The 144,179-nt window shown below is 42.3% G+C and overlaps 2 protein-coding genes and 1 long non-coding RNA gene across 4 annotated transcripts; 1 reads left to right on the top strand and 2 right to left on the bottom strand.

Annotated features, from left to right (window-relative positions):
• Positions 1 to 16,626: 16,626 nt before the first annotated feature.
• Positions 16,627 to 40,949, bottom strand: LOC140190456 (stathmin-like). Its single transcript, XM_072247071.1, has 4 exons — positions 40,872 to 40,949; positions 27,060 to 27,223; positions 23,630 to 23,821; positions 16,627 to 16,704 (listed from the first exon to the last, which is right to left on the bottom strand). Exons 1-4 carry the CDS (start codon positions 40,882 to 40,884, stop codon positions 16,627 to 16,629), a joined length of 447 nt encoding a protein of 148 aa, XP_072103172.1. The 5' UTR covers positions 40,885 to 40,949.
• Positions 40,950 to 49,665: 8,716 nt separating this feature from the next.
• On the bottom strand, positions 49,666 to 58,274 carry LOC140190537 (stathmin-like). Of its 2 annotated transcripts, none has more exons than XM_072247193.1 (5): positions 58,192 to 58,274; positions 54,241 to 54,327; positions 53,555 to 53,727; positions 50,671 to 50,862; positions 49,666 to 50,138 (listed from the first exon to the last, which is right to left on the bottom strand). In XM_072247193.1, the coding sequence occupies exons 2-5, from the start codon at positions 54,257 to 54,259 to the stop codon at positions 50,082 to 50,084; spliced, it is 441 nt and encodes a 146-aa protein (XP_072103294.1). In that variant the 5' UTR covers positions 54,260 to 54,327; positions 58,192 to 58,274; the 3' UTR covers positions 49,666 to 50,081. The 2 variants fall into 2 exon arrangements, with proteins under 2 accessions (XP_072103294.1, XP_072103295.1); XM_072247194.1 differs by having other exon boundaries at positions 58,112 to 58,203.
• Positions 58,275 to 66,249: 7,975 nt separating this feature from the next.
• LOC140190558 (uncharacterized) lies at positions 66,250 to 116,565 on the top strand. The gene is made up of 3 exons (XR_011883633.1): positions 66,250 to 66,434; positions 78,016 to 78,161; positions 115,915 to 116,565. It is a non-coding gene; the product is annotated as an uncharacterized lncRNA (long non-coding RNA).
• The last annotated feature ends 27,614 nt before the right edge of the window (positions 116,566 to 144,179 follow it).

Here is a 144,179-nt window from a genome sequence, read left to right on the forward strand (position 1 = left end):
ACACAGGGGTAAGGAGAACAAAATTATTGCTATTCTAGATCTGATGCAGCACATACAGAAGAACACAAAAGTTAAAGGACACAATAATAATGATAATAAAAACACACAATAAGATAGCTTATATACATAGACTGATTTTATAAAGTGACGCTCGGCTGTACATAGGGTGACTAGCAGGAAATAATAAAGTAGTGGTGGAGTTAATGGGATCATCCTTATTGCTTGGGGAAAGTAACTGATTTTGAGTCTGGTGGTGCTAGGATGGATGCTGCGTGACCTCCTCCCTGATGGGAGTGGGGCAAATGGCCTATTAACAAGGTGGGTGGGATCCTTCATGATATTACTGGCCCTTTGTATGTAGAGCTCTTAGCATTGTCACTACTCTCTCCCATCTGTCCAACAATCTCTTTGACCCCCCACCATCAGGCAGGAGGTACCGTAGCATTAGGACAAGAACTGTTAGGATGGGAAACAGCTTCTTCCCCCTCCGGTCGTGAGACTACTGAACTCCCCGTCACCACCCAGGTCCCATCCGAAGTGAAGCACCAGTAATATTATAATATTTATCTTTTTACTTCTTTACAAATGCATCTAATGTAAATGTTAATCTTCTGGAATATATTTTGTTATTTGTTAATTTATTTGTGGTAATATTACTTCATGTGTTGTGTGTAAGTTATATGTACTGTGTTGTGCACCTTGGTCAGGACGAAAGTTGTTTTGTTTGGCAGGACACGTTAATGGTTGAATAACAATGTACTTGAACTTGAATTTGAACTTGAGCTTGACTTGAATATTAAACAAGGACATGCCTAAATACTGCATCAGCTCCAGAAAACAGTGTAATGCTTATAACAATATGCAACTCACCAACATACCGTAACTATGGGATCCAAACGCTACCCTTTTCAGTCCTCAAAAATTTAATTCAGTCCACCAATCCAACAACTTTTGAATAAATTAATTTGCTGCATACGTAAAGCATTCCTTACAAAGTCGTGAGAAATCCATGAGAAAAAGATCCAGAGGGGATTTGTCAAAGAGATGGACTTTCAAAGCATTGTTGGGGAAGTAGAAGAGTGACAACAGGGTCTCAGGAAAGGAATATTAATGAGGCAGCTATCATTATGCTACTGATGGTGGGACAAAAGAAAATTAAATATATAGGTGAGTCAGCAGATGCACTCAACGCATGTTTGTGGTCATTGAGTATGCATTTGTGGTCTTCTGATGCTGTAACCCATCCACTTCGAGGTTCAACACACATTCAGAGATGCTCTTCTGCACACCACTGTTGTAACATGTGCTTATTTGAGTCACTGTGATCTTCCTGTCAGCTTGAACCAGTCTGACCATTCTCCTCTGATCTCTCTCATTATCAAGGTGTTTTCACCCACAGAACTGCCACTCACTGGATTTTTTTTTTGTTTTTCCATAGCATTCTCTGTAAACTTAAAAGACTGTTGTGCATGAAAATCCCAGACCAGCAATTTCTGACATACTCAAACCACCCTGTCTGACACCAACAATCATTTCATGATCAAAGTCGCATTTCTTCCCTATTTTGATGTTTGTTCTGAACAACAATTGAACCTCTTGACCATGTTTGCATGCTTTTATGCATAGAGTTGCTGCCACATGATTGGTTGATTAGATATTTGCATTAACATGCAGGTGTACAAGTGTATGTAATAAAGTGGCCACTCAGTACATGTTGGATGTTACCATACAAAAATGTCTTCTCAAGTTTTCAAATATTAACATGTATGTATAAGCAATGATGTAATGTTGAGGCTTTATCAGGCATTGGTTAGACCATCCTCGGAATACTGTGAGCAGTTTTAGGCCCCTTGACTGAGAAAGGATGTGCTGGCACTGGAGAGGATCCAGAGGAGGTTCACGGGAATGATCCCAGGAATAAAAGGGTTAACATATGAGGAGCATTTGATGGCTCTGGGAATGTACTCAATGGAGTTTAGAAGAATGAGTGGGATCTCAATGAAACCCATCAAATATTGAAAGGCCTCAGATTGAGTGGATGTGGAGAGGATGTTTCCTACAGTGGGAGAATCTAGAACCAGAGGACACAGCCTCTGAATACAAGAAGGTCCCTTTAGCACAGAGATGAGGAGGAAATTTCTTTAGCTATATAAGCAGATGAACCTGTGGAGGCCAAGTTATTGGGTATATTGAAATTGGAGGTTGATAGGTTCTTCATTAGTAAAGGTGTCAAAGGTTACAGTAAGAAGACAGGAAAATGGGTTGACAGGGATAATAAATCAGCAGACTCGATGGGCTGAGTGGCCTAGTTTTGCTCCTAGGTCTTAGGGTCTCATGGTCTACTTCTATAGTCCTGTAAATTCATTGCAGCCTCGTCTATGTACAGACCATCAGTTCCACATCACTCTCAGTATACTGTGTATCAGCGGAAAAAATTATCTTGCATTTTGCAGAATAGGTTTAACTGATGAGCAAAGCCTAAATGTAAAAGTGCAGTTAAACCACATCATTTCCTCAGTGATGGCAAGTGCAATACACCATCAAGTTTGTTGATAAGGCAATGAGTTATCATGCATTTCATAAGCTGTTCTAGTAACCGTAGTGGAGGATTTATTTTTCCTTTGTGTATCATGGATTCTACCATGTCATTGTATCACAGGCTCTTTGGCCCATCTAGTCCATGCAACCTGATCTTCTGCCTAGTCCCATAGACCCCGCACTCAGACCATAGCCCATCTAACCTCTCTCATCCATGTATTTATACTAACATCTCTTAGATCAGGGGTTCCCAACCTTTTTTATGCCATGGACCAATACCATTAAGCAAGGGGGACATGGACCCCAAGTTGGGAACCCCTGTCTTTGATGTAAAAATTGAACCTATATCTATCACTTCCACTGGCAGCTCGCTCCACACTCAGATCACCTTTGAGTAGAGAAGTTTCTCCTAAGACATCCCTTAAATATGTGACCTTTCACCCTAAACCTATGACCTCACATTCCAGTCTCAAGAATAGCCTGTGGTGTGTGATTCAGCGATGCCCAGGATATGAGGACATCTGAAGTCAGGATCCATCTGCATGTGTCCAGGAACAATTGTATGACTTCAAATGAAGGTGACAGATATTGGTGAGGTCTCAATAAACAGGAAGATGCTTATTTTCCTTGACTTGCTGGATTTCACAAAGAATGTTAGTGATGTGATGAACGTAGGGAAGATGATAGGTTTTATATGGATATTTTTCAGTCTGACCATGCCAACAATTTGATCAAACTTTAGTCAATAGTTAGAGGAAGGACTCACACCACCAACACTAGTACTCAGCTATGCATACCTGAAAGACTCTGGTTTGAACCATATATTATGACAGTTATGAATTTAGCCACACGGTACAGAAGGAGGGTAAGAGGTTAATTTGTCTTAGAACTCTGCCTAAGGGAGAATTGCTGGTCTCATGGCTCTTCAGTGATTTCAGCAGTGAGGTGTGCATGCTTGCACACATCGAGGAGAGAATGTGAGCTTATTGATGTAGATGCAGTATGATCTGCTGTTTTCCAGCATTTTGCAATTATTTCAGATTATTTGTAACATCTGTTCTATTACCTTATATACAAAACTATGCAGTGAGTTAAACACCTTTTCAAAAAATCACGCGAGACGAAAACTTCCTTCAGGGTTTTTAATGAGATCTTACCAGTGAAACTGCAGAAAGTTACATAAAATATGTATTAAACTCAATACAGAATCGCCACATGCCTGAATATACTAATATGGTTGACTGCAGGTTTCTGCAACATTCATGGACTATATTTTTTGTGTGATTGTATTTTACGGGTATCTTATATGTGGTCGCTACCTGATATGTGCTATATGAGCCTCGTGCTGTGTGTAAGTGTCGGTACTGTGTTTTCCACTTTGTTTCCGGAGTAACACTGTTTCGTTAGACTGTATTCCTGGGTGTTCATGTATGGTTGAATGACAATTAAACCTGAACTTGATTATTCTCACAGTCGGCATTAACCAAGGTAATACACACATGCAACACTCCATAATCATGCTGTGTAAACAAGAGTAAGGTCGTGGCACAACAATATTTAAACAATAATAGGCGATAAACATAATACTTCCTTCAAAATATATCTACTAAATGTCTACTGATAATAACAAACTTAAGATGCAAAGGTATTGTTTCAAGGGCAAATAGAGGGGATGGAGATGCATATTTTCCTACCATGAGCTTCAAAACAATATCCGTGCAGGAAATGATATTAAAGAAACAGCTTACAGTACGTACGGGAAGTGATGTTTATACAAAACGATCTGTGCCTCCAGACCTCAGAACATCTGCAGTTCCTTTGACTTTCCACCTGCCATTAATAGGGCTCAGCTCACATTTGGAGAATGTCCACTATCAACATGATATGAAGATGAGGGATACAAAAGCTAGTATAGTTAAAAACACAAAAGTCCCTCATGGATAGCAGATACAAAAGATTACGGCACATGGGATTCATAGCGACTTGGAAGATTAGATTCAAAATTGACTTGTGACAGAGGGGTATTTTTCTGACTGGAGTTCTGTAACCAGTGGAATTGCTATTGCTTGCGATTTGCAACAAAAATGTAGTTGAGCCGATTGGTAAGTGTTACAAGGAAGCAGGTTCACAGGTTTGGTAAGTGAGACAGAGGACATTAATTACAAATAAGCATACGAATCATTTATTTATAGACAAATAGTAAAGAATTCAACCAGACATCCAAGCCACCCTAAGTTATATAAGCTGCAATACGAAACATTCAGTAACACCTCAAGTTCAACAGGTACCTCATTAAGTCTCCCCAAGTTACACAACTACAAAATTAAACATTCAGCAGATAGTTAGCTAAGAGAGCGTGTGGGCCCTCCTTTGTCTGCAGCATACTCTCCCAATGGTTCTTCAGCACTGGCTGTGATCTTAGTGTGAAAATGAATGCTCCGAGGCAAACAAAAAGCCCCTGAGGTGCCTGAAACCAGACACTGGTGCCATGGTACACAGTGCAACCAATGGGAAAGAGCTGCTGCATCCTTCGGATGGGCCAATCGATAACTGGTACAGTAGAAGCGCCTTTCGACCAACAACTATCCCTTCACGTAATAGTAAGTTTGCACACACAAAAATTAGTGGTGTTGTGGATAATGAGCAGTGTTAGACAACAGACAATAAGTGCAGGAGTAGGCCATTCAGCCCTTCGAGCCAACACCACCATTCACTGTGATCATGGCTGATCATCCACAATCTGTACCCCTTTCCTGCCTTATCCCCATAACCCTTCACTCTGCTATCTTTAAGAGCTCTGTCTAACTCTTTCTTGAAAGAATCCAGAGTGTTGCCAAATGATGCAGCGGGATATTCACCAGTAGGAGATATCGACAGAGATACAGCAGATGGGAGTGTTATCAGAACAAGGGGGATGTTTTGCATTCTGAGAGTCAAATATAAAAGGAAAGTGTAAGTTAAGGAACAGAGGAATCTTGGGGTCCAAGTCCATAGATCCATTGAAGCTAATAAGGTGGTTAAGGAAGCATACAGTGTATTAGCCTTCATTAGTCAGGGGACTGGATTTAAGAGCTGTAAGGTAACGTTGCAGTTCTTATGATACTCTGGTTCAACCACACTCGGAGTATTACGTTCAGTTCTGGTTATAGGAGGGACGTGGAAGCTTTAGAGGGTGCAAGGGAGATTTAACAGGATGCTGCCTGGATTAGAGAACATGTCTTTTGAAGAAAGGCTGAGCAAGCCAACGCTTTTCTCTTTGGAATGAGGGAGGATGAAAGGTGACTTGATAGAGGTGTACAAGAACATGAGAGGCATAGATAGAATGAACAGCCAGCAGCTTTTTTCCCAGGGCAGCAATGACTAATACCAGAGGACATCTTTTAAGGTGAGTAAAGGAATGTTTAGGAGAGATGTCAGAGATAGTTTTTTTATATATACACAGAGAGGTGGATGTCGAACGTGCTGCTGGGAGCTGATGCATTAAGGACATTTAAGGGACTCTCAGACAGGCACTCTAATGATAGAAAAATGTGGGGTTATGGGCTATGGAGGAGGGAAGAGTGAAATTGTTCATAGAGTAGGTTAAAAGGTTGGCACAATATTGTGGGCCAAAGGGATCATATAGTGCTGTACTGCTCTATGCTTTAAATGGCAAGAGCCTCAGGAGTATTGATCTGCAGAGGGATATTGTAGTCCATGTCTATAGTTTCCTGAAAGTAGATAGGGTGATAAAAAACGCATTTGGTATACCAGCTTTCTTTTGATTTATTTGCCTGTTTATTTATTTGCCTTCCAGCCACACTGCCCAACAACGACCCAAACTTAATGTTAGCCTAATCACAGGATTAACTCAATTAACCTACAAACTGATATGTTTTAGGACACTATGGGAGGAATCTCACAGGGAGAACATACAATCTCCTTACAGGCAATGGTGGGAATTGAACCCAGGTCACTGGTACTGTAAAGCATCGTGCTAACCACGACACTACCGGTATGTTGAGTATAAAAATCAGGAAGTCATCTTGCAACTGCAGACAACATGGTTAGGCTACATTTAGAGTATTACGTGCAGTTCAGGTTGATGCCTTACAGGAAGGATGCAGAGGTTTTAGATAGGGTGCAGAGGTGGTTTACCAGTGTATTCCCTGGATTGCTTGCTACAAGGATGGTAGACCTCTGGAACATGCTGCCAGCACAGTGTTAAGCAAATACCATTATAATATTTAAGAAACCTTTCAACAGGTATGCAAACAGGCAAGGACTGGAGGAATATAGATTATCTCCATGCAAACGGGATCAGTTTAATGTGGCATTAAGGTCATATTGTGGGGTGAAGGGCTTGTTCTGTCCTGTTCTATATTCTAGGACATTAGTATTGTTCCAGAGGATATTCATGGTACAGCTCAAGATTAATAACATAATAAAAAATTGCAATCACTCTTCAGTAATGTTGTGATATTTACTTCTTGTGTTTGCATTGAAATCTTGAAGTTCACAAGTAACTAGCTGTTTTATATTTGGCAGCTGAAGCCAGTGTTTTGGCTGATACCACAGCTTTTGCCCAAAGGAAACAATACTCCTGCTGTACTGATGCAGAACACCAGCACTCTATGGTACACGGAAAGGAACACTGCATTGGCAAAAAGTACTCCATATTTCATTCATTCATTCAAAATGTGACTCATAATTCATTGTCAAAACTACTAAAGACACAGGAAACAGTATTTGAAATTTGCTGTTCATTTAATCTGAGTTAAATTTTAGTCATTTGATGTTTAAATTGTTGACAGAACAATATCTTAAAAGGTTCCATTCACCTACTTTTCTGGAATTAAATCCATTTAATTATAGCACATATTTATTTAACACAGTGCTGTTCTGACCTGGAACATTGTGTGGGTTCAAGAGAAAAGAGTAGGGGGAATAGTTCTCAAAAATTCTTAAAACATACTGGTGTATGGTACAATTAATAATTTATATAAAATAACACACTGAAAACAACATATATTCTCAGCTTAAGATTTCTGCATAACTCTACAAATCCTTCAGTAGAGGTGCTTAACAAATTATTGCCACTCTAGATCCACCAATGCTCCTCCACAATTAGAAAATATTGTACAGACCGAAGGAGATCGGAGATGGATTAGATCATCGTAAACTAATCTGTTGAGATATAGGACAATTTTAATCCATCTAGCTTTCCAATATTTGGTCAAATAATGGAACCTTTCCTAACGACAGAACTCTAAAAGGAACCACAATAGCAACTGGAAAGATTCTGTCTAAAATGCTTTCTTGATTTGAGACTAAACAAAGTCTAGTCCACATTACATACTTTTAATTAACTGAAAAGCAACAAAGATTCAAAATAGAATTAGAGGTGTACCGATAGTGTTAAGGAATCTTTTATACAAGAAAACAGTACACATGTAAATCCAATGCCCTACAATAGGATAGGACAAAATAAGTGGTGTTCCTCAGAGGTTGACATTAAGTGATTCAAATATCTTTGAAATTGAAAGAAAACATAAACATTGATACCAGAAAAATTAAGCAAGAAAATGCTGATGTAACATCAAATGATGTACGAAAGGAATTTGCTGTTTGAATTTTGTTTTTCAAAAGGAAATATATCAGTTATGCAAATGTTGGTAGCAAACAGCAACTGAAATTTAACAATAGCTGTTTAGTCCTGTGCTCCGTTGAATAAATGTCATTGTAGAAATAAAGAATGGGAGTGGATTCACTGAGGCAAAACTGTTAGTGAAAGTAAACTTTCAATATTTGGTGAAACAATTAAAACAGCTGAAAGAACACTGCTTTGCAGAACCAAAATATCGATGCTATGCCCAAATCAAAAGACTGTATCTCTGAAAAGCTGCAAAGAAACAAACTAATTCTAATTATAAACTGGGATGAGATTAAGCAATTACTAAATAACTGTAGATATGGCTGGGTGCAGGGTGGAGAGAGAAAAACTTTCAGCTAAGAAAAACCTTAAAACTTAGACCAGATTAATAAAACACAAACTGGAAAATCTAATTTTCAGTTAGAAAAAGTTAAAGCAAACTGAAAGATAAAGCTGAAATAATCTGTTGGGTATGGACAACAAACATGAAAACATTAGGGCAAGGGTTCCCAACTTGGGGTCCACAGACCCCTTGGTTAATGGTAGGAGTCGATGGCATAAAAAAAAAAGTTTGAACTTCTACATCAGGGACATAAGAACATAAGAGCAGAAGTAGGCCATTCGGCCCATCCACCATTTCATCATGCCTTACAAAGACATGTAGACTGCATCCAGATGCTATAGAGGAAAGTTCAGGAAGTACAAGAGTGTTAGGCTAATAACTTAATGAGTCTGCTCCATTCCAGAAGATCATTCTTGGTGAGCTCAGCCTCAGCTGTACTCTCCCCATTATGCTCAGCATGCCCAAAGTTCAAAAATCTGTCAATCTCTGTTTGTACAGCTCTCTGCCAAAGCAAGGCCCAAACATTCTTGGCCTTCATAGAAATCCCCCTCATCTCCAGCTTGTCCCCATAGGCTCTCCCACAAGTGAAACATCCTCTCAACATCTATCCTGTCAAATTTCCTTAAGTCTTACATGTTTCATTAAGATCACACTTGGTTCTTCAAAATTCCATGAGGTAGAAATGCTGCACAAGCGGGGAACATATAAAAACAGATGTTGCTGATCTTTGTTTTATGCAGCACGACCCAATGTACAATAGTACGGCCCAGGAACAGGTCCTTCAACCCTCAGTTTTGTGCTAAACCAATCAAACTAATAAACAAATTGCCAATAAACTAATCCCTTCTGCTTACACAAACTCTTCCACTTCTTGAACACTCATGTGCTCACTGTTCATTTGTATGAACACCCAACACCTCTAGCAGTGCACTCCAGGCAACTACCACTCTCTGCACAAAAAAAAACTTGCCCTGTACATCTTATTTGAAATTACCCTCTCTTACTTTAAATATATGCCCTCTGATGTTAGATGCTTCAACCCTGGGTGATAAATACTGGCTAACTAAATCCAGATGTACAATACAGAATAAAAAGAACAAGTCTTCTAGCAGCGGGCCTGGAAAGTATGTACATTTGTAATAGCAAATATCTTAGAATTAGAAGCCAAAAATTACAATGTACAACTGTCTTAAAGAGAAAAAAATAAACAATCTTTTGGAAGGCAATAGCTGTTCAGGTGATTTGTACTATCTCTATTGAAAAAACCAGTAAGAAATGGCTTATATTTCAGAAAATATTTCAGTAACTCCATTGACAAAGGAGAAAACTTTTCACTTTGATGTTGACCATGAGCTCCTGATGCACACCAGAATATTTACCCAGACAGGCATTTGCAGTCTAATGAATCTGAGAATTTTTTAAAAAAAGAAATGTTATTTCAAAGATAAGTCTGTTTTAGAAATGTTTTTCTTTTAGGAAGTGCCTCCATCTGCTGTTCAATTAGAAAACTACAGTTGAGAAATCTATTTTTATCATCCACTAACTTTCAACTCTTCCATTTAAACAAAAAGATATTAACTCTTGTGTAAGTGTACTACCATACTTCAACCAAATTGTAGGACCTCCTTGACAACATACTATTTGGCTACTGAAGGCTTCACAAATTAGATCTAGTCACGTATGATCTCACTTTTTAAGCTCCTGTCAACCAACCTTCTTCACGAGGAGGATAAATTCAAAATTCATGTTTCTGCCAATTACAGAGAAAACATGTAGAAGCCTACCATTTGTACCAGTAAAAAACAGAATGGATCCAAACAAACTTAGGTGTGTATAAAGATACATATTTGATCACTGGCATATTCTGATATAAATAATAAAGCAGAGGTCTGCTAGTTAGTGAGTATATTTTGATATATAAAGGAGAGGAGAAAATGTTCATTCTCACAACTGCTATGACATTGATAAGTAACCTTTGCCACCTAAACCCAATAGTACAAACTATATGTATCACATTCAGGTTTGGTGTATGATCTGTTAAAACATTAGGATACAGGTTAAGCATTCTATTGTGCTTTAGCAATAGCACTGTCATTTATAAAATTAGGAGGCTCATAGGTGGGTAAATAGACTTCTTCCTAGGACAGGGGAATTTAGAAGTAGAGGGTATAGGGTTAAAGTAGGGGTTGGGCAGTTTCTGTGCTGTATGGCTCTACGATTATTTCTGCTTTTCTGGGAACAAAAAACAAATGCTGAAAATACTCAAAGTCAGAGAGCATGAATTGAGAAATGTTGGATGAGAAATCAAAACGTGGATGATCGTGCTTCAAGTGTTGTGCCTTTCCAGTATTTTCTGCCTTTATTTCAGTTGTTACATTCCACACTGTTACACAGGTGAAAACAATGATGAAGAATCATTACTTTGATAAAAGACTGTGCAGCCCACAACTTTGGGAATGTGCAGCATGACAGATCAACATTTTTGAATGAAAAAGATAGGTTTACAAATGGGCTTCATGAAGTCTGACTATAAAGAATTGCATACAATGGTCAACTATATTTCAATGTAAGAAAAGGAGATATCTAGTCAATATTAATGTAGAATATTGAAATATGTTGGCAACATTTGAACAAAAAATTAACATATCAGATCATTGATGACTACACACATTTCATGCTCTCTTCTCACTGCTACCATCGGGAAGAAGGTATAAGAGCCTCAGGACTCCCACCACCAGGTTCAGGACTAGTTACTACCCCGAAACCATCAGACTCTTGAAACAAAGGGGATAACTTCAATTGCCCTTTCATTGAATTGTTCCCATAGCCTACAGACTCTCTTCAAGAACTCTTTATCTTGTGTTCTTGATGTTTATTGCTTATTTGTGATTAGTATTTCTTTCTTTTTGTATTTACACTGTTTGTGCCTTTCACACACCGGTTGAATACCAAAGCTAGTGGAGTATTCCATTGATTCTATTAAGGTTATTATTCTTTTATGGTTTTATTGAGTATGCCTGCAAGAAGATGAATCTTGGGGTTGTAAATGGTGACAGACATATACTTTGATAATAAATTTAATTTGAACTTTGACCAGATGCATTTTTTAAGTGCACATATTTTCCTTTCACCGACTGCATGAATACACCTATATAACAATAAACACAAGAGATTATGCAAATACAAGAAACCCAGAGTCCTCCAATATTTTGTGCATGATCCCAAGGTTGTCAAAGATAGGGGTGGTAGTGAGGATAAGCTCCCACTATCAATTAAATGCTCCCAATGGTGTGTGTCTCAAATAGCCCCTCAACCAAATTCAGCTCCTGCCCCTTTTCCTGTCAGTATCTACTGACAGCAGAAGGAACAAAGGCAGGTTACTAGTGCCTTAAAACCAGTCACTACGGACAGATGGGGCTTGTGGCTGACAGCTCATCTAGAAGAAGGAAAACTCTGATCTCACGTCTCCACTGCCCTGTAGCCATATCCACTGAAGGGGAAGGCTTCGGGAATAATCCCTGAGAAAAAAACCTGAAGCAGGAGTCTCTAAGGCAGTCCTACATTGAGTTCAACACTGACTAGCAACTACTGCGATGCTGATGGTGCCAAATGTTATCAGTCTCTGAAGTTCCTTTGGATTCATCAGCTGTGAGGAGAAGGGGAGCCAATCACATGCACAACAACTTGCCCTCCATATTGCACTGCCCGGCTTGTGTATGATAGCTAGGATGTACCATCCATGGTTGGCCCAACCAACAGAGTCTCTCACTTATTTCAGTTTTGAATACTTGCACTCAGAGTTAGCTTGTTGAAACCATCCAATGGATCAGGCAGCATCTATTGATGTTTTCAACATTTTCTCTGTTTCCTATTTCCAAAACCAGTAGTATTTCACTTTCCATTTATCAGTGCTCAGACTAGATTAACCATGATTAATAAATCCTGTTTGCATATTCAATATCCCAATTAGAATGAAGTCAAGTAACTGCATTCTCCTGAGCTGCAGGGACCATGGCGCGACAAACGAATAGGGAAGTTTTGCAGGATTTTCTTTTGTAAATGGGCTTTATGTTTGGAGCTACTATATAGAAACATAGAAAATAGGTGCAGGAGTAGGCCATTCGGCCCTTCGAGCCTGCACCGCCATTTATTATGATCATGGCTGATCATCCAACTCAGAACCCCGCCCCAGCCTTCCCTCCATACCCCCTAACCCCCGTAGCCACAAGGGCCATATCTAACTCCCTCTTAAATATAGCCAATGAACTGGCCTCAACTGCTTCCTGTGGCAGAGAATTCCACAGATTCACCACTCTCTGTGTGAAGAAGTTTTTCCTAATCTCGGTCCTAAAAGGCTTCCCCTCTATCCTCAAACTGTGACCCCTCGTTCTGGACTTCCCCAACATCGGGAACAATCTTCCTGCATCTAGCCTGTCCAATCCCTTTAGGATCTTATACGTTTCAATCAGATCCCCCCTCAATCTTCTAAATTCCAATGAGTACAAGCCCAGTTCATCCAGTCTTTCTTCATATGAAAGTCCTGCCATCCCAGGAATCAATCTGGTGAACCTTTGTACTCCCTCTATGGCAAGGATGTCTTTCCTCAGATTAGGGGACCAAAACTGCACACAATACTCCAGGTGTGGTCTCACCAAGGCCTTGTACAACTGCAGTAGTACCTCCCTGCTCCTGTACTCAAATCCTCTCGCTATAAATGCCAGCATACCATTCGCCTTTTTCACCGCCTGCTGTACCTGCATGCCCACTTTCAATGACTGGTGTATAATGACACCCAGGTCTCGTTGCACCTCCCCTTTTCCTAATCGGCCACCATTCAGATAATAATCTGTTTTCCTATTTTTGCCACCAAAGTGGATAACTTCACATTTATCCACATTAAATTGCATCTGCCATGAATTTGCCCACTCACCCAACCTATCCAAGTCACCCTGCATCCTCTTAGCATCCTCCTCACAGCTAACACTGCCACCCAGCTTCGTGCCATCCGCAATCTTGGAGATGCTGCATTTAATTCCCTCATCCAAGTCATTAATATATATTGTAAACAACTGGGGTCCCAGCACTGAGCCTTGCGGTACCCCACTAGTCACCGCCTGCCATTCTGAAAAGGTCCCGTTTATTCCCACTCTTTGCTTCCTGTCTGCTAACCAACTCTCCACCCACACCAATACCTTACCCCCAATACCGTGTGCTTTAAGTTTGCACACTAATCTCCTGTGTGGGACCTTGTCAAAAGCCTTCTGAAAATCCAAATATACCACATCCACTGGTTCTCCCCTATCCACTCTACTAGTTACATCCTCAAAAAATTCTATGAGATTCGTCAGACATGATTTTCCTTTCACAAATCCATGCTGACTTTGTCCGATCATTTCACCGCTTTCCAAATGTGCTGTTATCACATCCTTGATAACTGACTCCAGCAGTTTCCCCACCACCGACGTTAGGCTAACCGGTCTATAATTCCCCGGTTTCTCTCTCCCTCCTTTTTTAAAAAGTGGAGTTACATTAGCCACCCTCCAATCCTCAGGAACTAGTCCAAAATCTAACGAGTTTTGAAAAACTATCACTAATGCATCCACTATTTCTTGGGCTACTTCCTTAAGCACCCTGGGATGCAGACCATCTGGCCCTGGGGATTTATCTGCCTTCAATCCCTTCAACTTACCTAACACCACTTCCCTACTAACATGTATTTCGCTCAGTTCCTCCATCTCACTGGACCCTCTGTCCCCTACTATTTCTGGAAGATTATTTATGTCCTCCTTAGTGAAGACAGAACCAAAGTAATTATTCAATTGGTCTGCCATGTCCTTGCTCCCCATAATCAATTCACCTGTTTCTGTCTGCAGGGGACCTACATTTGTTTTTACCAGTCTTTTCCTTTTTACATATCTATAAAAGCTTTTACAGTCCGTTTTAATGTTGCCTGCCAGTTTTCTCTCATAATCTTTTTTCCCCTTCCTAATTAAGCCCTTTGTCCTCCTCTGCTGAACTCTGAATTTCTCCCAGTCCTCAGGTGAGCCACTTTCTCTGGCTAATTTGTATGCTTCTTCTTTGGAATTGATACTATCCCTAATTTCTCTTGTCAGCCACGGGTGCACTACCTTCCTTGATTTATTCTTTTGCCAAACTGGGATGAACATTTGTTGCAGTTCATCCATGCAACCTTTAAATGCTTGCCATTGCATATCCACCGTCAATCCTTTAAGTGTCATTTGCCAGTCTATCTTAGCTAATTCACGTCTCATACCTTCAAAGTTACCCCTCTTTAAGTTCAGAACCTTTGTTTCTGAATTAACTATGTCACTCTCCATCTTAATGAAGAATTCCACCATATTATGGTCACTCTTACCCAAGGGGCCTCTCACGACAAGATTGCTAATTAACCCTTCCTCATTGCTCAAAACCCAGTCCAGAATAGCCTGCTCTCTAGTCGGTTCCTCGACATGTTGGTTCAAAAAACCATCCCGCATACATTCCAAGAAATCCTCTTCCTCAGCACCCTTACCAATTTGGTTCACCCAATCTACATGTAGATTGAAGTCACCCATTATAACTGCTGTTCCTTTATTGCACACATTTCTAATTTCCTGTTTAATACCATCTCCGACCTCACTACTACTGTTAGGTGGCCTGTACACAACTCCCACCAGCGTCTTCTGCCCCTTAGTGTTACACAGCTCTACCCATATCGATTCCACATCTTCCCGGCTTATGTCCTTCCTTTCTATTGTGTTAATCTCTTCTTTGACTAGCAACGCCACCCCACCTCCCCTTCCTTCATGTCTATCCCTCCTGAATATTGAATATCCCTGAACGTTGAGCTCCCATCCCTGGTCACCCTGGAGCGATGTCTCTGTGATCCCAACTATATCATAATCATTAATAACAATCTGCACTTTCAATTCATCCACCTTATACGAATGCTCCTTGCATTGACACACAAAGCCTTCAGGCGCTCTTTTACAACTCTCTTAGCCCTTATACAATTATGCTGAAAAGTGGCCCTTTTTAATGCTTGCCCTGGATTTGTCGGCCTGCCACTTTTACTTTTCTCCATAGTACTTTTTGTTTCTACCCCCACTTTACACCCCTCTGCCTCTCTGCACTGGTTCCCATCCCCCTGTAGTGAACTAACCTCCTCACGCCCAGGCTCTTTAATTTGATTCTCACCCCCCAACCATTCTAGTTTAAAGTCACCTCAGTAGGCCCCCGCTAATCTCCCTGCCAGGATATTGGTCCCCCTAGGATTCAAGTGCAACCCGTCCTTTTTGTACAGGTCACGCCTGCGCCAAAAGAGGTCCCAATGATCCAAAAACTTGAATCCCTGCCCCCTGCTCCAATCCCTCAGCCACGCATTTATCCTCCACCTCATCGCATTCCTACTCTCACTGTCGCGTGGCACAGGCAGTAATCCCGAGATTACTACCTTTGCGTTCCTTTTTCTCAACTCCTATATGTACATTTAGGATCAAGATATTCAAATATGTTGAAGAGAAACCTTAATCTGCTGATCCCCAAAAACCTTTCAAATTTTTGAAAAATTCCTACCATTCAATATTTAGATCATGAAAAGTTTCAATTTAAATTCAACCCCACAGGACAGAATGCTGATGGCACCAAAAAAAAACACCCACCACACTGGTCTCAGGCACAAGCATGCATTGTCTACGCACAATCTAAAATGAATTAGAGGCAAAAATAAGTGGATGTAGGCAGGAATTATTCACTTTTATTTAGAGATTGCACTTAGGCATGTTAGGACAAGTACTCACTAAGACTAAAAATAGAACATTTAGCATGACAGATATCCTGGGCAGAATAGTTGAAAACGGCACTATTTCTGTGTACTATAGGCAATGCAAAAGTGGAAAAGATGCCCTAGCGCAGACAATACTGAGAGTGAATAATATCCCAGATTTTCCCCCTTCTGTTCTTCTCTGTCCCTCCCCGAAACCACCCACCTCCCGATTCAAAAACTATGTATGTTCTTATTCTTGGCCACCAATTTTAATAGTATTGTAAAAGAGTTGCACTCAACACTTTGGCTGCAAGTGCTCTTTAAAAACTATTTGAATACATTCAATTACTAGGTCAGACATTGTTGAACCATTTCTTCAGTTTCCTTGCTCTCTCTGTTCTTTCTCACTTCCTCTAGGTGCTTGTCCTAAATTGTACAAAGAGAAGTTTTATTTGGAAAACTGCTTAACAATATTATTTTCTGCTACACAAGTACAAAGTACAAACTTGTGAATAACTAGATTTTGGATGGATCAATTCTAAATTTTATAGATTAGGTCATATCAGACATTTAAATTGATAGGCTGACACAACGGTACAGCAATTAGTACTGTTGCCTCATGGTTCGAGGAATCCATTAGTGTGGAGGTCTCCCCATGACCACACTGCCTTTTCTGCCTCTGCTCTGATTTCCATCCCCATCCCAAACATGCGCTGGGAGGGCCTGGAGTTAAATAGCCTTACCTATGTTATGCTGTTTATTAATGGGATGTCCTTCAGAGGGCTTGTTTTCATTAATATTCTCTCTATCATGCCCAATATTTCCCCATTTATCCCTATTGCCACTTACCAATACTAAGTGATAATCTAAAATTGCTATTTAACCTACCAGCATAACTTTAGGATGTGGAAGGAAACAGGACAGCTAGCAGAAACCAAAATAACAGGAGGAATATGTTGTTTCAGGGATCAGTTGTGTTAGGATTGGTGAAAGAAGTGCTGTCCAAAGTAACAGAAGGAAAATTAGAGGACTTGAATCTTATTGTCTCTTTCTTTAACCCAGGGGTTCCCAACCTGGGTTCATAAACCCCTCAGTTAATGGCAAGGATCAATGGCAGATGGGCAGAGGGGGTGGGGTGGCTCTGTTGGTGAGAAATGATATTCAGTCCCTTGCGAGGGGGGACACAGAATCAGGAGACGTAGAGTCAGTATGGATAGAACTGAGAAATTCTACGGGTAGAAAGACCCTAATGGGAGTTATCTACAGGCCCCCAAACAGTAGTCTGGATATAGGGTGTAAGTTGAATCAAGAGTTAAAATTGGCATGTTGCAAAGGTAATGCTACAGTTGTTATGGGGGATTTCAACATGCAGGTAGACTGGAGGAATCAGGTTGGTACTGGACCCCAAGAAAGGGAGTTTGTGGAGTCCCTCCGAGATGGATTCTTAGAACAGCTTGTACTGGAGCCTACCAGAGAGAACGCAATTCTAGATTTAGTGTTGTGCAATGAACCGGATTTGATCAGGGACCTCGAGATAAAGGAGCCATTATGAGGTTGTGACCATAATATGATAAGTTTTAATCTACAATTTCAGAGGGAGAAGGGAAACTCGAAGTGTCAGTATTACAGTTGAACAAAGGGAACAATGGTGCTATGAGGGAAGAGCTGGCCAAAGTTCAATGGAACAATACCCTAGCAGGGATGACAGTGGAACAGAAATGGCAAGTGTTTCTGGGAATAATGCGGAAGGTGCAGGATCAGTTCGTTCCAAAGAGGAAGAAAGATCCTAAAGGGAGTAAGGGGAGGCCGTGGCTGACAAGGGAAGTAATCGACAGTATAAAAATAAAAGAGAAGTATAACATAGCAAAGACAAGTAGGAAGCCGGAGGATTGGGAAACTTTTAAAGAGCAACAGAAGGTAACTGAAAAGGCAATATGTGGAGAAAAAATGAGGTAAAGATAAACTAGCCAAGAATATAAAGGAGGATAGTAAAAGCTTCTTTAGGTATGTGAAAAGCAAAAAAGTAGTTAAGACCAAAATTGGGCCCTTGAAGACAGAAACGGGTGAATTTATTATGGGGAACAAGGAAGTGGCAGACGAGCTGAACAGGTACTTTGGATCTGTCTTCACTAGGGAAGACACAAACAATCTCCCAGATATAATAGTGGCCAAAGGACCTAGGGTAATGGATGAACTGAAGGAAATTTATATTAGGCAGGAAATGGTGTTGGATAGACTGTTGGGTCTGAAGGCTGATAAGTCCCCAGGACCTGATGGTCTGCATCCCAGGATAATTAAGGAGGAGGCTTTAGAAATCGTGGACGCATTGGTAATCATTTTCCAATGTTCTATAGATTTAGGATCAGTTCCTGTGGATTGGAGAGTGGCTAATGTTGTCCCTCTCTTCAAGAAGGAGGAAGAGAGAAAACAGGGAATTATAGACCGGTTAGCCTGACGTCAGTGGTGGGAAAGATGCTGGAGTCAATTATAAAAGATGAAATTACGACACATCTGGATAGCAGAAATAGGATCAGTCCGAGTCAGCATGGATTTACGAAAGGGAAATCGTGCTTGACTAACCTTCTGGAATTTTTTGAGGATGTAACTATGAAAATGGACAAGGGAGAGCCAGTGGATGTAGTGTACGTGGACTTTCAGAAGGCGTTTGATAAAGTTCCACATAGGAGATTAGTGGGCAAACTTAGGGCACATGCTATTGGGGGCAGAGTACTGACATGGATTGAAAATTGGCTGGCTGACAGAAAACAAAGAATAGCGATTAATGGGTCCCTTTCAGAATGGCAGGTGGTGACCAGTGGGGTACCGCAGGGTTCAGTGCTGGGACCGCAGCTGTTTACAATATATATTAAAGATTTAGATGAGGGAATTAAAAGTAACATTAGCAAATTTGCCGATGACACAAAGCTGGGTGGCAGTGTGAAATGTGAGGAGGATGTTATGAGAATGCAGGGTGACTTGGACAGGCTGGGTGAGTGGGCAGATGCATGGCAGATGCAGTTTAATGCGGATAAATGTGAGGTTATCCACTTTGGTGGTAAGAACAGGAAGGTAGATTATTATCTAAATGGAGTCAAGTTAGGAAAAGGGGAAGTACAATGAGATCTAGGTGTTCTTGTACATCAGTCACTGAAAGCAAGCATGCAAGTACAGCAGGCTGTGAAGAAAGCTAATGGCATGCTGGCCTTCATAACAAAGGGAATTGAGTATAAGAGCAAAGAGGTCCTTCTGCAGCTGTACAGGGCCCTGGTGAGACCACACCTGGAGTACTGTGTGCAGTTTTGATCTCCAAGTTTGAGGAAAGACATTCTTGCTATTGAGGGAGTGCAGCGTAGGTTCACGAGGTTAATTCCTGGGATGGCGGGGCTGTCATATGTCGAAAGATTGGAGCGACTGGGCTTGTATACTCTGGAATTTAGAAGGCTGAGAGGGGATCAGGGGATCTTATTGAAACATATAAGATTATTAAGGGATTGGACATGTTGGAGGCAGGAAGCATGTTCCTGCTGACAGGTGAGTCCAGAACCAGAGGCCACAGTTTAAGAATAAGGGGTAGGCCATGTAGAACGGAGTTGAGGAAAAATTTTTTCACCCAGAGAGTGGTGGGTGTATGGAATGCTCTGCCCCAGAAGGCTGTGAAGGCCAAGTCTCTGGATGCTTTCAAGAAAGATGGATAGAGCTCTTAAAGATAGCGGAATCAAAGGTTATGGGGATAAGGCAGGAACTGGATACTGATTGTGGATGATCAGCCATGATCACAGTGAATGGCGGTGCTGGCTCGAAGGGCCAAATGGCCTACTCCTGCACCTATTGTCTATAAAAAGGTAGGAAGCCCCTGCTTTAACCACTATGAACCAATAATCTTCCCTCTGTGCTGTACTAGGATTTACAGTGCCTATAAAAAGTATTCACCCCCTTGGAAGTTTTCATGTTTTATTGTTTTACGACATTAAATCACAGTAGATTTAATTAGGCTTTTTTGACACTGATCAACAGAAAAAGACTCTTTCATGTCAAAATGAAAACAGATCTCTACAAATTGATCCAAATTAATTACAAATATAAAACCCAAAATAATTCATTGCATAAGTATTAACTCCCTTCAAGCCAGTATTTACTAGATGCACCTTAGGCAGCAGTTACAGCCTTCAGTCTGTGTGGGTAGGTCTCTATTAGCTTTGCCTATCTATCCAGACACTGCAAATTTTCCCCATTCTTCATTACAAAACTGCTCAAGCTCTGTCAGATTGCATGGCGATCTCGAGTGAACAGTCCTTTTCAAGTCCAGCCATAAATTCTTAATTGGATTAAGGTCTGGACTCTAACTTGGCCACTCCAGGACCTTAACTTTGTTGTTTTTAAGCCATTCCTGTGTAACTTTGGCTTTATACTTGTGGTCATTATTTTGCTGGAAAACAAATCCTTCTCCCAAGTCACAGTTCTCTTGCAGATTGCATCAGGTTTTCCTTCAAGATTTCCTGTATTTTGCTGCATTCATTTTACCCTTTGCTTTCACAAGCCTTCCAGGGCCTGATGCAGTGAAGCATTCCCACAGCATGATGCAGCCACCACCATGCTTCACGGTAGGGACGCTGTGTTTTTGATGATGTGCGGTGTTTAGCTAATGCCAAACATAGTGTTTAACCTAATGGCCAAAAAGCTCAATTTTGGTTTCATCAGACCATAAAAAACTTCTTCCAGCCGACTTCAGAGTCTCCACATACCTTCTGGCAAACTCTAGCTGAGATTTCATGTGAGATTCCACCCCGCCCCCCCCCAACAGTGGCTTTCTCTTTACATTCTCCCATAAAGCTTCAACTAGTAAAACACCCAGGCAACAGTTGTATGCGCCAGTCTCTCCTATCTTAGCCACTAAAGCTTGTATCTTCTCCAGAGTTGTCTTAGGTCTCTTGGTGGCCTCCATCACTAGTCCCCTTGTGCACGATCACTCAGTTTCTGAGGACAGCCTGCTCTAGGCAGATTTACAGCTGTGCCATATTCTTTCCATTTCTTGATGATTGACTTAATTGTACTCCAAGGGATAGTCAGTGTTTTGAAAATTTGTTTACATCCATCTCCTGATTTGCACTTCTCAATGAACGTTTCTGTGGAGTTGCTTGGAGTGTAATTTTGTCTTCACAGTGTAGTTTTTGCCAGTATACTGGCTCACCAGCAGTTGGATCTTCCAGATATTTTTACTACAATCAATTAAAACATCTTGACTGCACACAACTGATCTCTATTTAACTAATTATGTGATTTCTAAGACCAATTGGCTGCACTAGTTATGATTTGGTGTGTCATATTAAAGGAGGTGAATATTTCTGCAATTAATTATTTTGTTTAATATTTGCAATTAATTTAAATCACTTTGTAGAGATGTTTTCACTTCGACACGAGTCTTTTTCTGTTAATCAGTGTAAAAAAACCCAAATTAAATCCACTGTGATTTAATGATGTAAAACAATAAAACATGAAAACTTCCAAGGAAGGTGAATACTTTTTATAGGCACTGTATTTATAAACTTCTTAAGAGGCCTTCAAGTAATAATAGAATTGTTATTATTCATTTTATTAAACAGTGTTCAGACCAACAACTTCAACCAAACAATACATGCTTTGAGAAAGGACTCTTTACCTCAGGAATGGAACTGGAAAGGCAAACATCAAAAAGGCATAGAAATCCATCTTCGGAGCTTATGTGGCTTAAGAGACGTTAATTTATGTTTAATCTTTAATTATCAGTGAACTCAAAGTCACTCTACTACTGCAATGCTGAACGGCATTATTTTCATTAATATTAACAATTTAGTCAGGAAACTCTTCAAAAAGAAGGGTCGATACATAAATAGATGCTTGTAAACAGATCATTTAGGTGTTGGAGTAGTTAAAAAAGACCTACTCCTCTTCCCCATTCACCATACACCTTCTATTTGTCTAACTGTCACGTTCCTTCAGCAAATTGGGACAAAGATCAGTTAATTAATTTCCCACGTGTACTCTAACAACAATTACAGAGGGAAAAACTATGGTGGCAGATATTGGGATATTCAGTAAAAGAAATGGAGCTTCGTCAAGAATATGGACAAAGCTTGAAGTTAGAATTGGAAACCTAAATTTTCAGGTTGCTTAAATTCACTAATATGAATACTAAGTCTGAATGTAACAACCATCCCTATTCAGATTCTCAGAACACATTGAAATACTTTGTTTTTAACTAGCATCCAACCTTCAAAACATATAGTTGCTGAAATATTAAATCTTACTTTATCTATGAATGCAATACTGTACGTACTTACACTTAAGAGTCCTAAATATTCATGGAAAAAAAAACTTCAGGTTCAAGCAACAAAAGTTTCATTAATGACTAAAGGCTTTAGCACTCACAAAGTGTATTTATATCTATTGCAAATCATTGATTTATTCGCTTTGAGATGTGGCCAAAATCTGCTATACGCAGACAAATTTTCTTTCAACTGATTATAGGTGTCCCTTCTCAGTAAAGTGATTTCATTGATTCCAAAAGAAAAATTTCAAATGATTAACTTTAATAGCCTTGGGGTAAATATTCCCATCTCTCCTTTGCCTTTATGAGTAACAGATCGAAATGAATTCTTTAACATGAAACCTGCAATCCAAGAGATGCAATCAAATGATTTGTTAGCTCTCTGGTCCTTCTTAGCTAAGAGGAAGAAAAACAATATTCCTTTTTGGTTTCTCCAAAGGTACATCACTTGTTCCAGCAAGATGCTTCCTTACAACTTGGTGTTGTTGCTAATTAATCACATCTTATCATCCCAGGTGGAATGCATGAGAACTTTACTGCTATTACTTTAATTTGTGGTGGTTCTCAGCAAGGTAGTGTCATATTTAAGCAATAGTTCCAGGCTGACTAAAATTCTTTTTCTCCAAGTAATAATCAACAGTACAATGAGTATAGGCAATTGTGCAATTTGTCTTGTGGCTGCATTATTAAGGAACATTTCAAAACACTTTCAAGGACCACATGTAATCTACAGTAAACTAAACAGATGAGTAAGGTCCAAAGTTTTATCCATGCTCCCACTAATTGTTACATACCCAAATCTTTAGAAATTAGATAATGCAACAATGAAAAGCTGTAAGAATCCATCTCGATTGTTATGAAAGCAGGCATCATAGGTTTGGGTCTGAGTGCTGCTAGCTCCCACAGAAACATGTCATCTACTGTCAAAGCTTAATTGGAGGAAAAAGCTTTAAAAAAACTGGAACACAAAATTCTTGCAGTAACCCTGGAAAATAAGCCATTCTGAATTTTACCTCCACTAGGAAAAAAAAATGAAAGTTAACTTGCCTTCTCACGAAGGCGCTCAAGCCTAGCAGCTAACTGGGCCTCACGGTTTTCCTTAATGAGCTCCATCTTGGAAATCAGCTTTTCTTCTGCCATTTTGCTGAATTTGTTATTTTCTTCAATTGCTCTCTGAAGCACTTCCTTTACATGTTCCTGTTTTTCAGCCAACTGCTTCAGAACCACTGCTTCATGTGACTTAGGGGGAAGAATAGAGATCAATTGTTCAGCTGAACATTGAGACTACAAGAGTTGTTTTACTAATTTAGTAATACAAGTCACCAAATGGGACAAAGCATTCAGTGAAGAAAAATAGTTTGAATCAGAAAAGTTACAATAGGTATGCTTCAATATCTTCAGAATTTTTTAATGTGACAAATCTGGGTCTGAAGCTTTATTAACATATAGAAAGAAACCACTTAAAATTGAATAAAAGTAGTACGCGTTAAGGACAGAAATGAACCAGAAAAGACACAAGCTTGGGAAACATGAAATAAATATTTTGCATGGACTCTTTCAAAATTAAAAACATGCTGGTGTGCTTCCTTTGACTACTTGCTTTTCTATTACTTATTTCCAGGTGCAGATCAAACCTTTCTCTTTATCTTCACAGTAGTCTTGCATGCAATAATGCTGAGTACATCTGTCCACATCACAAGTTAAAAACAGTATTCATGCAACCACTTATCATACAGTATAGTACATCACGTTATGGATGTTTAAACTCTGGAATGTGTTTAGTTCCAAGGTGACCACAATATGCAAATTTAAAAAACTACTGCCTAGTACTGATAATAGTAACAGTATAATCAACACTTACAATATTACCAATATTTTTACAATAGTAAGTATACAGTAATAAGGGTGTGGTCTACAAATTACAACAGGAGATAGAAAATGCATGACAAAATGGCAATGTTAAAATGGTCATGAGGATTTCAATATGCAGGTACATTGGGAAAAATCAGGTTGGTGCTGGATTCCAAGAGAGGGAATTTCTCGAATGCCTACGAGATGGCTTTTTAGAGCAGCTTGTGGTTGAGCCCACTGGAGGACCAGCTATTCCAGTTTGGGTGTTGCACAACGAACCAGAATTGATGAAAGAGCTTAAGGTAAAATAACCCATGAGGGGCAAGTGATCATAATATGATCAAATTCACACTGAAATTTGAGAAGGAGAAACTAAAATCAGATGTATCAGTATTAGAGTGGAGAAAAAGGAATTAGAGAGGTATGACAGAGGAGCTAGCCAGAATTGACTGGAAACAAACACTGGCAGGGATGATGGCACAGTAGTAATGGTTGGAATTTCTGGAAGCAGGATATATACATCCCAAAGGTGAAGTAGTACTCTAAAGGCAAGATAACACAACTATGGCTAACAAGAGAAGTCAAAACCAATATAAAAGCCAGATAGAGGGCAGATAATATAGCAAAAATTAGTGGGAAGTTAGATGATTGGGAAACCTTTAAAAACCAACAGAAGGCAAGTTAAAAAGTCATTAAGAAGGTAAATATGGAATACAAAAAGTAAACTAGCCAATAATATTAAAGAAGATATCAAAAGTTTCTGCAGATACAGAAAATGTAAAAGAAAAGCAAGAGTGGATATTGGACCGGAGGAAAACAATGCTAGAGGTAATAATACGGGATAAGGAAATAGCACACAAACTGAATTAGTATTTTGCATTAGTCCTCATGGTGGAAAACTCTAGTGGTATGGTGGAAGTTCCAAGTTCCAGGTATCAATGAGACGGTTCCTGGGAATCTGAAAGGTCTGAAGGTAGATAAGTCACCTGGACCAGATGATGTACACCCCAGAGTTCTGAAGGAGGTGGCTGAAGCGATCATGCAGGCATTAGTAATGATCCTTCAAGAATCACTAGATTCTAGAATAGTTCCAGAAGACTCGAAAATTGCAAATGTCACTCTACTCACTCTTCAAGAAGGGACAGAGACAGAAGAAAGGAAACTGTAGGGCAGTTAGTCTGAACACAGTGGTTGGGAAGATGTTGGAGTCGATTGTTAAGGATGTGGTTTCAAGATACTTAGAGGCACATGATAAAATAGGCCGTAGTCAGTATGGTTTCCTCAAGGGACAATCTTGCCTGACAAATCTGTTGTAATTTTTTGAAGAAATAATAAGTAGGATAGACAAAGGAGAATTGGTTGATGTTGGATTTTCGGAAGGTCTTTGATAAGGTGCCACATGAGGCTGCTTAACAAACTACGAGCCCATGGTATTACAGGCAAAATTCTAGCATGGATAGAGCAGTGGCTGATTAGCAGGAGGCAAAGAGTGGCAATAAAGGGTGCCTTTTCTGGTGGCTGCTGGTAGGTCTGTGTTGGGACCGATTTTTAAAATGTAAATATCAATGATTTTGTTGATGGAATTGATTGCATTTTTTTTTGCAAAGTTTGCATATAATATGAAGGTAAGTGGAGGGGCAGGTAGGTTTGAGGAAGTAGAGAGGCTACAAAAGGACTTAGACAGATTAGGAGGTTGGGCCAAGAAGTGGCAGATTGAATACCATGTCAGGAAGTGTACAGACATGCACCTTGGTAGAAGAAATAAAAGGGATGACTATTTTCTACAGGGGGAGAAAATACAAAAAACTGAGGTGCAAAGGGACTTGGGAGTCCTTGTACAGGATTCCCTAATTTGCAGGTTGAGTCTGTGGTGAGGAAGGCAAATGCGATCTTAGCACTCATTCCAAGAGGACTAGAATATAAAAGCAAGGATGTAATGTTGAGACTTTATAAAGCAATGACGAGGCTTTACTTGGAGTATTGTGAGCAGGTTTGGGCCCCTGATCTTAGAAACGATGTTCGGAAACTGGAGAGGGTTCAAAGGAGGTTTACAAAAATGTTTGGCCTGTTCAAATGATTGAATGGCTTGTCAAATAAAGAGTGTTTGATGGATCTGGGCATATATTCACTAGAATTCAGAAGAATGAGGGGTGATCTCATTGAAACCTATCGAATGGTGAAAGGCTTTCATAGATTGAATGTGGAGAGGATATTTCCTGTGTTGGGAGAGTCTAAGACCAGAGGACACAGCCTCAGAATTAAGGGACGTCATTTTAGAAGGGAGATGAGGAGGAATTTCTTAAGCCAGAGAGTGATGAATATGTGGAATTCTTTGCCATAGGCAGCTGTGGAGGCCAAGTATTCATGTATATTTAAGGCAAAGGTTGATAAGGTTCTTGATTGGTCAGGGTATAAAGGGATACCGGGAGAAGGCAGGAGATTCTGGCTGAGAAATTGGATCAGCCATGATGAAATGGCGAAGCAGGCTCGATGGGCCAAATGGCCTAATTCTGCTCCTATATCTGATGGTCTTGTATTTTTAGTTCCACTCCACTGTGACTTAGACAGACTCTTCAGTGTCTATGTTTAAGTTCTTATTAGTTCAGCTCATATTCTATATTAATACCTTTCGTCTGTTTTCTGCAGCTTCCATTTTTTTTTGAAGATCTTCAAGTGATCGATCTTTCTTGGGAGAAAGGGGAAACTCTGGAATTGCTTCAGCTGTAGGGCTCAAAATGATCTCAAAAGCTTGGCCTGAGGAACGTTTGTCTAGTTCCTTTACTTTAATATCTGAAATAAGAGTTGTTTCGCAACAAATAAAAGACATAGGTTAGTCCTTAAGTTGATTAATTGCACAGGTTTGGACCTACAGAATACATTTGATAGTTATATGAATAGTAGTAGATGATATATAATATAGAGAGGATCTTACTAAGAATAACTAGCCTTAAAAGAGAAATCACAAGTCTTTGAAGTACTCAATAAAACAGGTAACATCTGTGGAAAGAGGCCAACTGATATTTTCTTAAAATATTTATTCACTATACAGGAGGAAGCTATCGGGCCCTTGCCACCTTCTGTTAATCAATGCCATTCATAGAGTCATAGAAAAGTACAGGACAGAAACAGGCCCTTCCGCCCATCTAGCCTCTTAAATGTTGACATTGAGCTCACATGCACAACTTGCCCTGGCAGCTCGTTCCACACTCTCATAACCCTGAGTGAATAAGTTTCCCCTTGTGTTCCCCTTAAACCTTTCACCCTTAACCCATGACCTCTTGCTGTAGTTCCATCCAACCTCAGTGGTAAAAGCCTGCTTGCATTTACCCTATCTATACCCCTCAAAATTTTGTATACCTCTGTCAAATCTCCTCTCAATCCTCCCCATTCCAAGGAATAAAGTCCTAACCTATTCAATTGTTCCATGTAACTCAGATCATCCAGACCCAGCAACATCCCTGCAAATTTTCTCTGTTCTCTTTCAACCTATTTACATTTTTCCTGTAGGTAGGTGACCAAAACTGCACACACAATACTTCAAATTAGGTCTCACCAACGTCTTACACAACTTCAACATGACATCCCATCTCCTGCACTCGATACTTTGATTTATGACCAATGTGCCAAAAGTTTCTTTACGACCCTATCAACCTGTGATTCCACTTTCAATGAATTAAGGATCTGCATTCCCAGATTCCTTGTTCTACTGCTCTCCGCAGTGCCCTATCATTCACTGTGCAAGATCTATGCTGCTTGGTCCTACCAAGTGCAACACCTTGCACTGCTCTGCAATAAATTCCATCTACCATTTCCAACTGGTCCGGATCCCGCTGCAAGCCATGATTATCTTTTTTGCTGTTCACTACACCCTCAATCTTAATAATAAAAATAATAATAATAATGTACTTTATTGATCCCATAGGAAATTCTTTCATTAAATAACATTTAAAAACACACTTAGCAGTGTGCAGACTTAACTAATAATGTACAGAATTATAATATACACAATAATAATTTTCCAATGTGCAATAATAATGTATGAAATAATAAAACAGAGACTATTGTACTATGATGCGTGTTCTCCTGTCGCACAGAGATGAACTGTTGTATATGCTTATTGCATATATTGGTGTCATCCGCAAATTAGCTGATCCAGTTAACCACATTATCATCCAGATCATTGATATAAATGACAAACAACAATGGAACCATGGCACTCCACTACCCACAGCCCTCCAGTCATAAAGGCAACCATCTACTACCACTCTGCCTTCTCCCACAAAGCCATTGTCTAATCCAATTTACCATCTCATCTTTAATGCCGAGCAACTGAACCTTCTTGACCAACTTCCCATACGGGACCTTGTTGAATCCCTTACTAAAGTCCACGTAGACAACATCCACTGTCTTGTCTCCATCAACATTCCTGGTAACTTCCTCAAAAAACTCTATAAAACTGGTTAGACATGACCTACCATGCACAAAGCTATGCTGGCTATCCTTAATCAGTCCATATCTATCCAAATACTCTTATATCCGGTCCCTTAAAACACCTTCCAAATAACTTTCTCACTACTATTGTCAGGCTTACCGGCCTATAATTTCCTGGATTATGTTTACAGCCTTTCTTAAACAGTGAAACATTGTCTATCCTCCAATCCTCTGGTACCTCACCTGTCGCTAAGGATGATTTAAATATCTCTGCTAGGGCCCTGGCAATTTCTGCGCTTGTCTCCCATAGGGTCCGAGTGAACACCTTGTCAGGCCCGGGAGATTTATCCACACCAATTTGCCTCAAAACAGCAAACACCTCCTCCTCTGTAATCTATATAGAGTCCATGAAGTTGATGCCATTTTGCCTTAATCGTATATAGACTCTGTGTCTGTCTCCTGAGTAAATACAGATGCAAAAAATGCATTTATGACATTCCCATCTCTTTTGGCTCCACACATGGACTGCCATTTTGAACTTCCAGAGGACCAATTTTGTCCCTTGCAATCCTTTTGCTCTTATCATATCTGTCCTTCACCTTGTTTACTAACCAACCTCATGCCTTTTTTTTAGCCCTGATTTTTTTCTGAAGTGTTCTCTTGCACATCTTATACTCCAGAAGCATCTCATTTGTTCCCACCTGCCTATGCCTGCAATGCACCTCTTTTTTTTCTTAGCCAGGGCCTCAATTTCCTCCTCATTTCTCTCACATGCCCATCACAAAATTCCCTTTAATTACTTTTCCTACTTACTTTCACTAAGGGGCAATTGACAGTCACCAATTAACCTACCAGCACGTGCTTGGAATATGGGAGGTATACCCACATGATCATGAGGAGAATCTGCAAACTCCACAGATAATACCATAGGATCCCTGGCGCTACGAGACAGGAGCACTAACAACTAATCTACCTTGGCATCCTTCTTTTCATTTCAAATTTCCAGGTATTTTTGGTTTACCAATTAAAAGACACATTGATTCTAAGAGCCAGTTATGCTACAGGATATGAAGTATTATATAATTTGGTTTAAGTTGAACATTTCATACTGAATAGGACTAACCAGTTTCTCAGTGCACTTTTCTTGCTTTCATAAACCATTGTCCATTTATGGTGCATGAATGAAAATCTGTTTTACATTCTGGCTCTTTTACAGCAGTCTGCCCTCAAATGTTACTTTTTGCCTTGATTGTTGTTACCTCTAACATCAAATTACAGCTATTGATTTGGGAAAATAATAAATTCATTTTGATATATTTTGTTATAGAAGTCCAGTATAAACCTCCCTTAATAACTTCAAAGTTCAAAAGTACGTTTGTTATCAAAGTATATATACTATATACAACCTTGAGATTTCCAAGTTGTTGAAGTACATGATGAAAACAAAACCGGTTTCAATGATTACTCATAATGTTTACTTGCTTTAACTTAATTTGAAAATACTCTGTGGTACATGAATTGTTACAAAGCAGTCCTTATAAAAGGCTTAACAGTTTGTTTTTTTTCTGTATGATGCTGCCCAACCTGCTTTACTTCCTGTTATTTGTTCTTCATTCTACAAATACTAATTAAAACTTATCAAGTATCAGGGAGAGGAGAATGGTGCCACTGCATGCATGGAGAGAATCAAAATTATCGAGCAGTAAATTTATTCCCAAAAGGGGTTAACCAGATATATGGGACCTATTTTTGTATTTCAAATCAACACACACAAGATGCTGGAGGAGCTCAGCAGGCCAGGCAGCATCTAGGAAAAGAGTACAGTTGACGTTTTGGACCAAAACCCTTCACACCCAAGATGATCAACACCTCTGAGTATGCGCTACATATCCTTAGTTAGTCATGTAGGCAGATTTACCTCCTGCAATTATATCCAAGCCCTCACTGGTGTGGCCATGCTGTGAAGCAGAGCAGTTCTGTGAATGCCAATTAATCCTCAGGTGGTGGAACTGGATTCACTGGCAAACCCCAAGAGTATTCAGTTGCAATGCACAGATGTGCAAATTAGGGACATTGACGTAGCCAACAATTTTCATACAAACTACAACCCCTTTCCCCTCCACTTACATATAGGAATGTCTCAATCTGTGATTAATCATGATCTCAAAACTCACCAATTCCCACCACTTATCACCTTTCCGTCTCAGGATCCCTTCCCTAATCCTTGGTTGTGGGCATCCTTACCACTCCACCCACTCCTAATGATATAAGGCATTGACTCCAATCTTCTTCGAGAGAATTAGGGTGTTCAGCAGCAGTTGTCATGATTGGCCCCTTGCTCTGGTCAGGTAGCGAAGGGGCCAATCATGCCAATTGTTGCTGATCACCGTAATTCTCTAAACCGGGCTTGATCATATTTAATTATCTTACTGCTAGACTACTGGACGTTACTCCTATTGAAATTGCAGAGCTGTGAATGCAGCCCAGTCCATTACGCAAACTGGCCACTAGCTCTGTCTATATCTCCCACTATCTCAGGAAAGTAGTAAACACTGTTCCCTCTAAGCTGCACAGGTGCAGTAACTAAAATGCTCCTACGCACATGGCAGACCAATCGATTCAAAGAGAGAGAGCTTTGCACAGGTCAGGGAAAAGAGTTTGAAAAAACAAGCGTTTCACAGGGCTCAGCGCATTATCAGTGGACCAATCGATTCAAAGAGAGAGACCGCTTTGCACAGATTGGTGAGTAGAGCTTAAAGAGTTTAAAACAGGAGCGTTTCACAGGATCGGCGCATTAGCAGTGGACCAATCGATTCACAATTCATTAGCAGGACCAATTCAAAGTAAAGCAGGGCGGCCACTGTGTGAGTGGACCAGTGTAGGAGTGGGAACCTGAAGCTTTGGCGAGGAGGCACAGATAAGGCTTTTGTAGTGGTTGAATAAAAAGTCACTAAATTACAGCTAATTAAATAAAGTAGGGATGATGCAGGATCAGCTGATGTGCTGTAGCTGCACGATGTGGGAGCTGGTGCACCCCATTGTGGGTCCTGGTGACCACATCTGCAACAAGTGTTGGCTGCTCGAGAAACTTGGGATCAAAGTTGATGACCTGGAATCTGAGCTTCAAACACTGTGGCACATCAAGGAGAGGGAGGGTTACTAGAGGTAGTCTGTTTCTAGAGGTAGTCACACCCATTAGATTAGCTGCCTCAAATTCGATCTCTGGTCAGGGACAAGAGGGTGTAACTGTGAGTGAGGTGGATGTGGGATCCGAGAAACAGTGCTGGAGGAGCCTCAGCCCTTGAGCTTGTCCAACAGGTCTGAGATTGTTGCTCCCTGTGTGGATGAGAGTGGGGCTGTAGAAAGGATGCAACCTAACTGTGGCACTGTAGTTCAGGGAGCCATTCAAGAGGGGGGAACGAAGAGAAATGTAAAGCGGTAATTGGGGATAGTATAGTCAGGGGAATAGACAGAGTTCTCTTTTGTGAGGATAGAGTGTCCCAAAGGCTGTGTTGCCTGCCTGGTGCCCGGGTTCGGGACATCTTACCTGACCTGCAGAGTAATTTGCAGTGGGAGGGGAAAGATCCAGTTGTCGGGGTCCATGTGGGTACAAACGACATAGATAGAACGAGAAAAGACGTTCTGCTGAGGGAATTTGAGCTGCTAGGGACCAAGTTAAAAAGCAGAACCAAAAAGGTAGTAATCCCCTGGATTACTCTCTGAGCCATGTGCAAATTGGCATAGGGTCAAGAAGATTAGAGAGTTAACTGTGTGGCTCAAGGATTGGTGTGGGAGAAGTGGGTTTGAATTCATGGGAAATTGGCACCAGTATTGGGGACAGAGGGAGCTGTACCAATGTGAGGGGCTTCACTTGAATTGTGATGGGACCTGGATCCTAGCGAATCACATAACTAGGGCTGTGGGTAGGGCTTTAAACTAAATAGTAGGGGGTGGGTTCAACAGATTGGAGAAGAATAGATAAAGTAAAAAAGGTAAGTGTGGATAAAGATAAAGAAAAAGCAAAAAATAAAAAAGAAAAGTAAGAGTGGAGTGAAGAAAAGTCAAGTGTAAAAGAGTAAAAGATTACAAGATGTAAAAGCACAGTGAGTGCAAGGGCACTATTTGAATGCCCATAGTATTCGAAACAAGCTCAGCGAACTTGTTGCACAACTCAGTACAAAGGGGTATGATTTAGTGGCCATTACAGAGACATGGTTGCAGGGTGGAGAGGATTGGGAATCAAATATCCAAGGATATCAGGTAATATGGAAGGATAGGCAGGAAGGTAAGGGAGGTGAAGTAGTGCTCTTAATTAAGGATGAGATCAGGGCGATAGTGAGAGATGATATAAAATCTAAGGAGCAGAATGTTGAATCCATCTGGATAGAGATTAGGAATAGTAAAGGAAAAAAAATCACTGGTGGGAAGAGTTTATTGGCCACTGAATAATAACATTACAGTGGCACAGGCAATAAACAGAGAAATATCTGAGGCATGTAAGAATGGAACAGCAGTTATCATAGGGAACTTTAACTTGCACATAGGTTGAGTTAATCATTCACAGAATGCATCTGCGATGCTACAAGGGATCTTAGATGAAGAAGAAGAAGAAAGCCCTTAATTCCCAGTGGAGTCATCGGGATGCTGTCATGATGGCGTTTTTTTAGTAGGTTTTCTTATTTTTACGAGGCCGAGTTGCTAGCTCGACGCTCAACCCAGCACAGATGGAAAGCGTGCAATGGAGTCGGCTGGGTTCAAACTCGGGAGCCTTCGCTCCGAAGTCCGGCACTGATGCCACTACGCCACCAGCCGGCTCCATCTTAAATGTGACAGGTAAAATTAGTGATCTTGTAGCTAGGGATCCTCTTGGAAAGAGTGATTCAAGTATGATTGAATTTCTCATATAAATGGAAGGTGCAATAGTTCGATCGAAAACTAGTGTATTATGCCTAAACAACGGAGACTACAATGGGATGAGGGAGGATTTGGCTAGTGTAGACTGGGAACACAGGCTACATAGTGGGACAGTTGAGGACAGTGAATGACTTTCAAGGAGATTTTTCATGGTGCTCAGCAAAAGTATATTCCAGTTAAAAGCAAGGGCAGTAAGGGTGGGGAGAGCCAGCCTTGGATAACTAAGGAAATAAAAGACGGCATCAAACTAAAAGCTCATGCATACAAAGTCGCCAAGAGTAGTGGGAAACTGGAAGATTGGGAAAACTTTAAAAAGCAACGAAGTACCTCTAAGCCAGCGATAAAAAAAGGAAAGCTAGATTATGAAAATAAACTAGCTCAAAATATAAAAAAAAAGGATAGTAAAAGTTTTTATAATTAGATAAAGCAGGAAAAGGTGGCTAAAGCGAATGTCCTCCTTGGAGGACGAGAAGGGGAAATTGATATTGGGTAATGAGAAAATGGCTGAGGCTTTGAATGACTATTTTGTTTCAGTCTTCACAGTGGAGGACACATCTAATATGCCAAAGATAGATGTTAAGGATGTGATGGGAGGCGGGTACCTCGATATAATAGCTATCACTAAAGAGATAGTGCTGATCAAATTTGTGAGTCTAAAGATAGGCAAGTCCTCCGGTCCTAATGGAATGCATCCTAGGACACTGAAAGAAATGGCAGAAGTTATAGTAGAAGCTTTGGTGATGAATTACCAAAATTCTCTGGCCTCTGGGCAGGTCCCGGCAGATTGGAAGATAGTGAACATCATGCCACTGTTCAAAAAAGGGTGTAGGTAAAAGCCAGGTAACTATAGTTAACACCTGTAGTTGGGAAAATGCTTGAAACTATCATTAAAGACAAAATAGCAAGGCATCTGGAAAGAAATGGAACCATCAGGCAGACGCAGCATGGATTCAGCAAAGACAGATCCTGTTTGACAAACTTACTGGAGTTCTTTGAGGATATATCAAGCGCAGTGGATAGAGGGGAATGGATGGACGCTATTTACTTGGATTTCCAGAAGGCTTTCGATAAGGTGCCATGTAAAAGACTTACCCATGAGATAAGGATACATAGAGTTGGGGGTGATATATTAGCATGGACAGAGGATTGGTTAACTAATAGAAAGCAGAGAGTTGGGATACGTGGGTGTTACTCTGGTTGGCAATCAATGGTGAGTGGGTGCCGCAGGGATTGGTGCTGGGCCCGCAACTATTCACAATATACATTGACGATCTGGAAGAGGGGACCGAGCGTAGTGTATCCAAGTTTGCTGATAATACTAAATTGAGTGGAAAAGCAAATTGTGCAGAAGATACAGAAGGTCTTCAGAGAGATATAGATTGGTTAAATGAGTGGGCAAGGATCTGGCGAATGGAGTACAATGCTGGTGAATGCGAGGTCATCCACTTTGGAAGGAAAAATGAAAGAGCAGATAATTATTTAAATGGTAAAAAAAAATTGCAGCATGCGGCTGTGCACAGGGACCTGGGAGTCACAAAAGGTTGGTTTGCAGGAGTAGCAAGCTATCAGAAGGCAAATGGAATGTTGGCCTTTGTTGCCAGAGGGATTGAATTTAAGAGCAGGGAGGTTATGCTGCAACTGTACAGGGTACCGGTGAGGTCGCACCTGGAGTACTGCGTGCAGTTCTGGTCTCCTTACTTGAGGAAGGATATACTGGCTTTGAAGGCGGTGCACCAGGTTGATTCCAGTGATGAGGGTGTTAGACTACAAAGGGACTGTACTCGCTGGAATTCAGAAGAATGAGAGGAGATCGTACAAAAACATATAAAATTATGAAAGGAATAGATAAGATTGAGGCAGGAAAGTTGTTTCCACTGGTAGCTGACACTAGAACTAGGAGAAATAGACTCAAGATTCGGGGGAGTAGATGTAGGATGGAGATGAGGAGGAACTGCTTTTCCCAGAGTGGCGAATTAGTGGAACAGTCTGCACAATGAAGCAGTGGAGGCTACCTCAGTAAATATATTTAAGAAAAGGTTGGATAGATTTCTGCATAGCAGGGGGAATTAAGGAAAAAGGCAGGTAGATGGAGATGAGTCCATGGCCAGATCAGCCATGATCTTATTGAATGGCTGATCAGGCTTGACGGGCCAGATGACCTACTCCTGTTCCTATTTCTCATGTTCTTGTGGCCTTTGTTGCCATGCAGCTGGAAATTTATTTTATATAATGTTAATATAGTTTTGAAATACCCTGTAACTAATTATGTGTTAATGAATATAATCCATAAATTTTCTGACAAAAAATACTCAGCTAGTATTATGAACTACAATGGAACTGTTGCTTCAAGAATATCGCAGCAATATTGTGATTTCAAATTTGTTGTTTCTGAGAAAGTTAAGGCCTTTTCAATTATGACGCTTACTGACATGTTGAACTATGTGTTTAGAAACGAAGAATTTGAAGAACTGTCAGTTCTTGATGACATCATTGGAACTTTCCAAGCTTCTAGTACCGACTACAAAGTAAATTCATAAACTGAATCAAATGTAAATCGAAAAATAGACTAGAAGTGGAACATCTGGATGATCAAATGCTGATTAAGATGCATCTTTCATCTGGATGCAAAATTAATCTGGGCAGTGCTTATAGACAATGGATTTATAATAAAGCAGATGAGAAAAAGATTGTGAAACATGATTTTCTTTGTTGTACCCTTCAAAAACTTTTCACTGCATCTCAGGACATGGGACAATAATAAACCGATACCCAGCACACTTTCAATTCAGCTTTTTTGTAAAACTATAAAGACGTTATGCAGTGTCATATTAAATTTTTTCAGTGAGTTGAAATCAGGAGTGTGAGAGCAAGAGGCCCAGTGAGTTGAAACAAAGCACTGCAATGTTTAACACAACAAATCATTAACAGTTCATCTTACATACAGCCCATCACACACCACCACCTTCAACACTTCTGAGAGATTTCTGCTCTGTCCAAAGTACCAAAGTATGTTTAGTTCAATGAAACTGTGCCAAGTTAAGTCAAGTTTATTGCCACTTAATTATAAACACTACAAATTCAACACAAAATGAAGCCATGACAAGGGGTGGAAATTGTGTTAGAGGGGGGAGAAAGAGAAACAAATCCAAAATTAACCCTTAGCAGTCAGAAACTTTAATTGCAAAGGTAACCCTCAATAGATTTCACTCTCACTTATCCTTTGCAGACGATGATTACACTAGTTCCAAAGGATCTATCTGGATCTCTCTGCTACACTTCCATGCTGCCTCAGTGACACCATTTTTCCTGAGACCCACTTCAGTGGTGCACAGTAACAGTAGCTAGTACCATCTACAGGCTGACTCCTTAGACACTACCTTCCAAACCCAGAACCTTGACCAGCTAGAACAAGCACAGCAAGAGCATGGGAAATTGTCCTCCAAACTGCACACCATCCTGACACAGAAATGTATCACTGTTCCTTCACTGTCACTGGGTCAAGTTCCTGGAACTTTCTCCCTAACAGCATTGTGGGCATACCCACACCTCAAAGACTAGTCGTTCAAGAAGACAGCTCACCAGCACTTTCTCATGAGCATATACGGTAGGGCAATTAAATGCTGGTTCACCCTGTGAAGCCTACATTCCTTTAGTGAATATAAAGCTGTAATAGGGTGTCAAAGGTTACAGGAAGAAAGGAGAATGGGGATGACAGGGATAATAAATCAGCCATGATGAAACGGCAGAGCAGACTCAATGGGCTGAGTAGCCTAATTCTGTTCCTATGTCTTATGATCTTTCAACTACTTCCCCAAATCTTTCCCCAAATAGAAACATACAAAGCTTTGAAAGGGATAGATAAGATAGAAGTAGGAAAGTTGTTTCCATTGGTAGGTGAGACTAGAACTAGGGGACATTGCCTCAAGATTCAAGGGAGAAGATTTAAGACAGAGATGAGGAGAAACTGTTTTTCCCAGAGAGTGGTGAATCTGTGGAATTCTCTGCCCAGGGAAGCAATTGAGGCTTCCTCACAAAATATATTTAAGAAACAGTTAGATAAGTTTTTACATAGTAAGGGAATTAAGGGTTATGGGGAAAAGGCAGGTAGATGGAGCTGAGTTTACGGACAGATCAGCCATGATCTTAGTGAATGGCAGGGCAGGGTTGATGGGCCAGATGGCCTCCTCCTGCTCCTATTTCTTATGTTCTTTCAAAGTGGTAACTTTCTGCTTTCCGCAGGGATCACTCCCTACACAACACCCTTGTCCATTCGTTCCTCCCCACTGATCTCCCTCCTGGAACTTATCTTTGCAAGCGGAACAAGTGCTGCACCTGCCCCTACACATCCTCCTTCAATACCATTCAGGATCCCAAACAGTCCTTCCAGGTGAGGCGACACTTCAACTGTGAGTCTGTTGGGGTCATATACTGTATTCAGTGCTCCCAGTGTGGCCTCTTGTATATTGGTGAGACTGGACGTATATTGGGAGACCCCGCTTCGCTGAGCATCTACACTCCGTCCGCCAGAACAAGCGGGATCTTCCAGTGGCCGCCCATTTTAATTCCACTTTCCATTCCCATTCCGATATGTCCATCCATTGTCTCCTCCACTGTCGGGATAAGGCCAACAACACCTTATATTCTGTTTGGGTAGCCTCCAACCTGGTGGCATGAACATCGATTTCTCAAACTTCCAGTAATGCCCCCCCCCCCAACCATTTCCCATCCCCTTGTCCCTCTCTCATGTTATCTCCTTGCCCGCCTATCACCTCCCTCTGGTGCTCCCTCTCCCCTTTTTCTTTCTTCCATGGCCTTCTGTCTCTTTCATCAACTTCCTAGCTCTTTGCTTCATCTCTCCCCCACCACGTTTCACCTATCGCCTGGCGTTTCTCTCTCCCCTCCCCCCACCATTCAAATCGACTCCTCAGCTTTTTCTCTCCAGCCCTGCTGAAGGGTGTCAGCCCATAACATCGACTGTACTTTTTTTCCCATAGATGCTGCCTGGCCTGCTGAGTTCCTCCAGCATTGTGTGTGTGTAACTTTGACCTTCTGTCGTCAGGCAGATGGTACCGAAGTATAAGGTGGACGACTGTTAGGCTGTGAGACTTCTGAACATCCTGCTACCACTCCGGTACACATTATTTATGACAGTGTCAGTAGCATTATTCTTTTGTATATTTTACTCTACGTCTTATATGCACTTTATGTCAACTTGTACATATATCTACAAAAATTTTAATCTGTTAATATTATTTTATGTAGCGGCTTCTACCGGGCTAACCAAAGATGTTATTGCCTTTTTTTAAACATTTTTTTACGATTGCAAGACCTTGCTGGATATTAAGAACTGAAAGTACTGCAGGTCTACTGCATGAGTGAGTTGCCTGTTGGTGGAGAAGCTGAAGGAGCTGGACTTGGTGCAGATTGTACCGTTGCCTGCATCAGAGAGGCGTCGGAGGAGTCAGTGTATCAAGGCAGTGCGCAGTCTAATAGCGAGTGACTGTCTTAGTCGCTCTTCTTGTGATCACAGGACACCGTTGGACATTATTAATGTGAAATGCTGCATCCATTTCACAGATCTATTGGCAGACGGTAGAGGAAATGCATGGCCTTGGTTATAGCAAGGACTAGACATCAAGCTGCAGTGTCGTTTGTTTACTGCCGCCCAGGAGAGAGGCATTGGAGTTGGTGTGCTCCACTGGAGTGCTGGGGTGAAGAGGTGCAGCGTCCAATCTGCCCCCCAGAGTTTGCTCAGCAAAAGACAAACTGTATTGTATTTGACTGCAGACTGCTGCAACATTAATGGACTCAGGAACATGGACTATTTTTTTTGTGTGACTGTATTTTACTGCAGTCTTATATGTGCTATATGTGTCTTGGGCTGTGAATGACTGTTGGTACTGTGATTTGCATCTTGGCCCCAGAGCAGTGGATCAAAGCACTTGTTTCCATGCTGTATGATTCTAAACATAATAAATAGATTCAGGAATATCAGTCATCAGTGCAGTGGGCTCCCCCTTTAAGGGCAGGAACAATACATGAACTTGCTCATGTCCGAGACCGTATAGTTATAGGACTACCTAATCACAAGCATCCCCAGGCCAACATAGTCCAATTTTCCCTACAATATTCCAAAAGGAGTGTTGCACAGGAAATGACATCAGCCCAAAAGATCCTGATGTGGAAATTCCAAAGAAAATTGCACAATTTTACAGCAGGACATCCCAATATGTAGAATAACACACATTTGTGCGCATGCGCCGGTCGTGCATGCAGCCTGGTACAGCCGTTCCGATCTATTCTTTTACTTTCTTCTTCTTACTTTTTAATTTACGTTATTTTTTGTATTTTTTTCTCACGATAACACGTCGAAGCTGCACCCTCTCTAATATGCTGGTAGAGAGAGTTTTATTTGGGTTTTCTTTAGCACTGGAAATGGTTACATCCTGACATGCGGGACAGAAGCAAGGTCGCATTGGGTATTCCACGGACCAGCAAATTCCGGTCAGCTTAGCGAACAGAGCGGCAGACACCCCTGTTGAAATCCGGAGGAAAACACACAGAGGGGGATCACAAAGCCGAGGAAGGAGAACCGGGTCGAGACAACAGAGACTTTTGGAGAAGAGGAGTTCGGTGGGTAATACCATTCTGCCTGACCTGAAGTGCACCGAGAGCGGTAAGCGGCGTGAAGGAGTGGGGTGCTTACTGATCTGGCTAACAACGGATGGTGCAATCCAGGGCATATTACGATCGAGGAACGTGTTTACAGACTGGATATTGAACTTTTTACTGTTGGACTTCGGCCACATTCCACTGTGATACAACACTTGGCGGCACAGGAGGTCGTTCCTGCCTATGGCCATCGAACATGCAGTTCCTCTCGTGGAGGGTCAGACACCCTGAGCCAATAGACTGGTCCTGGACTTATTTTCCATCTGGCATAGTTTGTATTTTATTGTTTGATTGTGGGGGTTTTTGTATTGCTATATTTACGCTCTATTCTTGGTTGGTGCGGCTGTAACGAAACCAAATTTCCCTCGGGATTAATAAAGTATATCTATCTATCTATCTATTAAACTGAGATCACACTTACCAGTACAAGCCATATTCTTTAGAGAAAACACAGAACTAAGTTCTACAATTCAGGAAAAGATTCAATGCAAGAGAATCTGTAAAATGAGCATAAAAGAAATCAGAACAATACTCAATTCTGAAATTTGTTCAAAGCAGCAAGTCAGATTAAATCAATTACAATAAAAGCTACATTGAAAACTAATCTGCCTATTGTTAAATCACAAAGTGATTCAACAATGATGCATATTAAAGTGACTTCATAACAGTAAAACGTTACAATGCACTTAGCAAGTTTGGCATCTGTAAAAACAAAATTGTTGAGCCATAGAAAATATAAGGGCAGATGAAATGGTTTTGAGAATTCCAAATTTTACAGCCAAGGCAGCAAAAAGCATACACTCTGATCATTAAGCATTTAAAATAGGGAAAATGCAAGAAGTCAGAATTGTTAAAACACAAAGTTCTGAAATATTTGTGCATTTGTGGAAATTACAGAAATGGAGACGAGATTGCATGAAGTTTTGAACTGAGAGCTAATGCAATCCAGCATACAAAAAGATATAAATGAACGCAAGAATTGAAGAATTAAAATATGGATACAAAGTTTTGGATGAATGGTCGAGTAGAGAGATAACAGGGAATGGATATCGCTTCCAGCAGATAAATTGAAGTAGTGTTGGAGCCAGATCATTTTGCAGAGGTAGAATTATGGCAGTAGAATTATAGCAGTATGGCAGTCGCTAATTTAGGGACTATACCACATCATTTGTACAAATTACAAGATAACATCCCACACATTCCATCTTGTAAATAACAAAAGACCCATTTATATCTGCTTTCCATTTCCAGTTAGTCTGTAAATCCTCTATCTTCCACAATATATTACTTCCTCATTTTTTTTTGTGTACAATAATCTCTGATGGAGCACTACAGTAAACGCTTTCTGAAAACTTTAGTGCTTCCATTACTACTCTTTCATCACACTGCATGTTATTTCTTTAGAACACTGTGCAGTTGTCACTGCTGTCAATGCAGGATTGGCCACTGCACGCCAGGCAGGTCACTCGAATCAAATTCAAGAGGTTAATGCCTCATGAGGGTTCATCTACTGCCTGGAAACTACATAATTCAGGCTGCCAATTCTATCAGTGGTGATGCTGTTGAGACACAGATGGGCAGTGAAGATCTTCATCCAGATTGCAGGGTGGAAAATAAAAGTCCAAAGATCCCTAGGGTTCCAGTGCTGGAGTGGAAAGAGAATCGATGCTAATGATTCTCAGACTGGAATTTATTAGATAAAACTCCCAAGAAATATATTTTCTGTCTCCAAAAAAACATAACTATGCATGTCATATCTTCATTTTTAGAGTTTCCTTTCATCTGCAATAAGGAGAAAATTAAGGATAAAATTTGTCTTACAGTCTGGGCAGTTTGCTGCAAAATTCTTTGTGATTATGAAAGTAAATGTTCTCCTGAATTCTGAACTGAATAATATCAAGTTAAATATCCTGTGAGCCCAGAATCCTCATGTGCTTCTCTTCCATGCAATGGATCCTACATGGTTCTCTATACAGTACTGTGCAAAAATCTTAAGCACATATATATAGGTCAGGAGCCCAAGACATTTGCACAGTTAAGTAGTAATGTTATGCATTGCACTATACTGCTGCAAAAAAAAACCATGACATATGTGAGTGATGATGAATCAGATTCTGATATGGGTCTCCTTTATGTACTGAGAGTGGGAGAGGAGAATCATTGTTGGGAAAAGGGGAAGGGAGAAGGAGGCACCAGAAAGACATTCTGTAATGATGAATAAACCATTTGTTTAGAATCAAATGACTGTGCCTGGTCTCTCAGAGCTGAGAATGTCTGCACTAGCGCTGCCTCCTCCACTGGCACTCCTTCACTGCCACCTGTACCACATACCTCCCGTGGCACTCCACGCTCGCCATTCCCAACATCTTTTGTTCCCACCAGATTTACAAACTCGCTCTCTAAAGTCTTAGGCCCCCTACCTATAGATACTGTGCTGCTTAAGATTGCTGCACAGTTCCGTAATTCTCCAATTTTGATCAAATCTAGCATGAGTCAATTTAAAATATTAAGTACACACTTAATTATGGAATGATAATATTACTGGTGTTAATCAAATGGTCAAGAGATATAATAACAAATTTGCCTTCAATCTACTTTCCAAAATTACTTCTTTCACTAACGCACTGCCAGTAATAACATAGAAATTAGAAGTGTGAACTGTAAACCAATCAGAATTTGAAGGGAGGGAAAGTGAAATAAATAATTTCCACAGAAGCTCCTTGTGAGGTCTGTATTTCAGACTTTTAATCACAATCACAAAGAACTGTACCAGAGAATATTGACCCAAATCTCAATTTTACTTGATTTTGTCCAATATTTAGAAATGGCAGGATAAATAATTCTCAGCTTGTACAGATGCTTTTAATTTAGCAGTTACACTATTCAGTCATAACTGCTACCAAATTTTCAACTGAGAAAACAGCATGAAACTGCATTGTGGCATCATTTCTCACTTGATTATTTAAAATATACTTTTGGAATTGTGGGTGTTATTGACAAAATGTCATCTGATAACAAATGCAGACTTTTGGAATGAAACAGCAAGCCTTGATGCAACAAAATTATGTAAACACAAATAACATTAATCTTTCTTTAACTTGGCAGGTGCTCAATACTGGAATATTACTCTATATCTGAGGACGTTGTCTGATCTACTCCACCAATCTGATTGGTACTCTCTGCAGTTCTTTCTCCATTTCCCAGTACTTCTCTCTCCTTTGGGATATTTATCCAATGTTTTTCTTTTTTTGAAGGCATTACATCATATTAAATGACTCTCTAATTATAACCACTCATGTTAACATTGGTTCCTTTAATAAATGTTAAATCTGTGTAATGTTAACTCTACAGTTAACAGAATATAGTTTAACGTTTCTTCTCTCTCATTTCTACAACCCTTCTAACTCTATCCTGCAACTTCAAAGACTCCCTAGAAATCTGAAAATTAGGAGGGAAAACAATAGCGGCAGAAGTAAGATTTTGATACTTTTTGTAGGCTCTGTGCTTGTTTATTAAACCCAGTTCATTCATCGTAGCTTGTCACAGCAGACAGTCACTCTAGAGTTGTTTGGTTGATGTTGAGCAGGTCAGTGTCAGCTGAATCAGGTGAGAGTGGGCAGCTGCGCAGAACGTGTTCAATGTTCTGCACCCTTTCACCACACTCACAGGATCCGCTGGTCTTTAAACCCCACTTCACCAGATTGTCTCCCGTCCTACAAACTCCCGCTCTCGCTCTGTTGAGAGTGCACCTCTTCCGTCTGTCAAGCAGTGCCTCGTCTGGCACCGTTTCTGTGGGGTCTGGCACTGTATTGTTTGGTGGGGTTCTGGCTTCTGTTTGTTGCCAGAGGTCAATCCTGTATGTTTGGGGGGATGTTCCGTGCGGATGTTTCTCCACTGTAGCAAAGCTTCTCCTCGATTTTAGACGGGTGGAAACTGGCACATGGTGATTGTAGTGGGTGCCGTGGATCCGAGTTCTGTTTACCTTTTTCAATTTTTGTTGTAGTGTGTCTTCGGATCTCTGGGGGAGCAATGCCTGCAAGTCTGTAAACGATGTTAGTGGGTGTGGGGCGCAGTGTGCCGGTGATTATTCGGCAGGCTTCGTTAAACAACGGGTCTATTTATTTTCCTCGCATGGGCTGATCTGCCCCACACAGTATTCTGCAGGTGCATAGCGGACTGCTAGGGCAGTTGATCTAAGTGTGTGAGCATTACCTCCCCATTTCGTGCCTGCTAATTTTTTCAAGAGAGAATTGCGAGACCCAACTTTCCCTCGGAGTTTTTGGATGTGGGTGGCAAATGAGAGCGTCCTACCCCTACCCAGGTAAACTGGAGTCGGATGATGTTCGAGCTCCTTCCCAACCAGGGGATCGCGAGTTTCCGAGCTGCTTCTCGATTCCTCAGGGGGAATGCACTCACTTTGTTGATGGATTTGGGTTCAGAGACCATTTTTCAAAATACTGGGCAAAAGGATTAAACCCAGTATTTCATAAACCATCATTTTAAGACTTTTGTACAAGCCACAATCAGGAAATTCTGATTAGAATTGACTCAATAAGCTGGAAACAGATACACGAGTGATGTACTTAGATCGAATCAAGGGATATGGCACTTATGCAGGAAGAAGCGATTTAGTTTAATTTGGCATTGAGTTTGGCCCCGACATTGTGGGTCACAGGGTCTGTTCCTGCGCTGAACTGTTGTATGTTCTAAAACACATCCATAGATGTGGCCCAACCTACTGATTGGTATTTCCAGCAGTCAAATTTCATTTCACCCTCCTTATAAATTTAAAATATTTGCCATTGTTTTGTCTGTTTACTTTCTACCAAAATCTATTCACTCACATTTACTGCTGTAATTTCAACACCTCAACTTCTGTAATATCTAGCACATGCCCAATCATACTAACCAAGCTTTCCTTCCCACCTTTACTTCAAGATTCAACCATTTATAGATTTCAAAATTGTACCCTATAGCCTATAAGTCAATTATCAAAAAGGCAACATTACTATATATAGGCCATACTAATTGTATATTTCTCTCTAGTCTTTAGCACAACTATTCAACAGGACTCGATTCTAACCCTTAGCCATCCTCATATCAATAATTACAACTCTTTTCCCCAATATGCTGTTTTATTAAAATGCCTTTTAAAATTCCATCATGTTAGAAAATGAGAAAGCAGGAAATCAATATTAAATGTATTTTCAATCACCTGAAAAAATGCAATTAGAAAAGAAAAAATGATGATCATATTGTAAGACCTAGGAAATATATTCTAAATTATCTTTAACCGTCAAGTCTAGGAATTTTTTCCAAATTATCTCCATGTCCCTAAAAGTCTTCATTCAAAAGGGGGAATATAGGTAAAACAAACAATAATCCCTATTTTTAAGACTCTCTATTCACAGCAGCACACATTGGATTAATTCAGAATACAATGTTCATCATTTCACATTTTTACTGTATATTTTCCAACTGACAAGTTCCAAAATCAATCAAAATAATCAAAATGTAATCCACCATTTAAAAAATGGGATTAGGAATGACAAAAAGTTCTAATTACATCCAACAGCCCAAAGCATAGAGATTTACATATTGATATATAAATAAATTATCTAATTAGGGTTAGATTTAGGAAAGGTGCAGACATTTGCCAATCTTGGCAAAATTACCAATAACTACTACCAACAGTTTTTACATCAAGTGACCGTAACCCAGACCTACTTGATAACCCTGGAGGAGAACTACAACTGTCCCAGTCCCATGTTCAAGATGAGATTTGACAGCAAAACTGTCCAAATCTCAACTAACTCATGTTCAGGGTGGGATTTGACTGGAGTACCAGCAAAACCAGCCCAGATGAATGAAGAAGATCCATTTGGGATCAAATTGGGGAAGAAGCTTGAATCAAATTTCTGGATGACCACTGAAAACACCAGGTGGTTCACAGCCAAGCCAGTGTGGATAGGACGTTGTTCTTGGTTCTTGATCCTTCAAAATATTCCGCAAGGAATTTAAACTGGAGGTTTATATAAATAAACTCATTCCCACTAGCCGCCAGCGCTTAGTTTCAGACAGAAGTCTGTTAATACGTTAAGGGCCAGGAGCGACCCACCATACCAACCTCCTCCACGTCCACCCAGGGGCTTCTGCCTCCCCACGAAACCAGGGAGCACGTGGCGCACGGCCCGCCCCCTTTTATTCAAATCAAATCATCGCGCGGCCAACGGCCAACCGCCAACCGCCGCCCACGCCTAAACCGTTAGCTTTCTCTCAAAGACAAATTGGCCAGTTGCGTTTATAAAGTGTTTGAGATGGGTTGTTTCATTAAACGGCAATATTACTTTTTTACATTCGGATCCACACTTGACATTTGGGCGGGCGTCTTTAAGGGTTACGTGTCTTGAGAGGGAGGTTGACCATTTTATGTTTTCAAGCACGTGATGTGGCTTAAAAATGGCAAAAAACTAACGCCACGAGTTATTTTTTACCTTGAATCACACAAGCTGTTGGCGAGGTTAGAGATGCAACTTGCCTGTGCATGCCCTGCAATATTGGTCGAAAGAAGATACACTGTTTTAAAATGGCGAGTGTACCATGATGGTGATCTCACACACACTTTTCACAGGACTACTGCGCCTCTCTTCCAGCCCATGACAAGACACACACAAGAGTCTGCAGATACTAGAATCTCAAGCAACAATCTACTGGAGGAACTCAGCAGGTTGATCAACATCTGTGGAAGGAAAGGAATTTATCACATTTCAGGTGGAAAACCATCATCAGGAAAGACTTGGTCAACTGGAGGACCATTCAAAACCTGCTCATTCAGAAGCACCGCGCCAGAACTGATCACTTTGCTGTGTGCAGTGCCATTACTGCAACCTAGATTTTTAGGCTATTGTATGCAGGGTGTGAACTGGAGAATGGTTCATGGTACCTAGAGATGCAAAAAAACATTAAATATTTTAAGTGATCATTTTAGATTCCTTAAGGGACATAACATTGATGGTTACAAAAAGCCATTTTACTCACGTTTTCATTCCATTTGTCCAGGTTTGTGCTTTAAATTTCCCATTACCCATGTAGCCAAATTAGCTAATCTCACAACCCTTCGTTAGAATCATAGAATTCTACAGGTCCTTACAATTCACTCTGCCTATGATGCTGTGATGTCCATTTATCTATGCACCCTCTGAGCCATGTGGGGAGGGGCAAGAAAGTGAAGATATGTATACTATCACTGCACCTCAATTTTAGGAACCTCTATAAGGTCACAATTCCTTAAGGTCATCATAGCCAGGAGGTTGGGGTTAGGTTTTCATTACCTATTAAGTGCTCGCAGTAGTGTGCATCTCATATTGCTAGATGGTACAATTCCCATTGACTGGGGGCAGGGACAGATTACCAGCACCTTAGTCACTTCAGGCAGATAGGGCTCACCAGCAGTAGTTGGCAGTTCATCTAGAAGGAAAACTAATTTCCAGGCTGTTACCTTGCAGCAATACCTATTCATAGGGAAGGCTTCTGTAGTAAACCTAGAGGAAACATCTGGAATTCAAGTCCCCAAGGCAGTGACTGGCAGCTTCTGTGATACTACTAGTGCTGAACTACCAGTTTTTGCAGTTCCTTTGGATTCATCAGCTGGGTGGAGCATCGGAGCCTGCTGCACAGACGACAGCTTGCTTTCCATATCACACTGCCCTGACTTGCAGAACATCCGCGATCAACTACAAGGTCACACCTCATACCTCTACATTCCAGAGAAAATAAACCTGGCCAATCCAACCTCACTTGTAATTGTGCATTAATCAACTGCCTCCAGCAACATCAAAATTGGGCTAATGACCAACCTCTTGATTGGCTTATGCGAGACAAGTTACATAGAAGCTCCCAAGTTTAGAGAGAGTGATATTGAGATAATTCATATCCAAGTTAGAACATACAAACAAGGGTCCCAGCACGGTCCCTGCTGAACCTCACAAGCCAGACTTAAGGTTAAAAGTTTTATTCCATCTTTACCCCTCATCACCTGGCTTCATGTGGATTGAATGCATCACATCAAATGTGCCTCAACATTCTACACCAGCCCACCATGCAAGATTTTGCCTATATGGACTCAAGGGCATCTAGTTTTACCTTCAATTTTTAGTTGCCACTTCAGTAAAAACTTCAACCGAATTTAGTAATACTCAGAACTACTGCTCTGAAGGTGGCAACCAGCACAATCATACAACACTAAGCAGTATTAAACTAGCTAGGGAAGGGCTTCTGGATACCGACAAGTCATTTAGCATCTAAAACATCCAAATTTTGATCATTATTTAATAACCTGGATTGTGCTGGACCACACTCAGGTTGGAGGAACACCACCTTATATTCCGTCTGGGTAGCCTCCAACCTGATGGCATGAACATCCACTTCTCTAACTTCTGCTAATGCCCCACCTCCCCCTCGTGCCCCATCTGTTACTTATTTTTATACACACATTCTTTCTCTCACTCTCCTTTTACTCCCTCTGAATATACCCCTTGCCCATCCTCTGGGTCCCCCCACCCCTTGTCTTTCTTCCCGGACCTCCTGTCCCATGATCCTCTCGTATCCCTTTTGCCTATCACCTGTCCAGCTCTTGGCTCCATCCCTCCCCCTCCTGTCTTCTCCTAGCATTTTGGATATCCTCCTCCCCCTCCCCCTTTCAAATCCCTTACTCACTCTTCCTTCAGTTAATCCTGACGAAGGGTCTCGGCCTGAAACGTCGACTGCACCTCTTCCTAGAGATGCTGCCTGGCCTGCTGCGTTCACCAGCAACTTTTATGTGTGTTGCTTGTGCTGGACCCGTTTGCCCAAGCTTAAGATTTTAAAATTAATGCCCATATCATAGCCTCCTCCAGCTCATGAACTACACAGAAATTCTTTAACAATTTACCTTAAACCCTACATCAAAACAAACTCTGGCCTTTTATCTTCAATCTGCCCCAGTACCAATGCAAAGAACTATTGAAGCTCCACATGTAATCTGGGATTTTCTTCCCAATTTTTTTTCCATTGAATTGAGTTGGGCCACTCACTTCAGTGCAAAATGTGCAAGCTGCCTTTGATTTCAATGTGCATGATTAAAGTGAACACATTAGCAATAGGGACAGTAAAGAGTTGCTGTATAATTAGAATAAAATCACTAATAAGACTTAAGGGAAAGAAAACAGAAACAACAGTAAATGTGCAGTTTTATTGAAGTTAAAGACAGGTGCAACTGGTTAGGCAGGTTTATATAGTTACACACTTACAAACTAAACGTGTAACACATCAGTAAAGCATGCTGGAAATTACACTTTCACAAATACACTAACCTGAACCAGCAATCCTATTCAATTCACTACTAGTAGAAAACAAATGCAGCAGTTCAAAGTATCTACATCAGGAAAAAAAACCCACAAGAATGTTTACAGAAAAAGGTGGAAAGCATACAAATACAGTCCTTCCTTCTCCAAAGAGCTTTTGGCTCTCAGTTGCACACAACTGCATTTACAAATGAATTTCCATGAACACACTGGCCATTTGAAAACATCTTTGGATGTTTGAAAAAAAAACACTCAATTTCCAAATGAAAGGGGGGGGGGGGGGGGAGGAATTAGTCTTCTGTTTCTTTGATCTCTTTACTCTTCCTCACTTCTTCCACCCGCTTTTCCTAAAAGAAAAAGAACAATTTGTAAGTAAACCAGTAATTGTTAGTTTTTTTTTTAAAACCTTGTTTTGTCAGTAGCAGTTCCGTCTGCCTTATTGCACTCCTGATTTAGGAAAAGAGATTGCTCTCCAATCGCTATGTCTACTCTTTGTCTCAAGGTCAATGGATATGCAGGGTAGGAATCTTCACCCCCCCCCCCCCCAAAGTAGAAAGATAGCCTGCCTATTATGGTTCTAGGTTCAGTCCTTTTGATAATATCAAATGCAGACAAGTTATCAGGACTTGATATAGTCTCAAAAAGTCCCAAAAGTTCTTAGCTTTCCAAAATGGAAATACACAGAACTGCACAAGGAGACAAATTGCAATTAGCTGTAACACTGTTTCAGTACTCATTTTAGCTTTTGTCATGAAGACCTAATGGTCTGTAAGTAATCACATTAAATGCATTTCTTAAGAGGTGGGAGGCATTCTGAAAATACTAAAGTACCAGTTCTACAAGGAGCCATTACCATTAAGAGACAAGCATTAGTTCTACCTTCTCTCTTAAACGCTCCAGTTTGGCCGCTAGTTGAGCTTCACGGTTCTCCTTATTAGCTTCCATCTTTGTGGTCAGTTTCTCTTCTGCCATTTTCTTGAAGTTGTTCTGTTCATCAATAGCTTTCTGAAGTACCTCCTTCTCATGTTCTCGTTTTTCAGCCAATTGTTTCAGCACCTCTGCTTCATGTGACTAAATAGCAAGTAATAAATTCAATTAAAGATTTGTAAATATTGCTAATCAAGCTAGTGTTTGGTGTTTAAATAGCCTGACACTAGCATAGACTACTCTTCCCCGTCAATTACTCTACATATTCCAGATTGCCAAGTTCCTTTCAAGGTTAAATTTCTGCAAGATCTAACATTTTAGAATTGATGTAGCCATATAAATACTGTGATTTATCTCAAAATAAAGTAACAGACTGCTCTGGCCCAACACACCCATCCTGTCTACTAACAACCATGCTGTCAATTAACCCACACATCTGGGAGGAAACTCGCTTGGCCACCTGCAGAACATACAGGCAACGGCAGGAATTGAACCCAGGTCACTGGTACGGTAAAGCAGCCTGTAAGAATACAAATAATTAGGGGCCTGGAAAACAAATGAGACAGATGCATTTAGGACAGTTGGTTGGAATGCAAAGACAGTTCACAGCTCCTAACTTGTCAAAAGCAACCTGCAGTCACGAGATGAGCCAACAGATCAGTGAAATCTGCAGGGGTTTGCAATCAGTGAAACCATGTGTACAATTTACTAGTCAGTAACAAAACAATGAAACAGGCCCTTCAGCCCAACTGACCAAGGTGCCCACCTGAGCTCATCCCACATGTCCATGTTTGGCTCATAACCCCCTAAACCTTTCCATTACTTATCCAAAATACTTGTGACTTATAATGGACTACAGCCAGACTGCATCCCACAGCAACAAATCCAGGTGTACAGTTGATTGGACATGTTCCAAACAAAAAGCAACTTTGTGGACATTTCAAATGGCTTTTGCAGCCTTTTTATTTTGCATTGTATCCTTATACAGATAAAATTGAAAGACCAACCCACTAGTAAAGGTTCCACGAAAGTCCAGTGTTTACTATCAGGTTAGCTAGTGCAAAGCCAAAACCATTTGGTGGGTGGGTTGGGGTTACGTATTGCAATACGATTACTGGTTACTTCCACAATTCAAAGGATGTGCACCAATGCACTGAACATTCAACAGGACCTCCAAGGCCAAGAATTAAGTTAGCCACACCCACTCAAAAAAACAAATGGGACACTAAGTAGCAGCAGGTAAGCGACGGTAAGGAACTAAAAAGGACATCACACGGCTTAACGTGCAGGAGAATTGGGCAATGATTGATAACTGCAGTTCCAATTGGGGTGCCAATGGAGAAAAGCTCAGTTCAAGGGAGATGATGTACCTCAAGATTAGGGATTAGCTTTGTCACACATGCATTGATGCAGCCAGTGAAATGTGTTGTTTGCACCAAATGGAATCAAGAATTGCACTGGGCAGCCTGCACGTGTCACACTTCTGGCACCAATATAGCATGCCCACAACTCACCAAGCCCATGTCTTTGAAACCCAGGAAGAAACTGGAGCACCCAGAGCAAATGCATGCAACTGCAGGGAGAATGCACCATCTCCTCGTTGGTGAGAATTACAGCTGGTGGTGTAAAGTTTGCACTGTTACATTACCCTGCCACCCAAGATTAGTCGACATTGTATTGCAGTAGGCAAAACAATAAGCTAAAATGTTTCAATTTTTCTTGTTGAAATTAAATCTGATCATAAGCTGTTTTTCAAGCATGTTATGATTAATACATGTTCATCTATACTAAAGATGTCCAACATATTTCTGTTATCTGCCTTTAATAGATTCCTGATTAGTTACATTTATTTAATTTAGGGGTAGTGGCAGTGCAGAATAGACCCTTCCAGCCCAAAGCCACACTACCCAACAACCCACCGATTTAACCCTAGCCTAATCACCAGACAATTTACAAATGACCAATTACCCTACCAACTGATGCATATTTGGAACATGGGAGAAAAACCAAAGCACATGGCAGAAAGCCACACACATGGGAAGAACATACAAACTTGTTTACAGAGGATGCTGGAATTGAACTCCGACATCCTGAACTGTATCAGCATCAGCTAACAGCTACGCTATCAGGGTGCTCTTTACTTTACATCAGGAACGCCTGAGGAATCAGACCACCCTGAAGCACAAGCACTCACGGGGAGAACTTTAATTTCTTACAGCTGATGATAAAATTGAACTCCACACTCGGAAGGCACCAAGTTGTAATATTGTCATGCTACCCCCTACACCACTCTGGCGCCCCGTAGCTGTCTGAATGTTAATCAATGATAGATGTTAGAAAGCTGAAGCTCGCAGAAAGACATTCAAATAGGTGAAACTAGATGGCAGTGTCATAAAACCACCATACTGCAAGTGCAAAACACTTGCCTTTATCTCAACATAAAAAGGTACTAGGAAATTCACTGATTTATTTTCCTATTATATATACTGGGTAGCTATGGAGGATTTTGGCCAACTGGGTTGGGTAAATACCTTCGGGAGACTATAGAATTACTCGTCTGTATTGCTCAGTGCCTAGACCAGCAGAGAATTGTGGTGCTGCCCTTAGCCTACTGCTGCTTACCACGAGGCTACGTGTTTTATTTACCCCTATGGCTTGCTTAGAACAATACCAAATATTGAAATTCTGAACAAACCAGAGGATGCATGTACTGATTGTAAGCAGAGTCATTGCTCCCCTGGAGGGACAGCTCTTCCATGTCACGTAAAGAGTCTCTTAAAGAATACCCAGGTCTGAGTCTTGTGTGGAAAAAGGAAATTCCCTAACAGTAGCGTACCTTTCGCCGGATCTCTGCAGCTTCATGTTTGCGTTGAATCTCTTCAAGTGAAAGGTCCTTCTTCTTGGGTGGAGAAAGAGGGAATTCTGGAATGGCTTCTGCTGCAGATGGGCTCAGGATCAATTCAAAAGCCTGGCCTGAAGAACGCTTGTCCAATTCTTTAACCTTGATATCTGAAAAACATTTTAATGTCCTCAAATTCCAACTTAGCATTAAAAATTCTGGATTTTACAGGACTGTGGTTACTACAGTTCCCTCCAAGATGTGCAGGTGTGCAGCCGGCATTTTCTTTCATGTGATGTTTCACCGCACAGTTTGCAGATTGTAAAAATTTCCTGCACAGCAATAGTTGTAAAAACTATAAAAGTTGAGAGGGAACTTCGGTGGTGGTGGTCAATGACAAATTAACTACCGTCCTACAGTTTTAGAACTGTCTGTAAATGTGTTGAGTTAATCAAAAAAAAAATCAGCATCTTTGTTTTCTGTTCATCAACATTACCAGCAAGCTTCTACATTATAACTGAGACTAGGGAAGGTTTCACAAAATACAAAAACCAGTTTATTCATATGAGCACAACAGGTACAGGTTTACAGGTATGCTCCCATGGACTTAAGGCCATCCTTCCCTCACACTTTACACCCCGCCCCCCACCAGTTGAAAGGCCATAGCTTTGTATACTTCTTACCAGATGATGCCGATGCCATTGCAGAACAAGTCACGACCAGCCGCTAACGTCAAAGAGTTTAAAGTTTTTTGATGATTGCAGCAAACCCTGTTTTAATTACAAGAAACCAAGTTCAGTTGTTAGGTGTTTCAGAATAGCATATGGTCCAAGTGACTACCTCAATGCAGGGTGTTTGCAAAGGCAAAGAAATGCCTGATGTAACACATTTGTCAGCATTTCAAATGTGGATTGCCAGTGATACATCAGAATAGATATCCACCTTTCAATCAGAAATACTCTGAGCAGTATTCTTTTGATAAGTCCACAGGCAAAGAAAACAACTGGTTTGGTTATCTGATGTCCAGTAATTGTTGCACTTTAATCATTTGTGACTGCCTATCGGAGTTCTTTGCTCAATGCAGTTAATTAGAACAGATAATTTGCCACTACTTTTGAAAGGCAAAAGAACCCAAGCACTAATCAAACACCAGTCAAGGGTGAAACTCCAACCAGACACAGTATGACTGCACCAAGTACTGACAGGGCAGGGGGGGGGGAGGGAGGGTGGAGAATATAATCGAACAATCTGAGGTAGATGAATACATTAAAATATATTTCTAGTCATCTAGGAAATAATTTTATGTGGAATTCGATCCAGAGGACAAGTAACTCCTTACTACATTGTTACAAACTGCAACCACTGGCTGAAAAAGAATTGAAGATGCTAAAAGTTCAAATAAATTGCAAAGCTATGAATAAAAGATTCAACCAAATGTAATAAAACAGCTTGACCTGGGGGGGGGGGGAAAAGAGAGAAGGAGAGAGAGACAGAGAGAGAAAATGAGAACCACAGTAGCATAGCAGTTCACTTGACACTAACAGCTTGGAGTGGAACTCGGGAGTTCAACCTCACATCCTCCAAGGAGTGCCTGTACATACTTGCCATGACCACGTGGGTTCTCCCCCCCAGATGCTCCCATTTCTTCCCACAGTCCAAAGATGTACTGGCCAGGTTAATCAGGGCAAATTGTTCAGCCACTAAGTTGGGGTTAAATTGGAGGTTGCTAGAAAGCATGACTCAAAGGCCAGAAGGGCCCAGTTCCCTACTCCATCTCTAATAAATAAATCCGGCAGGTTCAGGACAAAACTGAATGTCAGCTGTTGCAGAGAAAACACAGAAGTGATGACTCCTCCAGTCATCGAAATGGCTTTGTATCACCATGGCAGAGCTAGCCTCACGCCCTCACAGGAATCCTGTCCCAAGTCATTTCTCACAACCTTGGCAACTTAAACGTTTATTCTGCTCTTCAGCTTGAAGCATCAAGTGTTTCTTTCCACTATGGCTCATAAAACAATGTTGCTAGGCAAGAGAGTTTAAGACTGGAGGTGACTGAGTGTTCAGAGAATAGATTTCACTCACTCAAAGTGAGTGATAAGTTCATGGTCTATCCAGCTTGGGGGTTGTTCAGGAGATAGTGAATGCATAAGAAATAGACACCACAGGAAAGCCATGATATACCAAGGAGTGCCAATGCCGGAGACTGAGTCAGCGATTTCTACAATGATGCATTATTAATCTACAAGAGGAATACAATAATAGCTCCAGAAAAGCTTAGGGCCAAGTCCTAGTGGCTACCAAATGGCAGCAAACAAAAACCCAACAAACCTTTAATAAAAAGGGTTTCAACACTGATTTTTGAAAATAACCATTTTTTATTAAAATTCAACACACAAGATGAAAATTACTTTGCATCTGTGCACCTCACAGGAAATTCAGCCATGAAAAACCGGCCACACAAGGACTGCACCACAGCATGTGTTACATGCTCTGATCAAGAGGATTGATGGGGTTGTCAAGTTATTTCATAAAATAAGGCAGGACAAAAAAAAATGAGGGGTAAATTGGGTTAAAAGTTTGAGAAAATAAAGCAGCTGAAAACTAGCCATCAAGAGCATTAGCAGCAAATAAAAATTTCACCAATCATGAAGGGCAGTGCAAAATATTCAGAAGTGTTATAACTGGAATTAAAAGGACACTCAAAATGCAAACGTGATGGAGAGAAATCATGAAGAAAACTGACCAAATTAGCTAACTGAAAGAGATGGCACAAGTACAAATGACCCAATCAAAATCAGACTTAACATCACCGGTGTTAAGTGGTGAAATTTTGTTTTGTGGCAGCAGTACATAATAAAAACAATATACATACACAAAATATGCTAAATTAGTGCCAAAAAGGGAGAAAAATACTGTAGTGTTGTCTCTGCAGTTTGAATTCCCACTTTGTACATTCAAAAGTTGTCCCAGCCTATAGCCAACTAGCACTCACCCACACACCGTTTATTTTTAAACGAATCACAGGGGACTGACAAGATGCAATTTTCTTTCCCAGTTTAGGAAGGACGCAGTATTTATTATCCATGCTGGAAGCTTGAACTGCAAGTTTTAAAATAATGCAATAGTTTTTGGTCTGTAAAGATGCAGAAATGCCTGAAAATTTGCACCCCATAATTTCAGTAAAGAAATGCATCTTCGGCCTCCCCGTGGAATGGCACCTCTGCAGTTTATTACTCGGGACCATTCATTCAGCTTGACACCGAGCCTTCAGGGACAAAAATTACCCCGAAAGGACAATAGATTATACGGGTAGAGGATACCATTGCAAGCGCCTTCAGCAACAGAGCGCCACCTGAAGCCAGGAGCAAGTGGTGGAAACGGGTTGAGTCTGCCAGATTGGAAAAACATGTTTATTATTCTAATCTTTCAAATACAGTAGATATTATTCAGTTTCCAGGGTATCCAACAGGAATTGGTCAGATGGTTACGCCCAGTCAAAACATTTTCTAGAATTTTTAAAATCTCACCAGCTTTCTGATACGGCTCGGTATCTGTGAATAAAGCAGTAGGAAACACCCAATCTGAAATCTTGAATCTCTTTCAAAGGGAAGGATTTGAAAAAGCTTCAAAACCTTAATAGAAACAATAGTCCCAAATAATTTGCAAGCAAATTAAATTCACACGACAACCAGAGCAATTCAAGGGTTTGCGGTTGTGGGGGTCGGAAAGAAAAGGAAAATTGGGCGGCGGTGAGCTTGTGTCCGTTTTCCTCGGACGAATAATCTTCTTGATCTTGCAAAAAAAAATTGTGCAAAAGAATCCCATTTGCACAAATTCTATCATGCAGTGCTTGGCTTGCAGTTTTGTATTTGAACGTTTCATAAAAGCATCCTTTGTACAGAGGCTGAAAAAACCTATCTGGAAACGGTATTGCAGAACAAAGAGTTACTGTAGTTTTGATGGACAAAAGCACATTGGCACCAGAAATACATTGAGACTCGACATCCACAAATTCAAAAATCAAAGCTATTTACAATTATTCACTCAGGTGCAGATGATGCTACCAAAGAGGTTTAAGAATACATGTTTAGTGCAGTATTGCAAATGACACAATAATTCGACCCCCTCCCCTTCTCTATTGAAATGTCTAGCAAGAAAGCGCCACTCCCTTGTTCCATGAATACTGCACCTAAACAAGTAATCTTTCACAAGCATTGCTTCTCAGTGCATTCAAACAAATAACTGCTTCAATTGTTAGTTTGAATTAATGAGTCGCCCTTACACCTCATCTTAAAATACATCTGACAAACGACTCGCAATAATAAATCATATTTTACTGAACAGGGCGCCTTAGACATTCCAACAAAAGGTCACATACAGAATTGACAGATTTAAAATAAAATTCCAGGTTACTTCTACATATTTGATCAAAACTGCATTATTGCCTTGTGCACATCAAACAAACATTAATCCCAAATACTGACTGATCTGTTGCACCGGCGCCAAAAGTCACCAATAAACATTTAAAAATAAGGAAATTCAAGCATACTAAACCTGTTTTTTTTCTAGAGATTTATAACACTTTTTTCTCGATGGTGCATTGATTAAATTCGGTACATTCCCGCTTCCCTTACCCTCTCTTTAGCTTTTGTTTTGCTCCCGTTCCCTTTGTCTCCCGCGCTCCGCACAAACCTGCTCTCAACCCCCACCCGCCCCGTCAAATAAAAACCGCCAAAAAATCACCACGTGATGGCTCCTACGATCTCCCATTGGCCACGGCTTACCTTTCGTCCGCGTGCTGACAGGCGTTCCGTCGATTCGACTGGCCCTCTTCAACAAGCCCTGGCCAATCCAAGTGAAAGGCGGGTGTCTCGTATGCTAATTGTCTGGAAATTGAAGGTTGTGTTATGGTTGTGGGAGATTGACTGTCCTCGCCGCGATCCTATTGGCCACAAGCTCTCTGACGACACAATGGCTTGGTCGTCATATATTTGAATTATGGTTACTTAATGCAGACATGCTTATTCCTGTTGCATTGTTGGTCAATGCAAAATTGGAGTGGGCAGGGAGGGCTACAGGTCTGACCGTAAGGGAGCTGTTGCCAAGTAATACCGTTGTATGCATTCCACCACCTTCTCCTCTGGGTAGTCAAACAGGGCACCGACGTTCATTGTGTAGACTTATTCATAAAATGGTCACGTTGGCAAAATCACAATCAGATGTAATATCACCGGCATATGTCAAGAAATGTCTTTGCGGCACCAGTACAACACAATAGAAAAAAACTGAATTGCAGTAAATATATATATGTACACTTATATTTGTATGTGTATTTAAATAAATAACTAGTGCAAAATAGAAATAAAGTGGGGTGGTTTTCATGGGTTCAAAGTCCATTTCAGAAATCGGGTGACGGGGATGAAGCTGTTGCTGAAATGTTGAGTGTGTACCTTCAAGGTTCTGTACCTCCTCTCTGATGGTAGCTATGAGAACAAGGCATGACCACAGTGATGGGGGTCCTTTTTGAGGCATCCCTCCTTGAAGATGTGCTGGGATGGCTAGAACCCATGACAGAGCTGCCTGAGTTTACGACTTTCTGCAGCTAATTTCGATCCCCACCCTCCGCCCCCAATACCAGACGGTGATGCAGCCAGTTAGAATGCTCCCCACAGTACATCCATAGCAATCTGTGAGTATTTTAGGTGACATACCAAATCTCCGCAAAATCCTAATGAGATATAGCTGTTGTTCTTTTGTGTCTTCTTTGTAGCTGCATTGATATGTTGGGACCAGCTTAGATCCTCAGAGATATTGAAGAACATGTACTTCCAAATGCAATAGGATAACTACACCCAGGCCAACATGACCATATTTTCCAAATCAGATCCAGGGTGGGACACATTAAAATAGACAAGATGGACACAGCAGGATGTGTCCAGTAATGCAATTGTTTTTAGCAGTTTTTATTTTAACAGATGTCCTTGTACATTAAAATACAAGCAAATGCTTGAATTGTAGCATCATCCTGTGATGTACCTGATCTGACAAAATATAAACAAATAAAAAATACTCTAAGTGCCAATGTCACGGGTATATGACTCTATTTGCATATCATTTCAGCTTTGTTTGCCCTTCCTGTCCACAGCCACAATAAGGCCAAATATAAATTCGAAGAAGAGCATATCATTTCTTGCCCGGGTACTACTCCCCGTCACTACGTGAGGTTCCGCTGGGTGCTCCTTTTTCCTCCCATCTTCCGAAAACGTACGGGTAATCAGGCAGTGCAGGCTCATTAGGGCAGAAGGGCCTGTAACTGTGCTGTATCTCTAAATAAAATAAACTCTTTTCAGAATCAGCTTTAATATCACCGGCATCTGTTGTGAAAGTTGTTCCTTTGTAGCAGCAAGAAAACTATAAATTACAACTTTCTGCTGCTTTTTCCAGTCCTGTGCCGTGGCCCCTCCATACCAGGCAACGATGCAGCCAGTTAGAATGCTCTCCATGGTACATCTGTAGAAATTTGCGAATGTCTTTGATGACATATCCAGTGTACTCAAACTCCTAATGAAATGTAGCCGCTGTCAGGCCTCCTTTGTAAATGCTTCAATATGTCGGGCCCGGGATAGGTCTTCAGAGAGGGTGGCACCCAGGAGCTTGAAACTGCTCACACTTTTGTATGAGCTCTGAATTTTCCAAGTGTAAAACAAACTGCTGGAGGAGCTCAGTGGATCAAACAGCAGCTGTGGAGGCAGAGGAATTGCAGATGTTTTGATTTAAAATCCTGTATCAGGGTTGAGAGGGAAGATAGTTAGTATAAAGCACAAACGGGGATGGGTGAGATAGGTAATGAGTGCCTGGAGGAGGGGTGAAGCAATACAGGCAGGTAGGGCCAGGTGGGGGTAGCAGAGGATGAAGGTGGACATAGCTTCGAGAGCAGAGGTTCCCAACCTTTTTTATGCCATGGACCAGACCATTAAGCAAGGGGTCCATAGACCCCGGGTTGGGTCCTCCATTCTAGAGGGCAATAAGTGAAATACCAGTGTTGGAATCTGATAATTGAGGAAGTTAATAGTGGGAAATGTCATGGGAAAGATGGGAAAGGTGATCTGGTGGGTGAAATGTGTGGGTAGGGAGGGAACTAGGGTAGACTGGTGGCTGTAATTGGGTGTGTTGGCTGCCAGCTGAGGAAGGATTGTGACTACTTTTCAACAAGAGCCAGAAGACCACAGGGCCACTGACAGGTAGAAAATGTCGATAAAAATAAAGGTAAAGATTAGCTTGGTTGGTCACATGTACATCGAAACATACAGTGAAATGCATGTTTGCAGCCCTCATATGCTGAGGGCAGCGGGCAAGTGTGCCATTCTTACGCTGCCAACACAACATGCCCACAGCTTACTAACCCTAACTCCTATGTCTTTGGAATATGGAAGAAACCAGAGAACATAGACGTGTTCATGGGGAGAACGTACAAATGCTATACAGACAATTAAAATTGTGGTTATTTCTGGAAGCTGCTTTGCCCCAGAAACAGATATACCTGCTGACAATGACCTATCACTGCAATTAGCAGGAGATCTAAGAGATGTTTAGTCAAGCAACCCAATTGACTGACATCCTATCAAGCATCCTGAATGTTTACTCTCTTTACCTCAGTGTGTACTACCTACAAAGTGTACAGCTTTTACTTGTCTAGGCTAGCCCAGTAGCACTTCACAAACTTAGAACCTCTACCATCAAGGAGGACAAAGGCAGCAGGCATAAAGCAACACCATCAGCTGTCAGTCAGGGTGTCAAAGGTTACGGGGAGAAGGCAGGAGGATGGGGTTGGGAGGGATAATAAATCAGCCAAGATGGAAGGCTCTGGGAGTAAACCCAGAGAAAAAATCCATAGCTGGAGTCCCTAGGGCAGTTCAACGAGTTCAACACTGACTGGCAACTCCTGTGATGCCGATGGTGCCAAATGGTATCGATCTCTGTGCTTCCTTTGGGTTCATCAACTGCAGTGAGAGGGGAAGCTTGCTGCATGGGCGACAGCTTGCTCTCCATACCATACAACCCTGGCTCACGCATCAAGTAGACATCCAGGGCACAACATCCACGGTCAACCCCAATCAATGATGGAATAGCAGAGCAGACTTGAAGAGCCAAATGGCCAAATTCTGCTCCTTTGTCTTATGATCTTATAAGTTCTCCTTTAAGTCAAGCACGATCATAACATAGAAATACAATATATTATTGGTCTTTCTTCATCTCTGGGTCTAAACCCCAGAATCCCTAGGTAACAGCTCTGTGGGAGTACTTTCACCAGGACTGGTAGTGGTTCCTGAAGTGCCTTTGCATCACCTTCTCTTTAATGGGCAATAAAAATGCTGGTCTTGACAACAATATCCTGATCTCCACAATGAATATTAAAGGAAACTTTAAAAACTGCCCCCCCAGCTGATTTCTCACAGCCCTCATTTGAGATTTAATGTTCAGTCTTTTTGAGCACTTTGTACAATAGGCATTCCTCTAATGTTATGTCCCTTTTTTTCACATTTCATTTTTACACATGTCTGAGCCGGTATGTTCTTGTTAATTTCATTGTTTTGTTTTGAAAATTTTGAAAATAAAGTATTAAAAAAAATTCCGACAGGACTAGACCTATTTGAGAGGATATTTCTAGTGGTAAGTGTGTTTAGAATGAAGAAAGGTCATGGGTTCAGGTCACAGGGTAGGATATTTAAGTCTGCGGAGAGGACTATGGAATTTGGTACTACAGAAGTCAACACCAATGTTTCCTCTAAGGTGTGTGCATGTGCACTCAAACACATCTTTTGTTACTAATGCACAAAAGGTAGTCACCGTCTACCTCATTGGCGTGTTAAGTATCTTTCATGATCGTACACAATCACATTTCCTCTTCTGGTTTCTGATGCAGATGGTGTTGACAACATGTAGTTTGCGATGATTTGTCTGCAGATTGCAGAACTGGCCTATTTATACTGTTTTTATTGAAGAAATTATTGATTCACTATGTTGAATTCTAAAGAAGCATAGAGCATGAAGTGCAAAAGAACTGCTAATTCATTTAAAGCGAAATGGCTTAATGAAACAGTAGAAACTGCTCTACCGAAAGCTCATGAGGTCAGGAACGTACACCTATGAGAAATATTTATGTACAATATAGAAAAAGGGGTTACCTGCATGTATTGCTGGTGGGAAGAAGTGGAATGATATTTGGAAACTTGACTTTTTAAAGCACCTTTTAGCAAGCAAATCACAAATGGACAGTGTGTAAAAACTCCAGCAAGAAAATACTTCATTACCCACTACAGGCCTGTTACATATGTGTTATAAGAGTGCAGATGAACGAGAGCGAAAACAATCAAACCCAGAAAGATCAGAGTTCTTATTGACAGTATTTTGCTAGCTGTTAACATGAATACCACTATATATAAAATTCAATGCACACAGGTTGCTGTCACTGGGCAAAAAATTGCATTGCACAAGAGCTTTGCACATACTGGTCATTCGTCGTCGTGGCTATCCCTTGAGGTCGAGGATGATGGTCTTCATTCTGAAGAAGTTGCCCACAGAGTGAAGACGCCTGTGCATGTATTTGTTTAACGTGTACTTGATGTTGCACTCCAAGGAGCACACGATACTTCACAAATCAACCAACTGATTCCAATGGCATGGAAACCACGACGATTGGAGCTGATGGATTTGTTGCAGCCTTCATCCGCCTTCACAGCTGTTGAGTTCAAAGTAGCTTCGTCCACCTGGTCCACCGTTGAGGCCTTGGTTGGATTGTTCTTTGTCAGGGACTTCACCCTTGACCTTACCACCATGGGTGACCCTACCAGGAGCATAGCTCCAGACGGCATTGCTCTCGGGAGCACAGGACCACACAAGCTTCTCCACTACGACAAGGTGACAATCCACGGAGAAGGTCATTACAAATTAGAGCGAGCATTGATCAACACTGAATAAATTTATGAAGTAGATAGATACATTCCCAAAAGTCAACAAAGACTATATGAAAAAAGCTATAATATTAAGCTAGAGTCTCATCTGTGATTATGTTGAACAGTTCAGGCTTGGTGCATGGGATGGCAGGGTGGACTTACATCTCTACCAAAGGAGTTGTAAGGCGCTCCTTGCCACCGCTAGCCTGCAGGTCACCCTTTGGCAAGGTGGTTGTTGAGCAGCTGATGCATATCACAAGTCCTGGTTATTTGACCACTGACACCAGATAGAAAATCTCTGAAGTGTATTGATAATGCCTGGATTCACCCGTCTTGTAAAGACACTGCCCAGAGGAAGGCAATAGCAAACCACTTCTGTGGAAAAATTTGCCGTTAGCAACCAAGGTCATGGAAAGACCATGATCGCCCACGTCGTACGACAGAGCACATAACGGACAAATGAGCAAGCTCCTAGGACCAGATGCTAGTTTTGTTCTCAGACTTCTTTAAGACAATTTCACTATTTAATCTGGCTTGTCTGCAACTCAATCAGAATTGTGTGAAGTTTATCCTGCAATTTGGATAGGACATTAACCAGTATTTATTTATTTACCCTCATGGTCTTGAATGTATTTTAAACTTAATGAAATACTTCTGAATGGTTGGAAACATGGCATTTGGCATAACAGCTGCCATATGCAGTAATGTTTGAAATCAGATCATTGGTTCTCATGAAGATGACAAAGGGACTGATAAACTAGGACCGAGTACTCTGGATAATTGGGCCACTCTTTTTCAAGCGCTTTATACAGCAGCTGGGCTCTTGGTTTAACATGGAGAGACAAGCAGCTGCAGCTACTGGAATCTGGTGCAACAGACCATAGGACCATAAGATATAGGAGCAGAATTAGGCCATTTGGCCCATCAAGTCTATTCCACCATTCCATTATGGCTGATACATTTTTCCCTCTCAGCCCAATTTCCTGCCTCCTCCCCATATCCTTTCATGCCCTGATTACTCAAGAATCTATCAACCTCTGCCTTAAATGTACCCAATGACTTGGCCTCCACAGCTGCCCGTGGCAACGAATTCCACAGATTCACCACTCTCTAGCTAAAGCGATTCCTCCTCATCTCCCATTCTAAAAGGCTGTCACTCTATTCTGCTGGAGAAAATTGGTGGGTTGACCAGCATCGGGGGTGGGGGGGGGAAGGATTTAATATTTTGTGTTGAAACCCAACATCAGGACATGGTGATGTCAGGTTTCAACTAAAAATGTCAACAATTTCTTACCCCCCAGAGAAGTTGCCTTTCTCTTTTCTGAGTTCCTCCACCAGTTTATCTGGTGCTCTTAGCTTCATATTTCATTCACTTTCACATTAGACCATGAGACTAGATTTATACTCAGCGGGACTCAGACACAGAATCTTTTGATTTAAAGGCAAGTACACTGCTGACTGAGCTACAACTAAGTTTAAGGGGAAGCTGAAGAGTTCATAGAGTTATAGTGATAGAAAAGTACAGCACAGAAACAGGACCTTCAGCCCATCTAGTCCATACTGAACCACTTAAACTGCCTACTCTACTCCCATCGACCTGCACTGGGACCATCGCCCTCCATAGCCCTACCACCCATGTACCTATCCAAACTTCCCTTAAATGTTGAAATTGAGCTCGCATCCACTACTTGTGCTGGCAGCTTGTTCCACACACTCACGACACTCTGAGTGAAGAAGTTTCCCCTCATGTTTCCCTTAAACTTTTCACCTGTAAGAGAAAGAAATACATACAACAACAATTTGCTTCAATATGGCACCTTCAACACAGTGGAATGCGAGTGATTCTCAGCAGTACAACCAAACAAAATTTGACTTTGAACTACTTAAGGAGTTAGAAGAACTGGCTACCAGAACTGCAATCAGAAAGTAGGTTTTTAGGATCATTTTAGAAGGTAAAGAGATGTTGAGGTTTACTGATGGAATTCATGATGTAGGACTTTGGCAGCTGAAGATACAGCCATGAATAATGGAACAATTCAAATCAGAAATGCTCAGGAGACCAAAATTGTTATAGTTGAATAGTTGAGAATTGTAGGAAAGATGTTTCAGTGGTAGGGAAGAGGAAGGTGTAGCGTTGTTATGTTAATGTTAGACTATGTGTAAAACTACATCTCCTTTTTAAGACATAGCGTATATTTCAACTTGAAGATTGTGAAGTAACCCTCGGGTGCAGCAGTAATGAAACCAATCAATGTTTCATATCAAGATACCTAATTGGTCTACATGATTAATCACTGAAATCATAGTTGAAATAATAGAATTAATAGTTGCAGTTTGTAATTGAGATGACACAAAAAGGACTTTGGAGTGTAATTGCTATCAGACAACATGTTTTTTGTGTATGTCTACCAGCTAAAAATAAAATTAGCTGTGATTTTAAAAAGATGGTGTTTCTTGCAGCTGCATCTGTAGCTGAGTAACTCCGCTGTTGTAACCATGCCACTGCCGAGCAGACAACTGATTCTCACACTTCAGCTGATTCATCTGAATCGGTGCAAGTGAACTGAAGCTGAACATGCATGTTCAAATAAGCAGGAAATCTCTGTTTGTGCGATGCACCTTCACGGCACTTGCCGGTTGTTGTAATGATGATGGGCGTACGTTATGTGTAATTTATGTTAATTTATTTAAGTTAATTTATGTTTGGCTTGTACTGTGCTGCCGCGGCAGAAAGCTAATTTTCATGGCATTTATATCCTGTGTATGTATGCCGGCGATAGCAATAAACTGGAACTTGAACTAACCTCATGGCAGTTGGTGTGCATGCCAAGGCATCGCAGGTCGTGTCCTGCTGGGAAAAGCGTTTTTATTGTGAAAGGAATAATAACAGGATCCAGCAAGAAGGCGAGACCATTACAGCAGAGGTAGGCTGAGAGCTGCAGGATATTAACGTGACTATCTCACCAATCACTACTGGTTACATGGGAGCAAAATCTCCAGCAATTACACATTTTACACTAAATCTCGTGGCGAGCGGAGCGCTGCCATTCATCTGCAGATTCTGAGTTTATTTATTTCCCGGTACTGTCTGTGTGCGGCTTGCTTATTCTCCTTATAACTACAACAATTTCCTCTGACACCCTAGACACCTGCAGATCGATCAGTTAATTGGCAACTATGAATTGAGTAGGTCGATTGTAGAATCCAGTCTGAACTGATTTAAAAATAGCATTCATTTGTATCAATGCTCAGACTCAAAGGATGAAGGACCTGTTTTCATGCCACAGGAATCTCTCACTGAGGCAAGGTGAAGTGTTTTGTCGTAGAAGACAAGATAAAGAAAAGGAAATAATTGATCAATAGTGAATGTCTGAGATTAGTTTATGCAAAATGTGAATTTTCTGGTGTTCCCTAAGATTGTTATGGCCTGGGTGGGGTGGGGGGGGGGGGTAGAGGGATAAACTCCCATTACCTTTTAAATGGTGTCTCAAGTTGCCTCTGGCAACCTAATCCAGCTCCTGGCCTTCATGTGTGGTTTAGCTACTAAACCCAGTGGAAGCGTTTCTTCTGATAGGAGAAGGGGCAAAGGTGGATTACAGGCACCTTACAAGCAGTTGCCTTGGGCAGATGGGGCTGGTCAGCCAATGTTGGCAGCTCATCCAGGAGAAGGAAGCTGCCTTGCTGCTGTACCCAGTCGTGGGGAAGGCTTTGGAAGTAAGCCACGAAGAAATCCAGAGCTGGTGTCCCTAAGGCAGTCTTACGCTGAGTTCGATGCTGAGTGGCATCTCCTGTGACGGCGCTGTTGCCAAAGTGTACCAGTTTCTGACATTTCTTTGGATTCATCAGCTGCGTGGAGAGAGAGGGAGGCCTGCTGCATGGGGAACAGCTTGCTCTCCATGTTGTAGATCCCTGGCTTGCGTATCAAGTAGACAACTAGGGTGCAATATCTTTGGTCGTTCCTGACAAATGGAGAACCTCATGAATATTCTGGTCATGAAGATGAGCAAGCTGAAGTGCAGTGGTTAGCAAAATGCTTTATAGCACCAGTGACCCAGGTTCAATCCCCACCACTGCCTGTAAGGACTTTGTACTTCCTGCCCATGACCGCTTGGGTTTCCTCCAGGTGCTCCAGTTTCCTCCCACAGTCCAAAGACATACTGGTTGGTAGGTTAATTGGTCATGGTAAATGGTCCTGTGATTAGGCTAGGGTTAAAAACAGGGGACTGCTGGGTGACCCAGCTCGAAGGGCTGGAAGGACCTATTTCATGTCGTATCTCAATAAGTAAATAAAACAAAGTAGGAAGATCACTATCGCTTGAAGGGAATAAACAAGTCAATGTAGAATGACCATAAGAGTCTGCTGGGACTAGAACCAGAGAAGAATAAAAGGAGGGTAGAACTCTCACAGCAAGCTGTCAGCAGGGAACATTCAAATGAGAACAAATGCCAGTTTTAATGAAGTAAACAGAATGTACACAGTCATATTATTGTGCTGGCATCTTCCCCCACATAGTGGAATGCCCTGCTAAGGGAAACAATGCAAGTCATTTGGAAAAGGCAACCATTTTGCAAAAACTTATGATTCAGCAAACTGATGGTGTCAGATGTTATTGGACATTCATCAGAGAATTCAGCCAAAAATGAAGGGAATATATGCATCTCACAAATGAATGCCTTGGTTAATATTTGTGCACCTGTTAATATGAGTGACAAACCTTCATCCATCCTGCTCTAACTCAAAGAAATGCTCAGATGTTTCCTATTAATAGTACAATTCTCTTGATGGCTCCAATAAAGTTTTAATTGTAAGTACCACTAAAATATAAGTCAAGGTGACTTTGAATGTAGGTTAAGTGACACGGTGAGAAAGGCAAATGCAATGTTAGCATTCATTTCAAGAGGACTGGATTATAGAAGTGAGGATGTAATGTTGAGGCTTCACAAAACATTGGTGAGGCCTCACTTGGAGCAGGTTTGGGCCCCTTATCTTAGAAAGGATGTGCGGAAACTGGAGAGGGTTCAAAGGAGGTTCACAAAAATGATTCCAGGATTGAATGGCTTGTCATATGGAGAGCGTTTGATGGCTCTGGGTCTCTGTTCACTAGAATTCAAAAGAATGAGGGGTGACCTCATTGGAACCTATCGAATGGTGAAAGGCCTTGATAGAGTGGATGTGGAGAGGATGTTTCATATGTCAGGAGAGTCTAGGACCAGAGGACACAGCCTTAGAATAGAGGGGCATCCTTTTAGAATGGAGATGAGGAGGAATTTCTTTTGCCAGAGAGTAGTAAATCTACAGAATTCATTGCCACAGGTGGCTCTGCAGGCCAGGTCATTGGGTATATTTAACACAGAGGTTGATGGATTCTTGATTAGTCAGGACATGAAGGGATACGGGCAGAAGGCAGGAGACTGAGCTGAGAGGAAAATGGATCAGACATGATGAAATGGTGGAGCAGATTTGATGGGCCAAATGGCCTAATTCTGCTCCTATATTTTATGATCTTATCTATGAGGTTCAACACAGCAACATTTCCTCATATGCAGTGACCGTATAGGTACTACCAACTAACAGTATCATTCATAGGTTCTGCAGAACAACACACACAAAACGTTGGAGGAACTCGGTAGGTCTGGCAGTATCTATGGAAATGAATAAACAGTCGATGTTTCAGGCTGAGACCTTTCTTCATGACTGGAAAAGAAGGGGAATATGCCTGAATAAAAAGGTGGTGTGAGGGGAAGGTGAAGGGTGAAGCCAGGTGGGTGGAGAAAGGTCGAGCTGGAGAAGAAGGAATCTGATAGCGGAGGAGAGTGGACCGTAGGAGAAAGAGAAGGAGGAGGGAACCCAGGGGTAAGTGATAAGAAGTATAAGGTCAGAGTGGGGAACAGAGAAGGAGGGGGGAATTTGTTTACCGGAAGGAGAAATCAATATTCATGCCAGCAGGTTGGAGGGTACCCAGATGGAATATAAAGTGTTGCTCCTCCACCCTAAGTGTGACCTCATCTTGGCACAAAGGGGGCCATGGATTGACACATCAGAATGGGAATGGAAATCAGAATTAAAATGTTTGGCCACCGGGATATCCTGCTTGTAGCAGATGGTGTGGAGGTGCCTCGTTATTTGCAAAGCAGTCATAGAGCAATTTATCAGTTGTGTGAACATAGATGCAGTGTTAAGACAGTGCCACCACCAGTGTCAATGGTCTAACGCCATGTTGCTACAGCATAGCCACTCAAACATGAAAATGGTGATGGAAAAAAGCATTGTTTTGGGATTTTACATGGACACTGCAAAAAGATTGCAAAGGAGTCACGATTACATCTACCTCAAATATTACACTACAGGATAACCTAACTGTCATCACAAACCCAAGAACAGAACACAGTGGACATTGATGTCAAGGATTATCAAAACATCTTGAATATTTAATAATTTTTAAGGAAGAAACGTGGTTCCAGAAATAATTGTTGAACACGGCATCAACAAATGCCAGGTATGTCAAGAAGACTTGATGTTAAACCTGCAAGAATCAACATAATTGTTGGAATTTCCCCAAGGCTCAATAGGTAACATAGTTTTTGATTTTGTTAATCTAAACACTGTTGATAATTTGCTTGTACAGTACTGTGCAAAAGTCTTAGGCACGTATACTCTATATAGCTAGGGTGCCTAAGACTTTTGCACAGTACTATAGTACGTTTGTAATTTTATGTATTGCACTGAACTGCTGCCATAAAAAAAACAAATTTCATGACTTACCTGAGTTATGATAAACCTGATTCTGATATGGGTCTCTAATGTGGACTGAGAGTGGGAATGGGGCAGGGAGAGGAGAATCATGGTTAGGAAAAGGGAAAGGGAGCAGGAAGCACCAGAGAGACATTCTATAATGATCTATAAACCAATTATTTGGAATAAAATGGCCTTGCCTGGTGTCTCAGGGCTGGGTGTGTCTACATCTGCCCCACCCCTGCCCCTGGCACACTTTCTCTGACACCTGCTCCACACCCCTCCCATGGAACTCCTCCCTGGCCACTCCCAACATCTTTTGTTCCCGCCAGATTTACAAACTCACTCTCCGCTCCACGTTGACAAATACATTGTGCAAAAGTCTCAGGCATCCTAGCCATATATATCTACTGAAGACTTTTGCACAGTACTTTATGCCTTTATATCTATAGTCTTTTCCCCATTGCAGAAATTCCCTGTTTTATTATCACAACCCAAATCTGCCATCTCCAAGGACAAATTTGCCTTTGGGTTATTTGGAGCTCCTCAAAGAACGAGGACAGACAGGTAACTTGACAGGGATAGAACTTGTTTTTTGACTCACCTTGCTGACCATCCACCAGTGATAAAGTGGTGTATGCTGAACAAGATATATCACAAACACCAAAAGCAAGTCATCCCATATCAAAAAGAAATTGAAAATAAGATTGCTTTGTTTTTATAATTACTAAAGTACAGAACAGTGCTACATCGAGTGACAGAAAGATCACAGGGTTCGATTCCCACTGCTGTCTGTAAGGAGTTTGTACGTTCTCCCCGTGACCGTATCAGATTCCTCTGTGAAATCCAGTTTCCTCCCACATTCCAAAGATGTATGGGCAGTAAACTGTGGGCTGGTTATGTTGGTGTTGGAAGCATGTCGACGTTTGGGAACTGCCCCCAGTATGTCTTCGGATAGTATTGGTCGTTGACACAATTCATTATAGGTTTTGATGTTTTAATGCACATCTGACAAATAAAGCTAATCTTGTCGTACTTTCATCAGTGGAAAATCATTTTTCAAAGATATTCTGTACAGTAGATAACATCTACTCCGGCCTGACAAGATAACAAAAAAAATGAAAGCACAGGAACACTTGATGTTCTGATCTGTGCCATTAGGATCCTGGATGGGTTTCTTGTGAAACATAAAACCATGTGGGCAAGCAAGGAACGTCATATGACTTACAGATATTTGGCAGATCCAGGATCACTGCATCACATTGTTTGCAAAGCACAAAATGCACCATTTATCAACGCATTCTAAAAGCCATCCACTCCCTGTGAATCCAAAATAACTTTAGAACAAAAAGGTTACTGAGTATTGCCAGTTGTTGCTACAGGAAACAACCATCCTCACATTTAGAAACCACTGAACATCATCCTTTGTGTGAGCATAAGCCTTCCTCTCATCTGCTTGTTAACAATGTGAGATAAAGGCTAATAAATTTGGAATATTTATTTAAGTGGCACAAGAAGGAAGCAGTATGCTTCATTTTTGTTATGCTGTTTACATGCATTTCTTTTTTAAGAACCCATTTATAGTTCATCATTAAAAGTATGTGTAGCTCTGAGAAAACCCTTATCTTGGATATGTTATTTAACAGGTATGGTGTCATGAGGCATTGGCTTATTGCAATTACATTTCTAACATTATAACAATGACCACAATTTACTTCATTGGCTGATAAGGCTTGGAATATCTTAAGTTCATTAAAGGTGCTAAATAAATGCACAATTTTGTCTTTCATTGTTCTGAGCACAAGGCAATCATAAAATATAAAGTGTGCTTACAACTTTGCTACTGGAACTGGAGTGACAAAGCATAGGCAAGTCTACATTTAATTCATTCATAGTGAGTTCTTGGTATAAAGGAATGAAATCTGCAACAAGGCTTTTGAAGCTGATGTTGTTGGCACCTGGAATAATTAAGGCTGTTACATTGCAACATTGCCTATACTGTCCAGAACACTGGGTCCTGGAATCAGATGACCTTTGTGAGCAGGAGGCATGAGGGTTGGTCAGTCCCTGAGCCCAGAGTTCGAGGCCGGGAGTTTGGGGTCCCTTCACTGGCTAGTTTGGGGCTTGATGCAGAATCAGAATTTTGCTCTGCGATGTTCTGTTGACCATTGTGGCCATGCTGTGCTGTGCTGTGCTGGAAGGTGGGGCGACACCTGCAGAGTGTCCCCATCCTTAAGTTTTTTTGGCTGTTAACACAAATGACACCTTTCACTGTATGTTTCGATGTACATATAATAAATAGATGAATCTGAATCTGAATATGTATAGTTGAAAACTACTTAATTAGTTGTTAAGTTTCTGAAAACAGGGATAGATTGGGGGAGTTGAGGTATTACACACTTGTGAAGTCTGAGAAGAAGATTCTGGAAGGCGACGGTGCCAGTGAACAATGTGATCAAGGGCAACTGCTTCAGATGGTTCACAAAACTACTTCCTTCATTTCTCTTACATCTTTTTTTTCAAATGTGGTTCTGCTACTGTTAGAGCCAGTAATCTACATTTTGGTGGTGTGTTTTTGGGCTGATTGAGTGATCTGGTACTTTGCTGTCTAGAAGAGGGTTCCAGAAGGCTTCAAGTGACCTAGAGGCCAAGAAGCCTGGAGACAGGGAGCGAGCCCATGAATGACTCCATTTCTGCTCTCATCTCCCGAAGGAAGGTCCCTCTCTTCCTCTCGCTCAGTGTTATTGGAAAATGGTGCCGGAGTTCTGGATCTTGTGTGAGGTTTAATCGATGCGGTTTGTGGATTGAACTCTGTAGTTCACATTATGATGTGTTTCTAGTTATTCTTTTTTTATTGCTATTTTTGGGCGAATTGATCTGGGTGGCCTGTGAATAACAAACTGAATATGCTAGACGCTTTCAAGTTTTGTGTTTTATATTCTGTGTTTTTCATTCATTTAGCTTGGTTGTTGCCATTTGTGTGATTCGCATGGGGGTGAGGTTTGAATTTTTTCTTTGAACGAGTCCCATGATTCTTCTTTGTTTCGTGGGGAAGATGAAACTCAGGATTGTACACTGTATACACACTTTGATAATAAATGTACTTTGAATCTTTGAATAAGTGAAATACATGCAACATGCGGGGAGAAGAATACACAAAGTGATCAGTTCGGAGTTCAGAACACATTCACGTCGCACCCCCCTGATATCAGCCTCAGCAGGGTAAGCCACGTAACATACACACAATTTGGCTGGCATACTGTGATGATCTCAAACTCAAACCGAGTTTCCAGACAAAGACGAAAGAAGATTAAAAATGAGGGCTCCAGCATTAAAAGTAACACTTAAACAGAGCCACGGTAACAGAGGGTAGCAGACGGAACATATGTTTCGTGAACATGGGACGAGCAGGAGTGAATCAGGTGAAGTGAATCTGTCGATCACTTGTCCATCCAACTCAGACAGTCTGTGCAATTCAACACTTGTCTCAGTCAATTTTAGCCTCCAGAGGGAGGTGTGACTAGACTGGAGGCCGAGTTCATCAAGATTCATCAAAAAGAGTGAAAGTAATTACCAATTTTTATAAAACGACACTTTATAAGCTAAAGCCTGAACTCAACACATCTGTTTTAATCAAAATCCAAAATTTCATTCGCCCATTTTGTTGCATTCCTCTGCTCTCTTCCCAAAAAGGTGAAAAAAATCCCTCTGATGATGCATCGTTTTCAATTAGCAGGTGATTAGTCGGCCAAGCTTTCAATCATTCTGCATCTTAATCACGGCTTTAAACAATTATGGCTGAATATACCATTTTATAAACTTAAAAACTATTAAAATTATTAAAAACTAATTTGGAAGGATTTTTTCTTATTTAACCTCTTTTATATTATAATATGAAACTTCTGTTATCTTGGATATTTGGTTCCAGTACTTTGTTTTTTTTATTTATTGAAATAATGTGGAATAAGCCTTTCGAGGCATGTTGCCCAGCGACTCCCGATTAACCCTAAACTAATGTTGGGACAATTTACAATGACCAATATTAACTAGTACAACTATGAACTGTGGGAGGAACTGGGGCACCTGGAGAAAACCTATACATTCCACGGAGAGGACATACAGATGACGTTGGAACTGAACTCTGAACTCCGACGCCCTGCGCTGTCATTGCATTGCACTAACTATTACACTACTGCGGAGCCTATAGTACATATGAACTCTTTCAGGTGAGGTCAGCCCTAACCCCAGTATGAAGAGCTTATCGTTGGGATCCTCATTATGTACAGGTGGGCACGTTGCAAAAAGGAATAAAATCGTATGCACTGCTTCGATGTAAACTGCATGGCCGGCTTGGTGCCTGCAAAGACTGCAAATACTTATCACTACATTAGTCCTTCATTCAGGATCACTCGAAGTACCAGCTGTGGCTTGATGGGCAGCATCCTTTCAAGACTGCGCCGTGGTAGCGTGATGCTATTACAGCTCGGGGCGTCGGACGTCGGAGTTCAATCCCAATGGTCTCTGTGTGGAGTCTGTACTCCACATGGAAAGTGTGGGTTTTCTCTGGGTGCTCCAGTTTCCTCCCACAGTCCAAAGATGTACCACAAGCACAAGGAAATCTGCAGATGCTGGAATTTCAAGCAACACACATAAAAGTTACTGGTGAACGCAGCAGGCCAGGCAGCATCTCTAGGAAGAGGTACAGTCGACGTTTTGGGCCGAGACCCTTCGTCAGGACTAACTGAAAGAAGAGATAGTAAGAGATTTGAAAGTGGGAGGAGGAGGGGGAGATCTGAAATGATAGGAGAAGACATTGGGGGAGGGATGGAGCCAAGAGCTGGGAAATAGATTGGCAAAAGGGATATGAGAGGATCATGGGACAGAAGGCCTAGGGAGAAAGAAAAGGGGGAGGGGGGGAAAGGGGGGGGGGAAGCCCAGAGGATGGGCAAGGGGTATAGTGAAAGGGACAGAGGGAGAAAAAGGAGAGAGAGAAAAAGAATGTGTGTTTATAAATAAATAAATAACAGATAGGGTACGAAGGGGAGGTGGGGCATTAGCGGAAGTATTGAGAAGTCAATGTTCATGCCATCAGGTTGGAGGTGTACTGGTCAGTAGGTTAATTAGTCCTGTGATTAGGCTAGGGTTAAATTGGTTGGAGCTGGCAGTGTGGCTTGAAGGGCCGGAAGGGCCCGTTCCCCATGAATCTCCAAACCAGGGATTCCCGACCTGATCTCCAAGGACCCTCAGTTAAAGGCAGGTGTCCGTGGCATAAAAAAGGAAGGAAATCCCCTGCTCTGCACAATAAATGCTGACACAAATAGATAATTAACTAAAGACATAAATTTAAAAAATCAAGATTGTTTAACAATTTCCTGTACAGAAGCGTAAGAAGAACAAAATAGTTATTATTCTGGATGTAATGTAGCACAAAAAATATCCACGAAAGATAAAGAACATAATAACAGTAATAAACAAAACACACAATAAATATAAATACATAGGATAGCTTATATACATAGATTCATTGTATGTACATAAAGTGATGCTAGGCATCAGGTGCATAAGGTGACTGACAGGAAATAATAAAGTTGTGGTGGAGTTAGTGGGTGGAGGTGTTGATCAGCCTGACTGCCTGGGGAAAGTTGTTTTTGAGTCTGGTGTTCCTGGCGTGGATGCTGTGTAGCCTCCTCTGCATCGTTCGATCATGTTCTAATCTGACAGTGCGTTGCAGTCTGTGTGAGGAGTGGCGTGCCACACAGTCCCTCTCTCGCTCCGCGCCTTGTAAAAGCCATGAAAAAGACATCACCATGGACGCACACATGGACACGCAGACGCACGCAGGCACACGCCAAGAAAAAAGATATACTTCTCTTTTGTCATTGTTTGCAGTCTAACAAAATGTAACTTTAACTCAAAATGGTTACTTTAATTGTGTTTGGGTGAGAACATGAGACAAAGCAAGGGAATAAAGTCTAGAAAGGAAAACAGAGAAAAAGAAGATAAAGATTATATTTGTGACACATGGTGGTCACTCAAAGTCTATGTCTCAACTTTGTATTGAGACCAGATTTTTATTCTAGTAGACCATAATAGATCTAATACAAATGTGCAATAAAATTTAAGTATTTCTTGTATGCTTCCTCTGGGTACGTGGCCAAAGAAGATGTCCTCTGCATGTCATTGGATGCAGGGTACTCACATGCAGGATAGAAACATGTAGAATCGGAGATTACTATTTGGCCATTCTGCCTGAAACTGCTCTTTGAAATAGCCATCCATTTTATTCTATCAAATACGTGAGTTATAACCAAAGGAAAATGTGGCGGAGTCCCTTAACACTTTCATGCAATGATGCTTATTCGGTGCGTCAAAAATCGAACATAAAAATTTAGTGAAAATAAAAAAAAACTCTCAATATTTAGAAAAAGATACCTACCAGCAAACCCAATAATAGCTCTGTACTTATCCTTGTCCAGTGTGAGCTCCTGGCAGTCCTGATCTCTCCCTCACTGAAGTCGAACAGCTCCTTTTTTCAGGCACCAGGACGTACCATCTTTAATTACCAACAAAGTTAACTAGGACTACACATGAATTAGAATATGATGCACCCCACAATGTGGTTACAATCATATTACAAAATAAACAGAAGTATCTACCGTAAATACAGTGTACAAACAACATATACACATTTAAACATCCTCATTATGAAAGAAATGGAATGTTGCACTGTATATGGTGGGAAAGGCACCATACAGCCAACAGAGAACATCAGCTTGGTTTAAGACCATAGTCATAGTCATAGTCATAGTCATACTTTATTGATCCTGAGGGAAATTTGGTTTCATTACAGTTACACCAACCAAGAACAGAGTATAAATATAGCCATATAAAACCATAAATAATTAAATAATAATATGTAAATTATGCCAGGAAATAAGTCCAGGACCAGCCTGTTGGCTCAGGGTGTCCCATTATGAGAATATAGCAGGGAAGCCATTGAGGTGTGCAGACTCAGCACATGACTGCAGAATGACAAGGCAACGTTTGGTGACAGATTCTTGATACGTCAGGGTATGAAGGGTTACAGGGAGAAGGCAGGAGATTGGGGCTGAGGGGAAATGGATCAGCCATGATGAAATGGTGGAGCAGTCTCAATGGGCCAAATGGCTTAATTCTGATCCTATATATCATGGTTGTGCTTGTGTGTGTGTGTGTGTGTGTGTGTGTGTGTGTGTGTGTGTGTGTGTGTGCGCGCGTGCACACGTGTAAGGAGTGCATTTACTGAGTGCTCTGCATCACATATCCCATTCCTTATCTATTTCCCGATACTCGTATAGAAGTTTTCCATTCAAGTACGTACTAAGTACCCTTCTGAAGCTCCTATTGAACCTATTTTCATAATTCTTTAAAATAGTGTATTCTAGATCAAAAATTACACACCGCTTAAAATTAATTCTCTTCTCCCTTCTGGCCAATTACCTTCACCTTATGGTCCAATCATCAACTGTTCAAACAATTCAAAATAGCACTTACAATGAAGAGGATTTCTAAGCAGGGAAAATGGCATCAATAATGTCAACCTCTTTGAAACATTTTGTCAAGTACAGAGCTATAATTGAGCATTGATAGCTGAAAGCCCTGATGCATATGGTTTATTTAAAATAAGGTGGCAATCAGTTGGGAAATAACAAGGAATGGCATCCAAAGTTCAAAGTACATTTATTATCAAAGTATATGTACTGTATATAACCTTGAGATTCATCTCCTTGCAGACAAACACCAACCTATGTATGAAAAAAAGAACAACTTGTGCAAACAAACAAACAAACAATAAATAAATAAATAACACACTGAATATGAACAGAGGAGTCCCCAAGAGTGAGTCTACAGCCGGACACAGAGACATTTCAGCACTGAGGTGAGTAAAGCCTTTCAGAATATTGAGCTGAACACAGGTTTGTCCATTTAAGTTCATTTAGCGTAACAGTTTTTGCTGGTGTTTACATTCCACGAGCCTCCTAGTACAAGATTTACAACATCTCACCTCATCAGCAGCACATTCTATTCCCTTAGCTCTTACGTACTGTACTTACGATGTTTCCTTTGAAATATAGATGTGCCATTTCTTTGGAAGGTTTATCTAGTGCAGGGGTTCCCATCCAGGGTCCATGGAGCCCTTGCTTAATGGTATTGGTCCATGGCATAAAAAAAGGCCGGGAACCCCTGATCTGGTATCTCGTATTTAACCAAACCTGTAACAGGGTGAAAAGGGGGGAAATGCACCATTTACTGTCCAGAAAGGTAATCAGCATAATGATAAGAAAAAAATATCCCAGAGTGGGGTGCCCAAAATTTGCAACAAATACAGATGCAAAACTTGAATTATTTCTAGAATTTTCTGGTTAATGTTATTTCATTCTCCCCACCTTCTATTATAGAAGCTGATTAGGGAGAAGTTCTATCAGAACAACTTGACTGAAGTTTTCAAAGTGATAACAAAATGTATTGTTACCTTCCCCCTCACCTGGTCTCACCTACCACCTACCAAGATGCACTCCTTTCCTTCCCTTCTCCCACCCAACCCCTCTCCTTCTTATCCTGATTCTTACCTCTTCCTTTCCAGTCCCGGTGAAGCAACTCTGCCCAAAATGCTTATTGTCCTCCATAGATTCTGCCTGACCTGCAGAGTTTCTCCAGCATTTTGTGTGCATTGAGCAAAATGTGTTGATTAGGACAGTGTGGTTGACAAAGTCCACTTGGACTTCACTATGAGAAGGTCCTTCATGGGACACTGGTCAAAAAACATTTGGGAATATTGGCAAATTGGGTCCAAAACTGGCTGAGTAAAAGGAAGCAAATATTAATGCTTTACAGTTTGTTACACATGTTAATTGGTGTGGCTAGTAAATCTGCATGTGATTCAAGATGGTTTAATGTCGTTTCCAGTACACAAGCGTAAAGGAGAATGAAATAATCGTTACTTCAGATCGGATACACTCAATACGAATTGGTAATATAGTTGAGAAGGTAGCCATGGGCTACAGGGTGATATTGATCAGTTGGTAAAATGAGCAGAGCGATGGCAGATGGAGTTTAATCCTGATAAATGTGTAGTGATTCTTTTAGAGGACTGATAAAGTTAGGAAATAAACTATCATAGGTAGATAGAGTTGTAAAAAAAGCTCTTGGCACATTGGCCTTCATAAATCAATTTATTGAGTACAGGATGTTACAATGAAGATGTAAGTAAGGTTGAAAAAATACAGAGAAAATTTACAAGGATGTTGCTGGGTCTAGAAGACTTGAGTTATAAGAAAAGATTATATAGGCTAGGACTTTATTCCTTGGAACGTAGAAGATTGAGGGAAGATTTAACAGAGGTACAGTATACAAAATTATGAAGGGAATAGATAGAGTAAATGTAGGCAGGCTTTTTCCACTGAGGTTGGGTGGGACTACAACCAGAGGTCATGGGTTAAGGGTGAAAGGTGAAAAGTTTAAGGGAAACTTTTTCACTCAGAGGGTTGTGAGAATGTGGAACGAGCTGCCAGCACAAATGGTGCATGTGAGCTGAATATCAATGTTTAAGAGAAGTTTAGATAGGCACATGGATGGTAGGGGTATAGAGGACTACGATCCCGGTGCAGGTCAATGGAAGTAGGCAGTTTAAATGTGTCAGCACGGACTAGAAGGGGTGAAGGACCTGCTTCTGTACTGTACTCCTCTATGACTCTATGACTTTAATTAATAGGTGGGCCCTATGTTGTAATAATGAAGGAAAGGGATGTCAGTGTGTTAAGTCCAAAGATCACTGAAGGTATCAGTGCAGGCAGATATGATGGTGAAGAAGGTATATGTTACTTGATCAGCATACAGGAGGGAGGTTGAAAATTCGGCTGAGTGGTGTAATAACAACAACCTCTCACTCACTGTCAATAAGACCAAGGAACTGAGTGTAGACTTCAGGAGAGGGAAACCAGAGGTCCACGAACCAGTACACATTAGAGGATCAGAGGTGAAGGGGGTCAGTAACTTTAAATTCCTGGGTGTCACTATCTCAGGGGACACGTCCCGGATCCATTATATAAATATAGTTGTAAATAAAGCACAACAGTGTCTCTACTTCCTCAGGAGTCTGTGGAGATTCAGCATGTCATCAAAAACCTTGGCAAACTTCTAGAGATGTGTGGTGGAAAGTGTATTGACTGGCTGCATTACAGCCTGGTGAGGGAACACCAATGCCTTTGAACAGAAAATCCTACAAAATATAGTGGATTTCACACAGTTGTGGCATCCATTAGTCTCGCGAGACCATGGATCTGTGCCTGGAAAGTCTTGCTTCAGTCTCTCCAGGGCGCAGGCCTGGGCGAGGTTGTATGGAAGACCGGCAGTTGCCCATGCAGCAAGTCTCCCCTCTCCACGACCCACCGATGTTGTCCAAGGGAAGGGCATTAGGACCCATACAGCTTGGCACCAGTGTCATCGCAGGAGTTGCCAGAACGAGGTTGAAGGCAACGTCGGACTGCCTTAGGGACTCCAGCTCCTGATTTGTCCTTAGGGTTTACTCTGAAGACTTTCCCATGAGTGGGTGTGGCCGCAAGGCAGCGGAGGTTTGAAATCAGAGTTTCCCTCTCTTAGATGGACTGCCTTCCCAGGCTGACGAGCCCCATCTGCCAAAAGCACCGTTTTAAGGTGCCAGGACCCACCTTCGCCCCTTCTCCTGTCGGTAGAAACAGTTCCGCCGGGCTTAGAGGCTAAAGCACATGAGAAGGCCAGGAGTTGGACTTGGTTGTCAGAGGCTATTTGAGGCATATGCCGTGAGGAGCACTTTTAGGTAGTGGGAGCTTGTCCCCACTACCAACCCTCGGCTTGACAACCTTGGAACCATTTGACACAGTACATCATGGGTAAACTCAATGGTTGGGCACATCTACATGAAACATTGCCGCAGAAAAGCAGCATCCATTATCAAAGATCCTCCCCACCCAGGCCATGCTCTTTTCTGGCTGCTGCCACCAGGTAGAAGGTACAAGTGCCTCAGGACTCGCACCAACAGTTAATACCCCTCAACCATCAGGCTCTTGAACAAGGGGGTAACTACACTCATTCTACTTCTAGTGTTCCTACAACCGACGGTCTCACTTTATGGAGTCTTTATCTTGTTACTTCAGCTCGTTATTTAATGCTATTTATATATAGTTCCACCTGCGCAGTTTATTGTCCATCGATCCTGTCTCCAGTTACTGTTCTATAGATTTGCTAAATATGCCTGCAGAAGAAGAATCTCAGGGTTGTATGTCATGACATGTATGTACTCTGATGATAAATTTTATTTTGAACTTTGAACTTAGCCCAAACCCAGGCTCTCCTCCTCCAGGCACCATGTGTCTTAAGAGGATCCGGAACAGTACAGCACAGTAAAAGGCCCTTCAGCCCATAATGTTGTGCTGAACTAGTTAAACTGGTAAGTAAACAGCTAACTAAACAACCTAATCCTTTCTGCCAACATAAGGACCATACCCCTCTGTTCTATGCACATTCATGTGCCTGCCTGAGAGGATTAGTGATGAGCAATGCACACAGGTTGCTGGAGGAACTCAGCAGGCCAAACAGCATCGATGGAAAAGCGTACAGTTGACGTTTCGGGCCAAGACCCTGCAGCAAAACTGGAGAAAAAAGATGAGGTCAGAGTTATAAAGTGGGGAGAAGGAAGGGAGAAACACAAGGTGATAGGTAAAACCAGGAGGGGGAGAGGTGAAGTAAAGAGCTGGGCAGTTGATTGGAGAAAGAGATGCAGGGCTCGAGAAGGGGGAAGCTAATAGGAGAGGAGAGGATTAGGTCATTACCGGAAGTTCGAGAAATTGATGCTCACGCCATCAGGTTGGAGGCTACCCAGAAGGAGTACAAGGTGTTGTTCCTCCATCCTGAGTGTGGCCTCTTCGCGACAGTAGAGGAGGCCATGGATGGACATATCGGAATGGGAATGGGAAGTGGAATTAAAATGGGTGGCCACTGGGAGATCCTGCTTTTTCTGGTGAATGGAGGGTAGGTGCTCGGCGACCATTCTCCCAGTCTACTTCAGGAAGCCTCTAACCTGATGGCATGAACATCGATTTCTCGAACTTCCCGTAATGGCTACCCCTCTCCTTCGCCATTCCCCTTCCCCTTTTCCCTCTCTCACCTTATCTCCTTGCCTGCCCTTCACCTCCCTCTGTGCTCCTCCCCCTTTACATTCCAACATGGCCTTCTGTCCTCTCCACTCAGACTCCCCCTTCTCCAGCCCTGTATCTCTTTCACCGATCAACTTCCCAGCTCTTTACTTCACCCTTCCCCTCCTCCCAGTTTTACCTTTCACATTCTGTTTCTCCCCCCCCCCACACTTTCTTACTCTGACTTCTCATCTTTCTTTCTCCAGTCCTGATGAAGGGTCTTGGCCCGAAACATTGACTGTACTCTTTTCCATAGGTGCTGCCTGGCCTGCTGAGTTCCTCCAGCATTTTGTGTGTGTTGCTTGGGTTTCCAGCATCTGCAGACTTTCTCTTGTTTGTGATAGGACAAGTTATAAGGCGAGGTTAGATAGGCTGGGTTTGGAAGTAGGTTGAGGGGTAAGTTATAGATGTATATAAAGTCACAAGGGACACAGAGAGGGTAAATGTGCCCAATATTTCTCCCCAGCGTTGGGGATTCAAGAACGAGAGACTACAAGTCCAAGGTGGGCACCTTAAAATATAGTCTGTTCCCCGCTGAATTGTGTCCAAGCCCCCTGCAGACCATCAACAAAATGCACCACGGAATGCACAACTCCAGCAAAACCAGCCACGCAAAACCTGGTCTTTTATTTTGTCTTTTTATCATAGAATTTCCAAGCATGTATTTTTCATTCGGAATTAATCGTTGCCACTCACGTTGATGACCTAAGGTGAAGTCAGTCTCTCTGCCATCTAAGGTCCCTTGAGCTTTCTGGTATTGTCTGGACTAAACCAGCTAGCGTGGAGCAAAATGAACTCTATTTGTTTTCAGATAAGTGACGTGTACGACAGCCCAGCCCTCCCCAGTTCTCTTCAGTAATAAACAACAGGAAAAAGGAATTTGAACAAGTCAATGTCTGTATGCTAATCTCAATTCCCCTGGGTTATGCAAAAGAATAATAGAGGAAGCATTTTGAAAAAGTGAACAAATATTTTCCATTCTGAGCATTGTGTGTGCAGATTACAAGCAGCAGTTTGAAATTTTCAATTTCCTTCTTAAATAAATAGACCAAAAAACATTAAGTGCAACTAACGGTTGCCCTTTTCATTGAGATTCTGGGCTTTCTCCTGAAATTTTTTCTTTACATTTTCGTTTGACACAGACTAGATGGACTGAAGGGCCTGTTTTTTTGGTGCTGCAGTGCTCTATGAATCAAAGAATGACTGACCCTGTCTAATGTGCAAAAGCAGCAAACTGGACCTCAAGATCAGGAATCCATCATTTCATGAATAAACCACACAAGCTCCTCCATTGATGCCTTTTAAACAGAAACTTCGCAAGAAAATAAAATGCAAGACTAGGGAAAACATCAGTTAAGAGCTAATTTTCCTTCTGGCAATCTGTGGGATAAATATTCTGAATTTGGAGCAAATCTCCAGAATTGGCTTGAATCCTCGCAACAACTGAATTTTTATCAATGCTTTGTTAACTCAAGTTTTGGCTAATTCAATGCATTTCTTGAATTCTCACTGCAATAATGTGAACTTATTAAAAAGGAATAGTAACTCACACTACACCATTCAGCGTCACCTCAGTGTCTGGTGTCCTAACCTGCTTCTTGGAGCACTGATAATGCAGATTTAAAATTCTCTTCTTTTTATCTAGATCTTCAAGGCACTGGAAGGGTCACTCAGTGGCGTCCTCCAAGTTAAGAAGCGGTGGTTTCGTGTTCCTCTTCAGGGACATGAGCACAAAAAAAATATCAGGTTGACACTTCCTTGCAGCGCTGAGAGAGTACTGTGGAGGTGTCATCTTTCTGATCTGAAGTTTAAATTGAGGCTCCATCTGCTCCACCAGATGGATTAAAGATCCAGTCAAAGTATTTTGAAAAATAACAGGAGCAGGGTAAAGTGACCAGAATAGTAACGCAGAGAATAGAGTCGTAATCTAGAGATGGAGGTTCAAATCCCACCATAGCAGCTGCAGATTTAAATGTAGTTAATACTTCAAAACCAAAAAAAAATCTAGTGTTAACAATGATAGTAACAGAAATATTTCTGGTTCAGTGATGTGTTTCGGGTGAGGCTTTCTACCTTCCTTGCTCAGTCTGACTCTGTTTGATATGATTTTCTGAAAGCTTCTGGGTTGTACAAGAACAAGAGTTACACCGTAGAGACCTTTTGCTGTCAACCTAGGTGAGGTACTTGGCCATGACAAGTTCACTTCTGAAGCTGTTGACGTAAATTCCTCCCCACAGTTGTCCGGGCACTGATGTTTTAATTGGAGAAGTTGTTCTGATGACAAGCTAAGCATTAGCCTTGCGTATTTAGACTTAGAGACTTAGTTCTCACTCAGTTCTTCATCACATCCTATCCCACCACAAGAGGGGGCAGCATGTTGGTATACACAGTGGGAGAGAGCGCCCATCAAAAATCCCATGGCATCAAGTTAGATTTGGGGAAGTAAGCCTCCTCTCTCAGCTGATGAAACGACATTCCTCAGTGTTCAATATCACTTGGAAGAAACGTTGAAGACAAACACTTATCCTCATGACGTACAAGGAGTATTTGATGGCTCTGGGCCTGTACTCACTGGAGTTTAGAAGAATGAGTGGGGATCTCATTGAAGGATACCGGATATTGAATGGCCTAGATAGCGTGGGTGTGGAGAGGGTGTTTCCTATACTGGAGGAGTCTAGGACCAGAGGGCGTAGCCTCAGAATACAAGAACGTTCCTTTAGAACAGAGATGAGAAGTCATTTCTTTAGCCAGAGGATGGTGAATCTGTTGAATTAATTGTCCCTGACATCTGTGGAGGCCAAGGCATTTAAGGCAGAGGTTGATAGATGCTTGATTAGTAAGGGTGACAAAGGTTACTGGGAGAAGGCAGGAGAATGGGGTTGAGGGGATAATAGATCAGCCACGATAGAATGATGAACCAGACTCAATGGGCCAAGTAGTCAGATTCTGCTCCTATGTCTTATGGTGTTATGGTCTCACACCAAGGACAACTTTCAATGTGTTGTACCTTCGTACACTCATAAAAAAAAATTGGAATGGTCTTGGGAGAGAAAATGGCAGCTCAGGAATAGTTACCCATGAAGCGCAGAATTATATTCCATGACAATTTTTTTCCTCTTGTCCCATCACTCACTCTACATTACAATCAACTCAGGGATCAATTCTGGGAGCAGTGCCCAGCATAATTTATAAGTGAGGTATCAGTAGGGTGAAGATTTAACACAAGAAGTCATGCCAAACAGCAAGAACAGTTTGCAACAGAGTTAAGTGATCCCATTACCAGCAGACGAGATCAAAGCTCTGCAAGCTTATCACATTGAGCTATGAATGGTGATGGACGACTGAATGATTATCAGGAGCAATAGGTTATAAGACCAGCCCCATCCTCAGTGATGCCAGGGCCCACCAGGTTAATACTAACTACGGGCTTGAAGAATTGACAAACGTTCAGCCAGAAGGGTTTTGATGATTATCCTCAGCTTTTTCCTGAGATGACTGAATGTTCTATGTTGGGAATCACAGGACCAGGCCAGTCTTCCACAAGCTTTCAAATACTGTACCAAAAGAAGGCAACTATTAAAGTCAATTAGAATGTAAAAATGGAATACAAAAGTAAGCTAGCCAATAATATTAAAGAGAATACCAAAAATTTCTTCAGATACATAAAGGGCTCCGTAAATCTGTACCAAGCACAATGGGTGTGTTCAAAAATATTTTCAATCTCTTACTGCTACAGTCAGAAGTTCCCACCTGCTTCAAAAGGGCTACAATCATACGAGTGTCCAAGAGGAGAAGGGTGAGCTGGCTTAACGACTATCGTCCAGTAGTGCTCACATCTACGGTGATGAAGTGCTTTGAGAGGTTAGTTATGGCTAGAATCAACTCCTGCCTAAGCAAGGACCTGGACCCACGCTACAAGTTGCTATCACCACAATAGGTCTATAGTGGATGCAGTCTCTTTGGCTTTTCATGTAGCCTTGGAGCACCTGGGCAATACTAATACTCACGTCAAGCTGCTGTTTATTGACTACAGCCCAGTGTTTAACACAATTATTCCTATAGTTCTGTTCAAAAAGCTCCAAAGCCTAGGCGTCTGGGCCTCCTTCTGCAACTGGATACTCACCAGAAGACCACAGTCTGTGTGGATCCGAATTAGCACCTCCACCTCACTGATAATCAACAACGGCACACCTCAAGGATATGTGCTTAGCCCACTGCTCTAATCTCTCTAAACCCATGACTGTGTGGCTAGGCAAAGCTCAAGTGCCATCTATAATTTTGCTGACGACACAGCTATTGATGGCAGAATTTTAGATGGTGATGATAAGGTGTGCAGGAATGAAATATACCAGCTATTTGAGTGGTGCCGCAGCAATAACCTTGCACTCAACCTCAGTAGGACCACTGAACTGATTGAGGACTTCAAAAAGGGTAAGACAAGAGGCACACTAGTCCTCATCGAGGGATCAGCAGTGGGAAGGGTAAGCAATTTCAAGTTCCTGGGTGTCAACATTTCTAAGGATCTATCCTGGACCCAACATATCGATGCAGTTACAAAATAAGGCACAACAGTGGCAATGTTTCATTAGGAGCTCGAGAAGATTAGAGATGTCACCAAAAACACTTGCAAATTTCTACAGATGTACCATGGAGAGCATTCTAACTGGTTGCGTCACCATCTGGTATGGAGGTAGGCACTGCACACGATCAAAATTAGGGGCAGGAAGTTGTAAGCTCAGTCAGCTCCATCATGGGCACCAGCCTCCCCAACATCCAGGACATCTTCAAGGAGCAATGCCTCAAAAAGGTGGCATCCGTCATTAACGACCTCCATCACCCAGGACACACCCTCTTCTCATTGGTACCATCAGGAAGGACGTACAGAAGCCTGAAGGTACACACTCAACAATTCAGAAACAGCTTCTTCCTCTCTTCCATCAGATTTCAGAATGACATTGGACCCATGAACACTACCTCATTGACTTTATTTCTGTTTTTGCACTACTTATTTAAGTTTTTGATATATATACTTACTGTAATTCACAGTTTTTGTTATTATGCATTGCAATGTACTGCTGCTGCAAAACAACAGATTTCACCACACATGCCGGGTGTCATCAATTGGACAGGACAGTGGTGGTGCAGATACTCATCCAGTAGCCTGGCCTTCAGTTCTGACCTCCAGTACTGTCTGTGTGGAGTCTGCAGGTTTTTCCCATGACTGTGTTTTCCCTAGAAGCTCTGATTTCCTTCACCATTCCAAAGATGGTAGGTTGCCGAGTAAACTGGCCATCGTAGGTGACCGTTTATGTGGATGGTTGTTGGGAGGATGATGGGAGTGTTAATGGCGATGTGGGGCAGAACAGGATACAGGAAAATAAGTGGGCCAATGGGGTTGATGATCAAGAGGACAACAACCTTCTCACGGTTTGCAGGCTTGTGTGCCTCAATGACCCAGGGACCTAATGTTGCCTGGAGTCAGGGCTTTATGCTTTGGCTGTTGGTAGGGTCACCCATGCCAAATAGGTCAAAGTGTAGAGGCCAGACTCAGAGTGGTCCACTGGTCCTCCAGGTTCGCTGTGGGGTGGGAGGTGGTGGTGGTGGTGGTGGTGGTGTTTAGCTCAAGGCTAACAACCCTGACTGGTCAACCTAGCAATGAAGAATCCTTCTACATCTGAGTGTGACTCTATTTCTGAGTCTCCACCTGGGACTTGCATGACTGGTAGTAGTGAAAACCCAGAGGCGGACATTGGCACGATGAAGAAAGCTCTGAGCACCACCAGAGATGGAGGACCTACATTGCTGCGTTAAACACCAGCGGTAAAGTGGGCAGTAAGTAAGTAGTGGGATTGACGGGGTTACTCTAAAAGCTGGCATAGATTCAATGGATGGAATGACCTCCTTTAATGTTATTATGTAATATTAACTTCCTGATGCCAATCAGGCGAGGAAATGGCATTTACATTAGGATGAACCGTGAAAAGAACTCTTCTGTCTAATTTCCTGATGGTAGGCAATCAATAGAAAATAGCGCAAATATTTTAAAAACATGCACAAATCACTTTTTATGCATATTTTACACATACAAATACTGCCACTCGGATTTTTTATTAACCCTGTTTTTAGGGTCAACAACATCCTCAAAACATGAGAAAATCTGGAAATTCAAAGCCACACTCAGGTTTGAAAAGCAACTCCTTATATTTCATTTGGTTAGCCTCCAGCTCGATGGCATGACCATCGATTTCTCAAACTTCTGGTAAATGCACCCCTTTCCTTCACCATTCCCCATTCCTGTTTCACTCTCTCCTTATCTGCCCATCATCTCCCTCTGGTGTTCATCCCACTTTCCTCTCTTTCATGATCTTCTGTCCTCTCCTATCAGATTTCCACTTCTCCAGCCCTTTATCTCTTTCACCAATCAACTTCCCAGCTCTTTATTTCACCTCTCCCCCTCCCCGGTTTCACCAGTCACCTACCGCCTTGTATTTCTTCCTCCCCTCCCTCCACCTCCTTCCTCTGACTTGTCCTCTTCCTTTCCAGTCCTGATGAAGGGTCTTGGCCCAAAACGATGACTGTTTACTCTTTCCATAGATGCTGCCTGGCCTGCTGAGTTCTTCCAGCATTGTGTGTGTGCTACTCCGGAATTTCTTAACTGTCTCCTTTTTTTTAATCTCACAAAAATACTCCCAATCTTGTTATCTGCCTTAATGCTCAGTGCTAATTTTTTCCTGGCAAGCATTTCGCAACATCTTACTATATTAGAGTTCCTATATAAGTACAAGCAAAGTATTCTGTACCTTCCAAAATGGCTGCCAATGGCTGAGTTCACATTGACTAAATGTTAAAGATACAATGGAAAACGTACACAGAACGATTACTGAATAGATTGTTGCTTACTGCCTGCTAACATTTCAGGGAACCTTTTGTCAGAATCTGAATCTGATTCAGAATCAGACCCAGGTTGATTATCACTGACATACGATGTGAAAGGGCAAACACCAGTTACTGGTGTATTAAAGCCAGTAGCTTCGGACAGATGGGGCTTGTCAGCCATGGTTGGCAGCTCATCTTGGAGGAAAACTCAGATCTCAAACCTCCACTGCTTGCAGCCATAACCACTCAATGAGAAGGCTTTGGGAGAGAACCCCAAGGGAAAAATCTGGAGCTGGTGTCCCTAATGCTGTCCTACGTTGAGTTCAATGCTGACTGGCAACTGTGTGGTGCTGCTGGTACCAAACTGTATCGGTCTCTGCTGTTCCCTTGGGTTCATCAGATGCGTGGAGAGGGGGGAGCTTGCTCTCTATGTCGTACTGCCCAGGCTAGAATGCAACATCTATGGTCGACCCTGACCGTTACAGGTTTCACTCACTCATGCTGTGACATAGAGAGGGCAAGCTCCCCCTCTCCGTTTTGTGGCAGCAGTACATAAAATATACTGTAAATCACAATAAGAAATATGAAAGGTTCAGAGCTTCATTTAATACCAGAGGGTCTTTACAGTATACAGCCTGAAATTCTTACTCTTTACAAACATCTACAAAGTCACATAGAATGAATGATAGAAACATCAAAGTTCCAAAATGGGGTACTGTTCGGAAATGAGTCCATAGGTTCATTTCTGATCAGTCTCACTATTTGCTCTCTCTTACCACTGTTTATTTATATATTTCTTCATGTGACTTATAGTAACATTTTATGTATTGCTCCCACATTATGTCTGTGAAAATAAACTAGATTCTGACTCTGATTCTATCTGGTTCTCAACGAGTACATGGATGATTCCTATCAGCTTCACACACTCATCAGAGTTCCTTTGAAAAGATGGTAAGCTTTAAATTAACTCTGTCCTAGCTGATGGAGTCACGCAAAATTGCAAATTTATTTATTGAGATACAACGCGGAATAGGTCCTTGCGTCTCTTTGAGCTGTGCTGCCCAGCTTAACCCTAGCCTAATCACAGGGCAATTTACAATGACCAATCAACCTACTAACCAGTATGTCTTTGGACTATGCATTCCATGGGGAGAACGTACAAACTCCTTACAGAGAGTGTAGAATTCAGCTGTGACCTCAGACGCCCCGAACTTTATTAGCATCACATTAACCGCTGCGCTTCGTGGTGCCCCAAATTCAGACGCTGTAATCTGCAGTAACTAACAAACCACTGGAGGAATTCAGCTGGTCAGGCAGCGTCTGTGGAGGTAGCAGGTTGATTGAGTCCCTGCATCAGGACTGAGAGTGTAGAGAGGAGACAGCAAGTATGAAAGAGCTGAGAGGGAGGGATGAGACAAGGAATCAAGTGCGGGTGGAGCTAATGGAAGGGTGGATGTAGGTGAGATAGGTTAGGGGTGGAGTTGTCCACCAGCTGCTCTCCCCAACTCCTTGTCAGCCACCTGCTTCCAGCTGCCCGTCATCTCCCTTCACACCTGACTTCACTTATCCCGAGCCACACCATACCTCGCTTGGATATTGTCAGCAGTTTTGGGCCTCCTAGTTAAGAAAGAACGTGCTGACACTGGAGAAGGTCTTGAGGAGGTTCAGGAGAATGATTCTGAGAAAGAGATTGTTATCATTAAAGCAGCAGTTGATGGTTCTGGGCCTTTACTCACTGGAATATAGAAGAATAAGGGGAGATCTTATTGAAACCTATTGAACGTTGAAAGACCTAGATAACGTGGACGTGAAGAGGATGTTCCCTTTGGTGGGGGAATCTAGGACCAGAGAGCAGAGGCTCGGAATAGAAGGACATCCATTTAAAACAGAGATGAGAAGGAATTTCTTTAGACAGAGAGTGGTGAATCGGTGGAATTTGTTGCCACAGGCGGCTGTGGAGTCTACTGGGTGCATTTAAGATGGAAGTTGATGGGTTCTTGATTAGTCAGGGCTGAAAGGTTATGGGAGAAGACAGGAGTTTGGGTCTGAAAGGGAAATGGATCAGCCATGATGAAATGGTGGAGCAGACTCGATGGGCTGAATGGATTAATTCTGCTCCTATATCTTATGGCCTTATGCCCTCACCCCTCCTTCTCACTTTTTATACTGGCTAGCTATATCCCGCCCCCCAAAATCTCAGTCCTGATGCAGGAGCTTAGCCAGAAGCACTGAACATCTGTCTGCCTCCACAGATGCTGCCTGACCCGTTGAGTTTTTAACATCCTAGCTGTTGCCTTCTAGAACACAGAACACTTCCGCACCACGCCCAGCCTGGCTTCACTGAGAGCACCAGGTTACAATTCAGTACTCAGGTCTCTGGAGTGAGAAGTGAACCCGGAACCTCTGGCTCAAAGAGCGAGAACCATCCACTGAGCCACGAGTAAAAGCTCAATTAGTGCTCTTGTTGAATTCAGTGTTTCTCTAGGCTGCGCACATGATGCTAGAAGCCCTTGTCACTGTGGATTGCTTTGTTGAGAAAGCTCCTGTGAAGTACTCTGTTATAGTTTAATATGGGACAAGGGTTGTGGAACTGCAATTTTTTATTTTTCTTGCTGTTGTGATTGTAAGTTAGCATGACGCTATTACAGCTCAGGGTGTTGGAGTCTGGACTTCAATTCCGACATCGTCTTTAAGGAAAGTGTACATTCCCCTTCGTGGAGGTGTGGGCTTTCTCCGGGTGCTCTGGTTTCCTCCCACAGTCCAAAGACGAACCAGTTAGTGTGTTATTGTAAATTACCCCGGGATTAGATTAGGGTTAAATCGGAGGTTCTGGAGGCTGCTGAGCAGCAGGGCCCGAAGGGCCGGAAGGGCCTATTCTGTGCTGTATCTCTAAACATAATACAATGCATGAAATATCTAAGTTCCAGGTTCGAACAGCTTTTTTACAGAAAATTTTCATGCATTTCCAGTTTGATTTATTTGAGGACATATTACATGATGGTTTCTGTATATAATTTTCCCCATTTTAACTCAAACTATGAGGTTTTGTTACTTTCACATTTTCTTGGTCTTGCCGACAAATCAAATTAAATATAAAGAGGTAACTTAAAGAAACAGAAAGAAGCTGCACTGATCCTAGCAAAAGTCCATAATAGACCTAATGTAGAATTTATTTCCTCGACTGTTCCACAATGGTTTTTTACTGCTCTGAGCAGCTAGGTAATTTCAGTTTCATACCTTTCAGTCAGAGTTGATTAAGGATCAGAACAGCCAGAGACACTTTTTGATTTATTTATGAGCACGCATGCATGGTTACAAAATCAAATTATATTCTGAAGGCCGTTGCAGCCTTTGGGCACATTTGGTGAAGCATCATGTTAAGCAATCCTTCAGCAGGTGGTGTAGAGTGGGCCTATCATCTATCCACAAAGTGTTTATTACTCCTGGTATTCTCAAGAAGCTCCCAAACAGAATCCAGGTACGGAGACATTCAGAACATATTTTGCTTCTGTGATCACACAGGATCACGATAGAGATTTTAGAGGAGGAATAGTCAGATTAAACTTCTGTGTTATATATATAAGGATTGTTTACAGATTAGGAGCAGTCCATCTTGGATAAAGCCTCCCCACCATTGAGCACATCTACATGGAGCGCTGTTGCAGGAAATCGGCATCCAGTATGGACTGACTTTCAAGGACTCTCCATTTCACATTTTGATATTAATTGCTTATTAATTCATTATTATTATTTTGTTTTTGTATTTGCACAGTTTGTTTTCTTTTGCACGTTGGCTGTCTGTCTTATGTGTGGTGAACAGCGAGCAGAACTGGGCAGAACCGGCCCTCGCCTCACCTCTGCTCCTGACCTTTTCAACCAGGCCCAGCTCTTAAATCGTCCAAACGTTGCATCGTTCCTTGCTCTGGGACCACTTTAGGGCCTGAACACCACAGATTCGACCTGTACCCAACCTTTCCAATTCAGGGCAGCGCTTAAATCGACCAGACGTCGGATCTTTCCTCACCCTCAGGGACACCACGACTCTTCCCTGACTCTGCTTCAACCCTGCCTCTGCCTTCGCTTGTCCTGACCAGGCCTTCAATGTGCCCCCGCCTCCGCCTCCATTTCGCCTCTCCATTGTTAGTGTCGATCGTTATTAGCAGTTATTTAGTAGTTCTATTAATTTTGTTTTTTGCCGTCGATAAGTCGTCACTGGGCTTCACCAGTGCCATATTAAACTGGAATCAGAATTTACTGTGAATATAACACACATAACTGGAAATCCACACACAAACAAGCACACAAAAATGTTACCCAAGGGAAGATCTTCAAAGATTTAAACTTCAATTACCTCTGAAATGCTCATTCTTTGACCCCTTAATACACCAAGGGCTCTGTTCCCAAGATCCCACATTGCAGAAATCCTTCATTAAGCCTCATTTCATCTCCCCATCCCAGACATCACCCTTCTCTAAAACATTGCCTAAGAAAATCATCTGTCTTACCACTCTTTACATGACTCATTGTTAAATTCTGTTTGCCAACACATTTATGAAGCACCTTGTGATATTTACTAGGTTTAGAGACTATACAAGTTGTTCTTCAAGAGATATCCCAAATAAGCTGCTGCCCCGATTAACCAATTAAGTGGAATCCAGAGAGTGTGTACATTTTTTGTAGAGGAACAATGATATCCACACTGCTAAAGTTTTATCTTCTCTCCCAATATCTTCTGGATCAGCTGGACAGGAATAAATTCTGATCAGCATTTTCACACACAATATGCAGCACTGATCATTCGTGTAGAAAATTGTCTTCATTTTCATGCACTAAACTGTGCAGGTATAGTTGCGGATAAGCTTTATTTTGAAATGTGACTTACATGACATCTTTCCTAAATTGTGAAACTCAGAAAGAGGTCCAACCAGATATTTAAACAGATTTAATTCAAGTTGAAATTCAGTTTATTCTCATTCGACTGTACACATGTATTCCACCAAACGAGACTATGTTCCTCCGGGTCAAACTTCATAACACAGTACATATAACTCACACACATAACACATAAAGTAATATTACCACTAGTAAATTTAACTAATAACAAGTTAAAAAGTAAGCAGTATAATGCTCCTGCTGCTTCGTACCTGATGAGACCTGGGTGGTGATGGGGAGTCCAGCAGTCTTACAGCCTGGGGGAAGAAGCTGTTTCCCATCCTAACAGTTCTAGTCTTAATGCTACGGTACCTCCTGCCTGATAGTGGGGGGTTAAGGAGATTGTTGGACGGATGGGACGGATCATTGATGAAGCTAATGGCCCTGTGTACACAGCACTCCTGATACATATCTCTAATGGGTGGAAGAGAGACTCTGATGATTTTCTCAGTATTCCTCACAATTCCTTCGCGTGGTCAGATGCCTTGCAGCAAATCATTTACTTACTCTTGTACTTTTTGTTTCTATTTGCAAAGCCAAGAATCCGCATATCTTTTCTAACTGCCTCCTCAACTTGATCTGCCATTCTGAAAGATTTGTATTTGTTCTGTCTGCTAAGAAATTATAACTTACCTAGTTGTGAATACACATTGTTTCTGGTTCTTTTTCTTTAAAAATTCTTTCATTGCATTTTTCTTCTGACAAACCTTGGTGCCACCAAAATGTACAATTTCATTGCTTTGTGTGAGGTTAGATTAGATAAAATAGAAATAGAGTATAGCTGTCTAGAGACACACAAACTCTCCCCTGAAAGCCTCAAAATCCTGAAATGCATAATTTACCCTTCTGGTGCTTTGTGACAAGTCTGCCGAATATCCATGCTGGCACAGCTTGTTGTCGTATTTTGAGTAGTTTATGAGTAGCCAACAGTTTGTGCCCAGCAGAATGCACATAAGGCCAAAATGATGTAATTATTTTGGAAAATTTATAAGAATCTTCAGTGTGCATCTAAATATGCTCACCTACTGGAAACTGCATGAGGTGGCTGTTAAAATAGATATTGACTTAACTGCTATGATCCTGATTTCACAACGCAGGATTTAAAATTTAATTTGCTCTTTTAAGTAGCTCAGTGGGACTTAACAGGTGGCAATCGTAAGGATACAAATCAGAGGCTAATGACTATTTTAGCTGAACTGTTCCTAGGCAAGTTATCCAGGGTTTGGATGGGGAACCAATGGCAGTAAAAATTGTTTTAACAGAAAAGTTTTAACAACTGATGCCTTCATGCCTGCAACTTGATGGAACACCACTTTACCTCCAGCCCAATAATTCTCCTTGCTGATGTTGATGTGGGGAAAAGACAAGCCGCAAGATCAGCACCTAATCCAATCCTGTCCCTATTCTGCTCGGGGTGTTTTGCTAAACACACACAAATTTGAGCGAGTGGCTTGCTGAATTCATCCAGCACTTGTGTGTTGCCCAAGATTTCCAGCATCTGCAGAATCTCTTGTGTTTTGGGTTTGGTAAAAACCATTCTGAGTTCCCAGGCCTAATTCTGTGTCGGGGCTGAGGATTTCCTGTTCTCCTCAGTTCTCTGTCTGAACCACTCTTACAGAAGTTAAATTGGAACAGCAGAGGAAGGCGGCTCGGTCCTCCCATACGAACTGGTGCAGATCATAATCATCCTCAGAAGTTTTCTACTCTCATCCAGCTTCCTCTCTCTTTTTACTAATAGAACGTAGAATGGTATAGTGCAGGAGCAGGCCATTTGGTCCACAGTGGTGTGCCGAATTAATTAAATTAGTAATTAAAATCCTAACTAAACTAATCCGTTCTGCCTACACAAAGTCCACATCACTCCATTCCCTGCGCATTCAGAAGTCTCTTAAACACCTCTATCATACTTGTGTCCACTACCACCCTGGTAATGGAATCCAAGCACCCACCACGCTCCGTTTATAAAACATCTCCTTTCAATTTGCCTCCTTTCATGGTTGATGCAAGTGTTAGACATTTCAATCCTGGGAAAAAGATATCAGCTGCCTTCTCTATGCTTCTCAAAATCCTTTAAACATTTATTAGGCTCCCCTCAATCTTCACTGCTCCCAGAGAAAACAAGCCAAGTTTCTCCAGCATCTCCGTAATACTCTTTTCTTTTTCCTTTTCAAAGTTTAACTAATTCTTAGAGAGTGTGATTAAGTTCAGTGACCCCCCCTTGTGATAACTTGTTTCGTTTTCTAGGGACACTTGATTGAAAATGCTCTGTCAAAAATAATGTGTGATTCTCGAACAACATACACCATTACTGGCCCCCCAGATCCTTCCCAATCTGCTTCTAAGACCTCACCTTTTCATTACCAACATTATATGGGCTATGTTCTGAAAACATTATGTCATCTAAAATTCTGACAAACTTTTGTAGATGTGTTGTAGAGAATATATTGTCTGATTGCATTACTGCCTGGTATGGAAATACCAAAGTTATGGATATGGCCCAGTCCATCACAGATATAGCCCTTCCAACCACTGAGCACATTTACAGTGAGCAACATCCGTCATCAGGGACACCCCCCCCCCCCATCCGGGCAATGCTCTCCTCTCACTGCTACCATCAGGAAGAAGGTACAGGAGCCTCAGGACTCACACCACCAGGTTCAGGAAGTTACTACCCCTCAACTAGCAGGCTCTCAAGCCAAAGGGGATAACTTCACTCAACTTCACTCGTCCCATCACTGAAATGTTCCCATAACCTATGGACTCTTTATCTCATGTTCCCGATACTTATTGCTCATTTATTTGTTATTATTGCTTCTTTTATTCTCTTTCTTTTTGTATTCGCACAGTTTGTTGTCTTTTGCACAATGGTTGTTTGTCTGTCCATCCAACCTTTTATTGATTCTATTATATTTCTTGTATTTACTGGAATGCCCACAAAAAATGAATCTTAGGGTTGTATATGGTGACATATGTGTACCTTGATAATAAATTTACTTTGAACGTTGAACCTTGATTTGATTGTTTAATTTGTATGAACGAGTTGGGACAATGAGTCACCAGGTAATCATCATTATGTGCTATGGGGGGGGGGGGGTGGTACAATTTTATTTTAGGAAAAGCAAGATCATAATGTGCCTTGTCATATTACACGGGCGATCGTGATCATGACCATGACTGTTCGTGGCAAATTTTTCTACAAAAGTGCTTTGCCATTGCCTTCCTCTGGGCAGCGTCTTTACAAGACAGGTGACCTCAGACATTGTCAATACTCTTCAGAGATTGTCCGCCTAACATTAGTGGTCACGTAACCAGGACTTGTGATGTGCACCAGCTGCCCATACAACCATCCCCCACCTGCTCCTATGACTTCATGTGACCCTGACCAGGGGGCTAAGCAGGTGCTACACCTTGCCCAAGGGTGACCTGCAGGCTAGCAGAGAGTAGAAGCACCTCACACCTCCATTGGTGGAGGCATATCTCCGCCCCACCACATGATTCGCCAGGTATCTGGCCTGAGTCGGTTCGATATGGATTAGAAGCATTTTGGCCAGTGTTTAGTTCACTGATCCGGATCAGGGCATCGATAGGATGGTGCAATTGGCCTTTGTTCTTTTGGTCTAAGAAAGAGTAAAGTTGATCAACTGACCTCCGTCGAAATACATACATTTCCAGTGTTGGGGGAAAGGTGCCATCCCGCTGATTCTGTGATGTTATTCAAAACTAGAAGAGCCTATTAACTGAACGGATTCATAAATGAAGAAGAGCCATTGCAGAGGGCAACCACATGCTCTTGAATCCTAAGCAACCATATGCCAACAGGAGCTAGTACTTTCAGAAAGTGCAAACAATGAACACCTTTAACACTTTCCAAGAATTATGAGAAAAGCTTATTTTATGAAAGTGAGTTTAGGATCTAGAAAGCACAGCTGGGGGGAGTAGTGTAGGTAAATTCAGATATGGTGATTGAATGGGGAACTCCATAAGTACCTGAAGGGAAAGACTTCCAGGCCTATAGGGAGAAGACAGGGATAGTGGGTCTGGACCAGGGGTTCCCAATCTTTTTTATTCCATGGAGCCTTACCATTAACCGACAGGTCCAAGGACGGCAGTTTGGGAACCCCTGGTTTAGACAGATTGTTCTTGCATAGAGTTGACACAGACTGTGGTTGCACAGGACACCATGGTAGTACACAATGACAGCTCAGGGTGTTGGAGTTGGGAGATCAGTCCTGGTGTCCTCTTTAAGGAGTTTGTACATCCTCCTTGTGGAATATGTATGTTTTCTCTGGGTGCTCTGGTTTCCTTCAACAGTCCAAAGGCATACTGGTTAGTAGGCCAATTGGTCATTATAAATCATTTTGTGACAGGCTAGGGTTAAATCAGTGTGTTGCTGGTGATGTGGCTTGAAGGGTCTATTCTGCGCTGTATCTCTAAATAAAAATAGATTAAATAAAAAAATTAAACATGTGGGCCACACAACGTCAATCCATTCCTTAACCTTTCTTCGAGTCAGTGCTTTGATTAAGAGAAGGATATTGAGCTCCTTGAAGCTGTTTTGTAATTCATATAGATCATCGATAATCTGTATCATAACTTCATCTGTTGCCTTAGTTGTGAAATTATTAATACCCTTGCCAAATAAAATCAATTATTCTTATCTGTGAAATTTTTAGTTGATCCTCAGCCTTTGCAACTTTTCAGGGAAGAAATTTTTAGATTCTTCTATTTTTCTTATGTAAGGATGTGCTCTCTGACTTTACCTAGTTCAAAGATTGGGAGTCGGGACTCTACAAAGTGGTGAGAAAAGTTATTAGCTCCCCCATAGATGGAAGTAAGTTCTTGGTACATCTCATATCAATTGCTTTAATCATATTAAACTCCTCAATAAAATTTTGCTATAATCTACAATGTTCAAAAGAATATGAGCCAGTTGTGATAATTTAAACCATCTATCATCAGCAGTATTCTGGTGACTGTTCTGCATTCCTTTCAAGGTCAATGCATCTTTCCCGAGGAACAGTACCTCGTAATATGACGTATTTAGAGTCTAACCAGTGCCAGCTCCTCTGAGAGCCTTTAATCGATTCATTAAATACTGAGGCCTTAGAGAAATTGCATAAAACATTCACCACAGGATTTCCAAGGACGTAAGACATCAGATAAGAAGATGGTGCAGGGATTTTCACATTGAATTTTAATATACTCACATGTCAATAAAGTAAAATATAACTTGCAGATTAAATAGTTTTTACTATTGTCATGCATTTTAAAATATTTAAAGAAAATCAGCCTCTAATATTATTTCTGGGGTTTCCTTCCCCAAAACCTTCTTTCTCCATAACTTTGTCTCCCCTTTAAATCTTCCTCTTCGACAAATTTTGACTTGGTGAGAAACGTTGTATCAGTGCTGTAGTGAGGCGAGTGAGTGGGGCTGGCGTGTTTCATTTTACTTATTTCGAGGATTAGCATGGAGTAGGCCCTTCACACCGCCTGGCAACCCCCAACAACCCCTAACCTAATCATGGGACAATTTACGACAACCAATTAACCTACGAACCTGTATATCATAGGACTGTGGGAGGGAACTGGAGCACCCAGAGGAAACCCATACATTCCACATAAAGGGACTCCTGACAAAGGACGCCAGGATTGGACTCCGAGCTCCGAGCTGCTATGGAGTCGCACTAACCACCATGCTACCGTGGCGTCCCATGTTTGAATTGTTTTATTTCTTCTGTAGAAGAAAATCAAATTTTAATGTCTAGTAATTCACACGCATACAAGGGAAAGTCTGTAGATGATGGAAATCTTGTGTGTATTAATTCAAATGCATATCTCAGCCAGGTAATGTCAGATCATTGGAAATCCTCCCGGGAGGGGGGAGAAGATGGCGGCGTGACGGCAGTGTGCGCGGCCACTTCGGTGAAGTTATCTGTTATCTGTCAAATAGGGGCCGTGCACAATTCTGATTTGATGGAGATAGACGTGAGAGCACGGAGGAACATCTGGAAAATTTCTGAAATGCCTGCTTTGCTGCCGCTGCTACTGTGTGGTAACCGGAATCCCTGGATCTGAAGGTCTCGAAATCCTCGGCTTTGCTTGTTTCAGCGGCCGGGGCTAGGTCGAAGGCGCTCGGCAGAGGATGGCGCTCGAGAGGCTGTATCCGACAGGCTGGTCAGAAGCTCGGAGTTTTCGGACGGATGGACTCAGTGTCGGCTGTGGTCGGCTGCTTCCAAGGTATCGGCAAGTTGACGGTGCCTGGAGGTTTATGGCAGGGAATTTCTCCCTTTTGCTGCCTGCTATTGGGGACTCGGGAGTTGATCGACTCGGGACTTTAAGACTTTTTTTTACTGTGTCCATGGTCTGTTCTTCATCAAATTATGGTATTGTTTTGAACTGCTGTAACTATATGTTATAATTATGTGGTTCTGTCAGCGTTAGTCTTTGGTCTGTCCTGTTTTCTGTGATATCACTCTGGAGAAACGTTGTATCATTTCTTAATGCATGTCTGCATTTCTAAATGACACTAAAAGAGGACTGAGTGTTCTCATAATCTAATCTAATATTTGTCCTAACACTTGCTGCCTTCATACCAAGTCAGGACAGCAAGGATGCCATCAGATTGCTGACTGGACAATGAACCCATGAACATTACATCACTAATTTTTCTTGGTTTTTTTTGCTCTACTTTTGCACTACTGTACTTACTTAATTCATTATATATACATTGTTGAGGCCTTTGTCGGTCAGAGTCAATCATGGATGTTGTGTGCCAGCTGTCTCGATACGTGAGCCTGGGCAATACAATATGGAGAGCCAGCTGTTGACTGTATAGCAAGCTCCCTCTTTCCACGCATCTGATGAATGCAAAGGAACAGCAGACACTGACACAGTTTGGCATCAGGAGGGTTGCAGGGGTTGCCAGTTGGCATTGAACTCAACATGGGATTTCCTTGGGGACTCCAGCTCCGGATTTTTCCCTTGGGGTTCACTCCCAAAGCCTTCCCCATGAGTGGGTATAGTCGCAAGGCAGCAGAGGTTTGAGATCGGAGTCTTCCTTCTCCTAGATGAGCTGCCTACCACAGCTGACTAGCCCCATCTGCCCAAAGCGACTGGTTTTAAGGTACCAGTAACCCACCTTTGCCCCTTCTCCTGTCAGTAGAAATGATACCGTCAGGCTTAATAGCTAAGGCACACCTGAAGGCCAGGAAATGGACGGTTGTCAGAGGCTATTTGAGGTGCACACTATTGGGAGAATTTAATAGGTAGTGAGAGCTACCACCTGCAGCTATGACAGCCTCAAGGAACTATATATTTATACATACACACACATAGTACTGTGCAAAAGTCTTAGGTACATATATATATAGCTAGGACACCTAAGACTTTTGCACAGTACTGTATTTGTCAATGTGGAGTGCAGGGCGAGTTTGTAAATTTGGCGGGAGCAAAGGATATTGGGAATAGCGTGATTGGCTCACCATGGGAGGGGTGTGGGACAGGTGGCAGAGAAGGAGGGGGTTGGCATGAATGCAGACACACCCAGCCCGGAGACACCGGGCAAGGTCATTTGATTCTAAACAATTGGTTTATTAATCAATACAGAATGTATCTCTGGTGCTTCCTCGTCCTTCTCCTTTCCCCCAACCATGATTCCCCTCTCCCTGTCCCCTTCCCACTCTCTGTCCACAATAGAGACCCACATCAGTATCACGTTTATCATCACTCATGTATGTCATGAAATTTGTTTTTTTTGTGACGGCCGTACAGTGCAATACATAAAATTACTACAGTAATGTGCAAAAGTCTTAGGCACCCTGGCTATATATGTGTGCCTAAGACTTTTGCACAGTACTGTATATTTCATATTGTAATTTATAGATTATTTTATTATTATGTATTACATTGAACTGCTGGGGCAAAATAACAAATTTCACGACATATGCCAGTGATATTAAACCTGATTCTGATTAAGTCACTTTCTACGCAACACTGCTCAGGGAGTATGGAAATTAAAGTACCCACCTATGTTCTTTGCCCCACCAACTCCCACCTAAATGCTAAGAATCTCTGTGCTGCCACTAATGCCTTGTCCTGAGACTCACTCACCACCATTGATCTCCCCCATGATGCCAGTCACAATCCCAGTCCCTCTGTTTCCATTACTCAGCACACTACTTGTCCACCCTGATCACCACAATTCCCCTAAAATACCTCTGCACCTCCTCCAGCTCAAATTCTGTCTGTTCCACGCAATCAGCTTGTATTTCTACTTGGAACCAATCATTCCTTTGCCTTTTGTACAGATGATCGACTCGTTGCCATGCCAAGAAGATCATGAGATGGACTGAACTGAAGCAACTGTTCTGAAAGTCTTTTATGAATCAAAAAAAACCAGGACTTGGTTCTTAGCTGGAGGCCTTAGAAAAATTCAGAAAGAATGAACATCCATTTAAACTCACTCAACTCAAGCCATGGTGATTGAAGAGACAAGCAATAAAATTAGACCTTAATGAGGTCTCCTTTGTCCCTGAATCCAGTGAAAAATAATCTCCAATGTTGTGAACTACTGGTAACAGTTTAAAGTAACCACAAGATACATTATTAAGTATAACAGGCCTGAGAGGACTACTTAAGTCCAAATTTGAAGTAAACTGTATGAGTTCTAACCTGCCCTGAAGTTATACCTGTCAGAATAATGAACTGGAACAACTCCTCCCAACATCTGCCATCTGCTTTCCCCACCCATACCTTTCCTTGCAGTTGCTGCCCTTACAAGCCTTCTCGCAGCCATTTAGAAAGCACCAGCTTTCCAGACTATAGAGGCCAAGCCAGCTGACTGAACCCCCTTGCATACGTCAAAATATCCCCGTTATATCATGGTGGATATGTGGAAAATTATTTTGGAGCAAGTTGTACTAATTGATTGGGGGTCTGGTTGAGTCTCCACAGCTTTTTGGCTATTACAAGAAGTGTTGGAGGAATGCATCGAGCCAGGCAGCATTAGGAAGGGAAATGGACAGTCACAGTTTTGAGTTAACATCCTTCACCTGGGCCCAAAACATTGTCTATTTTATTTATTTATTTGTTTGTTCGTTTGTTTATTTATTGAGATACAGCACGGAATAGGCCCCTGTGGCCCTTTGAGCCACACCACCCAGCTATGCGATTGTGCCGTCGCACGGTTGCTGCCTGACCCACAGCGTTCCTCCTGCAGATTGCTGCTCCAGATTCCAGCATCTGCGGCTCCTGTACCGCCTCTGAGCTGTCACAGCTGGCTTGCTGACGGAAAGAAAGCTGAGCAGAATTCACTCAGGCCAACAGCTCTCATTGTGCAGCTCAAGATGCCAAATAAAAAGAAATTACCTCCAAAGCAAATGAAATTTACAATAATGTGCAAAGGTCTTAGGCACACACATATATATATAGCCAGGGTGCCTAAGACTATTGCACAGTGGTGTCAGCACAGTTATTAGCTGAGAAGTCAGGACTAAGTGTTGATAACTCACCTTCCTAATTAACCTAAAAGTGACGCGATGTTAAAAACTTCGAAATCTGCTTCAATAGATGATCTGTTCACTTATTGTATCACTGTTTGTGACAGCTTGTAGTGTGTGCACCAGAAAAAGTTTACTGGCTGGTTGGGATATCTCAGCTTCTGAAACAATGCAAATCTTCATTTTCCTTTTTCCCTCTTTGTCAGTATGTTAAAAAAATACAAAAAAATCAAAGCTCTTTTTTTTCCAGGTTATTTCAGGATAGTTTAATGTCATTTCCTGTACATCGTGTAAAGGAGAATGAAATAATTGTTACTCTGGATCCAATGCAGCATAAAAACCCACAAAGGATAAAGAACACAATAATAAAAAACCACAATAAATGTAAATACATAAGATAGCTTATATACATAGATTGATTGTATGTCCATAAAGTGACACTAGGCACAGGAGTGTCTGTGCATAATGTGACTCTGACAGGAAATAATAAAGTAGCGGTGGGTTAGTGGGTAGAAGTGTTGATAAGACTTACTGCCTGGAAAAATAACTTTTTGAGTCTGGTGTTCCTGGTGTGGATGCTGTGTAGCCTCTTTCCTGATGGGAGTGGGACAAACAGTCCATGAGCAGGGTGGGCGAGATTCGTCATGATGTTACTGGCCCTCTTCTGGCACCTTTCTGTATATATGACCTTGATGGCAGGTAAGATGGTGCTGGTGATGCGTTGGGCAATTTTGATTACCTGTCGTAGAGCCTTCCTGTCTGTCACAGTGCAGTTTTGACGTAGTTCATTTACTGTTACAATGTGAGTTTGAATCAAGTCAGGAATATCTATCATTGAGAGGGATAATGATAACAAAATCATATTATTATTATTATTAATTAATAAGTGGAAAAAACTTACTTAAGAGATATAGCCATTAAAACAACACACATAAGAAACAGAAATCAATAAGTGAAAAACACTAGAAATGTGCTGACTTAAAAGAGGAAATTGAAAGACTATGGAACATGAACAGGGTATACATTGCCACAATAGTAATATCTTCAACAGGTACCATCCCAAAGTCACTACACAATAGCATTAAACAATTAGGGCTACACAGCAATATCTATGTAAATCTCCAGAAAGCCACAATACTAAACACCTCTAGAATAGTCTGAAAGTTCCTGGCACTTGACAAATGAGTGTGCTTGGAGATGCCCGTAGCTCAGGTTTTACCAGCCTGTGCTGAGAAAAAAGATACACTGATAATAATAATTATTCCTCCTCTTTCTTGAACCCGCTCTTTTGGAAAGTGGTTGATGAAGCCCCAGACTTTATCACAGGTAGTCAGAAGAGCTTGTTGGGGGGGAAGATTTGGAATTTGAACATTACTGTGTTTTTCTGTTATGGACATCTACGTACTCCTCTTTGTGATCCTGAGTGCAGCGATTCTCAGCAGATGGGGCAGATGGTGGCAGGGTGGGGGGAGGAGGTGTGGGCATTACATTTTTCCACATGGAGTCAGATTTTAGAGTCAATCATCATGATTATGTGCCCTGTCATATAGGCGACCATGGTCTTCCCATGACCATGATTGTTTTTGGCAAATTTTTCTACAAAAGTTGTTTGCCATTGCCTTCTTTTGGGTAGTGTCTTGACAAGATTGGTACAGAGGAGATGTCAGAGGTAAGTTTTTTACGTGGGGGGTGGTGAGTGTGTGGAATGGGCTGCTGGTGGTGGCCGTGGAGGCAGAAATGATAGGGCCTTTTAAAAGACTCCTGGATAGGTAAATAGAGCTTAGAAAAATAGAGGACTACGGGTTAGCCTAGGTAGTTCTAGGGTAAGGACATGTTCGGCACAGCTTTGTGGGCCGAAGGACCTGTATTGTGCTGTAGGTTTTCTATGTTGTTCCCTATGTTCCATGAGAGACCCCAGTCATTATCAATACTCTTCAGAGATTGTCTGCCTGGTGTCAGTGGTTGCTTAACCAGGACTTGAGATATGCACCACCCACTTCCATGGCTTCACATGTCGCTGATCGTGCGGGGGGCGGGGTGGGTTAAGCATGTGCTACACCTTGCCCAAGGGTGACCTATAGGCTAGCGGAGGGAAGGAGTGCCTTCCACCTCCTTTGGTGGAGATGTATCTCCACTCCACCATCCAATTGGAGACAATACACATCAAAATACATGAATTACACATTTACGTTAGGCAAGCCTTCCTGATAACAGTAGACAATCTCAAATAACATTCCTCTTAGACAGTCCCTTGTGACTGAAGATAGCTCACTTCCTTAGGGTCTGAGGAGGTCAATGTGGGAGTCACGTTGATGAGGAAATTGTGTGGGGAGCAGATGAATACTTTGTGAAATGGTGCTCTTTTTCCAGTGTGTTCACAATGTAGAAATTCAATGTTCATGCCATTCCACTTTCAGTGGTCATGGCCACAGATTCCTAGGGCTTAATGGGGGTGCTGCATATTCTCAAGGAAAGTTCAAGCACAACCTTGAAACTCTTTCTCTGACTGCCTGATAATCTCCTTTTAATGACAACTTGGAAGAAGTTGTCATTCTCAGGAGGATGACTTGCCATGCCCTATTTGTTGATTGAAACAAGTAGGCCACAATATTGTGAAAGTGTACTTGGTTTTCTGGTCCTCCTGATGAACTCAGATGATTTTGTGCTGGTGGCATTTTTTTCCAAAGTATGACGTAGATAGTTCACGTCCAGAAGCATATAGAAAGGAAGAGATCACTGCTGCCCAGTGCACCCTGAATTTTGTGTCTGGCCTGGCGCTATGTTTCTCAATTAAATGTAACATGAAGTGTGTGAAGTTACTAGACAGAAGGTTCTTGGGAAACTGAAAGGTCTGAAGGTAGAGTAGTCACCTGGACCAGATGATGTACACCCCAGGGTTCTGAAAGAGGTGGCTGAGGAAATTATGGAGGCATTAGTAATGGTCTTTCAAGAACCACTAGATCCTGGAATGGCTCCAAAAGTCTGGAAAATTGCAAATGTCACTCCACACTTCAAGAAGGTAGAGGGGCAGAAGAAAGGAAACTATAGGCTAGTTAGATAGACCTCAGTGGTTGGGAAGATGTTGGAGTCGATTATTAAGGATGAGGTCACAGGGTACTTGAATGCGCATGATAAAATAGGCCATAGTCAGCACGGTTTCCTTAAGGGAAAATCTTGTCTGACAAATCTGTTGGATATACCATGGTCATAGAAAGATAATTATTGCCTACATCATATGACATGGTGTATAACGAACGAACATACGTAAAGAGTGGTAGATGCTGGAATGCACTGCTAAGGAAAGTGGTGGATGCAAATATGACACCAATATTTTAGACAGGCATGTGAACAAGAAGGGAGTGGAGGGATGAGAGACAATGTGGGAGAGAACAGAGATGTGGTGGAATTCGTGCTGGGTTGGAGGCTGGCCCCTGCAGGCTGTCTCTCCCATGGGTGCTGCTCTCCAGCGCTTGTTCACAGGAAGACAATCTGGATTCGTTCACCTGCAGCTGACCTAGTGCAAGGACCTAGACCAGGATAGAAAAAGGAGAATTGTTTGATGTTGTGTACTTGGATTTTCAGAAGGCCTTTGAGAACATCCCACACATGAGTCTGTCTGACCCCATGGTATTACAGGAAAGATTCTAACATGGATAAAGCAGTGGCTTATTGGCAGGAAGTAAAGAGTGGGAATAAAGGGAGTCTTTATTAGAAGAAATGAAAGGGTTGACTATTTTCTAAATGGAGAGAAAATGCAAAGGGACTTTGGAGAACTTGTGCAGGATTCCCTAAAGGCTAACTTGTAGGTTGAGTCTGTGGGTAGAAAGGCAAATGCAATGTTAGTACTCATTCCAAGCGGACTAGAATATTAAAGCATGGAGGTAACGTTGAAACGTTATAAAGCACTGGTGTGGACTCACTTGGAGTATTGGGGTCTTATCTTCGAATGGATGAGCTGAAACTGGACAGGGTTCAAAGGAGATTTACAAAAATAATTCCAGGATTGAATGGCTTGTCATATGAAGAGTGTTTGATGGCTCTGGGCCTGTATTCACTAGAATTCAGAAGAATGAGTGATGACCTCATTGAAACCTGTCGATTGGTGAAAGGCCTTGATAGAGTGGATGTGGAGAGGATGTTTCCTATGGTGGTGGAGTCTAAGTCCAGAGGACACGGCCTCAGAATAAAGGGTTGTACTTTTAGATCGGAGTTGAGGCGGAATTTCTGTAGTCAGACGGTGGTGAATCTGCGGAATTCTTTGCCACAGGCACCTGTGGAGGTCAAACCTTTATGTATATTTGAGACAGAGGTAGATAAATTCTTGATTGATTAGGGCATGATGGGATATGGGGAGAAGGCAGGAGATTGGGGCTGAGAGGAAAGATGGATCAGCCATGATGAAATGGCAGAGCAGACTCGATGGGCCAATTGGCCTACTTCTGCTCCTATATCTTATGGTCTTAGAGAATTGCATTCTAATTAGACAGCACTTCACTCAATACATGCTGATCAATCCTTCCAGTGCAATTCAGGGTGAAGTCATTGTACCCTGCACGTGGTCATCTGTCAGTTATCAAGACTGTAAGACACAGGAGCAGAATTAGGCCCATTGGCCCATGAGTCTGCTCCACCATTTCATCATGGCTGATCCCGTTTCTCCCTCCTCAGCCCCACTCCCTGGCATTCTCCCCATAACCCTTGATGCCGTGTCCAATCAAGAGCCTATCAATCTCTGCCTTAAATGTACCCAATGACCTGGCCTCCACAGCTGCCTGTGGTAATAAATTCCACAAATTCACCACTCTCAGGCTATAGAAATTTCTCCGCATCTCTGTTTTAAAAGGATGCCTCTCTATCTTGTGGCTGCGCCCCCTTGTCATAGACTCCTCCACCATGGGAAACATCCTTTCCACATCTAGTCTTTCTAGGTCTTTCAACATTCGAAAGGTTTCAATGAGATCCCCCCTCATCTTTCTAAATTTCAGTGAGTACAGAGCCAGAGCTATCAAAACATGACCTCCTTTCATGATAATCCTTTCATTCCCAGAATCATCCTTGTGAACCTCCTCTAAACCTTCTCAAATGCCAGCACATCTTTTCTTAGATGAGGAGCCCAGAACGGTTCACAACACTCAAGCTGAGGCCTCACCAGTGCCTAATAAAGCATCGGTATCACATTCTGTTCTTGTGTTCTAGACCTCTTGAAATGAATTCTAACATTGCACCGACTCTACCTGCAAGTTAATTTGCACAAGGACTCCCAAGTTCCTTTGCATCTCAGATCTTTGGATTTTCTCCCAGTTTAGAAAATAGTCTGCCCATTTATTTCTACCTCCAAAGTTCATCACCATGTATTTTCCAACATTATATTTCATTTGCCGCTCCCTTGCCCATTCTCCTAATCTGTGTAAGTCCTTCTGCAGCCTACCTGTTTCCTAAACACTACCAACCCCTCCGCCAATCTTCGCATCATCTGCAAACTTGGCAACAAAGCCATCTATTCCATCATCCAAATCATTAATATACAGCATAAAAAGAAGCGGTCCCAGCACCGACCCCTGCAGAACACCACTACTCACTGGTAGCCAACCAAAACAGGATCCCCACTTTTATCCCCACTTGTTGCCTCCTACCAATCAGCGAATGCTCTAACCATGCCAGCAACTTTCCTGTAATACCATGGGCTCTTAAATTGGTAAGCAGCCTCATGTGTGGCACCTTGTCAAAGGCCTTCTGAAAGTCCTAATATACAACATCCACTGCATCCCCTTTATCTATCCTGTGTGTAATCTCCTCAAAGAATCCCAACAGGTCCATCAAGCACAGACTTCCTTTAAGGAAACCATGCTGACTTTGTCCGATTTTGTCCTGTGTCACCAAGTACTCCATAACCTCATCCTTATCAATCGACTCCAAAATCTTCCCAACGACCGAGGTCAGGATAAATGGTCTATAATTTTCTTTCTGCTGCCTTCCTGCTTTCTTAAAAAGTGGAGTGACATTTGCAATTTTCCAATCCTCTGGCACCATGCCAGAGTCCATACGCCAGTCTTTAATGAACTGAACATCAGCTATTTGAAGTGGAAATGCACATCATAACTCAGCCAGCCATCCAATTCTCTCACCGTCTTTGCTGCATCCTTCTCAAGAACACATGATTTTTAGGGTATTCTTCTTATAGATTTCAAAAATAAACTTTACTCATAAAAACCTTGGTAGAAATTGAAAATCAGTACAGGAACTTCTTTACTTCCCTCTGTTTGATAATGTTATAAATGAAATGCCCTGGTTAAGATTTATACTGCTATGCTGTAGGTATTTCATTCTGGCGGTTTTCTGCAAAAGCAGTGTGTCCTGCTGATAGAACGTTTTGGTTTCAGCTAGAGAGAAGAGCCCTGCTGTTCCGCTAGGAATGTTGCGTGAGCTTATCAGAATGGTAGATTCGGGAGAAACGTTTTAGATTGTTTGTGATGGACAGTGTGATTAAGAACATAAGAAATAGGAGCAGGAGTAGGCCATCTGGCCCATTGTGCCTGCTCTGCCATTCAATAAGATCATGGCTGATCTGACCATGGACTCATCTCCATTTACCTGCCTTTTCTCTTAATTCCCCCTACTATGCAAAAATCTATCCAACCTTTTCTTAAATATATTTACTGAGGTAGCCTCCACTGCTTCATTGGGCAGAGAATTCTACAGATTCACCACCCTCCTGGCGAGGGACTGCAGAGGTGATCAAAAGTGGGTGCTTGGAAAGATTAAGGACAGAACTAGCCACTCTCCTACACAGCGGAGATTGCATCTGATGTCATCTGGAGATGACACGTCGATCAATTGAGAAGGCCAGAGTCAATTATTAGAGAAGAAAAGTTTCCAGAGCTGTCAGAACCACTTCCTGCTGTCCCAGAGTCAACTCCTACAACCACCACGAAGGAGGCCCAGAACCTAAGATTGTTTCACAGCCATAAGTCTCACTTGCCAAGCAGAGTAATTCCCCTTGTCTGGAAAGACATTATCCCTCAAGAGCAAGAAATGCTCCACAGCGATTAGATATTTACGCCCGAAAGGGACAATTGAAAATTCACTGTGCTGTGGATGTCCGTATAGTAGCTGTATGATATAAAATACTGTGTATGTAAGATAACTAAGAGAATAGTACGTTACATATTTCGGTTGAGATGCGTTCTGTATCCAGTTGGAGTTTATAGCTAGGCAAACAGGAGTGTACAACCATAAACATGAGAAGGTCTGCAGATGCTGGAAATTCAAAGCAACATGCACAAAATGCTGGAGGAACTCAGCAGGTCAGGCAGCATCTATAAAAATGAATAAATCATTGATGTTTCAGGGAAAGTCCTGATGAGGTGTTTCATCCCAAAATGTCGTTTCTTCATTCACTTATATAGATGCTGCCCAACTTGCTGAGTTCCTCCAGCATTTTACGTGTGTTGCTTCAGAGAGGTGTACTTTGTTTAATATTTCAATAATATTTGAGTAATATTGTAAATACTTTGTTTGATTAAGTATTCTTTGTTGTTTATATAATTCATTACAGGTTGTATATAAAGGTATGTGAATGGCGTACATCATTATGCCACCATGTCATTTGTAAGCGCCTCACTAAGAAAAAATTAAGTAGACAAAACACATCCTCGGTCCTGTGTTTTTCTTTCAGTTAGTCTCTGGAATTACAAAACATAACACTTACCGATGGTGATTTGCTAATGGAGGTTCACCCTAGTGTCTTTATTATCACTTATCTTTCCATCAACATGGATAAACATCAGATTATCTATGTATTACCTGTTGCATTTTCTAGAATATGACTGTTTATATTTCAATTGCACATCGCGAGGTATATGACACTTGAGATCATCCTGATGTGATGTGAAAGATTGTCTTTCATAAACACAAGAGATTCTGCACTTATCCTTGCAAGCAGAACAAGTGCTACACCTCTCCCTACAATTCCTCTCTCACACCCATTCAGGGCCTCAAACAGTCCTTCCAGGTGAGGCGACACTTCACCTGTGAGTCTGTTGGGGTCATATACTGTAACCGGTGCTCAAGGTGTGACCTGCTGTATATTGGTGAAACCTCACGCAGGTTGGGAGATCGCTTCGTCAAGCATCTACGCTCCGTCCACCAGAGGAAGCAGGATCTCCCAGTGGCCACCCATTTTAATTCCACTTCCCATTCTGAGATGTCTATCCACGGCCTCCTCTGCTGTTGATGAAGCCACACTCAGGTTGGAGGAACAGCACCTTATATTCCTCTGGGTAGCCTCCAACCTGATGGGATGAACATCGATTTCTCGAACTTCTGGTAATACCCTCTCCCTTTACCATTCCCTTTCCCCTCTCTCACCTTATCTCTTTGTCTGCCCATCACCTCCCTCTGGTGTTCCATCCCGTTTTTCTTTCTTCCATGGCCTTCTGTCCTCTGCTATTATTTTACCCCTTCTGTAGCCCTGTATCTCTTTAACCAATCAACTTCCCAGCTCTTTACTTCACCCCTCCCCTCCCAGTTTCACCTATCCCCTTGTTGTCTCCCTACCTGCCCCCAACCTTTTAAATCTACCCCTCTTCTTTTTTTCTCCAGTTCTGCTGAAGGGTTTCAGCCCGAAACGTCGACTGTACTCGTTTCCATAGATGCTGCCTGGCCTGCTGAGTTCCTCCAGCATTTTGTGTGTGCTGCTTGGATTTCCAGCATCTGCAGATTTTCTTTTGCCAGATATCCGGAGTAACACACACAAAATGCTGGAGGAACTCAGCAAGTCAAAGATTGAAACATTCAATAATTCAAGGTACATTTATTATCAAAGTATGTATACAGAATACAGCTGAGATTTGTCCTCCTGTAGACAACCACGAAATAAAGAAACACCATGGAACCTACTCAAGAAAAAAAATCAAACACCCAAGACACGTGTTCTTCAGGTGATTCACCTGAACCACGGGGATTGTCCTTTCACAAAACACACAGCAAACACAGAGCAATCATTCACTGTGCAGACTGTAAATACTTGCTTAGTTTCCAAAGGCGACAGTAAATATTTCAATGTAAGATTGATATGGTTGATATATTGAATGTGGATTTATTTCTATATTCTGTTAGATTTCTGTAAAAAATATTTTTATATTTTTCAATTAGATTCTTCTGACATTAAGGACTATTTTATCTCAGCTGGATGACCCAGATCACAAAAATGATTGGTTAATATTCAACAAATCATATTTAAATGGATTCCTACTTTTTGGACACAACCTTTATTCAGTATAAATAAAAGAAAGTGGATGATTAAAATGGGAGGAGCGAAGTACACAGATCTGGTTTCCAAATTATGACGAAGAAATAGAATTTCTGAAGTCTCAAATTAAGCGAATGAGAATGTTCACTTTTCAATTCTTTGGATTTATATTTTTTGAATTCGTGGTATCAGATTTTATAATTGCTTACAAACATTATAAATATAGGTGACATATGGTTGAAGCTAGTAGCTGAAAACAGAATTTCCCTGTGGGCAACCATTTTAATTCTGATTCCCATTTTGACATGTCGGTCCTTGATCTCTGATTTTGCCATGATGAGGTCACTCTCAGGTTGGAGAAGCAACACAGTATTCTGTCTAGGTAGCCTCTAACCTGGTGGTAGGAACATTGATTTCTCCTTCCAGGAATTTACCCTGCCCCCTTCCTCCTTCTTCTATTCCCCATTCTGGCCTCTTACCTCTTCTTCTCACATCCCCTTGGTGCCCCTCCTCCTTCCCATTCTCCAATGGCCCACTCTCCTCTCCAACCCCTGACCTTTCCCCCCCACCTGGTTTCACTTATTACCTTAGAGTTAGTCCTCCCAAGCTCTTTATTCTGGCTTCTTTCCCCTTCCTTTCCAGTCCTGATGAAGGGTCTCAGCCCGAAACGTTGACTGTCTGTTCATTTCCATAGATGCTGCCTGACCTGCAGAGTTCCTCCAGCATTTTGTGTGTGAAGCTAGTAGACCCACAGCCACACACAGTCAGAGAGCCAGGATCAATCCTGACCTTCGATGCTTTCTGTGTGCAGTTTACATGTTCTTCCTGTAAACACGAGTTTTCACTGGGTGTTCTGGATTCCTCCCACATCCCAAAGATGTACTGATTGGCAGATAATTGGCCCCACTGTAAATTGTTCTTAATGTGTAGGTCAGTGGTCCCCCGATACATTGCCGCGAAGAATGCAGCGGTGCAGTGGTAGTCGGAATGCACCCAGCACATCCTTAAGAAAAAAGCCGAAATAAAGAAGCTAATTAATTAGATGCCGCACGGCATGGGCCGACGTTTACGTGACGGGCGGCACCTAATTAATTAGCTTGTTTATTTTGGCTTCGCGCAATGTATTGGTCCGCGGCCCGGAGGTTGGGGACCACTGGTGTAGGTGAATGGTAGAAGTGGGGCGAAGGTGGGATTGCTGAATCAGGTTTAATATCACTGGCATTTGTCTTAAAATTTGTTAACTTTGTGGCAGCAGTACATTGCAATACATAATAATACAAAAATCTTAATTGCAGTAAATATATATATATATAACAGACATCCTACCCTGCAAAAAATCTCATTTCAGGGAGGTAGCACCCCTGCCCCCCGCAACCCCATATCCCACCCCCACTTCCCCCCACGGTCGACCTTCAAGGGTATATGTAATACTTTGTTTAGTGATTTTGTCTAATCTGTAAACCAAGTTGGGTATATGCAGAAAATGTGACATTAAATTATGTACTTATATTATCACGTTTATTCTATTACAACTTTAAGCAAGTCTACAGGGAGTTTGGCCTCATCACGTAGGACAACAATAGCATAGCTCCTTAGCAGCAAGCCAGCTAGTTTAAATAACGTTAGTTATGCTATTGAACGAATGACACCTGTTAAACTCACCTCAACATGTCTTTTACATTTTAACCCACCATGGGCAATAGAAAAGTCACTGTTGCAAACAGTGCAGTGAGCAACACTGTCATTATTTTTGAGGTCGACTGTAAAGCCCGCCCACAGAGAAAACTGATAGGTCTACTTAGCAGGGGTCCCCAACCTTTTTTGCACCGCAGACCGGCCAACCGGGGGGGGGGGGCGAGGGGGTGGTGGTGTTAATCACGACTGGAATATAGGTGATAAGTCAACTATAAGTCACTTGTAAGTGGCTAATACACTCAATTTCATTTCTAAAAGGGTTTATCTAACAAATTTAATATTAAACACACAGCACATATTTTCCTCGCATGAATATAGTTATAAGTCAATAGTATCATAACATTTTATGTAACGTTTGGATATTAAACACACAGCGCATATTTTCTTCGTACAAACATATAAAATCATTGCAACACACCAATATCGCTGAATCAGTGGGAACCCTGGGCTTGTTTCCCTGCAACAAGACGGTACCACCAAGGGGTGATGGGAGACAGCGATACTCGAAGGGGGTTCCCTATGTCCAGTCTATTCCGCAATTTAGTTTTCGTTGCATTCATTGCAGAAAACTCCGCTTCGCAGAGATATGGAAGCAACGTTCTCAGTGCTTCCATGGCTATCTCAGGATATTCTGCCTTGACTTTGATCCAGAATGCCGGCAGAAATGTTATGTCAAACATACTTTTCAGCCCGCCATCATTTGCAAGCTCGAGGAGTTGATCTTCCCGCGCTGACATGGATGACGCGTGCGTAATTCCCTCGTGTGCGTTCAAGTTCAACAGTGGGCGTGACAGGGAGTGAGGAAAGGTGCAGTTGACTCATATCGCCAAATCATATTGTTTCCTTTGCGGCCCGGTGGTTGGGGACCATGCTTAGCACGAAGAGAGACCAATCAGGATGCTCCCTCTCCCTCTCTCTCTCAAAAAAAATCAATTTCCGGGATATTGTACATAATTTCTGGGTGTCAGGGAGCCGCTATCAATATGCGGGAGACTCCCGGAACTTCCGGGAGAGGTGAGATGTCTGATATAATATAAGTTAAATAGCTGATGGGACTGAGAGGAAAATTTAAATACATGGAACTGACTGGTGAGGGATTAGTGTAAATGAGTGGATAATGGCTGGGGCAGCTTAGTGGACTGAAGGAACTGAAAAAGTTCAAAGTACAAAGTACATATACATTATACAACCTTGAGATTTGTCTCCTTATAGGCTGCCACAGAACAAGAAACCCAAAAGAACTCATTAAAAAAAGACCAACAAACATCCAATGTGCAAAGAAAGAAAAAACAAATCATGCAAACAGCAGGAGCAAGCAAACAGCATTCAGAACGAAAGCCAGTCCTCAGACACGGAGCCTGGAGCAGCTGGTGCAGGCCCATGGCCTCAGACTCACCTCATCACACAGCAAAGCAAAATGTCACGAAGCCTGGAAAAGCTGGAACTGGACAAATTCCACATCGTACCTCTGAAACTCTCCAACTCTTTGAAACATTGCTAATGCACACATATGTTTAGCAGGCTAATGCTTCAATATCGTTCAAGGACATAACCAACCTTTTCAGCTTCCTAGTCTAACTCACTGCATTGAATTAAATTCAGACAAGAAGCGCTTGACATTTCATCAGTTGTGTTTTTTTATTTGAGATGGAATGATTTGCAGTGGGTTACAAATAGAATCAGTGCCTCTGGCCTTTGTGCATGAGACCATAAGAGCAGAATTAGGCCATTTTGCCCATCTGCTCTTCTATTCCATCATGGCTGACTTACATCATCCTCCTGCCTTCTCCCAGTAACATTTGACACCCTGACTAATCAGTCCTAATGACAGATCTTGCCATGAAATGTCCTCTCCTTAGATGCTGCCTGTGTGATTCACTTCAGATTTCCAGGATCTGCAGAATCTTTTGTGCTTAGTAATAAAAACCTTGTATCCTCACTATCTCAGTATATCAATGCTATGACAACTTTGACCACGTTCCTCTACACTAGACATTTTTTAAAAATTGAGTTTTTGCTTCTATAATTACATTTAATTCATTTTTTTTCCTGAAAAATGTTGTGTCGCGGATGCCCTGTGCCTTTGATGTTGCTGCAAGTAAGATTTTCACTGCACCCATGCATAGATATGTTTGTGCATATAACAATCAACTAGACTTAGAATTCTTCAAATGGTTCAAGTCCTTATCTTGAGCATTTTGGAAGTACCTTCACCTCACGGACTCACTGGTTGATGAAATCCATCTCTGTATGTATGTGCAAGGCAGCCTTGTCAGTAGCACCCACTTCCTGAAAGTGAATAAGGAAAAATTGTAACATCATTTTGAGTCCAGAATTAATACCCTTCCAATATTTGCAACATTTTTTGATGAAACTAATATCATTGACCACTAATTGAATTGCTCAATCCATGCCTATTATGATTATTGATCTACTCACGTGATTGAATTCTGTAATTTGGTCTAGCTATGAGGGTAAAGTAACTGAAACGTTGGTGGCTCAATGAAATATGGTGAGAGTGGTCATGAATTATGAATGGCTAGCTGATGTAATTCTCTTTCTCTCCATTAACTGCAAAAGCCAGCATCGAGATTTCCTGCCAGAGTTCTTTCTGTGGGTCCCTGTGGGAGCTCCAGACGATTTTCTGACTCATGTCTGAGACCTGGAAGAAATTAAGTGCATGCAAATTATACACTGAGTGACTACTTTATTCGATACACCTGTACACCTGAGTGACAACTTTATTAGATACACCTGGAAACTGAGTGACAACTTTATTAGATACACCTGGAAACTGAGTGACTACTTTATTCAGTACACCTGTACACCTGAGTGACAACTTTATTAGATACACCTGGAAACTGAGTGACAACTTTATTGGATACACCTGCTCATTAATGCAAATACACATCTAATCAGCCAATCATAAAAAACTATAAATTACAATAAGAAATACACATACAGTACTGTGCACATATATACTTTTGCATAATACTGTATTTGTCAACATGGAGCGGAGAGTGAGGCAAGGTAATCTGATTCTAAGATTCCAAACAACAGAATGTCCCTCTGGTGCTTCCTGCTCCCTCCTCTCTCCCCTCCCCTTTTTCCAACCATGATTCCCCTTCCCTGCTCCCTTCCCACTCTCAGGACCCATATCAGGATCAAGTTTATCATCACGCACAAATGACATGCTTTTTTGGCAGCAGCGGTACAGTGCAATACATAAAATTACTATAATACTGTGTAAAAGTCTGATACTCTAGCTATATATATGTACCTAAGACTTTTGCACAGTACTGCAAATAAATTAGATAAGTAATGTAAAAAGTGCGACACAGATATCAAATACAGAATAGCAATGGCGAAAGAAGCTTTCCAAAAAATGAAGACCATATTAACAGACAGAAAGATGAGCACGTACACTAAAAACAGAATACTGCAGTGCTACATTTATTCTATCCTGATTTATGGAAGTGAATGCTGGACCATTTCTCCAGCAATGGAAAAGAGACTAGAAGCAGCTGAATTATGGTTCTACAGGAGAATGTTAAAGATATCATGGACCACACACACATCAAATGAAGAAGTTCTCAGAAGAGCCCAAGCAGCTTGATCACTCATACTAACAATAAGAGAAAGACAACTCAGATTCCTAGGACACATCATGCGGAAAGATGAACTAGAAAAACTCATGCTCTCTGGAAAGATTGAGGGGAGTAAACCCAGAGGAAGACTTCGGCTTATGTACATCAAAAGCATAGCCAGGTGGCTGCACATCGAGGAAATGGAACTCATCCAAAAAACGAAGGATAGATCTATATGGAAAACCATGGTCACCAAAGTCCACATTGGATACGGTACCTAGACAGACAGACAGTGTAAAAAGAGACCAGTCAGGGTACTAGCCTTGAACTGAACCCCCAAACCTGGAGGACCAGAGGACCAGTGGTCCAGTTCTAGCCTTTGTTCTGCTTGTCTTGCCAAACCAGTGTTTAAGAAACCCCCGATCACGTGATAAAGGGAATTAGTGATGGAGAATTAATGTCAAAAGCAGCGATCACCATGTACTTGCCCCTGAAAATCAAGGCTCTATGAGAAGGAACCAATTGTTTTTCTTTAACTTATTGCCATGAACTTTCACATCCTGGGAATTTTTCTTTCTCTCTACAAATTGACTAAACTATCTGAAAACAGATATGTTCTCCGTGAAGAACGGTTAGAGTACATCGAGTAATTTATTGCTATTTGCTGATTACATAATAATAAAAAAAATGAAAAATTACAATAAATTAAATAAGTAGTGAAAAAAAGGGGAAAACAGTGAGGACGTGTTCATGGGTTCATTGTCCATTCGAAAACCTGATGGCAGAAGCGAGGAAGCTGTTCCTCAAACATTGAGTGTGTGTCTTCGGGGCCTGTAGCTCCTCCCTGATGAGAGGAGAGCATGTCCTGGAATCAATAGCAAATGTCAATAGAATCAATGCCAACAGAAAAGATAAGCAGACTTTGCTCAATGTCCAAGACACATTTATGTCATTGAGATTGTTCAAGGTTACAGACTGATGTACTGACCCACACTGGCCTATCCTTTGATCTGTGCTCAGTCAGGTGGTTGCTTCAGTCAAATAAGATAAGGGTTTGGTGAGGTGATTGGGGAAGGAGGGGGAAAAATTATCTGATTGCCAATATGTTGGTACCTGGTGGGATGTGTATTTATTTATTCATTTAGTGCAGAGGTGGCTCTTCCTGCCCTTCGAGACATGCTGACCCAGCAACCACACAACCCCATAACCCCAGTTCAACCCTAACCTGATCACAGGACAATTTACAATGATCAGTTTAATTACCCAGCAAGTCTTTGGACTGTGGGAGGATACTGAAGCACCCAGAGAAAACCCACGTACTACACGGGCAGGACCTACGGAAATCCTTACAGAACGGCACTGGAATTGAACTCCAATATCTGGAATGTCCGAGCTGTAATAGCATCGCACTACCGTACCACTTATGTTTAGTGAGCCCTCTGTTGGCCAAGGTCGACATGGATGTTGCATCCCAGCTGTAGAAGTCGATCTCCAAGCCAGTACACGCAGCAGGGCAGTACGACATGGAGAGCAAACTGTTGCCCATGTAGCGGGCACCCCCTCTCCACACAGTTGACAAATCCACAGGAACGGCAAAAACCGATGCTGCTTGGCACGAGTGGCATCACGGGAGTTGACCTTGGGCTACTCCAATTCTGGTTTTTATTCACGGTTCACTCCCGAAGCCTTCCTCACCAGGCAGCGGAAGTTCGAGATCAGAGTTTTCCTTCTAGATGAGCTGCCAACCATGGCTGACAAGCCCCATCTGCCTGAGCACTTGTGTTAGATTATTAACTAATCTGAAACTGTCAAACATATTGATGTCATTTGGATACAGGAATTGAATTACGTCATTATTATTTTAGCCTAAACCCTCATATGGTCGTCAGCTCCGGAATTATGCCATGATATCATTTTTCTGCACGGGATGCAAGCACAGAGGCCTGATTCTGATAAACTGACCATTTTCTTTCTCTGATTATTCATCATCAACTTTACAGGCTACTCAGTCAGCTGCCATTCCCATCGCAGTACCTGTGAGTTTTTCTGGATGAAATTTTCGTAGCTTGAATCTGATGTTGGGTCTCGTGCCACTCAGCAGCAGTCTTGTGCCGGTGTCATTTCATATTGGATGCCCACCGACCTGTGGGGACAGGTTAATGGGACTCCATTGGGAATTCTGAAATGAAGGTTTTTCTTTCCCACCGATACAGGAGCCTGAAGACACACACTCGACGTTTCCGAAACTGCTTGATCCCTCTGTCATCTGATTTCTGAATGGACATTGAACCCATGAATACTACCTCACTCGATGTTTTGTTTTTCCCCATATTTTGCACCACTTATTTAATTTAATCCTGTTTTTATATATACTTCTTATAGTGGGTAATTTTTATCCTTATGTATTGTACTGTACTGCTGCTGTAAAACAACAAATTTCATGATAGATGCCAGTGATATTAAACCAGAGTAACACACACAAAACGCTGGAGGAACTCAGCAAGTCAGGCAGCATCTACAGAAATGAATAAACAGTCAACGTTTTTGGCCAAGACCCTTCATCAGGACCAAGTCTGATTCTGAGTTGCACATGCCCACAGAAGTATAAGATTAGAACCTAATTTTCAACCTTACTGATTTATCTCTCCAGATCAGAGCCAAAGAGCTGATGATAAAGCTGGAGCAGCCCCAAAACATTAACATGATGACGTGGCTTCACTCTTCGATACACACGGAATGCTTCAAGGGGTGACTCTAATGTATGTATGTATAATGTGTGTATGTATATAGAAACATAGAAAATAGGTGCAGGAGTAGGCCATTTGGCCCTTCGAGCCTGCACCACCATTCAGTATGATCATGGCTGATCATCCAACTCAGAACCCTGCACCAGCCTTCCCTCCATACCCCCTGATCCCTTTAGCCACAAGGGCCATATCTAACTCCCTCTTAAATATAGCCAATGAACTGGCCTCAACTGTTTCCTGTGGCAGAGAATTCCACAGATTCACCACTCTCTGTGTGAAGAAGTTTTTCCTCATCTCAGTCCTAAAAGGCTTCCCCTTTATCCTCAAACTGTGGCCCCTCGTTCTGGACTTCCCCAACATCGGGAACAATCTTCCTGCATCTAGCCTGTCCAATCCCTTTAGGATTTTATACGTTCCAATCAGATCCCCCCTCAATCTTCTAAATTCCAATGAGTATAAGCCTAGTTCATCCAGTCTTTCATCATATGAAAGTCCTGCCATCCCAAGAATCAATCTGGTGAACCTTCTTTGTACTCCCTCTATGGCAAGGATGTCTTTCCTCAGATTAGGGGAAATCCTCATATATATCCACACATGAGGAAAAGGGGGCTATATTATGTTGGAGACAGATACAAGAGGATAGCAAAGGCCACAAAGTGACGTATTAATCTAGAGCCATCACAAGTCTTTGAAAGTTATACTTTGGCATTTACAAGCAAAGGCTAGAGGATATAGTTGGCGAAGACTGGTTAAAGGGGCAATCTTCTGACTTGTTAGATGATTTGTAGGATATCCAGATTGGCAAATGAGATAATTCCGGTGGGAAAGCTTGATATTTGGATTTACTTTTCAAGGGAGCATGAAGAATACTGGTCAGTGGAGAGATGACGCTTAAATTTGTGAAGGAGATTCACTCAGAGTAGGATTCTCAGTCCAAGGAAAGGCCAAGCACGTGCTAACAGTTCTCCTTCTCTTTGCAAAACTACCGTAGGGCACTGTGATAGTGCAGTGGTTAGCGGGATGCTATTACAGCTTGGGGACAGCTTCTGAGGGTGATCAGGTCATTTCTGGTGTCCCCTGTAAAGGATCTCCGTTCATCAACCCCATGGAATGTGAGGGCTTTCTCCGGGTGCTCCAGTTTCCTCCCACAGTTCAAACCTGCATCAGGAAGGTTAATTGGTCATTGTAAATTGTCCTGTGATGAGGGTAGGGTTAACAGGGTTTTTCGGGGGTGGGGGGAGTAGCTGGGGCAACGTGGCTCCAAGGGCTGGAAGGGCCTACATCATGGTGTGTCACTAAATAAATAAAGGGCATGGTATAATACATCAGGCATTAAACCATCTGGTATACACACACACACACACACACACACGCACACACAGTATATTTACATTAAGGTGCATGCATAACATGTGGTTTAACGTGTGATAGGCACTGACAGTAGATTAGAGTTGACTGGCTTGGCTCCAGTAAAGGATATCCTGACCTATAGATAGTGCTGTGACTGTTTTGCCTTAGAAAACACTTGCAATAGAGTGCGAGAGGTGACAGACATTGTAGTGATAAACAGCAGGGACCTGTCTGGGGGCTGATGATCAACATTGTTGAACCTCTGCTGGGTCCAGGGTCCAACCATTGAGCCCGAAACCAGAGAATGGCTACGGGAGCGTTTCTGTGGGAGATTAGGTTGTTTTCCTGGGCCGTAATCTGAGGGAAATTAGTGAATCTACAGTATGTAGAAAGAACATTGTTGCATCTGGCCAGAACATGCTTGTTGAGGGTGTGGTTAGACTTATACGTTTTGGTTTATACACCCTGAAAAATTGTGCATGCTGTTAGTTTGCTCACCTAAGAAACAGCATACTTTGACAAGAACAAAGGAACATTTGGAGTCTCTGGGCCTGTACTCAAAAGCATGAGGGTAGATCTAATTGAATATCATATATAGTGATTGTATTGACTGAATACCTAAACATCTGGATAGTGTGGATTTGGAAAGAATGTTTTCATTAGTATCAGAGTCAGAACCTTGAAACTTGAGTCTTGGGATCTGGGGGCACAGACCTAAAATAAAGGGATGTCCTTTTAAAACGGAGATGAGGAGGAATGCCTTCAGACAGAGACGGGGGTGCATCTATGAAAACTACTGCCACAGCAGACTGTGGAGACAAAGTCATTGGGTGCATCTAAGGCAGAAATTCATTGGCGCTTGATTGTTAAAGGGGCTAAGGATTATGGTGGAAAAGTGGGAGAATGGGGTTAAACAAAAGCCGAATTCTGCTTCTGGTCTTATGGCCTTGCTCACCTTGAGTAACATACAAGTAAATTCTTGGGTTCTGGAATTTAGAAGACTGGAGGATGATGTCCTCGAATTGTCGGAGAGATTGAGAGTAAAGAAGACAAAATGGAGAGTCTAGAGTGTACCTTGGAAACAGTGCATGCTGAGGACCAAACCTGGTTGATGGGCAAATGTTTGATTTTTGAACAGTGAAGTGGGTAACTACAGCTGAACTCAATAAGCATATTCAGATTCCAAAAGCTTGGCCTTTGTAGCGGTTACTTGAAAACAAACCAAAACCGCTGAGAGACTAAGGAAGGGTGCTCGACACTGTATAACACGCTTCCATATAACGAATTTCCAAATCAAAAAAGTTATGTTTGATACGTTCAATCCTTTATTACAAAACAAGCAAAAATAAACAATCTTGTAGCAATGAAAAACAATAAAACTAAATTAGTGATATACGGCCTAATTAGTGATATAACTAAGTGATACTAAAAAATATAATGGTGTTATTAGCGTAACTAAGCATTCCAATTAGCAATTGAATTGTGTTCCAGTTAGTGGTCATCAGAAAAATACTGTTCCCTATGGTTCACACCTTCTCCACTAGACTTTGCTAAACTAACAATGAACTAACAAAGTGTGAGTACGGAAATATACTCACTTTCTTCTACTACGCCCCAGCCCACGTGATAGATTACCATGATGAACATGGCATGAAATACAGTACAGACAGAAAATAGATAGATGGCTCCTACAGCTGTATTTGAATAAACTTTTATTTAAAGGTCACGGAATGAGGACTGATTGGAAAAGAATGAGTTGGGAAAGGAAAGAAATCAGACGCTATTTCTTGTGGCACTCTGTGTCACATTTCCAATTTACTGCTGAATTGTTATCAGCCACAACAGATTGTTCAGTGAGGGAAGACCAGTTCTGAATAAAAATGCCATAGACAATGTTAATTCGGCAGTGTTTACCAAAGCCTGAGGTACAATTGGTCGATATTTACTATAACCAGTACCGGCTAGTTTATTATTCTCCTTCCAGGTTTTCTGGAAAACTTTCCGATGACCTTCATTTACAAGGGCAAGCGTGGCAAAGGATGGCCCAGCCCAGCAGGGGAACAGTGCAACATAGGTCGAGGCCTTTCAGCCCACAATATTGTGCTAAACCGCTGGGTGCCATGGTAGTGTAGCGGTTAGTGTGACACTATTACAGCCCTGGGCGTTCTGGAGTTCAGAGTTCAATTTCGGCACCATTCTTCGAGGAGTTTCAGTACGTCTTTCCTGTGGAATGCATGGCTTTTCTTTGGTTGCTCTGGGTTCCACCACAGTCAAAAGATTTACCGGGTAGTAGGCTAATTGGTCATTATAAATTGTCTCGTGATTAGGTTAGGGTTAATTGGGGTTGTGGGGTGGTGCAGCTCGGAGGGCTGTATTGCTAAATAAGTAAATAAACAAGCAAGCTCATTAAATCAGTACTCAAATGGCCAACTAATCTAATCCCTTCTGTCTACACAATGTCGATATCCTTGATCTTTACTGGGGCTGACACCAGTACTTCACCAACTATTCCACATAATGAAAGTCTTCCCCCACCCCGATTGCCAATATTACCTTCACAGAAAATGAAATAGTTTAATTACTCCTAACATTTTTGTCCCTAGGGATTAATCTTAACCTCCCGGAGAATCCAGTGTTATCCTAGAGGATATGATTGTTTTGCTGTGTCCCAGACCACCAATCCAGAGACCTGAGTTCAAATCCCACTTTGTGAACTATGGAATTTAAATTCAGTTAATAATCAAGAAATTAAACAAACCATATTCGAGGCGAGTAATGATGTTAACTACAATCACTAACACCATATCTCATTTTAGGGAACTTGTGGGGAGGTGGGACCGAGAGGCTTGGGGAAACATAGGTCCCAAGAAAGGCACCTCCTGATTCCACTGTGGTTCCCCTAAACACAACATAACAATGGTGTGTAATGGAATCAAAGTAATGGTTTCTTAAGGTTGTCATAGCTAGGGGTGGTAGTGGGGATAAGCTCCTACTACCTATTAAAAGCTCCCAAAGGTGTGCATCTCAAATGGCCACTGACAACCAAATCCAGCTCTTGGCCTTCACATGTGCCCGGTGGAACCATTTCTACTGACAGGAGAAGGGGCAAAGGCAGGTGTTTCAAAACCAGTTGCTCCAGGCAGATGGGGTTCGACAGCCGTGGTTGGCAGCTCATCTAGGAGAAGGAAAACTCTGATCTCAAAGCTCTGCTGCCCTGTGGACATATCCATTTGTGGGAAAGCCTTCAGGAGTAAACCGCGAGGAGAAATCTGGAGCTGGAGTCCCTAAGGCAATCTGACGTTAAGTTCAACGCTGACTGGCAAGTCCTGTGATGCAGCCGGTGCCAAACTGTATCGGTCTCTGCCATTCCTTTGGATTCATCAGCTGCACAGAGAGGGGGAGCCTGCTGCATGGGCAACAGCTCGCTCTCGATACGGTACTGCCCTGGTTTGCATATCACGTTGACAACTGGGGTGCAAAGCCCATGGTTGACTCTGAACAACAGGGGGCCTCAATCAATGCATTTTGATCACAGACGCAATTTGATTTTGGGCTAGCTATTTAATCACAATGGGAAAGATCTGACCTTAATCTTACGTGGACAGCATTAGGCTCTACTTCGGTGTCCACCATCATCAGGTTTTTGTCTAATTCTTACTGCATGAGTTCATAAAATAAACAAACATATTTGCATTGAGAGTGGATTGCACCACCACTGAGATGAACACTCTTAAATACTGAAGAAAGTGGTAGATGTAGGTGTGATTAACTGATTTTCTGATCATCCAAATGAAGTTAGTAAACACTGGGATCCTGTGGTTACAAATGACAAGATAGGTGCATTATACAATAGTCTCAGGTGATTGTAAGCAGGAAACTGTTGCCATTTTAACACTCAGCAGATGGTAAAGATCTCTTAGGGAAGGAAACTTGCTGTTTTGTTTTTATAAACCAGGTCTGGTGGTGTCGCAATAACAACGTTGCATTCAATGTCAGTAAGACAAATCGATTGTGGACTTCAGGAAGGGGAAGTCAAGAGACCACACAGCAGTCATCAGTGACGGATCAGCAGCGGATAAAGTGAGCAGTTTCAAGTTCCTGGGTGTCAACGTCTCTGAAGATCTATCCCGGGCCAACATATTAATGCAATTACAGGGAAGGCATGACAGCGGCTATATTTCATTAGGAATTTGAGGAGAATTTGTATGTCACCAAAGACACTCACAAATTTCTACAGATGTACCATGGAGAGCATTCCAAGTGTGTGAAACCCCCCACAACAGTGTCTAGAGCAGGGGTTCCCAACCTTTCTTTATGCCATGTTCTGGGGGCAAAAATGTCCTGTTAATGAGAGTGGCCAGAGGAAAATGGCCAGACAGGAAGGTGAGAGCAACTCAAATAACCATGAGTTATAACCAGAGACAATAGACAATAGACAATAGGTGCAGGGGTAGGCCATTCGGCCCTTCGAACCAGCACCGCCATTCACTGTGACCATGGCTGATCATCCACTATCAGTATCCAGTTCCTGCCTTATCCCCATTACCTTTGATTCCGCTATCTTTAAGAGCTCTATCCATCTCTTTCTTGAAAGCATCCAGAGACTTGGCCTCCACAGCCTTCTGGGGCAGAGCATTCCATACATCCACCACTCTCTGGGTGAAAAAGTTTTTCCTCAACTCTGTTCTAAATGGCCTACCCCTAATTCTTAAACTGTGGCCTCTGGTTCTGGACTAATCCATCAGCGGGAACATGCTTCCTGCCTGCAGCGTGTCCAATCCCTTAATAATCTTATATGTTTCAATAAGATCCCCTCTCAGCCTTCTAAATTCCAGTGTATACAAGCCCAGTTGCTCCAATCTTTCAACATATGACAGTCCCGCCATCCCAGGAATTAACCTTGTGAACCTACGCTGCACTCCCTCAATAGCAAGAATGTCCTTCCTCAAATTTGGAGACCAAAACTGCACACAGTACTCCAGTTGTGGTCTCACCAGGGCCGTGTACAGCTGCAGAAGGACCTCTTTGCTCTTATACTCAATTTCCCTTGTTATGAAGGCCAGCATGCCATTAGCTTTCTTCACTGCCTGCTGTATAGAAGACCATCTCTGAATGCACAATGTGTCGAGCCTTGAAGTGGATGGGCTACAGCAGCAGAAGACCATGAACATACACTCAGTGGCCACTTTATTAGGTACAGGAGGTAACTAATAAAGTGTCCATTGAGTGTATATGATCTGCTGAGCTTAATGGGGAACTCTGTTTTGTTTTTATCCCTGGATGGCCCCAAATGGTTTTGTAGCAGTTTGATATGCTGAGTAGTTTGACGGGCTAATTCAGCAGGAAGTTGAGGATCAATCACAATGGATATGAGGTTTGATAGGGAAGACGCAGAGCTCACCTATCCTCTGTCTTTGGGATCTGGAGCTCAGGGGCCACTGTCCTAAAACGAGGGCTTTGCCATTTTGGCAAATTTGAGAAGAGCATTTCTCACCCAAGGGCCAAGGAGGCTCCATCATTTACATTCGGTGGTGATCAGTTGGATTTTTAGACTTCTAAAGGAACCAAGAGATATGGGGTTTGAGCATGAAAGTAACCCTGAGTCGATGATCAGTCATGATTATATTGAGTAGGAAAGGTGCACGAAAGGACATACAGCTTCTGCTTGTTTGTGATGTTCTTACGTATAGTAGGTGACGAAATTTAGTGTTTTCCACAGGATGTAATTAAGCAACTGGAACTATTAGAACAACCCAGCATCTTTAACATCCATTTTATTAACTTTGAACAAGGCAAATGGAAATTCTAAACTAGTAAGAATCAGAAACAAGTTTAATATCACAGGCATATATCGTGAAATTTGTTAATTTTGCGGCAGCAGTACAATGAAATGTGTAATAATAGAGGGAAAAACTGAATTACAGTAAGTATATATATTAAATAGTTAAATTAAGTAGTGCAAAATAGAAATTAATAAGTAGTGAGGTAGTTTGTATCCATAAAACTTTTTTATTGATGTTAGTTTATTTTTAAATTTCAGGACTAAATGTGTAAAGATGGAGATAAAACACATAGACTGGATCAATCAGCCAATAATATAACGGAGATAATAGTCGATAATATAATGAGGCACTGTGCATTTGCTGTTTGAGAAGCGATTGAATAACTAGCTTCACTCAAACATGATTCATAACAGCAATCACAGGACTATAGATTTTGGCACTGTGTGATAAACTGATATATTTGATGACGGGATGGACAGTTCATCTCACAATATTGTTGATGTAGACAATGCCAATAAAATAGGGAGAGGGGTAAAATGGACTCCAACTTGCTGTGACAAATAGAAAGACAGAATAGATTCTTGCCTTTATAATGTCCCTTTCTGGAATGTGGGCATCGCCAGCACAACTAATGCATTACCCTTTTGCTATTTTCTCTTGAAAAACTGCTGGTGAGCTGCATCCTTAATCCTTTTGATGAAGGTACTCCCACAATGCTGTTGGACAGACTTCCAGATTCAGGTCAGCCAATGGTGAATGCACAATGATCTATGTCCACATCAAGATGTTACACAGTTTGGAAAGGGAATCTGTAGGTGGTGATGCTTGATGTTCATGTCCATTCTTGTGCTGGTGGTTCTGGGTTTGAGAAGTGATTTTAGATCAGTCCATGGGGGCCTTATAAATGGGTCACATTGCAGTCACCATGAGTCCATAAGGCAGAGGAGCAGAATTAGGCCATTCAGCCCATCAAGTCTGGTCTATTGATTTATTTTCCCTCTCAAGCCCATTCTCCTGTCTTCTCTCTGTAACCTTGGATGCCCTGACTAATCAAGAACCTATCAGCCTCCACTTTAAATATACCCAATGACTTGACCACCACAGTCATCCATGGCAATGAATTCCACAGATTAACCACCCTCTGGCTAAAGAAATTTCTCCACGTATCTGTTCTAAAAGGATGTCCCTCTATTCAGAGGCTGTGGCCTCTGGGCCTAGCCTCCCCCACTATAGTAAACATGCTCTCCACATCCACTCTATCTAGGCCTTTCAGTGTTCAATAGGTTTCAGTGAGACCCTCCACCCCTTATTTTGCTGAACTCCAGCCAGTACAGGCCGAAAGCCATCAAATACTCCTCTTACATTCACTCAAAATTAAGTTGATAAGAACAGTTTAATTTGATCTTAGCCAAAAGGCTGAGAAGCAAAGGAAGGTGCAATGAATTAATAGCAACACACATAAAAGTTGCTGGTGAACGCAGCAGGTCAGGCAGCATCTCTAGGAAGAGGTACAGTCGATGTTTCGGGCCGAGACCCTTCGTCAGGACTAACTGGAAGAAGAGCTAGTAAGAGATTTGAAAGTGGGAGGGGGAGATCCAAAGTGACAGGAGAAGACAAGAGGGGGAGGGATGGAGCCAAGAGCTGGACAGTTGATTGGCAAAAGGGATATGAGAGGATCATGGGACAGGAGGCCTAGGGAGAAAGAAAACGGGGGGGGGGGAACCCAGAGGATGGGCAAGGGGTATAGTGAGAGGGACAGAGGGAGAAAAAGGAGAGAGAGAGAAAGAATGTGTGTACATAAATAAATAACAGATGAGGTACGAGGGAGAGGTGGGGCATTAGCGGAAGTTTGAGAAGTCAATGTTCATGCCATCAGGTTGGAGGCTACCCAGACGGAATATAAGGAGCTGTTCCTCCAACCTGAGTATGGCTTCATCTTTACAGTAGAGGAGGCCGTGGATAGACATCAGAATGGGAATGGGAGGTGGAATTAAAATGTGTGGCCACTGTTCTCTGGCGGACAGAGAGTAGGTGTTCAGCGAAACGATCTCCCAGTCTGCGTTGGGTCTCGGCAATATATAGAAGGCCACATTGGGAGCACCGGATGCAGTATATCACCCCAGCCAACTCACAGATGAAGTGTCACCTCACCTGGAAGGACTGCCTGGGGCCCTGCATGGTGGTGGGGGAGGAAGTGTAAGGGCATGTGTAGCACTTGTTCTGCTTACGAGGATAAGTGCCGGGAGGGAGATCGGTGGGGAGAGATAGGGGGGTACGAATGGACAAGGGAGTCGCGTAAGGAGCGATCTCTGCAGAAAGCGGGGGGGGGGGAGGGAATGATGTGCTTAGTGGTGGGATCCCGTTGAAGGTGGCGGAAGATACGGAGAATAATATGTTGGACCCGGAGGCTGGTGGGGTGGTAGGTGAGGACAAGGGGAACCCTATTCCTAGTGGGGTGGCGGGAGGATGGAGTGAAGAGCAGTTGTGCGTGAAATGGGGATGGAGTGAGACCAATTAATGTTTAGGTTGTAGGACAGGATGTCAGTCAAGCAGGGTGCTTTATCCTGGATCACGCAGAGCTTCTCAAGAGCCAATGGTATTGCGATTATTCAGGCAAGTGAAGAATATTCCATTATGTTCTTGATTTGCGCCTCGTGGATGGTAGAAAGTCCCTGGTGATTCACTAAATGACTTACTGCCCATTAGGTACCCAGGCTCTGACCTGCTATCAGTGGCTGGCCTGGCTGAGCTACTGGTCAGTGGTGACTCCCATGGTATAGATGGCTGGGGACTTGACAATGGTAACAAAATGGTCATCTCATGTTGGAAATGTTCATTGGCTGGTACTGCATATGTCTTAAATATTATCGGTCATTTGTCAAGCTGTATGTTGCCTAGGACTTGGGTATTTTATCAATGGAGTGACTGCAAGTGGAATGGAATATTGTGTAACCATCAGCAAAATTCCCACTTCTATGCACTTGGTAGAAGGAAAGGCATCCGTGAAGCCCATCACTGGGTTTAGAATACTGTCCTGCCGAACTCCAGCAGTGAACCACAACCATCTTGCGCTGTACAAGGTACAAATCCAGCCGCCATGTAGGGCATGACTCTGGCCATTGGGGTGTCTTCTCTTTGCTCCCTCCGAGAGAACATATCCTGGAACTCTGTAATAGTGGCCCACTAACTGCCAGGCGACCGCGGGTACCTTGATAGCACGATGCTATTACAGAGTCTGGAGTTCAATCTCAGCACCCTGTGTACGTTCTCCTCGTGGAATACGTGGGTTTCCTCCGGGTGATCCAGTTTCCTCCCACAATCCAAAGACGTACTCAGTTGGTAGGTTAATTGGTCATTGTGAATTGTCCCGTGATTATGCTGGGGTTAACTTGGGGGTTGCTGGGTGGTGTAGCTCGAAGGGCTGGAAGGGCCTGTTCTACATTGTACCCCAATAAATAAATAAACTCTCTGAATCTGACCACAGCGTCTATGAGACATAGGAGCAGAATTAGGCCATTCAGACCAATAACACATGAGCATTGGGAAGGCTTTGACAACTTCCAGGCAAAATGCAGAAATACTTTGGGTTTCCCATTTGTACGGGGAACAAATGGCAGAGGTACTGAGTGATGTCTTGTGGACTGACTGTTGAACAGGCATGTGGTTAGAAAGTAGGAAGGGAGGGATTTTCATAAGTAATTTCTGAAATACATTGTAAAGACAATAACTTGTCTTTTACTTTAATCATCCATGCATTTCTCTACTTCATTACTACTTAAAATATCAGAATTATTTTGCCATCCCTAATATCAGAGTAAGATTTTTTATTCTTCAGAACATCTAAAAATGGAGCTGACTATATTATTATACATTGCAATGGACGATGAAACAACAAATTTCACAACATATGCCAATGGTATTAAACCTGACCTACGGGAAAAATTGTGTTGGAGAAGCGAGTGTGGAGTCAAACTAATTGACTAGCTCCTCTAATGTAGAGGCACAATGATATTGCTGGAGCTTCGATTTGGATACAGAATACACCAGTGTCAGATTCTGCAGAAAGAAAAGCATTAATGTCTCCAGTCCCCCATATAACAGACCCAGACATATTTGTCTATATTAATTATTTAGGAATGTGCATTTAAAGGTTATTTATCACAATGGGACAGAACCATTTGCTAGATGTATAGTAATACTTACCTACTCAAGCATTCCTAGGCCTCCATCAGTAGCTTGCCAGAGTCCTCTGACCTGGGCCAGTCTTTCACATTCTTTGCAGGTGTAGCCCATCTTCTTGGAGTATCCTTCCTCGCTCAGGGATGAGGTGTTTGGAGCTTCCGTTGGCATCTCTGTAGCTCTGGGTTTTCACAGGATGGGGTTGTTATGAGCCTCTCCCAACCACGCCAGAGAGACTTGATGGTGACCCGGGCAGTTGTCACCGCTTCCTTATCCAGTGTTGATTAGTATTTCCAGTTCCCTTCCAAGCGTGGAAAGGTAGTCTTCATTGTCTCTTTTGACTGGAAGAGCTCTGGCTTGTGCCACTGCGCATTGGGAACATAAAACAGAGATTTATTCGGATTTGGAGCAATTTATGAGGAAGCCAGTGGAGTCTTGGACTGCTTGATGAAGATTCGACAGGGGCCGACAGCAGCTGACTGTGTGTTTGAATTTCGGACCTTGGACCAGGAGGGTGCTTGGAACAGGGAGGCCTGAGCCACGCTACACTGCCACGGACTGCCAGCTGAACTGAAGGAGTCCCTTGCCTTGGGAGAGCCAGCAGAGAACTCAGAGGTTCTGACCGACCAGTCCATCCGTCTCGATACCGCCTGGCAGAGTGAAAGTGGGACCACTTCAGGAAGTTGAAGAGAGCCGGACCGAGCCTGGTCCCTACGCATCGCAGTTCCACTCCCCAACCTCCGAACGTGACCAGCCCGTCACCTGCTCAAGATCCAGTCGAGCCCATGCAGGTCGGTCGTACTAGACTCTCCACCGCTGAGAGGTGCTGGCATTGCGGTCAAGGTCGCTGCCGTTACTGTGGGGAAGCGGGTCACCTGTGGGCAGAATGTCCCAGGCTGCAGCCATCTGGAGAACCGCTAGGACTGTCCAGTACCGGGAGGACAGCGGCAGCCTCCACGCCCAGTCCCACGTTTCTGGTTTTGTGCTGAAGCTGAGGCAAGAACATGAGGCAGGTGAACTCTGGGGAAGTGGATAATTCTCTGATTTAGAAACCGCCAATCGGTTTGGCACACCGCTGCGTGCGTTGAGTCAGCCCACTCCCACCCGCTGAATTCCAGGCAGAGCCAACAAGACAGTGGTCTTGCAGATGAGGATAGGGCATCATGTGGAAGACATTAGTTTCTACACTATTGACTCACCACTCTTACCCCTGCCTTGGTTGTCCTAGCATAACCCATCCATGGACTGGAGGGAGGGGAGGTTCATTGCTTGGTCCGGTCATCGTAAGGGGGGATTGTTTGTGGCATGATGTTCCGACACCCAGACTCTCCCGTGACCAACAACCAGTAAGGGTGGAGTCTTCAGTGTGAGGGGACCTAAGACCTTCTGGGTACCTAGTCCTGCCCTCAAGAGCGGAAAAGCCGGTTTTGGCCAACAGGACTGCAAGCCTTGAGACTGTCTAGTCAGGACCACAAGGGAACTCGAGAGAGGAATCGCTAGTTCAGGAGAAGACCAAGGAGATGCCTTAGTAGAATAAAGAATACAGCCGCCACTCTCAAGGAAGGGAAAAACTCCTTTAAACTGATCCTTGAAGCCTATTCCCAGTGGTTCAAGAACCCCCTGTAATGCCTCGCTCTCGTGCCTGAGGATACAGACAGGAATCTGGACTCGGATTTGGCTACTGTTTCTATGAATGACACCTTGAGCTTGTGGAGAGGACTCTGAGGTCTATCGAATCACCCCTGCCACCTAAGAAGTCTTGGGAGTCGTCCTTGAAGGACGGTCTAGAAGAGATAGCAATACCCAAACCATGAAATCCCTTGCATCTATGAGGACTTGGAGGAGACTTTCAGCAAGGGAAAGGCCTCAATTCTTCCATCACATCGATCCCGCAACTGGGCTATAGACCTGCTGCCTGGTACTTGCCCTCACAGGGTTGATTATACATGCTCCTAGGCCCTGAGTGAAGTGACTTGGAAGAGTATATAAAGGAAGCTCTTGCCACGGATTTCACTTGGTCCTTCACTTCACCCACTGGCGCAGGATTCTCCTTCATACAAAGGAAAGATGGGAGCCTGCAGCTATGCATTGACTGTAGGGGATTAAACTGCATAATGGCCAAGAATCGTTACTCCTTCCACTCTGAATCCGGATCTCGAGATGCTCCAAGGAGCAAGAGTATTCACAAAACTAGACCGATGGAGTGCATATAATCTGTTCTGTATTGGGGAAGGCGGTGAGGGGAAGACTGCATTTAATATATTGCCAGGGCATTATGAGTACCTGGTTATGACCTTCAGCCTTGTGAACACTCCAGCCATTTTCCAGTCCTTTATAAACCATCTGCTCTGGGATACTCTCCATAAGTATGCATTCGTTTACTTGGATGGTATCCTAATCTTATCAAAGTCCACATAGGAGTACGTTGCTCGCATCAGGGACAACTTAGAGGCTTCTGGACCATGGACTTCGTGGCAAATTGGAGAAGTCTGAGTTTCACGTGACGACTGTTTTTATTTTTGAGTTTCATCATCTCCAATGGGAATCTCAAGGTGGGCCCTACCAAGACCCAGGCAGTCAGAGACTGGCCACCACCATCCAGTATCAAACAAATCCAATGATTCCTGGGGTTTGCAAACTTCTACTGGAAGTTCATCAGGAACTTCACTGCAGTGGCAGCTCCACTGACAGTGCAAACTAAGAAATCCATGGGCCCTTTTGTTTGGGCTACAGAAGCTGAGGCTGCTTTTGCAGAGATTAAACAGTGGTTCATAAACAGCTCCCACATTGGTTTCTCCTAACTCGGACCTTCCCCTCATCATGGAGGTGTGTGCTTCAGACTTCAGAGTGGGTGCAGTGTTGTCTCAATGGTCACCTTTAGACGGGAAACTGCACCCGTGTGCATTCTTCTCCAGGCGACTATCCCCAGCAAAGAGGAACTATGACACTGGGAATTGGGAGCTTGTTGCAATTAAGTTAGCTTTGGAGGAATGGTATCACTGGCTAGAGGGAACCAAAAACCCTTTTGTTGTTTGGACTGACCACAAGAACCTGGCTTGTATTCAGGATGCCAAGAGGCTGAATTCCAGGCAGACCAGGTGGTCTTTGTCCTTTAACCACTTAGAATTTATCCTGACCTATTGACCGGGGTCAAAGAATCAGAAGCCAGATGACTTGTCCCGTCAGTTTGTTGAACTGGAACAAGAGGAGCAGTCTATGACCATTTTGCCCCAGGCCAAAGGTGGTAGTGCACATTCATTGGGGAATTGATGCTCTTGTTCCCAAGACCAAGGCCCAAGCATAAGGGGAGATTCCGAAGAAAGGTCCTCCGGATTGGCGTTTGTCCCCAGTTCTGTCTGGTCCCAGGTACTCCAATGGGAATATGCATTGAGAATCACTGCACACCCGGGGATTGCCAGGACAGTTGAGTTTATCAAGAGGAGGTATTGGTGGCCTGGAATGACAAAGGAGGTTTGGCGGTATGTTTAGGCATGCAAGCTGTGCGCCAGGAACAAGAAGCCCCGTACCTGACCTCAAGGGCTCCTCCACCTCCTACCTGTTCCAGAAAGACCATGGACACACATCCCAATGGACTTTGTCACGGGTCTTCTGCCATTCAAAGGGAAGGCTGTCATCTTGGTAATTGCTGATCGGTTTTAAAAAGCCTGCCTTGCCTTGGATAAGCTACCATATGCAGTGGAGATGGCCAAAATTGTCCTGGACCAGGTCTTCAGGATCCACAGGTTGTCTTGGATCATGGTCCACAATCCGCATCACATTTCTGGAGGACATTCTGTAAGCTGATTGTGGCAACAGCAAGTTTTTCCTCTGGGCTTCACCCGCAGTCCTATGGCTAAGTGGACCAACCAAAATTTAGATATGCCCTGAGATGCCTGGCCTCGCATTAGACCTGATGAGTGGTACGACCATTTGTGGGCAGAGGTTGCCCACAACACCTTACAACAGTGGGCACGTAGGATGTCATCATTCAAGTGTCAGTTTGATTATCCTTGTCCTCTCTTTCTGGAACAGGAGGCTGAGGTCGGGGTCCTTGTAGCTGAAGATCTCAACCAACACTGCAAGCTAAAATGGATTAAGGCAAAGAGAGATTTTGCTGGCCGCTACCTGGAAAACAGAGACCATGGTGAACGGAAGGTGAAGACAGGGACCCGCTTTACAGCCTGGGCAACAGGTCTGGCTGTCCATTCATGATTTGCTTCTGAGCAGAATCTAGGATCAAGAGTGGTGTCCAAATTCATTGGACCCTTCAAAATGCTGAGCAAGGTAAACCCGAAGGTCTCCACCTTGCAGTTCCCCAAGACTCCAACGATTAATCCCACCTTCTGCATCTCTACATTAAAACCCATCTGCACCAGTCCCTTAGCACCACCACCATCAGCCCTGCAGCCACCCAGGCATATCATGGTCTATCATGGTGAGAAGAATTTAGGACTCATGAACTGTTTAGTGTTCAGTAATACCTCATACACTAGGAAAGACTTGGACCCAAGGAGAGGTGCTGGGTCATCTTGGATCCAGCTCTCGCCCACGATTACCATCACAGCCTCTCTGAGCAGCCAGGGCCCATGGATCTCTGGTCACCTCCTCCTGTAGTCAATCATCAGTTGTTTGGCTTTGCTATTTAACCAGATTTTCAGCCTCCCTCTTGTATGCCGATTCATTACCACGTTTGATTCAACCAGCAATAGAGGTGTCACCCGCAAAATTAAACATGGTACCAGAGCTGTCCTTAGCTTCACAACCATAGGTGTAAAGTGAGTAGAACTGAGGGCTAAGCACACAGCTTTGGGATGCACCCGTGCTGATGGTGGAGATTGTGGAGAAGACATTTTTGCCAATCCAAACTGACTGGTGGAAGACTTGGGGGGTGGGTGTGGAATCTGAGGAGAACTTCTCAATTCAGAGGGTGGTGTGAGTGTGGAATGTGTTGCAAACTGAAATTATAACTGTGGGTTCAACTGTAACACCTAAGAGGGTTTGGGTAAGTATATGGGAGGGGTTTGGATGGCTATGGTTAGGGTGTAGGTAGCTGAGACAGGGCAGAAGATTAGGTTGGCGTGGGCTGGATGAGCCTGTTTCTATGCTGTAATACTCTGACTCTGTGACCTATTGCCTCATATTGACCTCCAGAAGTCTCATTGTGAGAAAACATCTAACACTTGGGGTTGTGTGCTGCAAAGACTGGAGTACAGAAAGTTGAGGACTAATCTCAGGATCAAGGCTGGCTTACATGAGGGTAAGTAGATAAAAACTGTTCCCAACAAGTGTCAAGAACCAGGGGCACAGAATTAAAATTTTACGCAAAAGGTATCGGCAATGAGGGCAGCAAGGCAGAGTAGCGGTTAGCACAATGCTCTACAGTACTGGCAACTGCGGTTCAATTCCTACCACTGCTTGCAAAGAATTTGTATGTTCTTCCTGTGACTGCGAGGGTTTCTTTGCACAATTCAAAGACGCCGGTTGGTAAGTTACTAGGTCATTGTAAATTGTCATGTGATTAGGCTAGGATTAAATCGAGGGATTGCTGGGTGCCATTGCTTGAAGGGCCTATTCTGCACTGTATCCCAATAAATAAATGGGTGAGGAGAAATTCTTGCCAAGAGTAGCTATGATCTGGAACTTGCTGCATGCCAGGATGTTTGCAATCTTTACAAACGGGACTTTAAAAGGGAATTGGATAAACCTTGAAAGGGAATTAATTTGCAGGAATTTGTGGGAATTGGGAACAAAAGGATTGCCCATGTCTTGTAGAGATTCAGTGGGCAAAATAGCTGCCTCCTGTGTTTCTAGACCCATGATCAGAAACAAAACTTCTAGTTCTATCATTAAAACCTCACTGCTCATCTGCAGAAACATCAATATGCTTATCTGCAAATCTCTGTGTTTGTTCACCACTTCCTTGGCACAGAGCGTGCATAGCATGCAGGAAATGTAGATCTACCTGTGAAATGCCATCTGCTGACACTGTGATCTATGTAGAGCTTAAGTTGCATTAACCCTTTGTGCTGTAGGCTCATTTAATAACTCTGAGACTGAGAATGAAATTCATCAAATCATCAGAACTTATCTTCTGCCAAGAGAGGCTTTGGTCAGAGAAGGCTCAAGCTTTTATTTCATCGTCTTCCTTGTATCTGTTCAACTAGGGCAGTAGGAACAACAGGCAGGATAGTGGAATGCTCCTCTTGCGGGAACAACTCCTCTTGTGTCCCGATGACTAATACTGTGAGAAATGCATCCAGCTGCAGCTTCCAACACTTAGCATTAAGGAGTTCGAGATGGAACTGGATGAACTCCGACTCCTTTGGGAGGCTGAGTGGGGTGATAGATAGGACACATAGAGAGGTAGTTACACACAAGGTACAGGACGCAGGAAGCTAAGTGATAGTCAGGAAAGGGAAAGGAGTTAAGGAGCCAGCGCAGAATACCCCTGTGACCATCCCCCTCAACAACAGGTATATCACTTTGGATACTGTTGGGGCAGACGACCTAATGGGGGGAAGTTGCGTAAGATTTTTGAATCATTGGGCTCTCTTCCAGGGAAGGTGGGACCTGTACAGAAGGAACACACATCAAAGTTGCTGGTGAACGCAGCGGGCCAGGCAGCATCTCTAGGAAGAGGTACAGTCGACGTTTCAGGCCAAGACCCTTCGTCAGGACTAACTTGGCCTGAAATGTCGACTGTACCTCTTCCTAGAGATGCTGCCTGGCCTGCTGCATTCACCAGCAACTTTGATGTGTGTTGCTTGAATTTCCAGCATCTGCAGAATTCCTGTTGTTTGCACCTATACAGAAGGAATGGTTTACACCTGAACTGGAGGGGGACTGATATCCTAGTAGGAAGGTTTGTTAATGCTGCACAGTGGGGTTTAAAGAGGGGGATGGGAACCAGAGTGCCAAAACAGTTTGTGGAGAGGGTGCAGTGGCAGATGTTGTTAAGACCTCAGACAAAGTTAGGAATCAAATGGTTGAGCATGGTGCGACTAGTGTCCTGAACTGCCTATATTTCAATGCAAGAAGTATCGTAGGAAAGGCGGACAATATTGCTGAAGATGAGGTAGCTGATTTACAAACAGAGGAAATGTGTAGTGAGGAGAGGCAGAATTGCAGTCAACAGGATGAGTTGCAACATAAAAGGTGGACCAAATCAAATAGGGTGAATACAGGTGTTATATTCGGATATGTGCAGTATACGGAATAAGGTAGATGAACGCAGCACAGTTGCAGATTGGCGAGAATGATGTTGCAGGCATCACTGAATCATGGCTGAAAGAAGGTTATAGCTGGGAGCTTAATGTCCAAGGATACACGTTATATCGAAAGGATAGGCAGGAAGGCAGAGGGGGTGACATTGCTTTTTTTGGTTAAGAAATGAAATCAAATCAATTGAAAGAGGTGAGACAGGGTCAGAAGGTGTTGTATCATTTTGTATGGAGCTAAGGGACTGCAAGGGTAAAAAGACCCTAATGGGAGTTGTATACAGACCTCCAAACAGTATTAAGGCTGTGGCCTACAAACTACAATGGGAGATAGAAAATGCATGCCCAAAGGGCATGTTACAATGACCATGGGGACTTAAATAGGCAGGTAGGTTGGGAAAATCAGGTTGGTGCTGCATTCCAGGAGAGAGAATTTCTAGAGTGCCTATGAAGTGGGTTTTTAGAGCAGCTCATGGTTGAACCCACTAGATGATCGGCTATTGTGGATTGGGTGTTGTGCAATGAGCCAGAATTGATTGGAGAGCTTAAGGTAAAAGAACCCTTGAGGAAAGTGATCATAATATGATCAAATTCACCCTGAAATTTGAGAAGAAGCTAATGTCAGATGTGTCAGTATTACAGTGGAGTAAGGGAATTAGAGGTATGAGAGGGAAGCTGGCCAGAATTGATTGGGAGACCAGCAATGGCTGGAATTTCTGGAAGCAATTCGGAAGGCACAGGATATATACATTCCAAAGAAGAAAATGCATTCTAAAGGAAAGATGACAACTGTACCTAACAAGAGAAGTCAAAGCCAACATAAAAGCCAAAGAAGGGGCATATAATACAGCAAAAATTAGTGGGAAGTTGGAGGATTGAGAAGCTTTTTTAAAAGCCAAAAGAAGGCAACTGAAAATTTATTAAGAAGGTAAAGATGAAATACAAAATTAAGCTAGCCAATAATATTACAGGATACCAAAAGTGTCTTCAGCTACATAAAGTGTAAAAGAGGGGTAAGAATGGATATCGGACTGCTGAAAAATGATGCTGGAGAGGTAGTAGTGGGAGACAATGAAATGATGGAAGAACTGAATTAAGAATTTTGCATCAGTCTTCACTGTGGAAAACACTAGCAGTATGGTAGAAGTTCCAGGTGTCAGGGAGCATGAAGTGTGTGAAGTTACCATAGCTAGAGAGAAGATTCTTGGGGAAACTGAAAGGTCTGAATGTAGATGGACCAGATGGACCACCTGGACCAGATGGTGTCACCCCAGGCTTCTGAAAGGGGTGGCAGAAGAGATTGTGGAGGCATTAATAATGATCCTTCAAGGATCACTAGATTCTGGAATGGTTCTGGAAGACTGGAAAACTGCAAATATCACTGAATTCTTCCAGAAGGGAGAGAGGCAGAAAAGAAATTATAGGCTAGTTAGTCTGACCTCAGTGGTTAGGAAGATGTTCGGGTCAATTATTAAAGATGAGGTCTCAGGGTACTTGAAGATGCATGATAAAGTAGGCCATAGACAGTATGGTTTCCTCAAAGGAAAATCTTGCCTGACAGATCTGTTGAAATACTTTGAAGAAATACCACACAGTATAGACAAAGGAGAATTAGTTGATGTTGTGTACTTGGATTTTCAGGTGGCTTTTGTCAAGGTACCACACGTGAGGCTGCTTAATAAGCTATGAGCTGAAGGTATTACGGGAAAGATTCTAGCAGGGATAAAGCAGTGGCTAAAAGGCAGGAAGCAAAGAATGGGAATAAAGGGAGCCTTTTCTGGCTGGCTGCCAGTGACTAGAGGTGTTCCGGGGGCCGGTGTTCAGACCAATTCTTTTTGTGTTATATGTCAATGATTTGGATGATGGAACTGATGACTTTGGTGCAAAGGTTGCAGACGATATGACAATAGCTGGAAGGGCAGGTAGTTTTGAGGAAGTAGAAGGTACAGAAGGACTTGGACAGATTAGGAGAATGGGCAAAGAAGTGGCAGATGGAACACAGTTTTGGGAAGTGTAAGGTCATGCATGTTGGTAGAAGAAATGAAAGGGTTGACTATTTTCTAAATGGAGAGAAAATAAAAAAAAACTGGGGTGCAAAAGGACTTGGAGGTCCTTGTGCAAGATCATCTAAAAGTTAATTTGCAGGTTGAATCTGTGGTGAGGAAGGCAAATGCAATATTACTGTTCATTTTAAGAGGACTAGAATATAAAAGTGTGGGCACGTGGCCAAGTGGTTAAGGCATTCGATAAGCGATCTGAAGGTCGTGAGTTCGAGCCCCAGCCGAGGCAGCGTGTTGTGTCCTTGAGCAAGGCACTTAACCACACATTGCTCTGCAATGACACCGGTGCCAAGCTGTATGGGTCCTAATGCCCTTCCCTTGGACAACATTGGTGTCGTGGAGAGGGGAGACTTGCAGCATGGGCAACTGCCGGTCTTCCATACAACCCTCTCCAGGCCTGCGCCCTGGAGAGTGAGGACTTTCCAGGCGCAGATCCATGGTCTCGCAAGATTAACGGATGCCTTTATTTATTTGAGAATATAAAAGCAAGGATGTAATGTTGAGATTTTAGAAGGCACTGGTGAGGTCTCACTTAGAGTATTGTGAGCAGGTTTGGGCCCCTTGTCTTGGAAAGGATGTGCTCAAACTGGAGAGGGTTCAAAGGAGGTTCACAAAAATGATTCCAGGATTGAATGGTTTGTTATATGAAGAGTGTTTAATGGCTCCGGGCCTGTATTTGTTAGAAGTCAGAAGAATGAGGGGTAACCTCATTGAAACTTATCAAATGGTGAAAGGCCTTGAAGGAGTGGATGTGGAGGAGATGTTTCCTATGACGGGAGAGTCAAAGACCAGAGGACACAGCCTCAGAATAGAGGGGTGTCCTTTTAGAACAGAGATGAGGAGAAATTTCTCTAGCCAGGGCGTGGTGAATCTGTGGAATTCTTTGCAGCAGTCAGCTGTGGAGGCTGAGTCTTTATGTATATTTAAGGCAGAGGTTAATAGGTTCTTGATTGGTCAGGGCATAAAAGGATATGGGGAGAAGAGAGCAGATTGGAGCTGAGAGGAAAATTGGATCAGCCATGCTGAAATGGTGGAGCAGACCCAGTGAACCTCATGGCCTAATTCTGTTCCTGTATCTTGTGCCTAGTCCCAGAAAATCTGCCAGACTACTTCTCAACTGACTTTGAGGTAAATCCTTCATGATTTGTAACCAGAAAGGGCAATTAAAGCTAATGTTCCCACAACTTATGGACTCACTTTGAATGACTCTTCATCTCATGTTTTTGATATTTATTGCTTGTTTATTTATTTATTTATTTATTATTTCTTTCTTTATGTATTTGTTCAGTTTTATTTATCTTTTGCACATTGGTTGTTTGTCTGTCTTGTTGGGTGCGGTCTTTCATTGATTCTATTGTGTTTCTTGGATTTACTGAGTATGCCCGCAAGAAAGTGAATCTCTGGGTTGTATATGGTAAGATATATAGTCATAGTCATACTTTATTGATCCCGGGGGAAACTGGTTTTCGTTACAGTTGCACCATAAATAATTATATAGCAATAAAACCATAAATAGTTAAATAGTAATATCCAGGAAATAAGTCCAGGACCAGCCTATTGGCTCAGGGTGTCTGACCCTCCAAGAGAGGAGTTGTAAAGTTTGATGGCCACAGGCAGGAATGACTTCCTATGACGCTCTGTGTTGCATCTCGGTGGAATGAGTCTCTGGCTGAATGTACTCCTGTGCCCAACCAGTACATTATGTAGTGGATGGGAGACATTGTCCAAGATGGCATGCAACTTGGACAGCATCCTCTTTTCAGACACCACCGTCAGAGAGTCCAGTTCCATCCCCACAACATCACTGGCCTTACGAATGAGTTTGTTGATTCTGTTGGTGTCTGCTACCCTCAGCCTGCTGCCCCAGCACATAACAGCAAACATGATGGCACTGGCCACCACAGACTCGTAGAACATCCTCAGCATCATCCGGCAGATATTAAAGGACCTCAGTCTCCTCAGGAAATAGAGACGGCTCTGACCCTTCTTGTAGACAGCCTCAGTGTTCTTTGACCAGTCCAGTTTATTGTCAATTCGTATCCCCAGGTATTTGTAATCCTCCACCATGTCCACACTGACCCCCTGGATGGAAACCGTGGTCACCGGTACCTTAGCTCTCCTCAGGTCTACCACCAGCTCCTTAGTCTTTTTCACATTAAGCTGCAGATAATTCTGCTCACACCATGTGACAAAGTTTCCTACCATAGCCCTGTACTCAGCCTCATCCCGCTTGCTGATGCATCCAACTATGGCAGAGTCATCAGAAAACTTCTGAAGATGTCAAGACTTCATGTACTTTGATAATACATTTACTTTGAAAAGAAAGGCCTTCAGGCCTTGCATATCTCTCACAATCCACGTCAGCAAGTTGAATGTTTTCAACATTGTTTTCATTTTTTAAATTATTCAGTCATTGGGTGGTGGGGTGGAGATGTGTCCCTACCAAAGGAGGTGTAAGGCACACTTTTCTTCTGCTACCCTGCAGGTCACCCTTGGGCAAGGTGTAGCACCTGCTTAGCTCCCTCCCCCACCCCAATCATGGTCACACGAAGCC

This window comes from Mobula birostris, chromosome 30, assembly GCF_030028105.1.
Source record: "Mobula birostris isolate sMobBir1 chromosome 30, sMobBir1.hap1, whole genome shotgun sequence".
Taxonomy (NCBI): domain Eukaryota; kingdom Metazoa; phylum Chordata; class Chondrichthyes; order Myliobatiformes; family Myliobatidae; genus Mobula; species Mobula birostris.

Excerpts from the sequence above, each read along its gene's own strand:
- LOC140190456 (XM_072247071.1), bottom strand. Across the intron at positions 23,822-27,059 it reads CTGCAGAAAACAGACGAAAG|TCACATGAAGCAGTGGTTCT; the intron begins GTATTAATATAG and ends CTTCCCCCTAAG. Across the intron at positions 16,705-23,629 it reads TTGAGCGCCTTCGTGAGAAG|GACAAGCACCTAGAGGAAGT; the intron begins GCAAGTTAACTT and ends TGTACAATTTAG.
- LOC140190537 (XM_072247193.1), bottom strand. Across the intron at positions 50,863-53,554 it reads CTGCAGAGATCCGGCGAAAG|TCACATGAAGCAGAGGTGCT; the intron begins GTACGCTACTGT and ends CTTGCTATTTAG. Across the intron at positions 50,139-50,670 it reads TGGAGCGTTTAAGAGAGAAG|GAAAAGCGGGTGGAAGAAGT; the intron begins GTAGAACTAATG and ends TTTTTCTTTTAG.